This window comes from Medicago sativa, chromosome 2, assembly GCF_051527215.1.
Source record: "Medicago sativa cultivar Bolivia chromosome 2, Bolivia_mono, whole genome shotgun sequence".
Classification (NCBI taxonomy): domain Eukaryota; kingdom Viridiplantae; phylum Streptophyta; class Magnoliopsida; order Fabales; family Fabaceae; genus Medicago; species Medicago sativa.
The window spans coordinates 17133117-17252504 of record NC_140750.1 but is presented as its reverse complement, the minus strand read 5'-3'; the positions used below and the strand labels follow the sequence as shown (position 1 = coordinate 17252504).

Genomic DNA, 119388 nt, shown 5'->3' with positions numbered 1-119388 from the left:
AGAATATTTCAAGTGTTAACCCTTTTTCTTTTATAAGTCTGCAATTCGAAATATATTGATGTATGTATCATTGTATGTATGAATTATACAAATCATTATAGTTTCTATGAATATTAGTTTCAAAAGAAGCAACTTTACATAAATTATGAATAAAACTTGTTCCGATTGCTAAAAGTGAATTTTTCAACGTATTTGAGAGTGATTTTGTGTGGCAGAATTATTTGTTGTTTTCAGTCACGATCATTAGCATCATTGCGAAATCTTTTACACTGTGTTTGGTAGAGATGATTTATGAAAGAGAAATAGGTGAGAGAGAGATACAAGAGAAATGCTACATCCACAGCGTTTGGTTGAGAAGAGAAATAGAGAAGAGAGAGACCAAATAGGTGGGTCCCACCACTTTTAGCTCTCTTCTCTCATATGCGAAGAAAGAGTAAAGAAAGTGATTTTTTTCCTTGCTTTTCCATTTTTACCCTTGTCACTCTTGGTGGTTTCCTTTCTCATAACTTCAGTTTTTGTTGTCCCATAGTTCCATAATTGGCTTTCACCACTAGATCTATCATCTCTACTTCCCCTAAGAAACCATTTTTTTACCCATTGTAAGTGTCTTTTATACCTGTGGAGTGGGTCAAAACATAGAAATGTGGTGACTTGAGATTTGAGAAGAATTGGGAAAGTAGTGAGATAGAGTTATTGGAAAACAAGCTCTCAATCTGGAAAGGAATTGGGTTTGTGTGTTTGTATTTGTTTCATTTTATTTTGTTAAGATCTAATCAATTTGGTTGAATTGAGATCGTGTTTTACCGATTGATTTTTTTATAAAATTCGAATAATGTTATTAAATTTACGTACATTTTAGTTGTGAAAATTAAATGCATTTAGCTAATTAAAAATAAAAGATTAAATCAAATTTGATAGAAAAAATGGGAAATTTTTTACGGTAATGAAAAGGGGACATAAACAGTATAAAATCATATAATAATATTCTTAAAAGATTGTACTTAGTGTAAATATATTAATTTTTAACAAAAGGATATTTTTGTCTTTTTACAAATTAAACACACTTCTCTCTCTTCTATTTCTCTTCTCTTTATATCAATCCAAACAATACCTCAAATCTACTTTATTTCTCATCTATTTCTCTCTTCTTATACTCTCTCTCACCTATTTCTCTCTTTTCACTTTCTTCTCGCAACCAAGCACAACCTTTAAAGACCCGTAGGGGTCACATTATCTTCAATTTTTATTTTTTTTTGTATATAGAAAATTAGTAAAATTTACTTCATACAATTTTATTTTACGCACATCTCTCTGGTTCCCCTCCATTCACACATGCAAACATTTAGTAGACAGATTTGGATTCTCTAAGCATATGATAGGCTATCTAGTTGATAGATAGTCTATTTGGAGCTTTAATTTTGTGTTGGAATTATTACAGTGATATTTTCGAATGAAATTGTATATGGATTTTATGAATTTCAATGATCATGTTTTAGTTAATATTTACTGCTTCCCCTGATATTTTGTGCAAAATCCGCCACCGATTAACATATACTGTCAAATGTCTTAAATCCCTTCCTAATCCTTCATTTCCTGCCACACAAATATTGAGCCCATGGACACTGTATAAGCGTATCATGTAATATAAGTATAAAGGACATATTATATATGTCGATTCCCATATAGTTGTGATGAAGTTTACTGTGCAATCATCCTTCATCTAAATGTTGCTTAAAATTGATTGACAATAATTTGTTCATCTAAACGTTGCTTAAAATTGATTGACAATAATTTGTGCTATAAATGAAGACTTTGTGGGAATTTGATAATGTTGATAATAAGTTTTAGGGGTGTTCTTTTTATATCAGAAGGAAAGCGCAAAAAAACAGAAGACTAAGCAATTCGGTGCCTAAAAACTCCAGAACTCTGATAATAAGTTTTAGGGGTATTCTAATATGCATATACTGATATACAACAATTTTTTGGTTTTAAACTAGGGTAATGCTGCTATCTTCACTATATGCAGCTACAAATATTTTGCACCTTCATTATAGATCTTTCGATAGAAAGCAAAAAAAAAAAAAAAACATTTTTATAAGAAGAGTGTATTAGAAAACACAGTGATGCAAATAGCAACATATCTGAGTCAAAGGCTTTTTCCCCAAATTTTTCTGAAGGACGTTCGGCCCAATATATTTCAAGAAATGATATTGCTAAGCACACCCCCAAATATTTTTACCCATGCCCATCACTAAAATAATATTTTCCTTTGTTCAGGATGATTTGGGTCACTAGCATAGGATTTTTCTTCTTTCTTTCACACTGCCGAACTTTTTATATGTTAAACGGGAGCTTTTTAAAATGAAAGATAAAATCCATACTAAATTTTGTAAGTTTAATGTTTGTATTGGATTAATTATTTTAATTTTTGTTTTAAATTTGTCTTTTATATTATTAAATGTGTGCACCTTGTATTTTAAGTCATAAAATATATCCATCATTACCTTCTTAATTTCTATTAAACTCAGTTAAAAAGTGCTTATGTGGAAATTGATTGTTAAGTTGGTAGGTCTAAATTCATCGCTCTCAAAACTAAGGTTCATAATTGCATTATTCAGTCTTGGTTTGAAACAAAATTGGTTGATAATTTGATTTAATCTTCCACCTCAATGTTAAATAGTCATTTAACCACTTTTTAGTAAAGTTGGATTAAAAGAGGGACCAGTTTGTCACACACAAAAATTAAAGGACGAATTATTTCACTTTTACCGACATAAATGTCCAATTTAAAACTAAACAATTAAAAGAATTACTTGAGTACAAACATTATACTTAAAGAATCTCACAATGTATTTGACCTAAATTTGAAGAAGTGAGTTTACCAATGCAAATGCATTACAACAAAGAAGTTGAATTTAAAAATAAAATAAAACAACTATGCAACTGCAGACAAATTCTATGGTACCATTTTAATATAACATCAACATCGCCTAAAATTCCAACCATGTCTCACAATTCCAATTGAAAAATGGAAACTCACGAGCTTCCTTATCCTTTTTTTTTTTTTGTGATGATTGAGGTTTGAACTCTAGATTTTATATATATTATGTATTGTTCCTACCAATTAAGTTAAGCTCACGAGGACAGAGCCTCCTTATCCTAACAAACGAGATGGTCATCCAATTTATAATAGAAAAATAAATATAAGTGCTTCAAAGCTCAACTTATATTTGTTTCTTTTGTTGTTGTATCAACTACCGTCTAATCATGTCTCACTTATGAAATCGAGGATGACCGCAAATTTCTACTTTTAAAGGGTAACACAAGGTCGTCGTCTTTACTATTTTAACTAATTTTTTATTGTTAATCTATGATATACCAAATTATAATATCTGTTACCTTTATTATTGACAAAAATTCACAAGTACTTATGGTTTGTAAAATTATTGTTTAAATCTTAAAATGCATGTACACCAACTCAACCTCACATTCTTCCAATTAATGGAAGGTCCAATCAAACTTTTACATTTTTTAATACAAGATGATGATAGTCTACTTGGTAGGTTTCAAAATCCTCACAGGAACATGAACCACTACTTGGTTAAATGGCACATTAATTAATCCACTACTAATTCAAAATTCCTTGAAATCTTGTCCTTGATCTTCCAAGCATGTGGCTCTGGTTAATAGAATCCTTAAACCCCAACTAATTTGAGGTTTAAGTGATTTTTTAATATGGTAGTGGTTGATTGGAGAATCATGTGCCGACTCTATATGCCATAAACCAAACAAGGAGACTTGTCCAGTTGTGCCATCATGTAGCAAAAGTTCCTCAAATGATCAAGATAAGATGGTGGATTTCATAGTGGCGCACGTAACTCTAAAGGTAACACTGATTTAGGATATGATCGTTTTTGGATATTATGTATGTTTGGTTTAACGGATAGGAGAAAAGAGATTTTAATGAAGGACAAAAGAGAATGAGTGAATTTAAAAATCTTGTATGTTTGGTAAGACGAAGAGAGTTGAGAAATTTTAATGGTGAGAGAAATTTTGTTCCCGTGCTTATAAATAATTGAATAAAACAACTCAAATTTAAAATATGGAAAAGTTAACTTGTGTTTAAGACAGAATTTAATGAATCAAATATAGTAACTTTTTATTGGAATTTGTGTATTGAATTTATTTTAGAATTTGTAATAAATTGAATTCTATTTATGTTCTCTTAACCAATGCATCAAGGGTACTCTTTAACATTTCCCTTTTACTTTTGGGTTCCTTAACATGTGTCTTAAGGGCACAAGTTAATATGACATTTTAAAATAATATCTATCTCACCTTCATCCCCCTCCAACCAAATTTAATATTAATAGCTTATTTCTAAATACGAATGAGATTTTAGTCTCACAACATGATAAATTAATGTTCAAATCTCAGTTGAAAGATGCAACCATATTTAATAGGTTAATTTACTAAGAAAAAGAATTGATGGTTAAATTACACCAACAATCCTTTAAGTTTGAAGTTTGTAACAGACTAGTCATTTAAGTTATTTCGGTCACACATAAGTTTTATAAGTTTGTAAACGTTTTCCATTTAACCATTTTGTTAACCAAACATTATAAAAACGATGATGTGGCAGTTAAGTGTGTGATGTGGCAGTTAAGTTTGTAAACAATGAACATTAGGATGTTAATTTCCATCAAAGGAAGAGTTTAAGGAAGTAGTTATCAATTATTATGTGTATAATAGCTTCGATTTGAGGTTCATAAAGAATGACAATGAGAGGGTCAGAGTTGGTTGCAACGACGAATGTCCTTGGAATGTTTTATGTTCTAAGATGTTTGATGAGGTACATGCCACATCATACACTTAACTTCTACATCATCGTTTACAAAAATAACTTAAAGAAATAATATAAGAAAGATTGAAAATGTTTACAAACTTAAATGACTTACGTGTGACCAAAATAATTTAAAAACCTATTCGTTACAAACCTCAAACTTATGATATGTTTTAAAGATTGTATATATGTTTTATTTTTATGTACAAGGATGTTTGAAAATGAAATCTCCCACGTACCTTTCTGATATGAACATTTCTTCTTAAGATACATATGCACTGATTGTCTTTCCAGTTATCTAGCTAAGTAACTTTTAAGGTTCAATGTACACATACTTTTCAATTATTGTTTGAACTTAGAACAAAGTAACCGACATGCAATTGCAGAAAACCCCTTAGAAACAATGTTGATATCATATGTTGCACACTTTTGTTAAAATGTTGCTCACACTACACGAAATCATCTCAGTCTATCTCCAAACGTAAAGACATATATTTAGTACCTTTGTCTTTCAATTATATATGTCACCTCTCCTCTTTTATTTATTTATTTTAAAGCACTTTTAAGCGTTTTTTATTCATGGTATTCAACATGCCATTACAAATTTTGAGGCAGGATATAATTTTCGTGTAGGCTTCGGAGACTCATCGATTTGGAATATTGACTGGACACAACTCGGTCCTCTCTGTCAATTGGTCCCATTTGTTAACATCAGTGATTCAGCTATGTGTTTGAAGGATGTGTGGGATGATGGTAGGTGGAACTTGCAAGGTCTTGCCACTATGATACCAATCGATATTGTTCATTATATTCATCAGCTTCCAGCTCCTAATAACTTGGATGTACGACTTCAAGATGTGTGGACTTGGAGGCATGCTAAGAAAGGTAAATATACTTGCTCGAGTGAATATCATTGGCTTCTTCAACAAAACAGAGATTGGAATGTGAATTGTAACATGAATTGGCTTTGGCGCCTTAAAGTACCAGCAAAACTCCAACACTTTCTATGGCTTTGTTTTCATAATGCTCTCCCTATTAATGCCTGTCGGCATCATTGCAACATGGTAGCTTCTCCAAGCTGCACCCGTTGCTCTTCACCCATAGAGGATATTCTTCATTGTTTACGTGATTGTCCGCACTCTAGAGAGTTTTGGCTCCGCTTGAATATGGGGCGTTATAATAATTTTTTCTCTGAATTTGATGTCAAGGTTTGGCTTCATAAGATGACAAATGGTACTTCCTCTATCTTGTTTGTTACAGGAGTATGGCATGCTTGGTGTTGGAGAAACAATACTATTTTTGAGGATCAACATTGGCGTATCCAAGATGTGGTGCGAAAGACCTTTTTGTTACATGATGAATGCATTTCTTACTATCCCAATCTTGGTTTGGACCCACACTCATCGCGCCTCTTAGCTCATTGGATCCCTCCTCCAGAAGGTACACTCAAACTCAATATTGATGGTAGCTTTCTAGAAGATTTTGGTTGTTTAGGTGCTGGTGGTGTTGTTCGCAACCACAACGGAGATTGGATAACTGGTTTTTCTCACTATGAAGCTGGAGGTGATGCGTTACTAGCTGAGTTACGTGCTATCCAGATAGGTCTTGATTTTTGTAGTAAAAAAGGCTATGTCAACATTATTTTCGAAAGTGATTGTTTGGAAGCAGTTGACCTGATTATTGATGGTCGTGATCATTCCTTGCACACTTATGCTACTGACATCCTTCATATTAAAGATTCTCTACAAGGAAATGGAAATACAACATTGGTGCATGTTCTTAGGGAACAAAATATGTTTGCAGATTTTATGGCTAAGGAAGGGTCACATGCAAGGTGCTCTGCTCACTGGAACTGCCCTCCGCCTGACATGGAATCTCTCATCCTGAGAGATAAACTTGGAACTTAATTTCTTCTCTCCCTCTTTTTTTTTTCTCCTTTCCCGTTACATTGTAACACTACCAAAAAAAAAGCTTTTTTTATTCAAATATATAAAATACGGCTAGGAAAAAAAACACAGAAAACAAGTTATTTTTCAACAAAATATATCCCGTTTAAAAGATTTTCCACATTTTTCTTTTAGATAGACAAAATGACAACATTAATTTAAAACTTACACATACAAATAGAAGAGTTGAGGTTCGAACGTTGACATAACAATATTTGCATTTTTTTCAATTGAACTGAGATTTGCGGACAAACCAAGACAATCCTACTAAACCCAAAAATTGGAAATTGAAATTTAATAATAAAAGTATATATATTTCCCAACAAATTAAGCTTGTTAGAAAATATATTAAGTTTGGCTAGGTATCTCTAATTGGTTTGGTTTCAATATGGTGCATCTTAGGATATCACTTTCTTCAATTTGAAAATTTAGGCGGGTTTTCAAAAAGCATCCATGTAACTTTTCAACTCATTTGGTTATCATGTCTGTGGGTGATTTGGTGTAAAAGAAATGATCGGATTTTTCATCAAAAAGAGGAATCATTACAACAACTTTCGACAAAATTAAGCTACGGTCTTATTGGTGGCTGAAAGCGAATTTTGCTTTTAACTATATCATCTATGGTGACTTGATCATTTAACTTGTTTGAGAATCACCTTGTAATAGAGTTGCTTTGACCTATTTTTTCCCCTTCTTTTTATTTGTCTTTGTTGTAATTTGACTTTTTCATCCAGATTTTTTTACACTCCTTATACTTAATTTACCGGACCTCAATTAATATAATTCATTTTAACTTGTTGTTGATTAGCATAAGGTTGTTCTTCTTTCCCCTTTTAGTTTTCCATACATTTTATATTTACCACATACTACTAGACCATAGAATTTGTGCCTACAACTTAATTAAATCACACTTCTACACAATCTATATAAGTTGGGCGATCCATATTTCTGCTTAGCAAGCAAGTATTACCAAAGTTAAATGCTTGCCATTAAACTTGCGTAACAAATGTACCTATGAGTGAGTGACGTTGAGATGAGGACCTACCAATTTGTCCCCACTAGAAAGCCATGAAATGAATGGAGTATTATCTTTTGACTGTGTATCTCTATAGAATTATTTAGAAAGAAAGAAAAAAGAATGTATTCCTATGGATCAGTTAATAAAAAAATTCAAAAAAACAACATCTTGAGGCACAATCGATAGATGTTTAAGTTATTTTAACTATTTGATCAAGAAAATAATACTAAATTCAAATTTGTCAGGTATACTCTTTTTTTTCTGTTAGAAAAGCTTAGTGGAGAAATTTATACACACCAATTTATTTAAAGTTGAGAAGGGATAGAATCTTCTTCCTAAATATGAGTCATCTTTTAGATTACTAAATAATGGTGTATTTATTGGAGCTTAATTTTCTAACTCATACAACATTGAATAGATTAAACTCCGATAAATATTTATTGAGTATCCTAAATATGACACAAATGGTGCATTTATTAGAGCTTAAGCTATGCAACGCTACATAGGTTAAAAATCCTTTTATAAATTACAGTATATGTGTTCGATGTTAAAAACATGTTGAAGTCTCACAAAAATGAAAAATTAAGGTTCTTAAAATAAATTCAGGTGTATCTTTGCTCCAATTTAAATCTCGTTTATTCTTTGAGATTTACGCAGTTGCATGATTGAATTTATGCATTTGATGTCAAAATAAGGATACTAAATGTGATTATTTTTTCTAAACAATATTTAAACATTACTTCACTATGTTGTATAGTCTCTTCTATTAGACTCTATATTTCCAATTTTATTAAAATGAAGAGTAATGACTAATGGTTAAAAAAAAAAAAAAACTAGTGGTTAAGTTTTTTTACGGAACTATTATTGGTTATGTTTGATTGTCATTAGTCCATTATAATTTACACCAATGCCACCAATGGTTATTTTTGTATTTGATGATTTTTTTTTTTGAGAGAATTTTTGAATTTGATGATGAAATATGTGATTAAATATTCGTCAAAGAAAAAATATGTAATAATTTTTTTTTTGGTTACATATAATAAATTATATATATAATATAAAACTGAAACAAAGTTTTGCGACAAAAAAATATATCCAACGGCTCTGTGGCGATAATATTATTATAAAAATAAATTGAGAAAAAATATTAAAATGAATCAACTTGAATGTGATTATTCTATCATAAATGAGGTCGATGTTCTTCTAATCAAAGATAGATCATGAAATCCATGTTCCACACTTTCATAATTAAAATCTTATTTGCTCCAAAATAATGCCAACACTCTTCAACTTTATGACGTTTACCTTAGCTCAACTTATACGTAAAAAATTTCCATCACATTAGCACCATAGCTTATATATAAATACATAACATATGTGATAGCATCCTTAAACACAAACCCAAATACAACACAAATTAAAATCATGAAATCATTACCAAGTTCATGCTTGGCAATTTTAATCCTCTTGATATCAATTTCATTAACAAAATCAGCTTCAATTGAAGAAAACTTTGTCCAATGTCTAAGCTTCTATTCAGACAAAGCAGCACCATTTTATGCATCAATTTACACACAAAACAATGCTTCATTTAACAACATCCTTAATTCTTCAGCACAAAATCTAAGGTATTTGGTACCTTCAGCTCCAAAACCTGAATTTATATTCACACCCTTAACCGATTCACATGTCCAAGTAGCTGTTACTTGTTCAAAGAAACTTGGTATTCATCTAAGAGTTAGAAGTGGTGGCCATGATTATGAAGGACTCTCGTATGTTTCTGAAATTGAAACGCCTTTCATAATCGTCGACCTAGCCAAACTTCGCGATGTAAATATTGATATCGAAGATAATAGCGCTTGGATTCAAGCCGGTGCTACTATCGGCGAAGTGTATTATAGGATACATGAGAAAAGTGATGTTCATGGTTTCCCTGCTGGTCTTTGCACAAGTTTAGGTGTTGGTGGACACATAACAGGAGGTGCATATGGATCCATGATGAGAAAATATGGTCTTGGAGCTGATAATGTTCTCGATGCGAAAATAGTTGACGCAAACGGCAATATTCTTGATAGAAAATCTATGGGGGAGGAATTCTTTTGGGCTATTAGAGGTGGTGGAGGTGGAAGTTTTGGTATTCTTCTTTGGTGGAAAATTAAGCTTGTTCCTGTTCCAAAAACCGTGACGGTTTTTACCGTTACCAAAAGCTTAGAACAAGATGCAAGCAAGATTGTTCATAAATGGCAAGAAGTAGCACCAACTATTGATGAAAATCTCTTTATGAGAGTTATCATTCAACCAGCTGCTAGTGCTGCAAACAAAACTCAAAGAACTATTACTACTTCTTACAATGCTCAATTCCTAGGTGATTCGGAGAAACTCCTTCAAGTTATGAAGGAAAGTTTTCCTGAATTAGGTTTGACTAAACAAGATTGCATGGAAACTAGCTGGATCAAATCTGTTCTGTATATTGCAGGCTATCCAAATGATACACCACCTGAAGTTTTGCTTGAAGGAAAATCAACATTCAAGAATTACTTCAAAGCAAAGTCAGATTTCGTAAGAGAGCCGATACCGGAAACCGGTTTACAAGGATTATGGCAAAGGTTGTTGGAAGAAGATAGTCCTTTGATGATTTGGAATCCATATGGTGGCATGATGAACAATTTTTCGGAATCTGATATCCCTTTTCCTCATAGAAATGGAACACTTTACAAAATTCAGTATTTAACTCTTTGGCAAGATGGAGACAAGAATGCTTCAAAGCATGTTGATTGGATCAGGAAGCTTTATAACTACATGACCCCTTATGTGTCTAAGTTTCCAAGGGAAGCATATGTGAACTATAGAGATCTTGATTTGGGAATGAATAAGAAGAATAGTACAAGCTTTATACAAGCATCTTCTTGGGGTAACATGTATTTCAAAGATAATTTCAATAGGTTGGTGAAAATTAAGACTAAAGTGGATCCTGAAAATGTGTTCAGGCATGAGCAGAGTATTCCACCACTTCCAGTTTCAACTATGCAACTAAAAGACAAGAAATGCAAGAGATGGGAATAAGGCACTGATTTGCCAAAGTTTCTTGTTGGTAATTATAAATTTCATGCAGGGTTGTTTGGGTGAAATAGACAAAATAAAAGATATATTTTGATATTTTCTGTTTTTGGTGTTGTTAATGTTGTAAGATACTGATGGAGTATTTCTGTTTTAAACATTTCTAGCTTTACATTTATCTTTATGTGGAAAAATTCTTGATGATAAGTGTTGTTCTGTGAAAGAAGTAATTCTTGCATAAATATATTTCTTACAAATATATATGATAGAGAGCAAAACTATTTGAAGTTCTTAACTCCACTTTGATGATAATACCATTTACAGTTTAAGAACTTCGGCAATTTTTGCTTCTTACAACTGTTCAAAAAATAATGTTTCAACATCATATCTCTATATCTGTCAAAACATCATATCTCTTTAAAAAAGAGTCGGCAAATTACATCAAATTACGTTTTAATGGTTAAGAAGAAATTTACAGTGACATTCACGCTATTCTCCTCCACAAAGTAGGCAATACCGTGAATCTCGGCAAAATAAACTGATATAAAACCTGAAATTGCTGAACTGAACAATTAAGATAAACGCCATTTTGGATAGTAAATTGATATTTATAAATTTACATATACCAAACTTACATACATAAAACTAACTTTTTTTGGAAGATAACTAGGGAAACAATAAATTATCCCTAACATAGTATCCAAAATTTGAGAGCAACATCAGCCCATATCTCAAAAGCTCTCAACCGCCTAATTTCCCATAATCTGTACAGTTAGTTTTTCAATGAGTAACCTCGATGAAGAATGATAACAAAAATCTTCATCAGTTCGTCTAAAATGATCATTCAGTGGGTCTTAAAATGCCGTAAAGCAAATTTTTTTGATGTTCCCCTAGCCCAGAAAACCACTTCCTTAAACTTCCAGCGTCATCAGAAATAGATTTACTAGGATATGCCTGAAGACTGAACTCAGTCTGCGAAAGTGATTCTAAATCAAGAGGAAGAAGGCCAAACAGTGCAGTGGCAGTAGAAATTTGAAGAGAAGTGCCTGCTTTCATGAAAGAATTGCATAGATAAGACAGCAGTTTAGATCTCAAATTCTCAACTCCATGGTCTTCATATCCACCAACATCAACTCCAAGCCTGGTAAGTAACAATATTCAACACACAATTAACAATAACAAAGATAAAAAAAAAAAAGAAACAGATGGAAAAGCATTTGTCTTGTTCACATATATGTGGATCACAAAAGAAGAAACAGTTATGAGAGGTTAATGTAAAAGGAAAATTCACCATCCAAAGCTTCCAAGAAAAGATGTCGTACAATAAGCAAAATTTATCTCTATTCATCCCAGTAGAGATTCAAACATAATTAAATAAAGTCCTGGGATGGGGGTCTAGGGAAGGATTGGACCCATTGGCAGTCATACCTGGCATCTACAAGAGAGACTAATTCCAAGACTTTAACAAGTGAAGTCGCAAAAATGCAACTTCAACCATTGTACTACAGCTTCCCTTATTTTAGAAAAGAACAATTAGAAAACGAATCAACAAGTATTACAACAATTGCACAACTCTTTTTTTTTTTTATCCTATTTCATCGGAGTCCTATTATATTTATAGGTCCTCGCATCACTTTATTTCAGGCCTCATATTAACATTAACATAACTTAAATTCCACAAACCCATACACAATCTTGTTGTATGAAATTTTCAACCATACAAAACTGTTCCAGAGTAGAGGGAGAGGGACACACTCAATCTTTCCAATTATTCCAAAAATGTTGTTCCAGAGGGAAGTGACCGCCTTACAGTACATGAACCCAAAAATGTTGTTCCAAAGGGAAGTGACAACCTTACAGTACATGAAAAAGTAGCCTATAAACAATAGGTAGGAAGATACTGATGCATGCAGACTTTAAAACACTATTATTATCAAACAAAGGTCGATTTACCTTCCAAGCTGACCAAGAAGAACAATGATAGCAACCGCAGCGTTCTCCACAGCACAAGAGTCCAGTACATGAAGCAGCTGAGGAACAAGTTTTGTGTTGGTCCACTGCCAGCTCTGAAAAATAAGAGAAAACTATATGATTAGGCTTAGGAATTATTTAACTGAATCAAGATGAACAAAGAAATATGAGAACAGAAAAAATTAGCAATTGTGTAAGACAAGTTGAATGTCAACGAAAACAAAAAAGAAAATATTTACAAGGTTTTTATTAAGTCAGAGAATTTACAAGGTATTAATAAACATCACCTTCTCACAGTAGAAGAATAAAAGAAAAGGGGTTTGAGGTGAGACTATCAAATAAGAAGGCCGAGTATCTAAAGACTTATCCTGGTTACTTCGCAGGACCCCCTCAAAAAAAAAAAACAATTGAAAGCACAACCATGGACACAATTTTAAATGAACTCATACAACAAACAAAATTTGTCAAAATATCCCTTGAATTAGCTAGTTTCAATGATGATGTAGAGAGCAACAAATTTCAATAAAAGGTACCAAGAAAGTAATTTTGTTACAAAGTGACTAACTAATTTCCATGCATTTTCTAATCATAACAAAAGTCCAATAAGTCAATAGATTTTTGTCATCGTCATTGATATGGCTGGGAAGACAACATTCAAACTCAATATTTCATATTTCAGAATGATAGGTACAAATATCTTAGACTTAGAGCCAGGTTTCGAAATTAACTTATCTCAGAAAACTAAACAGCAAATCAACTGACTTCTGTTTCTTGAACACTGCCCATATTAATTTTATAATGTAGGACTTCTACTTATCATATTATTGTATTTATTTTCTGGTTATAAAAGTTGACATCCAAAAAGAATAACCTTGCTGCTGGGAATGAAATTCCAGAAGTAGACTAATGTCATTTAAAATTAGAGCAATAAAAAGATAACTTTAGAAGCAAGGAAAAAAAAATACCATTTTGTTTGCAACAAGCTCCAACAACGAGAGAATGTCACTAAGTTGGCATGGAACCACATCCTGATTAGAGCACTGTCCATTATTATAATTGTCTGAAAGGGATCTGAAATTGGACGAATCAAACTGTTGTTCTTGCTGAAATGGATGCTTCTTGATATTTTCTAAGAGCAACGATGTAACAACATCAATGGACTCGGCACCTTCTGAGAAAGGGCATTTAACATTAGAACATAAATCAGTATGCAGCTGATTTATTGCTAGAAGACAAGAAGTAGTGACAGATACGCTCCCTCCCTCAAGAAACATGACTAGAGATTTCAAGACAGTCACCATCAAGCCATAACTGCACGAGTTAAAATACGTTCTTCCACCCAGATTAGCAAAAATGTGAAGAATAGTTAGCACCACAAAAGAATCACATCTGCAGAGCCTAAGAATATTATATGATGCCTCAGAAATAAACCCAATATAATCAGTTGCAGCACATAATGATGCTAGTATAATACTCGCCGCTACCAACTGCTCGTTCGTAGCTTCTTTAGCACATAGTGTGTCTATGCCATCCAGAAAACTATCGTTTCTCAAATTACTATCAGATGAGGTCTCAGTAGGTACAAAATTTTTTAACATAACTTTTCCTTCTATAAGAAAGTCTTCAATAAGGCGGAGCAGCCCCAGCAATGAAAATTTTTCTAAAAGCAAAACTTTTGTGTCTGCATCAGTCATAACTGCCCAAAAAAATAGAGAAGTTTATAAGTTCAACAGAATAGCGCCCAAAAGTTACCTATAGTTAATATAATTTCAATCCACCATCGATGTAACAGGTTTTAACAAATATGTAACTCATCATTAAAATAGATTTACCAACTTACTAACACAACTACAATCTGGTGTATAGTATAACACAATATCAAAAAATTTAATCCCTTTCTCCGTTCCAAAATAAATGTTGTCCCATGTTTTTTTCATGCAAAGTAAGAAAAACAATAAATGAATAAAAAGAATGTTGCAATTTTATAATATTATCTTCAATATCAATTGGCTATTAGCCATTGTCATAAATGTGTAGTGGAGTGTAATGTCTTGAAAGTGGTTCACAAAGTATTAATTGGTGTAGAATTGGGAAAGGATGATTATTGTCACATTGAAAAAAGCAAAATGACGCTTATTTTGTTACATTTTTTATACGAAAACTAAACTTAATTTGGAACGGAGGGATCAAATCTAGCATAACATTGTTTCAAATATACAAAACACAAATCAAACATGAAAGAGATGAATGAACCTCTGCAGATGTGTTCAGCATAAGAACTCAAGCAAAGGAGTAAGTTGCCACCACCAAACTTCATTGCAGTCATGGTGAAGTTGAACAGCAAAAGCGTCAATAACACAGAAAGCTTCTCACTGAAAGAAATCAAAAGAAACAATAACCATCATTTGCCATCATAAAAAACTATACAATAAAATGATTTAGTAAATAACTGTGAAGCACTGACACAGACTAGGATACCGGACCATCACTGACACGCCGACACCGGTAATAATTTGAGAAAATGAATTATTTGAATGTAACAACATGCTTTGGTGTCAGATACCGACACCTGTTGCACCAGACACGCCTTTGATGTAAAGTAGTAAAGAAAAATAGTCTTGATATGAATATCAAAACTAGTAAAGATGTTTCAAAGCATGGATATTATAAACTTATCATCATTTGCCTTCATAAAAAACTATACAATAAAATGATTTAGTAAATAACTGTGAAGCACTGACACAGACTAGGATACCGGACCATCACTGACACGCCGACACCGGTAATAATTTGAGAAAATGAATTATTTGAATGTAACAACATGCTTTGGTGTCAGATACCGACACCCGTTGCACCAGACACGCCTTTGATGTAAAGTAGTAAAGAAAAATAGTCTTAACATGAATATCAAAACTAGTAAAGATGTTTCAAAGCATGGATATTGTAAACTTATCATCTCAAACAACATCTTACTTTTGTATGGATATTTCTTCCATGTCAACTGCAGACAGAATGCTACCAACTGCCCATCCAGTTTGAGTATCCAAACTGCACCGTGCTATACAACTTCTTGCAGCAAGAAGTGTCCTAGATATGCAACTATTATCCTCCCTATCCGATACTATGAGACCAAAATTAGGAAGTTGATGCTGTAAAGATCCAGTTCCAGTCTCCACCAGAAATGTATCCCTTAAATTTTCCAAAGAATGAGTGTCCTGCAACTTCACATCAGTTTGTACAGCCTGCTTTGCCCTGTGTTCATTACAAGGAATTGCAAATGCATCATTGGAATTCATCTCAACATCAATGACATCACATCTAGTTGAAGGAGATGAATCTCTTTGGTCCAACAAGTCTGTGTGAAGAACTTCATTCTGAAAAGGCTCCATATTATCCAAAGCAAATGTTTCAGTCTCGGGAAAAGATAGTGGTGACAAGGGTGCATTCATCGCTATGCTATAGCGTTCCTCATCAACAGCATTTTCTAAGACTAACAACTTCATAACATTTCCATTATATATTTCATCAAAGTTGTTTGAGGCATCAAATATCTTCTCCCTGCATGCCTGAGTAGTTTGAGCATATAATGCAGGACAGCTAGTTTGTTTGAAGCCATCTGCATCCTCATAGACTACAGCTTTTGGATCTTCTGTTTTCTTTTTCTCATCCACAGAAGTACCTGCTTTTTCCCTATGAGATTTCTTTCTCTTCTTATGGGGCCTGTCATTCTCTGCATGTAGATTGTCCCTCTGATTAGTAACCATCTCTCTCCCTCCTTCAACGGATTCGTTCATTTTGTCGTACAATAAACCACACAAGTCAGAGAGCTTATCTTCTAGCTGCATGTTTAACTTCTTACCCTCAGAAGACAAATTTGCAACACATTCGATTGTATCAGAAATCCTATTCCTTATTCCATCATGACCAATAACTGATCTGTCAGATGGTTTCAACATGCTTGATCTTGCATTGAAGTTCTCCTCGGCTGATTTTGGTGATGTGGTAACTTGCAAAGCACCCCTTTCCTGTGAGCCCATCAAGTGTGCATCAGAAAAAGATGCTGTACTAGAATTTACTGCATAACTCTGTATCGATGTTCTGTTTGAGCCTCCTATGAGAGGCTCCAATTTAGAACCAATACCTGTAATGGGTTCGGTATAATTCCCTTCAGATATAGCAAGAAGTGGAGGACTCTGCATGCTTTTCCTTAAAGAATCGCATGCACCAATCCTTATGCTGCAAGGCTTTGAAAGTTCATTTTCAACAGAGCTGTGCATTTGAGGCATACCTAGACTGCAGAGTTGAGTCACGACATCAGGTTTCTGCATGCTTGGCTTATTTTGAGACTGCAATCCAAATCATCCAGCAGACAAAAATTGATCAGACATATGTACAGGTAAGATATACATACTAAAAGAAATTTTCGAAGTATAAAATTTAAACTTAAGACCTAACCTTTTACAATTTCTATCTTCACAGACCATCCACATATTCAATGAAAAAGAGACCATTAAAAAATTATCACAGTTAGGAACCACTAACATATTGAAATAAGTCAAACAATAAAGGGAGCTAGAAAATTATTTTTCACAACCATAAGATTTACATAAAATATTCATAGCATACAGCTAGCTTACCCCTTTTATCTACATACCTTTACTTATAGAGAAAGCTGGTTAGCAACATAAGTTTGCTTCTAAAAAAAAACTAAACCACAAAAAACTACAAGCCAAAAATTAACGTGTGCAAAAGATTTTGTGAACAAATACCAACTCAGTCAGCAGTTTCAGCTTTTTGCAAATACTCATCCAACAAATAAGTTTTACCAGGATTTGTCTTCCTCTTCTGCCAATCAAATGCTGTCATCCTAAAATTACTATTCATGTGTTAATAATTGAAGTCACTTTAGATTCAATTACAGATTTAACAGAAAATTTCTGATGTGTGAAATAAAGGCTGTTTTCTATTACCATTGCAGCTGTCCTCTTTTAGATTGTATAATAACATTAAGTTCACTATTAACATTGAAAGACGGTATTATTACCATGCATATCAATATTAAACTTACTTTTTATTCATTTGAAAACCTATATGTGCCATGGTGTGATGAAAGGATACAAAATAACAAACTTTACTCTGAACTTGTGTTACTGTAAAATGTAAATAGTTCGGCAAGGAAACAAACCTTAGCTAGTCCGTGTATACTTCCAGCGACAGGTGAAAAGGATGCATCCAGCATATTAAGGTGATTGTAGTTTTGAATAAAATCAAGCTTTAAACGGTGCAATTCATGCTGTAAAATGCTACGACAACTTTCTTCGTATTTAAACTTCATCCTTTCATGCTCAAACTTCTTCCTTTCATGTTTTAGCTTTTCCCTTGCATGCTTTGCACGTAATTTTTCAAGCTCTAAACTGCTTTTCAGAAAGTGTATTTTATCACTTTCAGCATTCACATTAGGAGATACTCCAGATATTTCATTGGGTTTTCTTGGTGATGAAAGTTCGTGTATCTTCTGCTTCAAATCCTCAATTACCTTCTTATCCTTCAATAACTCCTGAGACCTCTGATAAGCAAGATGTTTTGCTTCGTTGGCGCTCGTCCAGTTATCTTGAGCAAGCCTCTTCTGCTCATCTGCATGCTGCTTTTCCCTAGCAGCCTTCTGTTTTTCAACCTCTGCCTGCTCTTGAGCTTTTTTCATCTTTGACTCTGCATTCCTTTTCTCCACTAAGAGCTTCTGTTTTTCAGTTTCAACTCTTTTGATTGCCTCTTCAAACTTTGACAACTCAGAAGCCAACTTCATTTTTGTTTCAGTAACTTCTTTCTCCAAACGAACTTGCTGAAGCCTATACTCCTCGGCCTTCTCTGCCTCAATTTTGGAAAGCTGCATCCCCTTATCCAATAACTTACTAGCTTCAGCAGCCTTCTTTTTCTCATTCACGGCAACCTTCTTCTCAGAATCAGCCCTTTTCTTTTCTTTCTCCACAAGTTTCTTCAATCTTTCAATTTCCTTATCCCTATCATAATCGGCTTTCAAAGCCTTCACATCCCCATTTTCTTCTTGAGCACCTGTGCCACATTTCTGCTGCAATGCAGTGATCTCAGATTTTAAGGCAGAAACTTCATTCTCTAAAGAAACCTTAGCATTGAGTTCTTTAAGATTTTCCTCTTTTTCAATTTTCGCTCTCGCTAATTCTTCCTGGTATGCTGCAGAAACTACAAGTTACAGAGTTTGGTTAAATTATACCTCTCACAAATCACACACTCTGAGAGGAAAAAGAAAAATAAAAAGGGGGCATCAAGGGAAAAACACCACAAACATTCAAATATATCAATTTCTTATTCAAAAGCAAAACTACTGAAGCAAGCAATAGCCATATGCAATTTTCTATCATGTACAAATAAGCCACAACTGCAACAATATTTGTGTGATACTGCTGCCTTCATATTATCAGTGTGTCCTCTCCCAGTGGATAACCACCAACTCAGAGTATTGCAAGAAAAATCTAAGATACGGATAAAACTCTTGTTCTCTCCTATCACCTAAGTCAAGTAAAGCATTATTTCAATCTTGCAATTTTTCGTAACTCAAAAAGATCATCACACAAAACAGCAAAAGTTTATCCTCAACAAACATAGTTAGACATCGCTAAAGACTTGAATTGAGGTATACAGTACACATGTGCGCAATGTTTAAACAAACATTTCTTTCAATTTATCCGTCATTTTACTTTGAGTATCATTCTATGTAGCACCAAGTCACCATAATATTCCAAATTGAAAGTGTTTCGGGTGTCCGACACATGTAACATTGAACACCAACACAACACCAACATGTGTAATTTTATTCAATAACTTTCATTTCCTCAAATTATCACTAGTAGTGAGGTATGAGTATCTCAACCTATGATGAAGCACCGATACAGGCACAACACTGACACTGGTCAAAAAAATTAAAAAATGAATTAATTGCACGTAATCACGTGTCGGACACCTGACACACCTTCCATCAGAAGTGTCGGTGTACACTCAACTCAACTGGTTCGAGTTGAGGGTTGAAAGTATTGGAGGATCAGAATTCAAACAAAAAATACTAATCAAACAACTAATTATACTAAAAAATTCTATAAATAATAAAAATAAAAACTTGTCACTGTGTCATTGCCGTGTCTGTATCGGTGCTTAATACAAGGAATCATCAATATAACACACACTACACATAACTTTAGGCCCCGTTTGGATTGAGCTTATTAAAAATAGCTTCTGCAAATAAATAAGGTTTTATGTTAATATATAAGTTCTTTCTCACTAACAAAAAGTGTATCTTCATAAGCTGTTTTTTCATAAACTAACTTAACAAGCTTATAAATAATACATAAAAGCTTATTTATATGCATAAGCTGTTTTACATAAGCTCTAAAATAAGCCAATCCAAACGGGCCCTTAATCAATAATTTTATTTTGAATATAATCAATATCACAAATCTAATCAAACATAACAGAAATGCACAAAACAAACAATTTTCATCATTATGAGATTTGAAATTCTATCTAACCTTTTTTGAGATTAGCATTTTCAGCTTTGTACTCATTCACCTTTCGTTCAAGTAATTTAACAGCTTCACGTAGAGCATTTCGTGATTCTTGAAACTTGGAATACTTTTTCTTCAACTAAAATCACAAAAAAAAAAAAAAAATCAAAACATAGATTTCAAATTTCAATCGGTGAAAATGAAAGCAATGGAAAATCTAGAAGAAATAAAGAGAGGAAAAGATAGCATACCTCAGCGCAACAGTGATTTTCAGATTCAGAAGGATTGAATGCTTGTTCTGCCGCCATGGTTTATTGTTGATTTTTTTGCATCGGAGATTTAGGGTTTAAGATGAACCGCCATTAGAAGCGCGAGCGAGGAAGAAAAGAAGAGTCAAGAAGGTACATACATGTGCATATGAGAGAGGAGTCGCATTTGATTTCAAAACCCTAAACCCTCTATCACTTTTTCAATGGATGAGTACTCAGTAATAGTGTTGCTGTGTAGTACGAATAAAAACCAAATCACCCAGGGTTTGTTTTTTACTGTTTTTTGACCGTAGGGTTTTCTTGATGGATAAAGTTTAGATGAGAGTTGGTCTTAAACTAGACACAACAATATTAGCTGTCAATCAACTTTTTTAAAAAAGAATAATGATATTTGAACATGTAATAATTTTTGTCACCACCTTATTTTTCTTTGGGTTAAATATGTTTTTGGTCCCTATAAAATGGCGACCTTCTAAGTTTAGTCCTTACTTAATTTTAATAGCTTTTTTAATCCCTACAAAAAAAATTTACTTATAATTTTAGTCCTGCTAAAATAAATTTTGTTTAATTATCTTTAAACTCTTAAATTTGTTAACGATTCTTTTTATACAAGTTTAGAACACTATGAAAGGTTCATATACTAAAATCTATAATTTTTTAACATGAAATAAATTAAATATGAATTTTTTAAAACGACAAAAGTTTAAGATATAGGTAACAAAAATATGGACGTAGAAATCAAATTTTTGCGATATTTTTTTCGGAGGACCTTTTAATAACGTTCTTAACACGCCTGTAAAAAATTGTTGAAAAACTTAAGAGTTTAAGCATAAATTAAACAAATTTGGATTGAGTAAGGACTAATATTGAGTGCAGAAATTTTTTGTAGGGATTAAAAATGCTATTAAAATTAAGTAAGGACTAAACTTACAAGGTCGCAATTTTGTAGGGACCAAAAACATAATTAACCCTTTTTCTTTTTTTGATTTCTCAAAAACAATAGAAAGAGAAAAAAGAAAAGAGATAATAATACCATAACGTGGGTATGAAATAGTTGTTACAAAATGGATATACAAATATCATTTTTCTTTGAAAAAATTTATATCAGATTTAAAGACTGATTTATCTAATTGGTTCCAACCATTCATAAATTTAGTCTCGACAAAATAATTCATAAAATTCATTCATTTTAAAAATTCTTCAAATTTATCATTCAAACAATAGAATTTACATGAAATAATTTGAATTAACCTATAAAAACTAGTAGGTTATTTAATTTAGCGATTGACAAAAATGTTTCAGTGAAGGATATGGTGAATAGTAGTCGTGTAGATAGAGTGGGATGGAGTTAGAGAAATGGTTTGTTGGTTTGGAAGCTAGACGAATTAGTGGAGGAGTGTATGACTTTGTTATCTAACGTTTTCTTTACGGGATAACTTAGAGGATGAATGGAGAAGTTTGATTGACTTGCATGTGGTCAATTTGAAAGTATCTTAACCATATGATATTTGGTCATCAAGATCGCTTAAAAGGTCCTCTTATCAACATGGTAGAGTTCTTGGTACGGTCGTGAATCAAATTCAAAGTTAAAGGTTTCTCTTACAATTACTATCAATGGAGCACTCAACCGTTCAGATGTGTATGTGTGATTTTACCTATAAATTAATTGAGTTTTTTTTTTTTTGTGGTGCCCTTGTCTTGGTGCTTTCTTTGTAATATGTTGACTTATGTATCTCTTTGATCTTAGCACTCATGGTTATTGTATTATTATTCTTATAACGAGAAATTTGAAACTCAGTTGGTACGATTTCAACAATTAGACTTGTAGGGAAAAAGGATTAGGAACTATGAATCCCAAGTGGCCAATTTGAGGGAAGAAGATAAACTCTAGGATTTCATTGCAGCTTATAAGAAAGACGGCCTATGTTAGCAACCATATAATCAAAATCAACCATACGTGTAGTTAATGGCCAAATCAGCTTGTTGCTAGTAATGTTTGATGAATACAAAAATATCATACAAGAACACATCAAAATTTATGTGATTCACCCTAAAAAATGAGGGTTATGTCCAGACAGGCAAAGCACAAACAAATTTCACCATGACGCGATGAATTGTAGTGAAATTCATTGAAGAACACTCACAAATTTTAGCTTGAAATTTGTCTTTCTCTAGTGTTTACAAACTTATAATGTCAACTTGTTCATTCTAGACACCTTATATAGGTGTCCCAATACACATACGAGTGCACAATGCACATAAGGGGTCTAGAATCAATTTAGCTAGTTTTTTATTAATCTCTATCTCTATCTCTATCTCTATATCTCTATATAATACAAAAGGATACATCTATGAGCCATAGTACACTTGGCATCATATTTTTCATCTAGCATTTAATGTTATTCATCTAGCATTTTTCATCTCTCTCATCAAAGAATATTCCTTCTTATTTTTATGTGATTAAAACGTAAATGTTGACTAAAAAATGGATGATTTAATGGCGTGTAAATGCTATTAACTTTCATTACATTTTTTTAATTTGTTTCATAGTCAAACCTGAAAAAATGAACATATTTTTTTATCCTTCTTCTTTTCCATACGTTTCTTCCAAGCTTTAACACCATTTTTTTTCCTCTTCCGATTGTTAGGTAGCATATTTTCAATCACAATCATATTTTCAATCACGAAGATATGATATAGTAAAAATCAATTAGATGAAAATCATAGTCTCGAGTCTAACAAGGTAAGTGGATTCAAATATTTTATTTTCTTAGATTATTGACGATGTCGACATGTTAGTGCTGGTTTGATGCATGTATTTGTCTAATGTTCATAGATGTGTGCTAATCGTTCTTCCATTAGTATTTGTGTACAAAAAGTTCAAACATACTTTTAACCACTATTTAATAGGTATTTGTTTATAATTTCAACATTACTTCTCGGATCTCACCATCCTTTGAATTTTTCCTTATAAATATTACTTCAACCATCACCATTCCTCACATCATTTTAACATTCAGTTATAGAATTTAAAATTATTTCAAAATCATGTTTGTTCATTTATAGTTTGTATCCATTTTTTATTAAAAAAAAATTGTATTATTTTTCTTCATAGTGCCCATAAATAGTGTTTCATCCTTATTCTCTAAATATTACATATTTGTTTTTGGTTCTTGACTACTTTGAGTTTGCAATTTATTTAAATCTATTATTTTATATTTTAATCCTCTTTCTATCTCTCTATATTTTTATAGTTTTTTTACCTAATTTTTTGTTCAACTTTTCTTCTTTAGCTCTTCGACCAATTGTTCTTTGGTTTTAACGGGATTTTATTGATTTGTTCTATTTTTCCAGTTATGTGGATACAATTAAAGATGAAGCGCAAGGATGCAATAATTGAAGTTTGACTACATGGATTTGTAGAGTTCCTCTCAACAAAAGAAAGAATTTGGAGAGAGTAGAATATTTTAATCAAGCTTTATATTTTAAGAGTTGTATATATTACAAATTTGATTAAAGTGTCTGATGTTAAATGAATTTTAAGTAGTTTTATTTGCATTGAGATTGTAAAAATGCTAGCAGTAATATTGATATTGTTGCAAGTGTCTAACTAATCACACTAATGACGAGTTATGAGTGTTCGAATATAAACCGATTCAAAAGAAAATCATAAATTGGTACAAAAACTGAAAATCACAAAATCTAATATCGTTGCATATGTTTGAATGTCCTTTGTGAAAACCTTTCGCATTAGATCATACTTTGATTTGATTATTCGATTTTTTTTACCTCAAATTGATCGAAACCGCACGGCAAACCCTAGAATGACGAGCCACTATTTTTTTTTCTTTTTCTTTTCTTATATTTTGGTTTTCGTCTTCCTCTTATAATAGTAAATGAAGCGAGTATATTTTATGATGTTGAATAACCCAATGATTTGTGTTCTGTTAGTTCTCTCATTATTTGTAACATTGTTCCATGTTTCTTCAATGACTTTCTGCATCTGTGTCAAAATAAAGTTATGGATATTTAGTGCAACAAAGGTTTAAAAAAATATATTTGTGGATGTTTTTCAAATTAAGTATCGTCAAGCACACAACTGAGAGATGATATCTCTAGAAAAAAATTGTTAGCTTAACGTAAAACTTCGCACAAGCGTACACACCCTTGGTCAAAAAGAAATGCATTAAACTTTTGGAAATACCGACGCTAAATTAACGGTTTTTAACTTCATAGGGAATTAATCCTATAAAAATCATGGGATTGACTTTCTATTATGTTTGATATATCAATCTTTGCTATTCTACTCATGTTTCTTTCATGATTTTTTTAAAGTTGCAATTTTGGGTTGACTTTATCCAATAAGATGTCGAAACATGACCTAATTTCATTGTTGTTCTTTTTAGCAAAACTTGCAACAAAGCATCCCAACCAAAAATTCTAGAATAGAATCAATCAAAGTATGGACTTCATCTTTATAAAAAATTTGGGAATTAAAGGTAATTTTCACTTTTTTATGTTATGTGGTTACTAATTTAAAATTGAACAAAAAATAAATAAAATTTATGGTGAACCTCCAATTATAAGTGGAAACTAGTTTGGACACCCGTGCCAAGCACGGGCTAGAATTTGGTTATACTTGACATAGAGAATATTATTATGTATCATGTATCGATTAAAGCTAAAGATTTGATAAAATAGTGGAGGTTGAACAACAAACAAATGGAAAAAAAAACACATACTTAAACCTTAAAGTTTTGAATGAAGATGTGGTATCATTCTCACCTGTGTGGTTGTTCTTTCTCCAATGTGCCGATCCCACACCAGTGATGTCTCCCCTTGAAGGTCCAACGACGGTATCATATCCCGGTTCAACATTGTGGGGGAGCGGTTCTTGGTAGTGGATCACGTATACAGAGACTATGATACTTAGTGGAGAGATGTTAATTTGTCAACTGTGAGTAACAATTTCACATTATATGCAAGAATAGATGTTGAGCAACATATAAGTATGGTGACTCATATATCTAATATCTTACGATTGGTGCAATATCAATTTCACTTATATGATTGGTCTTAGTCTAATGTGATGATACAACCCATTGTAGGCTTCCACAAAAGACATAATATTATGATGATTTTTTTGTTTCAGTTTTTGGTTGTCATTTGTTGAATTTTTAGCCTTAAATTTTAATTTTTAGATGTCATTCACTTTCATGCAATTTTTTTTATTCAACCTTTGTTACTATAAATTTCTTTACTTTTGGTGTTTGGTGGAATCATAGTGGAAAATATAGATGTGTTAGGTCAAAAAATACATGTTTATTAGACAGTTTAAATTGATGTGGTATTTTTTTAATGAGTCTAATATTTTGGTAGCATAATTACCAGCAATCGCCAACGCCTTCAACAAATCCATAAACTATCAGTAACTCACTATATTACCTATACTCTAATGGGTAAAACATACTTTCCTTAGTTTGTTCCCTCGTAATTTCTCTCATGTTCAAATTCCTTGTTCATCTTCTTTCTTTTTTTAATTTACTTTCTTTCTTCGCATGAAAGAAACAAACACAAACACTCCTCTATGAAACCACCACCAACCAAATTTTTTTACGATGTTGTATCTTTGATCTGATTTCGCTATCTCACTATATCACATACACAGAGATTCCTAACCTTAAGGGAGATATGTTAATGTGTCATGTGAGTTAAACTTCTCTTTTGGATGCAATAATATATATTGAGCAACATATGAATTATTTAATTCATATGTGATGATTCAATTCATTGCAGGCTCCCTTATAACTACAAATATTATGATGAATTATTTAATTTTTTATTTTTTTAATATAATATCTTAATTTTTTAATATTCAATATATATTATTTTAATATAATATCTTAATTTGGCCTTATTTGCCTATGTCACATAATTACACATGTGGAGACTCGCACACTTGAGTGAGAGATGTTAATATGTCAAATGTGAGTTAAAATTATAATGGAGAAAAGAGAAGATGTGATATGAACTAAAAAAATTGTATGAAAATGTGGTATCAATCTAATTTTTGTGGTTTCTCTTAGCATAATGTTACGATATAACCTAATGTAGGCTACACTGGGAATTCCAACATTATGATAATTTGTTTTGTTAGTTTTGCGTGTTATTTTTTTTAATATTTTTAATCTTAACATTTAGATGTTGGACGTCATTCATTTTCATGCAATTTTTTTTGTCAAGGCAATATATATTTTTATTCAACATCTATTATTTCAAATTCCTTCACTATTGGTCTTTGGTGGAATCTGAAAAAGGAAAATTGTAGATGTTTATTAGACATTTTAAATTGATGTTGACTTTTTAATGAGTTTGGTACTTTGATAGCATAATTACTAAATTATCTCAATTTTCTTCAACGTAACAAACCCATAAAATTACCAACAACTCACTATTCTCCCTTACTTTTTCTCTCATGTTCAAATTCTTTTTTCATCTGATTTCTTTTTCTACTTTATTTTTTCTCTTCTCATGAAATAAATGAGTGAAAACATCTCTCTACGAAATGGCCTTATTTGGTTATTTCACCATATCATAGATACAAAGAGTCTCACGCTTAAGGGAGAGATGTTAATGTGTCGTGTGTGAGTTAAACTTCTACACATTAGATGCAAAAGTACATATTGAGTAACATATAAGTGAGATGTGGTGTCAATCTCATTTTTTTTAGGGGTGTGTCAATCTCATTTGTGGGGTTTCTCTTAGCCAAATATGAAGATCCAACCCATTGAAGACTCCCTCGTAACTTCAAACATTATGATGAAATATTTTGTTAGTTTTTTAATAGGGTTAATACGTTTTTACCCCCCCTGTAATATAAGCGAGTTCCGGTTTTCCCCCTGTAAAAAAGATTCTTTCGATTCCAACCCTGTAATATAAAGATTCCGTCGAAAACCCCCCTGAGCACATTTGAGACCCCCCAGCTGATGACGTGGCGTGACGTGGCGCGTTGAGTCACCCCTGTCTGCTGACGTGGCTTGCTGACTGTATAATTAATTTTATTTTTTATTTTTTTATAGGGTACACGTGGCATTTGTAATTTTTTTTATGTCTTTACCCCCTGTAATTTAGGCGAGTTCCAGTTTTACCCCATGTAAAAAATTTAAAAATAAAAAATAAAATATGGAAAATTTTAAAAAATAATTATTTTTTTAAAAAAATGCTGGAAAATTAATAAAAATTGAAAATAATGAAAAAATACAAAAAAATTAAAAATCTGGAAAAAAAATTCGCATGACATGTGTGTATATACATACCACATCATTAAATCATTTTAATAATAAAAATTAAAAACTGAAAATCTTTTAAAAATAACAAAAAATCAGATTATTTTTTTATAAAAAATAAAAGATTGATTTTATTTTAAATTTTAAAAATAACAAAAAATCAGATTATTTTTTTTGAAAAATAAAATAAAAAAGCAGAAAAGACATCTAGATTTTTTTTGAAATTTAAAAAATTGTAAAAAAGTTCGGATTTTTTTTAAATTTAGAAGATATTTAAAAATACTGAAATTTAATTTTCAAAATAAAAAAGTTTAGATTTTTTTGCGAAATAAAAAAACTGGAAAATATTTTAAATTTTAAAAATCTGGATATATATTTTTTTAAAATCCAATTACAATATGAAAATTAAATTTAAAAAATCATATAATCTGAAGAAAAAAATTGATTTTAGTTTAATTAAAAATTTAGAAAAAAAATCTGAGAAGCTTGAATTACATAGGAATATTTTTGTAAAAAGAATTATTAATGCGTGTAAAATTTTAAAAAGTGTCCGCTTACACTCAGGTTCATCGAGCTCGAAAGAGCTTTATGCTTGCTGCTTGAGCAGGGAGTTGTTGGCACTTGGGTTTGTTATTGTGTTGGCAGTCAATCCATTCGCTAAAATTAAATCCTAATTGTTTTTGCCAAATGTTCACTGTTCATATATTTTTTTTGTAATCTGGTTTCGTTCCCGTACGCTGGTTCGCTATGTTATGCTCATGATTAGTGAATTTTTGTTAGGATATTTTAGGACTGTTTCGCTTGGTCTGATTTATAATGATGTATGCCCGTTTTTGGTTTTACTTGGGTTAGGTTTTATGTCCCCCCAGTCTCTGTATCTCTCTCTTTTTTTTTAATGTATTTTTCTTTTTACTTAAATTTTTTTTTAAAAAGTGTCTTATTTAAGAGACATTAAAATTTAAAAAGTGAGTACCTCAAGTTGCTCTTCCAATGTCTTTTGAGCTTCGCAAAAAAATATAAACTTTTTTATTTTGAAAATTAAATTCCAGTATTTTTAAATATCTTCTAAATTTCAAAAAAAATCCGAACTTTTTTATAATTTTTTGAAATTTCAAAAAAAATCTATTTTTTCATTTTATTATTTTTTTAAATTTTCCAGATTTTATTTTTTATTTTTAAATTTTTTACAGGGGGTAAAACTGGAACTCGCCTAAATTACAGGGGGGTAAAGACATAAAAAAAATTACAAATGCCACGTGTACCCTATTAAAAAAATAAAAAATAAAATTAATTATACAGTCAGCAAGCCACGTCAGCAGACAAGGGTGACTCAGCGCGCCACGTCATCAGCTGGGGGGTCTCAAATGTGCTCAGGGGGGTTTTCGACGGAATCTTAATATTACAAGGTTGGAATTGAAAGAATCTTTTTTACAGGGGGAAAACCGGAACTCGCCTATATTATAGGGGGGTAAAAACGTATTAACCCTTTTTAATATCATTAGCTTAATTTTTTATATTAAATATAAAAAAATCATTTTATTTTTTTGCCTTATTTTAAATTCCTTCATTTTTGGTCTTTGGAGGAATCTAAAAATGGAAAAACGCTAATGTGATATGTTGAGTTGACAAAATACATGCTTATTAAAAAAATATATGATAGTTAAATTAGGAAAATAATTTGATGAGTTACATATATACGCAAAACCTTTGATTAGTTTTAGGATTAATTAGAAGATGACCCACTTGTGTTGTTTTAATTTTTTGTATTATCCGTTTAGGGTCGACCTACACTTTTGCGTGGATTTACTGGGGTAGATTTATATCCCCCTAATTCGTATTTGTATCTCCCCCTTTTTTTAATAATATAATATATATAAGCAAAAATGAATAAAGTCTAGTTGAGATGTCATATATTCTCTTTAAATTGTGCTTTTAATTTAGAAAAAAAATTTCAAATATGATATGTAAAATTTACATTTAGATGTCAACGTATATTGAAGGAGGACACAATCGAAAACCAAACTCTCCACTCAACGAAAAAGGGATTTGAGAATTCGAGAAGAATTTCAAATTTTAGAATGAACGTTGAATTTTGAAATGGTGTGAAAATGTTGAAAGTTATAAACAATATTTTATAAAATAAAAATCAATTAAATAACCTCAATTACCCCCTTCCCCTCAAAAAAGAAAAACATCAATTACCCCTTTAATTTTGTGATATCATCAATGTATGGATATCTTATAGGATAAATGCATAGTTGACTAATGATATGGTAAATGTCTAATCTTAAATATCATATTAATGCATTCCTTTCTCACTAAAAACTGAAAATGAACATGCTGATGTGGATTAGTTTGATAACATTTAGTGAGCTTAAGCACCATATATGTACACGTGTACTTTTGCATTCTCTGAAGCCAAATCTTTATAATAGAGAAAGATTTTTTATATATTAAAACACATTTACGTGCATTTGTTATTTTTTTTTTGACAATTACGTGCATTTGTTATTAAAATATGACATAATTTTAAAAAAAAAATCAAGATAAACATTGTAGGAAATTCGTAAAATTGAAATTTGAAAAATTACCGAGTTATTGGTAAAATTTAATTTTAGATATCATTCGATTCTCCTTTTAAATTATCTTTGTTATTATTATTTGACAAAAAAAATTCCTTTAGAATCTGGCAAATAGACTTTAATTTTACATAAAAAAAATTTAGGACACATCAAGGTCAGGACATGTCTCATGACTCAATAAGCACTTACAAATTTTTTAGAGATCCCTTGTCAAAGAGATCTTCACGCTAATAGCGGAGATTGAATCCACACCCTTGAAATTGAGTCAACTCATTATTAGCAAAACCAATCTTGATTAGGAATGCTATTATTAGTATTTTCGCGGTGCGGTTTGGTTCGGTTTTAAGGGTAAAAGTCATCTGAACCGCAAGATAAATAAGTACGTGGTTTGGTTTGGTTCGGTTGACTTTTAAAATAAAATCCAAACCAAATCAAACCAAACCAATCCGGTTTGGATTGGATCGGTTGGTGCGGTTTTTTTAGACAATAATATATTTTTTTTGTTTTCAACTTTAAAATCAAATTAAAAAGGTAAAATACAACATATTTTCAGGAATGTTTTAAATTTCATCCAACAATGTTTTCAACTACGTAGACCAAATTAAAACGTGGACAAAAAGTAATCCTATTTTGTAAGAAATACAAAAGACTAAAATTTTAATCATTCTCTAAGAGTTCAAGTAGAACATAAATACATTTTTGATAGAAAAAGCAGCAAAGTAGAAACTTAATAAGAGAAAAAATATGTTCTTTTATTAAAGTTTCCATTGAATTTCTATGAGTATTGATCTAGATGATATATATTTAATTAGTTTTTTTTCTTCTTATACTGTGGTTTGGTTTGGTTTGGTTCGGTTGGTAAAATCAAAACCACAAACCGAACCAAACCATGCGGTTAGGTAAAAAAATGATCCGAATCCATCCGAACCAAATGCGGTTTTTTGCTATTTCGGTTTGGATTGATTTGATTAGCGGTTTTTCTTTTGGATTGGTTTGGTTTTGAACACCCCTAAGTATTAGTAGCAAAAATAGTGAATCAAAACATGATATCATATAATGGTATCGTTTAAATAACATTTTTTCATCTGACTAAATAAATGAGACATTTAACAGAATCATTTTAATTTAAATTACCACATTAATGACTATTATTTAAAGAACCTTTTATTTTTTAGTCTATTATTTGTCTGACCTATTAAATGACAAAGTTTAATATTTATTGGATCAACCCAATTAAAATGACACATAAAATATAATTATTTTAAATTATAAAAATATAAATTTCAAAATTTAATCCATTCAAAAAAAAATCAAAATTTAATGATTTTTTTTTTTGTGAATTTGTCAAAAACTTTTTTATGTAAATTAAATATTCCCTTAAAACAAATGAATATAAAACATTAATTAAAAAGGTTAAAAGATTCAAATAATTCATTTTTTTTATAAAGATAGGAAAATCGAACTGTTTGAATTTTAAATGTCTTCCATTTATTTGTTATAATATACTACTTCAATATTTGTTTGTTTCCATCTTTTTTTTTTGGTTTAGTTGTTTCCTTTTTTTTTTGGTAGTGTTTAGTTGTTTCCTTTAATTAAGGGTTATAATTAACGCTATCATTTAATTTTTTTTTTCTGTTTTCTGTCTGATCCACCAAATGAGGCATTTTCATTCTAAATAATTAAATGACACATTTTAACCTTTATATAATCATTCTAATTTAAATGACATATTAATTACTCTTAAATTGCTTTATCATTATATTATCCTTAATAAATGCGAAAATAATTATATTTGAGAACTATATTAAATTATTAAGTATACAAAAATACATGAAAATTTTGTGTTAATATAATTCATTTTGTGTTATATTTGAGAACTATATTAAATGGATTTTTTTTCTCAAAAAAAAAATCATTTTGGCTTGTTAAAAATACCAAATACGTGAAACTTAGAAAGAAAAAAAAAACAAAAAGAAAAAAGGCATGACATTGAGACAAAAGATTGAAAATAATACAATTTTTGATTGAAATGGTGGGTGGAATTGCTTGCAAATGGATGATATTTATAATAAAGGGTAGATAACAAAATTAACAATATTATTTAATAGTCCCCACAAAAAAATTATTTAATAGTAACTATCTAATTGACAAATTAAAGGAGAAAAAGTCATATATTGATTGTCAAATAAATAAGATGAAATGACACTTAAAGGATTGTGTATTATCTCATATTTGGTCAAAAGAAATAAAAAAGAAACCATGTATATTGCTCAATGGTTGGTTGAAGCTTTTGATACATTCTATTGAAGAAACTATGATAAGTGAAAAGCTGTCATAGTAAAACATGATGATTTAAGATGTCTTCTTATTAGAAAAGGTTTGTCCAAATTAGATGATGTGAACCAATTGTATGAAACCTTTATGATGATGTTTAACATGTCCGGAGATGTATTTAAAATCATCAATTAGGATTCATCAAATAAGAGTTTTTTTTTTTTTTAATCAAATAAGAGTTCATGTGTAGGATTCATCAAATAAGAGTTCATGTGTAATATACGTTTTTGTGCAAGACAAAAATTCATAAAATAGATATAGATAAAGGCTAAATCAATTTAATGAGATTAGTTTATCGACATATAAATTCATTAAATAATATTCAATAAACCTAAGGTATCTAAACTCTAACATCTTGATTCTATATCAAATACAAAACATTGCCTTGACTAAAAATTATATTGTTGATGTTGAACATCTTGAAGTCGTAGAATGTAGACACATGCTCTCCAATGAGATCCTGGGAAAGTAACATTATTCATTAACAATTAGATACAAATAAAAAAGAAAATCAACCCCATAATCTACGACCAAGTGATTAAACTTCTATGATTTCAAAACACATAAAAAATAATGAAAAAAATAATGATTTGTTGATGGGGGAAGAGACACATGAAAATAATGAAAAAAAAATTGTCTATATATAGAGAAAAAAATCATGGCTTGATCAATTTTGATTGGTTGATGAAAACTTAATGAGTCATTGTCCATCTTGATTGGCTAATAAAAAGACAAATGAGTCATAATTTAATTTGATTGGGTGATAAGAAAACATTAAATGTGATGAAGAATGTGAAGATGCCACATGTACTTTTGCCCATAGATGTATGCTTTTGTATTATATAAAGATAAAGATTAATGACAAGCTGATCGTCGTGAAAATTTCTTTTTTCTAAAGAATCGTTGTGGGAATTTCTATTATAATTATAAATGATTATTACATACTTTTATTTACTAGAATTTCCATTTTTGGTGTATTATCTTTTTAAGAAATGATTATTATATATTTTTATTTGTATGAGATTCTATTTTTGGTATTTTTATCATGGATTATTTTATTAAGGAAATCATCTAAAAAAATTAATCGATTTTTATAATCATCATGTGCATTAAATCAAAATTAAAGAAGATGTTTTATCAAAATAAAAATGAATGACAATTAGATATTTAAATGTTTGAATTTTAATAAGAAAAATGATATATAATTAGAGACTAGAATAAGTACTCCAACCCTTATTATACCAATTCATCCATTTTTTAAATAAAAAATTATATAACCATTTTTTTATCCTTCATCAAATCAAACCATGCCCATAAGATTATTTTAACATTATTAACCACCTCCCTTTATTTTGGTGAAGCCAAATTGATCATAGAATGGATAATTAATCTGATCAAATGATGAGTCTTTTTATTCTTAGAGACAATCAAATTGAATCACAATTCAATAAATTACAGCATTACTTTTAACATTATTAAATTCATTTTCAGTAAATTTTAAGTATTTTTTTAAGGAAAATTTTAAGTATTTTAAAACAGGTTTTTTTAAAAAAATCCAATTACAATAAAAACAACATATATATTTCATGAAAGCCTAAAATATACCCCAATAAAATCAAACTAATTAATATAATAAATATTTTGAAAAATAAAAAACTTAAAGGCTAATAATTTTAAGTCTATAACGAAAATTATATTAAATTTATTTTTATTGTGTCTGATAATTGATTGGATGTTAGTGTAAAACAAACATTGATAGTGTATATCATTTAATCTCATAATTTCCAAAAAAAACATTTCATTCACTAATAAAAAATAAAAAAATAAATAATAATTAAAAAGAAGAAAATTCTCACGTGTTTGACATAAGAACGTCTTTTAATAGTATAATAATAATGATCATAAATATCTTTTAACACAAAAAACTTCATAATGATCAATGGACCATAATGATTCTTGGGTATGACATTTAATGCCATTATTAAAAAAAATAAAAGTCACAGTGAATTTTTTGTTGGTAATTTTTTTTTATGGTGAATGAATGTTAATTTTGTATAAGGTAGAAAAAATCTTAGAGATAAAAGAGCACTCACTAAGTTATTTAGTATTTACATTTGCATACCTCCAAAGATACTAGAAGGGCTCAAAACCTGTAACCTTTAAATTTAAAGTATGTCTTTACACTGCTAGACTAAACCCTCTTTGATGGTCGGTATAAGATAGAGATATGATAGAATATGAAATTCGCTAGAGACATGATATGATATAGACATGATAACAAAAATCTTATCATGTGTTTGATGCGTACATGATAACAAAATATCATTATAATTATATAAAAAAAAATGAATCTCACAATTAATTAAATATTGTAAAACTGACATGTATATAATTATAGTAACGAATATATATTTTCAAACATTACTATCATTATAAGAATGTATTTTGTCAAGTTAGAATAACACATCTGCATTTCAACCAAAGACCAAATATGTAGGATTTTGAAATGACAAAGGTTGAATAAAAAATCGGCTTAATTGCAGTTTTAACTCCCTAACTTTCACAAAGTTACGATTTTGGCCCCCTAAAAAGTAAAAAACTACAAAACGGCCCCCTAAGTTTTGCATCTGTGGCAGTTTTAGCCCCCAATGCCAACTTTGACTCGGTCTACGCTGACGTGGCACCCTAAGTGAGGTGCCCCGTGTTATTTTTTTTTATCTTTTTTTTGTCTTGGGGGGCAAAAACTGCTACAGATGCAGAACTTAGGGGGTTGTTTTGTAGTTTTTTTTTATAGGGGGCCAAAATTGCAATTTTATAAAAGTTAGGGGGTTAAACTGCAATTAAGCCTAAAAAATATTATGAAAGCGAATAAAATCAAAAAACTAAATTTTAAGATTTTTTTTTTAAAAAAATGACATCCAAATACTTTCACAATAGTTAATCATAATGTTGATACTCCAAGGAGGAGTCTATACTAGATTTAATCATTAAATTAGTATAAGAGCAACCACACAATTAAGGTTGATAACACATCTTCACTTAGAATGGATAATAAGCATGTATTTTGTTAACTTCACATAACACATCTATGTTTTGCTATTGTCAGATCTCATCAAAGACCATAAGTTAAGGAAATGGAAATAATGAAGGTTGGATTAAAAAAATAGAATTAAAGCAAATGATATAAAAAAAAACTAAATTTTAAAATAAAAGAATCGAGAAAATGACAAAAAAAAAAGATCATTATAATGTTGGGACTTATGTATGGGCCTAAACAGGATAGGATAATCACATTATGCTAAGAGCAACCACAAAAGTAAGATTGACACCACATCCAAATTCTCAAGGTATTAAGTATATGGGGTCATCTTACTTATATGTTCATCACCTTATGCTCTTCAATCTAATGTGCAACTTTAACTTAGATATGACATATTAATATCTATCATTTAACCAACTTGGGTAAGTCTGGTGGTATTGACTTGGGACCCAATGCTAAATTGGCTGGGCTAATTTAGCTTATTTAAAAAATAATAATTATCCCTTAAGTTTGAGACTCTCTGCATATGATTTGGTAGCACAGCTAAATAAGACTAGAGAAGGTGTAACATGGTAAAAAAAAAGTGGGTTGGTGGTGATTTAATGAAGGAAGATTTTTGTTCCTTTCCTGAAAATGGAGAAAAGAAGAGAAAAAATAAACTAGAAAAATTGAGAAGACATAAAAGGAATTTGAAATGAAAGAAATAATAAGAAAAAAGGGGTTTATGCGTTGTCAGTGAATATAGAGAATAAAGTAGTTGTTGGACGTGTTTGTTGAAGGAGTTGTATATTTTTGGACAAATTTTTTAACAAAAAATTAAAATAAAAAAATTACATTATATTAAAAACTCTAACAAGCGTGTATTTTGTCAACTCAGCAGAACAGTATCCAGTTTTTCTTTGTAATCTCACCAAAGACCAAAAGTGAAGGATTTTAAAATAATAGAAGTGGAATAAAAAATATAACCTGAAAGCGAATGACTTCCAATAAATAAAATTTGAGATAAAAAAAATCAAGCAAATGACATCCAAAAACTAACAAAAATGTTTATCATAATGTTGGGATAATATTGAAATTCCTGGTAAGCCTACCTACACTGATATGAATATTTATATTTATATTAGGCCAATATCAACCATACAAGTGAGATTGATACCGCATTTTAACACAAAACCATAAGGCATTAGGTACATGGAGCATCTCACTTATATGTTGTTGAAAATTTACTCTTTCATCCAATGTAGAATGTACAATCACACTTGACATATTAACATATCTTAATCAAGTGTGCGACCATCCGTGCATGTAATTATGTGACATAGTCAATTAATGTCAAACAGAGACACAACATGTTCAAAAACGTGGGCTGGAAGTGGTTTCTTGAAGGAGTTGAAGGTTTTTGGGTAAAAAATTAGCATTTTAAAATGAGTTTAGTAAACATGTATTTTGTCAAATCACAATCGTTATAAAGATTCTTCTATTTTCAAATCATTCAAAAGACCAGGCGTGAATGAGTTTGAAATGATAGAGGTTGAATAAAAATAGAATGAAAGCGAATGACATCTAAATACTTATTTTTTAGATAAAATAATTAATAAATGACATTCAAACACCAGCAAAGTAATTCATCTTAATGTTAGAATGATAGATGGAGCCTAAATTAGGTTGGATCACTGTATTAGACTAAGAGCAACCACACAGGTGATATTGACACCACATGTTCACTCAAATTGTCTAATAAGTATGTATTTTGTCGACTCAACATAATGCTTCTACAATTGTTTATACTGTGACCCACCGAAGACCAAAATGAAAGAATTTAAAATAATTAAAGTTAGACAAAGACATTGCATTAAGGTGAATGACATCAAAAAACTTAAATTTAATATAATAAAATTAAGCAAATGACATCCCAAAACAAAAAAATATCATTATAGTGTTTGGATTTCAGATAAATCCTACAATGGATTGGATTGTCACATTTGAATATGAGAAACCTCATATGTAAGATGAAAACCACATCTCCATCCGAAACCTAAAGACATTAGGTATATTGGTCATCCCACATATATGTTGTTCAATATCAAAAGTAGAAGTTTCACTCACACATGACACATTAACATCTCTCTCAACATCTACTCTTACATAAAATGTGAAACTGTAACTCGAATTTGACACATTAACATCTCTCTATTAAGTGTCAGACTCTGTGCCCGTGATCGATCACCGAAATAAGTGAGAATGATACCACTCCCCCAAAATAAGTGAGAATGATACCACTACTACTCCACCAAAATGTTGAAATAGGATATAATGCAACTGTTGTGCATTTTGAGCGAGCCAACACTGATGTGGATCCACACGTTTTAAAAAATAGAAATCAGATAAGTGAGAATGATACATCTTCATCCGAAAGGCTTAAGTATGATTTTTTTTTTACTTATTTGTTGTTCAACCTGAACTCTTTTATCCAATGTTAGACTTTAACTGACATTTTCTTCATCTTAATATCATCTCCATTAAGTATGACGATATTCTAGCCCGTGCTTGGCACGGGTGTCCATACTAGTATCTCCGAAAATCAATTCCTTTTTATGTAGAAATGTAAAAGCTTTTAAAGAACTTAAAAAAACAATTATTATTTTGGAGAAGTAAAATCACAGCAAAAAGGAATATACATTTCCACCACAAACCTGGTAACATATTCTACTTTACAATGTGTTCACAATTGGAGAACTTTGACACCAAAAAATTGACGAAAAATGGCAAGCTAACCCCGCAAACATCAATTGTGGAGCAAAATAAATAATTAGACAGATAAAAGAGGACTTTCTGAATTTTCTATTATTTTAACCAACCAACATATGCTATCCCTAACAGTAAATTTACATGCTTTTAGCATCCGCTTTTGAGGAAGGAAGTGTTCCAAAAACTTTATCCCAAAGTGAGGAAGTGATCCCAAATCCTTTATCTTGGATCCTAAAGTGATGGTTCAAGTGGTACTTCTGCAGAAAACCAGGGAAAGATGATTAGGCTTGTATAGTTTACAAGACGGAAATAATTGGTTGGTATTCTCCAAAAGGTACCAAATAAATAAAGTGATAGAAGAACAGAAAATTAACAACCCTTAGCAGAGGCCCCTTCAAATAAGTCTGGCCATTACGTATCTTATTTATATTGAAGACAAAGTTAAAAGAAGGCAGGAAAAATAACAATTGTGCCAACTGGTTACATACACATATCTAGGTTTAATGTCCTTCAATTTCTACTGAAATTGTAATAACTGGTAAATTATACAACTGCTTTTATCCTTTTCATTGATTTTTATTGGAACAAAATGATTTTGCTTAGCAAAATATTGGAGCAACGAATGGTAATTAAATTGCCATCCACAGTTAAAGGAGGAAGGGAAGTGCTTTTACCTTCAGGTTTCGGGGATGTTCAGTCTTTGGCTGACCATGGTGCAAGTAATAATGGGTGCAATCATAAATTACATAACCCAGTAAGCCACCGCCAAATAAAGCAGGAGTAGTTGAAGGGGTGGAAAAGAGCTTCACCACGTTCCAGAACTGGAGTCCGCGAAATACAAAACACCAACATTACTTCATGGAATTTTAAACTATGTGTGCAAAAATTATCTGAATCTTACCAATATTGACATATCTATATTGAGGATTAGTCAAATAATTTTATAAAATGTAAAAAAGTCTTCTCACATTTTGAAAAGAAAGCTACAAATTGTGTTGTAGTAGTACAAAACTGGATAGTCTGTCGTGACTTCACTCAAGAAATCCAGAAACAACAATTTATTTGTTTTTCTTAAGCTCCTATCAAAGAAGGTTATAAAATATCCTTAAATTATTATTATTTGAAGAATCATTGTCTTCCCACATGAAATTAAATACAAATTCAACTTTAGTGAGATCTTATCCACCATTCTTATACCATTCAACTTTAAAAACAAATATCCGGCTTCAAACAGCCAATGTTGTGCCCATGGTGATTTTCCTTCCAAATTATGTTTTTAAACAATGGCATGCAGTGCCACGTTACAAAGAATCCATCTAATCTTACTATTTAAGTAACCATTTGTCATAATAAGAAAAATTCGATGTGAAACTCCTTAAAGGAGTAATTTGATGAAAATTTGTTGTAGGAAAAAAAATTGAACCTGATTGGTGAGGTGAGAAACCAAATTGAACAAATTTAAAAAAGGATGACTGACATCCACAGGTTTCTAATTAGATAGGACAGTCTTTGCTTTGGATCTAACTCAGCCTTACAAAACGGACTAAAAAGGCGAGGGTGGCCTAGGTTTTAAAAGCTGTACTTAGACTTTTTCTCAAGCCAATGTGAGACTTGAATTTTCCCTTTTGAGGGGAAAAAAACTAATTACTCTGTTGGTCTCCAAATTCCTATTACCAAGAAGAATTCATGATAAAAACGTAAGAAATCTCATATTTCTTCATAGCCAATAAAGTATTTGAAAATTCGGCATATAATATGGCAAAAAATAGATACCGGGAACAATAATATAGCTGTTGCAGTAGGAGGGAAAACAAGTCTCAAACCATCCATGGGGTGTTTGTGGTGGCAGCCATGTAGAAGATAATGTATGGTATTTCCCCTAAAGCAACATTTAACCAAAAAGCATTACGGTAAACTTTCAGTGTTATTCAAAACCAATAAGCTGTTACTCAAAGCAGATATGGTTCAAAACAACTACATGCAAAAACTAATAAGTAACGCTAGCAACACATTCTTTTACTAACATTATTTATTATTGTGTAAAATCTCTATCAAGTCCACTAAATCATGTAAGTCCCACTTTTTATATAGTGAGACACACCCTGTTTTTAGGGAAACCGGCATGTATTTTATTACGATAATGGAGTGTGTTAAAGAATGTGTTGCCAACATTTCTTAAATCAACTTATGATTTCATGCTATGGAAACAAAAGGGAACACAGAGAGAGATCTAACCAGTAGGTCTTTGTTTTAATGTGGAAAAGAAAACGGTGCAATGTGTACTCAAGCAATGTCCACACAAAAATGCCAAGAACCACCATCAGAGCTATATGAGGACAGCTGAGGCCCATTTGTATAGAGTTATATACAAACCAACATACAACTGGAAGCCAAATAACTGGTATTGCCCACCAGACAGTGAGGGTCAAGGACTGTTTCAAACAGTAACAAGTCAAGTACACATGATATTAAATGTATAACAGAACATACAAATTAAAATCTTCATTTGCTTGTAATGTGGTTAATTATTAAAAGGATTGAAGATAGCAACGTGATCTCTTTAGTTGCAACATGCCAATCAAAATCAAAGGAAACCTTTACCCAAAAGTTATATAACTAGAAAACTTTATCATTGCTATAAAACTAGAAATACACATGAACAATATAAGATTAGGAGTGATTATTCAGGGAGAAACTTAGATTAGAGACTATTCATGACAAGATAACTGAAACTCGCCCAGTGAAGTTTCATCATGTGAGAAAAAGGCAAATAAAAGTCCCTGATAAAAAGTAGACATGTGGAAGATAGCGAAATAATTTTTTCGGAGGAACTACGGTCATAGAAAAATTGTGAAGAAATCTTTGAAAAAGACCTTGCTCTAAACATTTTTACCAAAAACTTGTTTTTTTATAAATCCAATATCGTTAACTGGTCTACCTAGCCTAGCCTAGCAATCTCCACCCCCACGCGTACACCAAGTGATACAAGACTTAGCTGTTGTGGACATGTTCAATGATATACCTCTAGAACCTCATTTTGAAAGAAACGGGGACCTTCCTTGCTAACAATGGGCTGATGAACCCACTCTTCATAAGCTTCACCAAGATGTCCAACCTATAGAACATTAAAAATTTGTTCAAGTTCTTTTGAAATTACTAATACAAAGTACAAACGAGCTACTTGTTGTCACAACCTAAATTTACACATAAAATTAAACGAATACATAACATTTGAAATCTAAGGAATGACATGGAGAAATTTTTGAAAGAGGATTTTTACGGGTTAAGCCTGTACCTGGAAAACAAGGGGCTTATTCAAATCAACTACAAAGTCCTGGGCAACCATCTTGGTGCTGAACGCCAAAAAGTAAAAAAGTGTTAATCACTTAACAGAAAACCAATTCAATGATAAAAACAATGGCAACAGTAATGGTGTCGCAAAAGCATAATATTATGAAGAACAAAATATGTTAGGAAACTGTAACCAACATTGTTTTCACATGCCTTTCGAATGACATCAATGTCAACCTTTCTTGTAGGAAAAAGTCAGAAATATGACATGTCAATATACAACAAAACAACTAAGTACTAATAATCTAATTGGGTTCTTTAAAAAAAATATATATAATTGGGTTATAAATTATGCTACATAGCGTCCCTGTGAGCTTAGCTCAGTTGGTAAGGACAGTATATAATATATACAGGGCTGGGGTTTCAACCCCGGACATCCCACTTCTCTACATTTAAAATGTGTGAGCTCCAGACACTCGACTACTTGACCAAAACAAAAAAAAAAAAATTATGCTACATAGCAAAAAGTACATAATTCTCATTGCTTAATGCCAAAGCTTACGTCCCAAATTAAAATTTCTTCTGTCCCATCTAATAAACACTCTTACAGCCACCAAAAAAGACCATAGTCGTTTTCATCTTACTATATATAAATACCAAACTTTTTCACTCGTCATCATCAACATCACAAAAAAAAACTAAGCAGCAATAGTTTCACATGCATAACCAGTGCAAAAAATACATCAAAAAAATAAAATTCACTTAGCATCAAAAAAAAATTTCCTTCACAATCCTAAAAAAAATATTAATAATTCAAATTCTCTGTCTCTAAACTTAAATCATAACTTAGAACAACTAATCAAATTCTCAATTTTCACAGCAAATACAGAATTGAAATCTAAGAACAAATTAACAACAACACTATCAACTATCACATATCATAGAATAATCGAATTAAGCAGCGAAATTTTCGAAATTGATAAAAACGAAACAAAAATCGAAATTAGGTTTTAAGCAAACAAATTCAGAAGACGAAAGTGCTGAAACAAAAGCAAAATCGGATCTAAAAATCGGAAGTGAAGTAGAGAAAACTAACCGAACAGTAAGAAGAAAACAATGCAGGTGGAATCGAAATCGGAGAGTGATCGAAGAAGCGCCGTGCACGGCAGCGAGAACCACCGTGAGCGATGAGAACTGCGCCGTGAGAGTGAACGTAGAAAAAGGGATTTGGAGATAGTTGCGTGTTGTGTTGAGTGATGAGGCAATGATTTAGTGGGGTATAAGAGAGATGATCTGGACCGTTCGATTTAAGAGAATAAACTCTTCAAGATGGAATCTAGCCGTTGACAGACTGGCTGCATGGGGGATCATGTGTTTTCGTTACGTGGTGGGATTCTATTGGAGCTGGATGAAACTCAATACTTTGTCAATAGTGTGGGGAGAGTGTGTATTTTCGTCAACTAAATTTGTTTTTCTTTTTTGTTACAATATTTCAGTGGACTATCGGTATATTTATCGTTATCATAATAAATTAGAATATATATTGAATTTTGTTAATAATATAGGGTTTTAAATGGAATAACATTTGAAACGACCCAATTGCAAGAGTGAACTTCTGCCGACGGAGAACAACAATCGCAACAATCCAATAGCTAAGTTGGAGCAAGCATGAAGGAGTCAAATTAGTCTTTCATTCTTTTTAATGGCGCAGCTGAACCATCATGGACTTGAACTAAAGACCTTGCCAGCTTGCCTGTGAAGTAAATCAATGCGCCTATCGTCCATCCAATCAGGAGAGAGAATCAATATATTCTTAGGCTAACGACATGGATATATCACTTGATATTGGGGATTGGTGATGGAAGTGTGGGAAAGCCTAACGACAAAGATATATCACTTGATATCCCAGATGATTTGCTTATTCCAAGTTGCGGTGATCCAATTGTCGCTATTGTTAATAGTACATATCCAGATCTCTTCAGTCATATGGATGATCCATCGTATTTCAAGGATCGTGCCATATTAGCTCCAACAAATGCAATCGTTGAGCAGATTAATGATTATGTGTTATCTTTGATGCCAGGTGATGAAAAAACTTATATGAGTTGTGATTCTCCATGCAGTGCAAATTCAAATATTGGTGGGCCAGGTGATTTGCATACTCCTGAATTTTTAAACACTATCACTTCGTTTGGGCTTCCAAATCATGTATTGAAGTTGAAGATTGGGGTTCCTGTGATGCTACTGCGAAATGTGGACCAAACTTTGGGGCTTTGTAATGGAACACGGTTGATAATTACAAGGATGGGGACATATGTTTTGGAGGCAAAAGTCATATCTGGCAGCAATATTGGGGATAAAGTCTTCATCCCCGTGTTATCATTAACCCCCTCAGATAAAAGAATCCCCTTTAGTTTTCAACGTCGCCAGTTCCCCATTGTTGTATCATTTGCTATGACCATTAATAAAAGCCAGGGTCAATCGCTTACCAATGTTGGCGTATATCTTCTGCAATCTGTCTTTTCTCATGGACAGATGTATGTTGTCGTGTCCAGGGTTACCTCACGAAAAGGGCTAAAGATGTTGTTGATTGATGAGGACGACTCAGATACAAATATAACTTCAAATGTTGTGTATAAAGAAGTGTTTTAAAATGTCTGTTGATTGCTGTTATTGTTGCTTATTACCTATTGTAATCATATGCCATCTGGGTTCTCCCTTTAGTATTCATGTTTTGTGCTTTTTTATGTAAATCGGCATCAGCTGTTTCATGTATATTTTTTGTGGACATCTTTGTCCCGTGCGAAGCACAGGTCCACGAACTAGTAAAATTATAATGGCATAACATATCAAAATAATGTAATAAAGGGCATAATAACATTATATCTTCAATGCTATTAGGCCCTTTATATCTTCAAAATATTCAAATATATATTCAATGAGAACTTTTCATAAAAATTGTGAGCATTATATTGACTCGCCAAATCAACCAAAAGAAACACCAGAATATGAGGCTTCACAAACATATTGACTAACCAAATTAACCAAAAGAAACACCATAACATAAGGCTTCACAAACCGATTGTGAACACTATTTTGACTCACCGGAACACAAAAAGAAACATCATAACATGGTGCTTCACAAATAAATAGTGATCACTATCTTGATTCACTGAACAACCAAAAGAAACATCCATAAAATAGTGCCATACTAAAAAATCAACTAGGTCGAAGCCTCACAAACACACCCACACTCAAACTAAATATCGCCATACTAAAAAATCTCCAAATTGTGCTTCCAGTTGAAAAATAAATTTCTAATTACATCTTCAAATGCATACTATTAAATTAAATAGCAAGAAACACTGCCAATATCGATACAATGCACACATACACAAGACACTCAACTTGCAATCCACTGTGTTTTTGGTGATGAAAATTCTATGGCATTAGCGTGGGCCATAATCCCACGCATCCATGGACTTTGTTGCGGACTTACAGTCCCACGCAAATACACTTTCTTTGTCCGCGTGGCTTTTGCGGCGGACTGAGATTCCCACACAAATGTTACTTTTTGTAAGCCTGCAGCTTGGCTTTCGCCAGAAATGCATATTGGCTTTTGCTGCGGCCATTTTTCGACGCAATATTTTGCGAGGGGTTTTTTGCTATGGCCTTTTTCCACCGCAATGGTATTTGTGTGGGCTTTTTACCCTTTGCCTGGGAATTTTTCCCACGCAAAAACTATACATTTTTGTAGTCATTGTTAATCCTACTTGTTTTGTTTTTTGGTGCAGACATATCAAGTTCCATAAGAAGGTTCTCATTAAATAGAATCCCCTTCAAGATGCCTAGTATCAGACTCAGGTGCACATCCTCCCACATTAGAACCAGAGTTGGGACATAAAGAAGCTGAAAATTTTGAAAATTCAAGAGTAGGTATACAAGAGATGATAGAGGAAGAAGATGAGGCTGAAAACTCGTTGTCCAACCATTCAAATCTAATGTTTGGACAAAATACATTTGAAGAAGAAAGTGTCCTTATGGTTGAGAAGATAACAAATAAGAATGATAGGAGAAGTGCTACAAGGGCCGAATATTCATCACCATCCCTTAGCCTCAAACTGACTGAAATGGCTGCAATGGACGCAATGATGAAAAATGAAGAAGATGATGAGATTAATTTCGAAAGACAAAGCCGACTTGAGGATTTTGTTAATAGGTATCAAGTTTAGCCAGAATTTATGACGTCATTAAGAAAAATTATCGCTAAGCATGGAGACGTTGTTAAGAGTTGCTTGGCAAAGTCAGTGAAATGGTGTTCAACATTGTTGAAGCTGATCTGTGGAATAGTATCAGAGCTGGTCAAAAATGATGTTACTAACATCAAAGGAAAGGATCTGAAAAAGATGATTGATGACGTTAATGAACTAAATAATCTGAAAGTGGAAGTTGTGTGGCTTCAAACCAGTCTGACAGAGATGGTTGAGGCAAAGGAGATTCTTAAGTAGAGCGGCGAGCTGAAAGAGAAAAAAGACAGCATCAGCAAATTCATTGAAATTGCTGAGAGTGAATTGAAAGAATGTGAAGTAGAGAAGAAGGAACTTTTAGAGAAGTTGAAAGTTGTATGCGATAAATAGGCTGATTGGAAAGAGAGATTAGCTGGAATCAAAGATGCCAAATATAAAGTTAGACAATTTCTTAACGGCTCACTGGTTGATGTTGGGATGGCAATTGGACCCAGACCCAATGGATACCCGCAAAAAATACCCACGATGGGTAGGGTAAAACCCCGCTTTCGTGGGTATGGGCACGGGTCCGGGTAATACCCACAAATTTTAATGGGCATGGGCACGGGTAAGGGTACTATACTGCCCAGGCCCGCAACCCTGCATATACATATTTATATCATATCATAAATAATTTATTTATTTTTTGTGTATAATTAATTAATTAATTTAGCTATTTAAGCCTATACCTAAACTTAAACAAAAAAAACTACTTAATATAATAACAACTCCATCATGCCGGTGTACAATTTTTTAGGGATATTTTGGATGTTTTTTATTTCACTAAATACTACGATTCGAACTATTTTTTGAGTAAATTTTAAAAAATTTAGACCGTAGTTTTATTTCAATTATGATGTTTTTATTGTCTTTTCATAATTAAAGTGCGGGTAATGGGTGCGGGTATGGGCCCTTAGGTACCCATAGGGTATGGGGAAGGGCACTGAAGTTGTTGCCCACGAGGGTACGGACACGGGTACGGGTATTTTTTACAAATGCGGGTATGGGGATGGGCACTATAGTACCCTACCCATAGGGTACCCATTGCCATCCCTAGGTTGATGATTTGATTTAGTATGTTGCAATTTCATATACCTTTTTCTGTTTTCTTCATGGTAGTGGTTTTATTATTGCGTACTTGATTTATAATTGTTTTGTATTTAAGACTGTTGTTTTCAAACTCATACATGACTTGAACAATTTAGTTGCAAGTGTTTAAGATTTTAGCCAAGTATTGCTATTTGAATTTCCATATCAATGAGCTTTATTGTCATAGTATTTTATTTTTTTATAAAGGCACAAGAAAGAAATAAAAGTCAGGAGAGTGTCTGAACCCTTATACAAAAGGAGATCACAACTACCAACGATGGTACAAAGACTACTACCACAAAACATACTAGAAAAGTCTAGCTAATCAACACTTGCTATGACAGAAACAGGTACTGCAAAGCAAAGAAAAAACAAACCAATCTAGCAGTATAACTAGCAGTACCTAAGAAAATGTCCAAAAATCAGATGAATCATTTCTATCCCACTAATATAAAATCACCACCCCATCCAAAAAACAAAGTTGAATCCAAACAAGAAATTACAGAAATTTCAACACGACAGTCACAAATATTTAAGATTGCTTTTGATCACACCCTTTTTGGAGCGAGTGTGTATGTGGTCACTACTTGTGCTGTAAACACCTTTACCACTTAACTTATTCGCATGACTGCATGAGCCTGCAGGTTTAATTTTGCTTTTTCCCCAGCTTGTTTTCGTTAGTTTGATCTAGAGCAGGTAAACCCCCCAAAATGATAGCAAAATGTGAACACTTTTATCAATCTCAACATTTGATATTGGGATGTTATTCCAAACGTCAGAGCAACAATTCCTTTTGCAACACTTAAAAAACTAGCAGATGTGGTAACAAGAGTTGCAAAATTTGAACCGACAACCTTTTGCACTGGCATCTTATGAACTAATGGATATAAAACCATGTTAGCAAGGAGATCGTGGCTGGGACATGAGAACCTCTCAGCTGATCTAATTTGAGAAGTGTTTGAAGAAAAATATGTCAAATGCTTGTCAGAGTTGTCCAATCCAATCTTTCCCTCCACACCCACACCAACAGTAGAAGGAACCTTGCTTATTAACTCATAGGTAGTATCCACTTCAGGTGCAACACTGACTGACCTGCAAGCTGCTTGTCTCAAACAGACTGGTAGCATGCTCAATGTTACACATACTAATGACCTGATTGATCATTAAAATGATTGCCTCTAGAGTGCCCTCGATTTATCTTGCCTTTTGAACCTTAAACCCGCAAAACATAAAAATTTATTAGCCTCAAACAATACAATGATTATTTCAAATTCAAATTTTCGTTAAGCTAAACCCTGCTGATTTTTATTCCCTACATATGAAAAGTAACCTTTTTTAGGTCTCATTTCATGATCTACTATTTTTCATTATTGTGAATGTCACTAATATACAAAGAGGATGTACTATGAAATGTTTTTTAGCTTTCTCTACAAAGATTTTTCTTTGTTTTCTTATTGGTTTAAATTTAATCCTAACTTCAATTTGTTGCCTTGTGTATATGTTCAGTTAGAGTCTAGGGATTGTCGTGTCTCTGCTAGAAGGAAATTAAATCCAAAGTCCACAATGATTTCTGATCACCACCATACTCTGAGAACCTCTGGTCGCCGCCTCACTTTAAGATCCTCTAAAAGGCCTATTGAATCCGGAACAACATCTTTGTCAAGATGTTCACGCCCTCATATATCAAGAAGATGTTCTGCTTCCCCTGATCACATCCGAAAGCTTCATGTTCTAGCCCAAACTATCAACACTGTATGAAATAAAACATATATATTCCTCATAACATCTATTTTATCTTAGTTTTTTGTGCAATTTTCTGCCAACATTCATCGACATCTATAAGTTACAATTTTCCACTATTAAAGAAAGCATCTATACATAAATGGAATTGTTAATTCACTACAAGAATTCATGGTTTTAGCAGCCGCCGTTTGATGCGGATTTTAGTCCCACACAAATTTGTTGCGGGCATATATGCATTTGCGGCAGAAACAACTCCACACAAATGTATCTATGATAAAAATAAATATTAAAAAGATTTGCGGCGGATAAAAAAGCCCTCGCTAATATAATGCGGGAAAATATTTAGAAATTTGTGGCGGAAGAAAGCCGACACAAACACCGGGCCTTTGCGGCGCAACATGCCCACGCAAATTCTCGAGTGAGTTTCTAAAGAATGAATTTTGCGTTGCATAAAGGTCGTCGCTAATCACTAACAACTATTTTATTTAATGTTGGCATTTGCGTCGGATAAAAGCCGCCACAAATCTTACCTAACAAAAAATGGCTTTTGCGGCGAAAACAGTCCCATAAATGGCCGTCCAGATTTTTTTTGTCCCTATATATATTTCCCTTCTTCCTCTTTCATTCACTCTTATATTACTACTCTCTACAACTTCTCTACCATCACTCTACACCTTTTATACTTCAACTTTTTATTCAATTTCTCTACTACTTTTTATTTTGGAATTTGTTTTAATTCTTTTAAATTGTTTTTTATATTAAATTGATATATATATATATATATATATATATATATATTAAATTTATTATAATTTTTTAATATATATGTATGCTTTTGCGGTGAAAAAAATTCCACGCAAAAGCAAACATATATATATTTTCAAAAAATCTGTGGCATTAATGTGGACCATATTCCCACGTAAAATCCCCCACTTTGTTGCGGACTTACAGTCTCATGCAAATACACTTTCTTTGTCAGCATTACTTTTGCGGCGGACTGAGAGTCCCACGCAAATGCCACTTTTTGGATTTTTGCAGCTTAGCTTTTGCAGCGGTTGTGTTCCCACGCAAAAGCATATTTGCTTTTGTTGGCCATTTTCCTCCGTAATATTTTGCGAGGGGTTTGTTTGCTACAGCCTTTTCCGCCGCAAAATGCTATTTGCGTGGGCTATTTTACCCTTTGCGTGGGAATTTGTTCCATGCAAAAACCATACATTCATGTAGTGATTCAACCCAATCATCAAAGTAACCAAGAGCAAATGGTTCCATTTCCTTAAGCCTTTTTTTTCAAGCAACTCATAAAATTAAAGGTGTTCAAATTATTATTTAGTATTTACTAAGGAAGCTGTATTGAAAAACTCAAACTAACCTTGAGAGGAACTATCACATCCTCAATGTTGCAATTCCAAAGAGACCAACTTTAATTGATGATTATAAGTCTTCCACCTAAAACTAAATCATAAAATTGACGAAAAATAAGCAAAAGAATCCACTAATGACTAATGATATGCATTTTAAAAAGCAGTAGAATTAGCAATAAATTTGAAATATGTAAAGAATTATATAAAAAAAATGAGCTAAGAATCCACTAATGACTAATGATTCCATAGGCAAACATGCACAGATGATAGTGCGTGTTTGTTAATGGTTTCAAAAAAGGCTTAAATTTAAATCAAAGTCTTTGAATGGACAGTTAATGACTTTACTTTGTAGTGTGAGTTGACATAAAACTGCAATTGGTGCAAACTTAAAATTTAAGGGGATTCAAATTGAATTAAAGTACCATTATTGGTTTAAATTTGCAAACTTGAGGGGATTCAAGTGCATCCCCTAGTAATACTTTGGCTTTGCCACTGTTTAGATGACATGAACGAGTCTCTTTTTAGCTTAACTAAGGTCTTGGGTTCGAATCCAACCTTGAACATATGCAACGGTGTTAAAACTCCTAGGGTTCTAAGCCGCTCATTTAGGTCTCACAAGACTCGAGAGATTAGTTTTTGTAAGTTACACACGGGTGATGCCGGTTTAAAAAAATACAAGGTTTCTCTAATAGGTTGGGAACTTGTTCCAGTTTGCCTTTGTTATTATTGGACAATGTTAAGAGTTGTTTTTTTACCTCGCTTATTTTAGTAGTTTTATCCATTTTATTTTACTTTAAAAAAAAAAAAACTTGTCTCCAAATCCCACAAACAGCTGAAATTAAAAAATATATAATTATTTTACTATTTTATCAAAAATATCGATATACAATAATACAAATGAATATCATAAAATAAAGTTATTTTACATTTTCATTTTTTGAAATATCCGAAACATAATTATGTTCTGAGCATTTATTATTTTTTTAAATATTTGAAAATTCAAATTTTTATATATAGTATAGGGTTAAATAAGTTGTTGGTCCTTAAAAATATAGTAAATTCGAATTTTAGTTCATAAACAATAAAACATGATGTTTTCATCCTCACAAATTTTTTCCTTTCTTTTTGGTCCCTAATGACCAATTTATGTTCATATTAATATCAAGATTATCACTCTTTTTTTTTTTGTTCAAGATGTGTTCATGTTATGTCAAACTATATTATGTTCAACTCTTCTATGTCAATATTATTATTATTCAAAATTATATATATAAAAAAAAACATGCCAAAATTATATCCACTTGGAATAAAAAACAAAATGAAATTTTTTGTAAAGAGGAAAAATCTCGTTTTATTTTTTAGAGATTAAAATCAAAATTTGCTATATTTTTAGAGACGAAAAATTTATTTAACCTCTAAAGTGAACATTTGAAATCACTTTAGAAAGTAAAGTAAATAATATGATATGTTTATTAAAAAATAATAACTGATATTATATGCAAATGAATAATAAAACGTGGGTGATTGCAAACATCAACTCTTAATTTTCTTATTTTAGAGAAATCAAACAAATCCATATTACATAATGTGCCCATCGGGTGTACCTGAGTTTAATCTTGCTTGAAACAGTCATTCACCAAATTGTATTTCTTTACTGTCGAAACTCTACATTATCTTATCCCTTTTCTCCTATTAAAAGATGATTAAATCTATATGAAGTGTAAACTCCGAATTAAGATTTATAATATTGGTATTTGATCTGTTAGGTGAGAACGGTTGAGTCACAACGGTTGTGAAGAATGCTCTGATGATCGGTAATGGCTTTCGGTGCGGCGATGAAGCGATCTTCTACGGTGGAACGAACGGTGCATGCAGACACGTTAGCACTCCAACGATCAAGTCTGTAATGAAACTGAGAGAAAAGTCTTAGAAAAGTTGTGAAAAGTGTTGTGTATCTCGGTATTACGAATATCATTTCTCCTACGAAACATGTTAAAAGAATGCCTTGAACAAGACAGAATATACGTGAACGTGGCAACATGGACCGCACTTTCGCAGTGACATGAGAGGAGAGGGAGCCACCCAAAGACAGAGTTTATGTCTTTTTCAATCTATTTCCCTTTTCTTTTATATACATGGCTGCTAATTTACATTCACATAAAAATACTGCGGTATAAATTAGCAAGCTATACATATCTAAAAACACTAATATGTAAGTTAACAATCTATACATCCACTTGATTCTATACACTCATTTGTAATTATCAGATATTGTACCTTAAACATGTCATTGTCTTTTTTGTTTTTTTAAGGATCTTCTTTAAGATAATTATAAAATTGCCTTTCTATTTATATTTAATTAGAATAGAAACAAAAGAGTGTTTTAGTAAAATATGAATGAGGGGGGTGTATTGAATTGGGATTTCATAGGATTTTAAAAGACATTTTAAAAATAAAAAAGTCTTGTGGTATTCAATCAAGACTTTTATAGAATATAAAGAAATCTTGTGGTATTCAATTAAGACAATCAAGATTGTTTATTCATGGCAACGAAATCTGGTGGTATTCAAATGAAATTTCCTCTAACTTATAGAATGTCTCTTGATATTGAAAAATAGATAGATTTTAATAGATTCTTTTGTGGAGTGGATTTCATGAGACTTTTTAGTTGAAAATACACATAACATACTCATTCAACAATCTCACATAAAACCTTGAGACTTTTTGAGACTTCCATAATATTTTTAGCACACTCATAACATTTCTTCTTTGATATCAGTCTCATATCCTCTTCTTGTTATTATTCATAAGTCCCTCCTTGATATTATTGCTTCTCGGCGTTGTTGTTCATGTTCCAGTAAAGTATATTGTCCTTGTTCACGTTACATATTCATTACATTTTACTGTTAATGTTACATATTTTTAGGTTTTTCAAGTCATCTTTTTCTTGTAATTTATCATCAGTATTTGTTTTTTATCAGATTTTTTTTGTTTAGGGTTTAGATACTTACGATTACTGTAAACGTTTTGCTATTTCGTTGTTGTTTTTTGTTGCTAAGTGACCATTATTTTTATTTTTATGTCAAAACCATTATTTTTTTAAGGCATTATTATTACTAGCGTCCAGACGGGCACTCCCGTGCCCGTCTGTTCGCCTTTTCTACTGCGCTAACGCATGTATGTACACAAAAATGATAGGTTGAAATAGAAAATGTTACTTTGGAATAATATCTATTCTATGAATAGATAAAGAGATATAATTAGATAGCAAGAGAATAAGAGAGGATTAGAACATATTATGATTGTTATTTATTAATTCAAATAGTTGTAAACATAAGACAATTGACATATCTCTCACTTAACACACTTCATACTATCTAAGATGCTCACAATAAAATAGAAATATAAATGAAACTTAAGAAAATTATAATATCAACCCGTTATCACCTTTCATTGTGATTCCAAATGCACAATTAATCACTTTATACCTTTGCCATTCAAAGAATAATTTCTTTAGCACTTTGCATTTCAGAAGCCTAAAATAAAGTTTGTTATATAATCACTTCATTAAAATATATTTCAAAACATGTATATTTACCTTTAGAGCTTTCTCCCACTCCTTATGGTTCTTATTCTCCACTCTATGGTTGAGGTTGGAATGAGTTTAGGGGTTGAACTTGGGTAAAGTATACTTGAGTAACACAAAACAAATATCAAATAAGTCCAGAGGTACAAAATACACAAAAATGGGTCTTTATTTATAGGTATACCTATATTTGAAGGAAAAAAAAACAAAACCCAAATTATTTTCTTTGAAATAAAAATATAAGACATGTTATACAAAAGAAATGAAGAGAATAAAATTAATTCTAGAAACAAAATAAGAAAATATTTTAACTAAAATTAGTAAACAAACCTCTCTCTCTCCAAAAACCTTATGCCCCCTTCCTTCATCATTTCATGTGAGTGCTATGAGGATTTGCATTTAGGCCACGGTCAAAGGGTCACCTCGATGGCTCCCTATGTTCCTTAGATATTATTTTGTCTCTTCTCTTCCTCTACTCTTGTCCTCCATCTCACATTGAACCAGCGCTGATCGAAAACAAATAGTAAATGAAAAAAAAAAGTTAAGGTTAAAGTTCAAAACTCAAAAACTGGAAATAATAGTAGTAAAATTGTACGATTTTCCTCTAACTCCCACTCTCAATTTGTTGGTTTCTAATAAGCACATGCAACGAATGGCTTCTTAAAAGATAACTAAATCATTCTATATCGATTCACAAAATCAGCTACATTTTCATAAACAGGTCGACCTTGTCAACATATTTAATGTAGATACTTTAAATAATAATAATATGGTTTTTGAAATTGATCACACTATTATGAACAAAGTTTGAACAGTTTTTTAATGGTAAAAGAAAAAAAAACATAGAACAAAATCTCTAAATTTAAAAAAAAAAAAAAAGGAAACAAAGAAAAAATAATGGTAAAAGAAAAAAGTGTGTCATGTTAGTATAAGAAGACATGGATGAATATTAAAAACCGTAGAAGCATAACACACAAAGCAAGAGAGTTAATTGTAACCTACTAATATTTCATGATCGTCCCATTCTTGTTCCCATTAATAGTTATGGAAGATGACAATAGGAAACCACTTTCATGAAGAAGAAAAAAAATGAAAACAAAGGAAGGGTTAGAAGATTCATGTTCGAAAAAAAAAGTAAGATTAAAAGATTGAAATATAATAGAAGTTACATCAATTTCATCCACTAAAAAAGGGATTATTAAAATATAATGGGAATAGCATATGAAAATTAAAGAAAAACAAATGAATAGAATAAATCATTGTGAGGGAAGTTTGAAGAAAAAGTCAATGAAGGATATAATAGAAACAAAAAATTGATCAATAAAATCACCAACTAAATTATCCATTCATACTGAAATTGAAATTAAAAATAAGAAGTGTATGATGAAAGCATGTACCTATTGTTTTCAATTGGATGAAATGTATATTTCTCTTTGTTCTAAAATAAATGGATGATAAAAGGGATAAGAAATATAGAAACTTGGTGAAACCCTGTCATGTTTTCCTCTTTATCTGTGGATGAAACGTCTCTTGCAATTGTAATTTGGAACGTCTCTGCTCCCATTTTCATTGGTTTTTTTGTCCTGAGAAGAAAAACAATAGAACCGCTCAATCCTCAATTCTCATTAGGAATTGTTAAATAGAAAGAGAGAGAAACTGCCATAAATCACCCTGTTAAAGCATACTCATGTGATTTTTTTCAAAAGAAGATTCATGAAGTTAACAAAATAAGATAAACAGTGCATTATTGAATACTACACCTGAACAGTTCGAATTGAAAAGGACATTTAGATGAAAAATCCAATCTAAATTTAGGAAATTTAAAATAGTCTCATAGTAGAAGAAGAAAGCAAAGGAAAAGAGTTACATCGGTATATCATTAGAGTGCGACGTCATGTTGCTAACTGAAACTAAAATATGAAGAACTCCACTTCAATGTCAATCGTTATTCGTTGTAGTTGTAGTTGTTGGGAGCAAGCATCTGGCACATTTGAAAATTGCAATAATCAAATTAAATCTAGTCAAAACACCTTGAATTCAGATCCTAATTCTCTCAAAGCCAAATTATGCTATACTTATATGATGATCGTGTGTTGTCCAACCTAAATAAATATACGCTTGTATGAAAAGAAAGGAAAATAGAAGAATTAGACAGAAAAAAAATAACAAAAAATAAAGAGACAATATATAGTTTGAAGTTCTCTCAAAAAATATATAGTTTGAAGTAATGACGTAAATCACTAACCATTTACCACAATTTCATGACCTCCAATATGCACCCTCTCTTAATCCCTTTCCAAAAAGAAAACTGAAAAATGTAAAATAGTTAGATAGATAAATACTTTGTATGATCACTACATCGGCTGCTGCATATTGACTCAGTGTGATGTGGTTCTTGCACCAACTATGTTAGAATCGTTGCAGCGTTGTAATGTGGGTTTACACATAATTGTCGCCTGATGCGGTCATGGAAGGATGAAGGTTCATTTAAAGACCAAAATCCATTGAGTTATCAAAGAAATTAAGAATGCATATGCAAATTTTGTATTGTATGAGATAAGACCCTCCCCGTCTTTTTTCTTCCAGTATGATGGCTTCATTCATTTGAAAAATAAGCACTCATAAGGATCTCATCCCTCATCCGAAAAATAATAATACCAGTACAATGTGCGGAGTTTTAGCGACTAAACAATATCCATGTTTGATTTCAAAAATTACAAATCTTCATAAGCATAGTACATTTCCTTGACCAGGTTAAATTGTATAGATAGATTTAAGTCATCATCTAAGATATATCATGATAACTATATAAGAGTAAGTTCCATGTTACCTATATATGATCCAGAAACACAATGAAAAAAAGTCACCAACCTTCACAATCGATCCAAAATAGATGATCCCTGATTATATACATCTATTTAAAGGACTTCAGCAAAATAAATCAAATTGAAAAAATCAACATGTCACAACAAACAATCCTTTAAGCCTAAACCATAAAAAGTTTCATCAAGTTTCTACTTCACCAGAAACATGGCCGCTATGATCCATAAGGTTTCAATGTTATTCCTCTTTTGGCCATATTTCTGTTTTGGCCATTCCTCCCAAATCCGTACTCTTAAATTTTCATTTTGATTTATGAGATCGGTTACATCTTGTTTTTGAAAAGATGGTAACTGACTTCAAGTAGTTAATTTCTTTTTAAAATATTTGCAATTTGTGAAGGGTAATTTAGGTAAAAAAATAGGCTACACCAAAAGTGTGTTTTGCCTTTATTAATAGGTATAGATTATTATTATTATTATTATTATTATTATTATTATTATTATTATTATTATTATTATTATTATTATTTTGAGTAAATTATTGGAATTATTATTAGTCAATTTCATATTATAAGTTGATAATCTTTTTCCATACTTCGTTCATTTTAAATTTTTCTTCAAAATTCATACAATTCTTTTAAATCCTAAAATCTCGTAAAGTCCGTTGAAATCTTAAAAAATCTCTATTATAAATCCATTTACAAAATCCTGATTGTAAAGAGTCATTTCAAAAAGTCTTTTAAAATCCAACAAAATCAATATAATCTCACAAAGTCTGTTAAAATCTTCAGGATTTTGTTTGCCAAAATAGTCTGTTGTCTCTGGGTGCCTAGGTATCCACCATTGCTAAATTACTCGAGGGTGAAGCAAGTTCACCCTTATATAGGCGCGCTCTTGGCATAACCGTCTCTGGTTTATGCGGCGTATGATTAGGAGCGGGAGTGGACACGTGTAGCGTGATCTCGACAGGGACGCGTGCCCCAATGTGGCACGACGTAGGCGAGTTGGCGTGCTCCTTTGAGTGCGAAGCCTTGAGGCGGCGTAATATTGCACACGTGTAGCCGTGTGAGTGGTCCATAACAGTATTAAAATAATATTTTGCAATTGTTATTTAGAACAATCGAAAAATGGTCTAATTTAATTTAAACCGCGTTAAATTGAATTTGATCAAATCAGATTTTTTTTTAGTCTTCTAAACTAAACTCAACCATGTGTATTTTGATAGTTGGATCATATGAATTTTTACACTATAACTGATCTAGATCATACCACAAACACCCCTAACTTTAAGAATTGATGTTCAAATTCCTTTCGAGACATTTGTAAAATGATTATCAATAATATTATTTCAATTGATAATTATATTAAAACAGGTAGGAAACCCACAAAACTTACATAATATGAATTAGATGGTTTCTTTCAAGGTGCCATTTGGCTTAAACCCTTGAAGTTTTGGTCTAAGATGACCCATAACATTTAAATTAAGTCAGCTATCCATTCTTATCATGGTCCATCCACACTAAAGACATCCCATCATCTTCATCTCTCTTGTTACCAGCATTCTCTTTCAGACTTAAGTTCCTTTCTCTTTCAAAGTGTTTGAAAGCTTAATACTAATAAACAAAGAGTTTGGAACTAACTCACTAAGAACCATAAGGAGCCTACATTCACAATCTCAACTCCCAAAAAACCCAAAACAAAAATCATACCATATTCTAATTTTCTACGGTAGTTGGCTGGTTCAACATCAAATCCAAGCTTCCAATCCCTGCTACTACTTCTCTATATCATGGAAACACCATTTGCAAGACTCAAGTTTCATCGTTTCTTTTACAATGAGAAAATCCAAAACCTAAAGAAAGCCTACCATTTTCAAGCATGCGCCAAAAGAAAACGAAAAAAAAACCATAGAAAACAAAGATACAACTCTCTATTGCAGCAACCTTGAGCTTGTCACTTGTGTTGTGAGTATTGAGTAAAATCCGGACACCATGGTCGCTCATAACATCGCATCTATGATTAAGATTTCAAAGTATATGAGTTCTTTTTAATTATTTTATCTAATTTTGTTCATTATTTGATTAATATAACGTAAGACTTCTAACATCATCTATTAAAAAAAAAGACTTCTAAAATCGTGGTCAGAGGTTTTAGGATTCTAGGAAATTTGAAATTCAATAAATTTATTAAGACATTGCTTGCCTCAATGTGGAAATTAGAGAGAGAGGTTATACTTGGTGTTTATAGATCATGATACGATTTGGTGGGTTCATATGATCTAACAGTACAAAAAATTGGTCTGGACCAATAATATTTTTATAGGTTTATTTTATACGGAACCTTCTTTCAAAGAGTGGAAGAAATTATTTGAAAAGTTTTTTTTTTTTGTTACACAAACACCACAAATACCGTCCCTTAAACAACCTACTTAGCTTTTTGAGGCCTTTATCTGCCCTTAATTAATATACCCAACGCAAGAGGGAATTGGCTCTTCACGAGAATCACATACGAATGAACGTGACCAAATGTGCATGATTCGTGTGTCCTTGTTTGCCTTTATATATATATATTAGTCCCTCTCACATAAAGTTGACTACCCCCCCTTTTATTTCGTTTCTATACCATCTACCTTTACCTTTCATCATTAAAAATGGCCAATAATGCGATATATATACATGTTTTTGAAGAAAGTAAGTAACCCTTTTATTCATCTACTCAAAGTTTAGATTTTCCTTATTCCCTTATACAATGGTTTCTACTTTAGACTACAAAACATCAGTGGAAATTACTTGTTCCACTGGCAACAAGAGAATTAGAGAAACACGAAATGTATTCACGAAATAGGACATTATAAGAGAAATAATTAACATGCATACTTTTTTTAAGAAGCCAAAATAAAATATACTAAAAAGCAACAATGAAATCCTATCCTAATCATAATAAGATTTGCGCGGAGAGGAATAAAAAGAATCCATGAACAAGGTCAAAAAAATAAAAAAATACCGATAGAAAAACTACATAGACTAGGTAACACAACCCATACAATCAATGGGATAATGCCACTGAGAGCATCCACATTGGTAGGGTCTTTACCATTTAAGACCCGATACTTAATAGATATCCCTATTGGGAAAAAAATTGGGGGTCTCTTAAGACCCTGTGTCTCACTTAAGACCTCAAATCTTAAGTGGACCCACACCACTTTTCAATAAAATAATCATTATTTGAGTTGATTTTGTTGCTTTTCATTAATAAATAGTTATTGGTGGGATCTATTAGACCTTTTGATAGAGGATCTCCATTGGAGTGGTTGAGTACTTATTAGGTACTATTATTAAAAAATAATAAAAAAGTGATGTGTCCATGTGAGACCCGTTTAAGACCTCAAATGGGAGGGTCTCCATTGTTGATTCTATGAGAATGCAAATCAAAAGGTAAAACCATTTCCTTTGCTTTTGGCCACTATTAGAGATATATGTTAGATACTAGTTAGTTAGTGAAGTAGTAGTATATATAGTTGTAACAACCCCATTAGTGGGATAACTTCATCATTTGTAATATTCACTTTTATCATCAATAGAAATAATCTTGAGTTTCTCTCATTTCTTCCTTGGATATCATGTTTCCTAACATGGTATCAGAGCTAATCTGGTATCCACCTTGAAGGAATTTTCCGCTGCATTTTCTTGAGAAAATCCAATTTTCTCATCGGTATTTCTTTCTTAATTCTTTTTCTTTCACTGTTATTTTCCTCTTTTATTTTCTCGAGAAAATTAAAAAAAAATTCTCACTTTCCTTTTCTTCCTCGTTCCAATTTTCCTGTTTTAATTCTTTTCCATCGTTTTCCCTCATCGTCTCTCTGGTTCCAATTCCTTTTCACCGTTTAATTTCTGTTCAATTTCTGGTTCAATGTCATATTCAATTCGCGTTTCTTGTTCGAATTCCTTTGTTATCGCAATTTTCCCCAAATCTTAGGGTTTTGCAATTTCAATTCGATTTCGATGTTTCTGTTTTGTTTCTTCATTCGAGAAAGATAATTCGATATCACTCCATTTTCTGATTCAATTCCATCCTATTTTCGATTTCGAGTTCACTTTCATGATCGATTCAGTTTTCTTCTTCGCATTCCTGATCGATCGAATTCGTTTTCGCGTTTCTGAATCTTTGGATTTCGCGATTGCGTCTGTGTCTGTTCTTGCAATCCTGTTTCTGTTTCCATTGCACATCGTTACAGTTTGTGATTTCACATCAATTTCAGTGTTCCAAGATCATTTTCCTTAAATTCTTTTGCTCGATTTTTGTTTGCATTCTGTTCAATTCAAGTTGTTTTTCTGGTTCCGTTTCTTTTTTCTTTCCATTTCTTCTTTTCTTCCTCCCATATATTAGATTCACTTTCAATGTGCTGTGAGTTTTAGGTTGTGATTTAGTTCTTGCCAGATATGTATATTGCTTCCAAGGTGTTTGTTGAAAGTCCTCAATGGAAAACCAGTTGCCATTTTTGTTCAGATTGATGTGTTGGTTGTTGGTAACACTACAATTTGTTTTGCTCCAGCTTTACATTGGATTTGTTTTGAGATGTTGATGTTGAACTGATGCATGATGTTGCTGATTGCTACACACATTTTCATGTGCCATTCACCATGACCGATTTCTGCAATTCCTCATTATGAACCCCTTTACCCTATCATCGTTATTTGTTATTGTTGGAGGCAGATATTGTTGTCATTGGCCTGCATCAGTTGCCTACTATTGTTTCTTATCAACCATTGTGTAATGAGAACTTCTTGCTAAGCTTGGATTCAATATTGGAATGCTAACAATGCTTTGTTGAGGTCATTTTTTGGTATGATTGGGAGTATTGGTTATGTTTCAGCAACAATGCTTTGTTGAGTTAAATTGTTTTGGATTCTCACAAGTAGTTTAGTTGGAACTTGTTCAATTTTGCAAGGAGTCGGAGAGTATGATTGGGTAAGCTTGTTGGTTACCTTATGTTCCATCAATTGACATTATATTTTGTGGTGCGTTTTGTGGTTTACATTTCTATATGCACTCCTGATCCTTTTGGTTTGTGGCTCAAAGTTTTGGGATATTGTTTGTGGTTCTCTGTTTTTGCCATTTGGACAAGGTTGCTCTTAGTTCCTTTCTTGGTTGGTTTTGGTTGGATTCTACTTTTTTTGGCTGCATTCTGTATTGTTCCTGGATCGTTTATGAAGTTTCCCTACTGCTATTTTGTTCATGAAAATTGGTACCTATTTGCTGACATCTCTCTGTTCAATGTTACTTTTGATTGCATTATGCAAGTGGAAGCACCCTTTAAAGAGAAAATTTGGTTCTCAACTTTTGGGCAGGCCTATACAACACCTTCTTGTGTTTCTTTTTCATGTTTTTGGGCTGCATGACTGAATTTCTTATGTGCAACAGTACTGCTGCACTTTTGGTCATTGACTTTGGATTATTGGTTTTCTCATGGTGCATCATCTGGTTTCTGGTTATGACAATTTCATGGTTACTGAAGGTTTATTTGCTTTCACTTGTTGTCCTGTTTAGAGCTTGTCTTTTGCAGGGGTGTATTGCAAGTCACCATTCAGTACATTTCTTCTTCATTTTTCTTATTCGCCTATGATGGCTTTGACTTTTGTATTGTGCTTCTGTCCAAGGATGGTTAAGCGTCGTTTTCCTTCTTCTTGTGCTTCTGTCCATGATGGTTAAGCCTTGTTGTTGTGCTTCTGTCATGGATGGTTAAGCGTTGTTGTGCTTCTGCTAAGTGGTTAAACTTTACATATAGTTTCTGCTTGGTGGTTAAGCGTTGTGCCTTAATTGGCTTTGTCGATGTTGGCTTCTACCGGATGGTGGTTAAGCGTTGCTTTGATGCTTCTTCCTTCAATTGGTTCAACCTTGAGTTGTGGTTGCTTTTTGTTGGATAAGCACTTGTTTGATGACTATGTTTTTAGCCGATGTGTTCCCGACATCTTTCCTTGTATTTTCTCATTTCAAGTTGGAAGTGTTTTGAACACCTTCCAACTTGAGGGGGACTATTAGAGATATATGTTAGATACTAGTTAGTTAGTGAAGTAGTAGTATATATAGTTGTAACAACCCCATTAGTGGGATAACTTCATCATTTGTAATATTCACTTTTATCATCAATAGAAATAATCTTGAGTTTCTCTCATTCCTTCCTTGGATATCATGTTTCCTAATAGCCACCAAAAAACTAACATTTTCACTTTGTCAAGTAATCGTTGAAAAACTTCTTATACTTAAAGATGCACATATTTCTTTCCTTCAATAGAACTCAAACACAAGTCATCCAAATCAAATAAATACAAGAACAAATCCTTTTAGGAAACACTTCTACATAACCAACTGAATAATAAGATTAAATAGACGCATCAGAAGTGCTAAAAAGATGTCTACACACTACAACACGACCTGCCACATACTCCCAAAATATTCACAACTCATAAAAAGGTAATTAAGACTTTTATCCAAGTCCCACCCACTAACACAAATTAGAATATGAATGAAGAATTTCACGCCGAAGTAAATTGTCTTTCATGGAAATTTTTTTATTTAATAGACGTCAATTAAACAAAGAAACCTTCAAAGTAACATATTGTTCAAAATGATATTTGCGACTTTTGATCGATCATGATGCTCCACATTAAACAATAAATGACATACTCCATTAATTGTATAACCTTCATCGGGATTCAGCTTCCAATCCCACTTATTATCTAGCTATTTGACTTGCAATAAAATGTTATACATCAAATCACTAGACTCCCCCACATGTTCATCCTCCCATGCTAACAACCTTTGTCACCATATCCTACCATCACCATCAACCTCCCACCCTAAATTTTTCAACTCAACGACAAACACCAAACAACTATCAGACAACTCGAAAAGACGTCTGAACTTATCACACAAAGGAGCACCTTCAAACCACAAACCAATCCAAAAAAGCATACTAACCCCATTACCCACCATCACTATCAAATTATCATCAAAGCAACTGCCATTTACCTAATAAAGCCAAGTTAAATTTCCAAATTCTATGAACCCTCAAACCTTTATTCTCCCTATCCACGCAAATTTTATCTTATCCCATTTAATCCAATCTCAATTAACAAAGTCCAAAAACTTAATTGATGTAGATTACCTCAAATAGAAATGACAAGATAGAAAAGGGAATTCAATCAATTTTACTATTAAGAACATTATAGGCCGCTATCTATCAAGAATCAACCACATTAACACCCACCAACTAACTCTTATGAAAGTTCACCTTAAAAACTCAAAAACGTTTAAATGAAATAACACAAATCTCTTCTATCTTAACATGATTCCAAATTAGGACTTGAGCTTGGACATGCAATGAGGCTAAATGTATGTTTGGTTCCACTTCTAGAGGGATCAATATTGATGTTGGAAGTGCAGAATTGATTATGATATGTTTGATTGTTTTCAAGTATAATCAATTTTGTCTCCAGAACTATTCTACTTGAAGTTAAGATTTGTAGTTTTTGGTTCTAGAATTGATTTTTACATACAAATTTATAATTCAAATCACGTTTACATAAGTGTATCCAAACGCAAACCAATTTACCTTCAACTTACTTTTAATCAAAATCAACTTTACATAATCAATTCAATCAAACTCAACTTTTATCACCACATAACCAAACATACACTAAATATCTTAAGGAGAATTTATCGGACATTCGAGTTTTACAAGTTTTGAGAGATTAATCTCCACAATTTTTCAACGAGAATATCTTATTTACACCAAGAAAAATTATAACAAATGCCCATGAGACATTGGTTGAAGAAACAAATATAGTAAAAATATATTACAACCTATGTAGGCAAACTTCTAAAAATATAAAAAAAAATGTTTTTTCAATGGGATTTTTTTCCCTTAATTGGTGCTCCATGAATACTGGTTAGTAAGTATAATCCTCACACGAAAATGACTTGAAAAGGAAGATAGGTTTGCCTCTTCTTATTGTCGGCAAACTACAGCTTCCCTCATCATGAGGTGTAGTAGGCATGCCAAATGTTCGAGAGAAAGTATTTGGAATTTCAAAATTGAGCAACACATGAAAAGAACAATGAATTACCAACAAAAAAAAGTCCAGCATGAGACAAGGAACTGCGTTTCCATTCATTGATGTTTTTTAAATTGTAACCAAAAAAAGATTCCCAGAGCTTGCCTTTAGATGCTTTTTTGGTAATTGGAACGGAACAGTACGGCAAAATGAATATGAACAAAATAGTGTCTTTATTTAAAATCGTGATTTTAACTTATTAGACGATTTAAAAATAGATATATTCTTTTTTTTAACATAAAAATAGATATATTCGATTTAATCGTGATGTCTGATTTCAGGTATGATTTTATTTTCTTTCAAAAAGAGGCATGCATTTATTTTGTGAAAAAGATGAAAAGTAGAAATGGAAGGATAAATTTGGATACTACTATTTGGATATACAGTAATAGAATGGAATATAAATTAAGTTTTCATTTTTATGTCAAGAATTACCAAAGTAAATAAATTGTTTCTTTTAAAATTTGAAAACTTAGTACAAATAAATAAATTAGGATGTTATAAATTTATTAATTGTATTCAATTGATTATTTTGAGTTTAATGTCATAGGATTGTTTAAGTAAAATAATATTTAGAGGAGGCAAATCCGTTGTGATATGCACAACTGTGTCATATGCTTTTCCATTCTTTTTTTTTTTTTGACACAAATATGCTTTTCCATTCTTAGATCCCAATTTGAAAGAGAACGAAATAGGTAATTGAGGAATATGAAGTAGAATAAAGTCTCCTAATCTAATTCCTGCTTTATATCCATTTAGTAACACTCAAACAACATCATTCTTTCCTATCTCATTTTATTTCTAATGTGTTTGCACTTCGCATCAACTTTTCTATTTTTCATCCTTTAATTTGGATTAAGACCAAAGCCTTAAAAACAAACCACCGAACTACATAGTAGTAGTTTGTACACAACAAGCAACAAGGATTGCTAGCTCCATTTTGTCAAAATTCAGCTTAATTCCAAGCAAACATTTAATTCATGAAGACAAAATCTAGTACTTCAGGATTGATATTTGAAATTAATAAAAATACTTATGCATGTGTAGAATACAAGTTTTTTTTTTTTTTTTATGCTGTCGATCAATCATAACCATAAGATAAATAAAAGATAATCTCTAAAGTTACTACAAAGAAAGTATATGAAAAGTAATTTCTTATTCAAAACTAAGAAAGAAGTGAGTATTCACTATCCAATGTAATTTCTAGTATCTATCTATAGTAAACAAATTTACATATCTAAAAATACAACCCATCACGTTGGATTTCCAACAAATGGTTGGAGTTCCTATCATCACACAAACATGATTTCAATGATCCAAACCACCCAATTTGACTCCATCAAGAGAAGAAACATTCTTTGATCTCCATATACTTCTAATCATCTTAACCAAAAAACACCATCCAATTGTAAGAAACAATGCTTGTAAACGTCCCACAATAAGCCCAATAAGTGCAATGATCACCAAAACTGCATAACTTGAATTCCCAACAATAATGATTGATTCTTCTCTAGAGCAATTGATTCCACAATCAATTTCATTTTCAGCCTCTTCTTTATCTTCTTCACACACAACACTTGATACATCGCTACAGGATTCGATTTCATTTTCTTTATTATTACTAGCGTGCAGACAGACATTGTTATCGTGATTACCCTTTTCTTCTTCTTTCTTCTTAAAACTACGAAATTTCTGAAGTTTCTTCACCATTGTTGCCTTAAACCTACCACTACGAGATCGAAATTGGATCCTCTCCTTCATATACTTCTCTTCAACTATCTCCTTCGCCGATGAATCTTCCAATTCGCCGCAACAAATCCCTAACTCGCTCTTTTCTTCAACAACTTCAATTTCATCATTCACACAACAATTTGAATTCAAATTCAACAATTCAATTTCATCATCATCTGAAACGGTTACAGTAACCGACTTTGCCTTAAGATGAAACGGAATCTTCTGGAACAATGATTCAATTGAAACGAAAACGTTTGAACAAGGCTTTAAAAACGAAACGACACGTTTCAATGCGTTTTCTAGAAACAGTAACGCAAACGCCGACACGGTGATCGCAACCGTTAACTCCTTAACACTCGCCGCTAGAATAATAACCGTCAAAATCTTCATGATAATTGACTTTGAACGAAACGATGAACGGCGTTTGTTCACCGGAGCAACATCACCGGCACCGTCGTCGGTGTTTTCTCCGATTAACGGATTTAAAATCTCTTCAGAAAAAACATCATGAATCGGTGTTTCTGAAACTGACGGCGGAGTTGTGACCGGAGAAGGCGGTGGCGGTGGAGGTGGTGACGGTGACGACGACGGATCAATGATTTCAGAGCGAACCGGTTTATTGAAAGTGGAGTTTTTGAACCGGCTACGGTTTTTAGCGAAAAGATCGATAAGAGAAGTGGGAAAACCGGTTTGAACGACAAGGGAACTTGTGCGTTGTGGGGATTGAAAATCAGCGACGAATTGCGAAATTCGTGTGACTCGGTTTTTTTTCTTCTTCCAAGGAAACGGCATCGTATCGTATCGTGGTTTTGAAGAGTGGATAAGGAGGGGGGTTTAGGAATAGGAATAAGAACAGGACATTGGTTTATAGGAAGAAGGAAATAGAGAAGTTGAAGTTGAAATGAGAGAGACAATGAAACGGTTTGTAAGGGGAAAGAGAGAAGTGGAGAGACATATAGAAATGTGAAAGACGCGTGTGAGTGAGAAAATGAAGGTTGTTGTGAGTTGAAATTTTTGGAGACTTTGGATGTGACTTTATTTGTTGTAAGTGTATGTTTATAGTACCATACCATGTATGTATGTGTGTTTGTTAGATAAATAGAGAGGATAGTTGTTTTTGCGAGCATAACTTATTTGGTAGAGATATTGTATATGAGTATAACTTATTTGGTAGAGATATTGTATATGAGTAAAAAATGGAATTTCTCACTTATTAATCTTAAATGGTGAAAATTTGATCGGTAGAGTAGACAAGAAAAAGTGGAGAGAGAGGTAGTTAGGTTTATTCATGAATTACATTGAGTCGATTTTGGTCAAACTCTATCTGATTCAATCAAATTTTATTATTAGTTTGAGTTTGACTAAAAACCATTCATTTTCTTTCAATTCAAATCAAAATGATGAATTTGGGTTTGATCATTGAATTCACGAGGAATAATTTTATAAAAAAATTCTAAAAATAAAATAAAATAAATAACATTTTATTTTGTGAAAGTTCAATACTTAGGCCCCGTTTGAATTAGCTTATTTTAGAGCTTATATAAAACAGCTTATGCAAATAAATAAGTTTTTATGTATTATTTATAAGTTTTTAAGGTAGTTTATGAAAAAACAGTTTATGAATATACAATTTTCGTTAGTGAAAGCTCATAAATTAAAATAAAAACTTATTTATTTACATAAGTTATTTTTCATAAGCTCAATCAATTTAGGGTTTTAAAGTGATTTTTTTTTTGGTAGTGTCCGGGTTCGAACCCCGGACCTTGCATATATTATGCATTGTCCTTACCAACTGAGCTAAGCTCACGAGAACTTAAGTGATTTTTTCTAAATCAACGTATACAATTCTTAGAATATATTAACGAAAAATTATATTCTTCTTTTTTGACCAACGCAAACTTAATATATGAAGGATTGTAATAAAAAACTATATTAACATCAAGGCCGGCCCAACGGATTAAGAGGCCTAAGCAAAAATTTTAATGTGTCTTTGAAGAAAAAAAATTAACAAAATATTTATATAAAAACAATTTTGTGGATACCAAAATTTGAATTCATGACCAAGAGTAATTGAGACCTTTTTGGTAATCAATTAAGCTATGTAAATGTCAGTAATTTATCTGTCATATAATATACTTATAATCAAATTAATTTTTAGAGGCATTTTTTTCACCCAAAATTTTGAGGCCTAAAACCCTTGCTTGAGTTGCTTGGCCCTTAGGCTGGCCCTGATTCACCCAATTTAAATATCACTTTTTTTTTAATGAATGAGTTAGGTTTAAGAGTTCACAAAGTTGAAATCATAAACCGATTACCCAACTAAATCACTTTGGATTTAAATGAGTTGGTTTGGGTTGGACTCGAACTTTAATGAGTTTGTTTAAAATAGAAGTTGAGTTGGTTTGGGCTATCAAGTTGAATTGATCGTCCAAATTGATGAACAACTCTAAAGGTAACTTTGTTGGAACTTAAGTCGATGAAGCGAGCTTAATCTATTAAGTGGAGAGTTTCATTTTCATGACATAGTTACGCATTTTCAAGGACTATTTTGACCAACGAAGTGCACAATCATGAACTATTTTGAAATTTCGATATATTGAAGGGCTACTGTGACTACTCATTACACATTCAGGGACCAAGATGACTATTACCCCATAAACATTCCACAGTGGAGTAGAAAATTTACGAGTCATCAGTACATAAAGGTAGCTATGAAAACATCATTTTCTCTCTTCACTTATCGACAAACTATTTTTTAAGGGTTTGCCTAACATATACAATATTGCACCCACTAAAAGAACTAAAAGTATCAACTTTTTATTGAAAAATCATAATTATCTATTAAAAGGGTCTTGTTAACCAGTGCCCCGGGGCACTGGTTAAGGAACCTAAAAAGGAAAATTTTAAAGTAAAAATAACACTTTTTATGCTTTTGAGGAGTTGACAGCACATGTTCCAATGTAATACTTTCTACATTTGATTCCTTAACCAGTGCCCCGGGGACACCGGTTAACATTTCCCTTATTAAAAAAGTTATATATTTGATATAAAATGTTCAAGTTCCAATACAAACTTACTTTAAATTTATAAACATGTGCAAATTTGCATGTGATAGAAAAATTCATATTTTATTGAGACGTAATTATATAAAATCGTTAGAAGAGCTATACAAATAGAGAACTCTACATGCAGTAATTTTTTTTTTTTTTGTGAGTTTTATTTTAAATAACGTATCATATAAGTTTATAAAAATTGGTTTACATTTAAGTACTTAGAGCATCTAAATTGGAGCCCTTATTACGGGTCTTTAAATTGGTCCTATATGTACCATTTTCAGTATCTATTTTTCACCGTGCAAAATCTTTGAAATGTGGGAATGGCCTCTTAAACGTAAAATCAAGCATACACTAAATTATCCCCACCAAAAACTCTAAATCATAAATTTCAACAAAAATATTTTTTTTACTTGGGGGTGGGGAGGATAGTCACATTTCTTCACAGCCATCCAATTTGTTTTTAAATATATTTTATAGAGATAAATCCGTATTGTATTTTCTCATTTTATCATGTCGGTTCTAAACAGCTCATATGAAGATTACAAATTAATTAAAGAGACATAATATGATAAATTTTAGGATTAACTTATCATATTTTGTTGTCTCGTCAAACTCTCAGTTGAAAAACAATATGATGCGATTATTATATCATGTATCTCCTCCTTATACAAGTTTGAACGAAAATTGAAACTATAAGGGTGCGTTTGATCGTCAGGATAGGGAGACAGGATATGATACATTAATCATATCCTGCTTAAATCTCATGTTTGATGCACCAAATAGATATGATAAAATAAATCATTTTTCTATCATATCCTAACTTTCCTTTGTAATTTCTATCCTGAGTATAGGCTGAGTTAGAAATTATCCTGACGTGATTAGAAGATCATTCCTTATTTATTATCCTGATATTCTGCCATTTTTAAAATATTGCCATTTTTAAAATAATGATAGCATGTATTTTCTATTATAATTAATTACATGCCATTTTTATAATATTTAATTAATTATGAGAGCAATTTTTTCATTTAATTATAATAATATCATGTTTGTTATCATGTGCGCATCAAACACATGATAGAATTAATGTTTATCATGTCCTTATCATATCATATCTCTATCCAGCTTTATATCATATGCTGCCTCTATCATATCCTGACCAATGGTTTAATTTTTCTCTTCCATAGAGTCAAGTGTCACACTAATACAATATTCACATTTCTCTTTTTTTTTTTTGACAAACATTCACATTTCTCTTTGAAAGTTTAAACTTGCGATCTAAAAATTTTGAATTTCTTCTTCATTATGCTCTCAAAATATCTTTCTACCTTGCTTTTTTTTTTTAAAGGATCTTTCCACCTTTGGTTAAAAGTTCATTTGCGTTCCACCAAAAAAATAAGTTCATTTTGTGATACTGAACAATATTAAATAGACGAAACAAGGAAAATTAATTTAATCTTCCCTTATTGCGTGGCTTCTGCGCTTATAAAAAAATAAGACGTCAAATTCATAATTCACAAAAGGACAAGCAAAATGTCAAGGATGAACTTTAACAAAATGCAACTTTGCTGAAAAAAGCAATTGTCCAAAATATGTTAAAAGTAGGGTGGCGTTTAGCCTGGGAATGGCGAGTGTTTTCCCACCATGGGAAAGCTCCCATTTTGCAGGACACCTGTCAGTTGAAAACCTGTTTGAGAAAAAAAAAATATTGTTTTTTAATTTTGTTTGTTTTTTCTAATGCACCTCCTCAGTTTGCTATTGCTTCACTTCACCTCAGTTCTATTCTTAGAAGATTAGGTCATTCATTTCCTTCCCATCAGACATGGTAAGATCTAAGATTTGCGCCTCCCGCATTTCCAGTAAGGGAAAAAAATCAAAAGCTCCACTTCATGAACTCTATTGTACCGTTAATCCGCAGGATTACAAGTTTTTTCTGATCTTGGGTCTTCTAGCCACCTCTTACAGCTTACTTAAAAATAGAAGTTGGGGTTCAAGTTTTTGGATCTGAGAAATCAACTTCTTACTCTTCTAAACCAAACTTTCTCCATCCCCTTCTTCACTTTTTTTGTTCTTGATTCAAAGTGATTTTCTTCATCGTTTTGGATTTTAACCTTTAAAGTTAGTATAGATGGGTACATTTAATTTTTGGTTTAATTTTGTGAATTAAGATGATAAAGAAGAGGTTGATGAAAAAATTGAATTTTCTGGGTTTGAGATGAAGATTGAAGAACTTCATCTTTTTTCTTTCTCATTTCTGGATTTTTTATTTTATAAAAATAAAAAAAAATAATTAGAAATATATTAGCCACTCATTTAGACTTGCCTTTTTTATGTTGATTCAGACTTCTTTCTTTTTTTTTTTAAAGGAAATTTTGCCTTTTTGTTTTTACTGTTTTGTAAATTTTGGTTTAAATATTTTGTTTTTACCGATCAATGTTGTTTTAAATAAAGAAACTTTATTATCTCTATTTTTACTACATACTATCTTGTAATCCATGTGTTCTCTAATAATAATAAATAACATAACAAATAATAATAATAATAATAATAATAATAATAATAATAATAAATGGAGTACATTTAATTAATTATGGAATTTGAAAATAAAAATCAACTCAAATTGGGTTTGAAATTTGTGTGACCCATTACTGCATTATTATTATTTAATTAATTGGTGGGGCAGAAATTTTTCCTACACAATGACCAACAATAAGTTGAAACAATTATCACTTCTTCAATCTCAGCCATCCAATTAAAATACTATTAAATCTATGGTTGTAAAGGACACTTTCCCATCATGAAAATGAGAACATCAATAAAGTTTTATCTTAGTAAGTGATGTCGGCTACATGAATCAAATTACACCATAATGTTCGATTACAAACCATATTTGGATTCAACTCATTAACCTCTAAATATTTTTTAATAATTTTTCTAGATTTTTCTCTACCTCTTCTAATCGTACTATGACATCTATTAGTCTTTTCTCTACATACACAAACCACTTAAACCTATCTTATATTATATTTTCTACTATAGGTGCTACCCAACTCTCTCTAACAGAATCATTCATAATTCTATCATGGGTAGTCTTACCATTCATTCCACATGAGTGTCGTTATACATATCATCTAAATTGAAAAGTTCTTGTAAAAAAATGAAATTGAGAAGTTAATCCACGCTTTTTTTCATAGTATGTAACTTTTCTTTTGAGGAAATTAATGTAGTAACTTTATTCGTTATTGCAATTATTTAGCAACCTGATATTGACTTGATTGTAGCTTTATTAGCCGCCTAATTTCAATAGTCAAAGATAACACTATCCTTCATTCTAATTGGTTCCCGGGAAACAAATTAAGATTGTGATGAATTTTTTTTTTTTAATCTTTTACAAGATTGTGTTTAATAATTTAGCAATATGAAAAAGAGAAAAAACAAAAGATGCTGAATAAACTTTACAAATGTTGCGGAAAGAAGCTGCCACAGTGCACCTTCAACAACTATTTTTTGCACCTTTTTTATTTTCTTAAAACCTCTTGTTATAGATTGTAGATAGATAATACACATACCCACATTTACACTTGATTGTGATTGACTAGTATATAATTATTTCCACTACACAATGAACACTAGGTGTTGTCTTAATAATTGGAGGAAACTAAATAATGGTTTAGTGGGACCAATTTCCCTGTTGTTAAAATTACACATAGGCATGCTTATACTAAGCAAAAGAACTAAAAAAGAATTGACTTTAGGGTTTATAAAGTGGGATAAGACCCAAAGAGAAAAAGTTAAGCCATAAGATTGAAATATCTAATGTGATTATGGCTTGGTGTGGGAGTGAATGACAGTGGGGTTGGTGGGCATCCCAGGCAGGTTTCTTGTATTTTTTAAGACAAAATATAAATTTGTACTATGCTTTATTGGACCTCATAATATAAGCCTTATGAGGTAATGTAAATGCCAAGTCAGAATGATTGGGAAACATTTGAATGAAAAAAGCACGTGGAATCATATGGAGTTTGAATGAACTATGGTCTCGTGCTTAGGGAAAGTGGTCCATTGTCTAATTCATTCATACCCTAGCTTCTGTATTTTGACTGATAATTCGTCTCAACTTCATTTGGAATTTTTTCATCGGTTGAACTTAGTTTTTATTGCATTAGTTTTTGTTTCATTCTCTATTATTATAGGTACAAATATCAGTATTTTAGATTGGGCCAAGGCCTATAGGACTCAATTTCACAAAAGTCCAATTTCCGGGTCTTGTCAAGGCTAAGGAATATTCCTTAGGAATCCCCATTCAACATGCCTATAAATAGATACTCATTATTTATAAAATAATCCTCATTTATCCGAAAAATTACACATCAATGTCTCTTACTTGCCTCAAACTCTCGGTAACTTGAGCTTTGAAGTGTTTGCAAATACATCACTTTATCAAAGACTTCCCGCCATCGTCCTCTGTCATCTTTTTGTACTTTTAACCGCCTCTTAAGATATCATCGAATCCATTTGGAATTGGAAAGATTGAAAAAGGGAAGAAATTACAGTAGGGGAGCTTGAAGATCGAGAGGAACTTTCATGAAAAATCAATTTAATTAAAAGATATAGAAATTGAGATGCAAAGAATTTATTGAAAGGTCAACCAATTATCTAACTACTTAACTAACTTAATAAACTTGGGATGAGGGATTCCTTAATCCAAGTTTGGTCTACGGTATGAGACAAAATACTTTATGCAATGTACTATACACCATCCGGTCACTATTATTAGCAAAATTTTGCATTTTAGATTCATTCATTAAATGATGTATGTGGTCTATAATAAAGACTATATACATCATTAATTGAATGAATCTAAAATGCAAAGTTTTGCTTATAATAGTGACCGGAGGGTGTATGTAACAACAAGTCAATTGAACTAGCTTCCATGCATGTCAAACCTTTTTGAACATTCCACAAGAAATCAAGAATTGTGTATTTCGGAGTCGGATTTTGTTAACGAGTGTCCTCGGGACACTCTTTAAGGATTTTAAGAGAAAAAATTACTTCTATAAGAAAGTCAAATATTACAATTTTTAATGTATTGATTACACAAATTTTCAAAAAAAAAATTACCATTTGAAGGTTTTAAAGAATGTCTCGGAAACATTCGCTAACATTTCCTATTAGTTTACAGTGGATATACTAATAACGAATAACTTATAAGCTATTATAACAAATAAACTAGCTTATGAAATAACCTATAAGTTAGTAAAAATCTTTAGACTTGTGAGAAAAAAAAAATGTTGAAAATCCAACATTATCAAACGGAGTCTAAATCTTTCTAGTTTTTCCTTTGTTGTTGGTTTATTTTTTTATTTTTGGGTGTGTTTCTTTTTAGCAATTTTTTGTTTTGTTGTTTTAGTTAACATCACAAAAGAAATTGTGTGACATGCTGTTCCTCCTGAATTTCATAATCTTGTGAGAATTTGAGCACAAACAAATAATTTAGGGACACTTTTCCTACTTGACCTTGTCGACCTTTGTTCATAGGGTAAAGTTAATTTTTATTGTTGCAAATTTCGAGGTCCTCTAATTTTTAGGTATTGTGCTATGGGCCTTCTTGGACTTGCACAAGACTAACCCTTATGATGATGTATGTTCATATAGAGGTAGTTTTTCACCCAAAATAAATACAGAAAGGTAGGAATATTATTTTTACTGAACATTTTGATGCGATGGTAAGTGATGATCTTAATTCTAAAATAGGTTTTGAGAAGCATCTATGAACAAAAGCAACACCTGATACAATGGTATCATGGTGTCGAAGAAGCTAGCAGGCATTGCCATTTTTTTCATAAAAAAATATATTTATATGTTAAACCGATCATCAATTTTGACTTAGTCACATTAGTTTAAAAATATGTTTAGTCTAATATATCATTTGAACCGATCATCTCACCGGTTTTCAATTGGACCAATCGAATCAAACCCGATTCATTTTTTAAAAGACCACTTTCACTCAACATTCTTAATTCAAGTAGGATAGACTTTTTTTGACTAAACAAAAAAGTTTCATTGGCTTTTTTCTTTTAAGAACTTTAATTAGTTACTACTAATAAAATATCTTTCCATACACTTTAGCCTTCACATTATAAAGTGACAATATAAAGTGACAAACCACTCCAACAAAAAAAAAAAAGTGAAAAACCAACCCACCTTCATACTAAAGAAACTGATTAGATTAATGGTGACTTCTAAGGTAGTGCAACGAAATGGTCCATGCACAAGGGAGAAAATATGCTTTTGGTTGTAATAAAAATATAATATCCATTATATCAAAAAAAAATATAATATCCAAATTATGTAACGATAGTGTTATAAAGTTGATAGTTTATAGAAAAGTTTGATTACTCATTTTCTTACACTGACTTAATTTATGGTGTGGGTCAAGACTCAAGACAAAAACACAACTACAACTCTAAAGGCATCCTCCTTTCAAAAAAAAAACTCTAAAGGCATCCTTAAAAACAATCAATATGAAACTCTCCCTCCCTCTCTCTCTCTCTCTCTCTCTCATTTTGTTGGGTGATAATCGAATATATCCATGTCCATGTCCATTTATAAGGGCTGAAAATCCTTTCAAATTTTCAATAAAAAAAAAAGTTCATTTGGAGTTAAAAACACGAGGAAGTTTTTCAAAACAGTTATGCTATATGATGTTATTTAATCCCTCTCTTCTTTCATGATGATAAAGAGAGCAAAAGCCGGAAAGAAAACAAAAATGAAATCAACTTAGGCCTAGAATATTAGAAACTCCCATCACATTAGCAAGAATCAAATGCTCTAAATGTAACTACGGGCGATCTAGAAATAACTTACCATCCAGCTCACAATCTGAGTTAGCCAATTCGTATGCAATTCTATTAGGTTTGCTGTACAAGAAACTTTTTTATGATCACAAGGCTTTGGATGCAATATTTGGGCACTAAAAAAAAAATCGAAATATATAAAAAAGTAACGTGTATTATTATATAATTAAATGATAATTATTTTTGTATTATTTTAGTATGTAGAATGCTCTGCAGGGTCTACTAGTGTTGTCGAGAAACCTATGCAGAAAAGACCGTGGATGATCACAGATAAAACCGTTAAACCCATCCAAATTAGATTTGAGCAACATGCTGCCATCTACGTTAAGAGCCATTGAGCCAAAGTTAGATCAAATTCAAGAGACGACACATATATCAATTATGATTAAATTCAAACTTATAATTAACATATTTTTTTTAAGGGTGATAATTATAATTGATCAAAAGTGTCAACAATATTTACACCAAAAACATACCATAAGAATTGAATCTTTATTTTTGTGAATTTAGTTCCATACTTTGTTAAATACACTTTTTTTTTGGTGAATTGTTGATTACACTTTTTAAATAATTTTTTTAAACATTTTTCTATTGAAATAAGATTCAAATTTTTATACACGTTAAAAATATTATATCACCACAAATCACAATCATTTGCAATATGACTTTGAAAATAATTATCATTTAAAGACAAATTATTTTAATGATCTAACAACTATGTTTATAACATTAATTAAAATAACACATTTTTGTTTGAATGGATAAAGAAAACACAATTTAGACAAGTAAGAATGAAACATTTCCAGAATAATCCAATGACATATTCCAGCTCAGCAGCACCAATAACAAAATTAACTTCCCTTCCAAAAATACCCTCGAGTACAACCCCACAATTACACAAAAACCCCTCCTTTAAATCCTCCCCACCACTAACCCCCTTCCATTTATTCCTTCAAATTCAATCAAAACATCATTTCCACCCGTTCCTTCCCTCCTTTTACATCACAACAAAATCAAAACCCTAAATTTTCCATAATTTTCCCGAGAAAATGAGAGAAATCCTCCACATCCAAGGCGGACAATGCGGGAACCAAATCGGCGCCAAATTCTGGGAAGTAATTTGCGACGAGCACGGAATTGATCACACCGGAAAATACAACGGCGATTCCGAACTTCAACTTGAACGTATCAATGTCTATTACAATGAAGCCAGTGGTGGAAGGTACGTTCCACGCGCTGTTCTTATGGATCTTGAACCTGGTACTATGGATTCCGTTAGATCCGGTCCGTTTGGTCAGATCTTTCGTCCGGATAATTTTGTATTCGGTCAGTCTGGTGCTGGGAATAATTGGGCCAAAGGTCATTATACCGAAGGCGCTGAGCTTATTGATTCTGTTCTTGATGTTGTTCGTAAAGAAGCAGAGAATTGTGATTGCTTGCAAGGTAAGTTTGTTTATAGATTCATCGTTTTTGTTTTTAGTAAGGTTGAATTTGTGTTGTTTTGAGAGAATTGCAATTGAGTCGTTAGATAATTGCGATGTTGAATTGCGGTTGTGTCGTTTTATATTGTGAGTTTGTTCGCAGGTTCATTATTTTCATTTTTAGTATTTAGTGATGTTGAATTTGTGTTGTATTTGATGTGTCCTATTCGATCTGAATGAGTGAATATCGTTTTTTAGTAGCAAATATTGAATGATTAAATGATCGTTTTTAGCGATGTTGAATATCATTTTTTGGCGATGTTGAACTGGTGTTGTTTTCGAGAAAATTATGATTGCTTGCAAGGTAATTTTTCCGTTTTATGTTGCGAGTTTTTTTGCTTATTCATCCTTTCGTTCGTTCTTAGCAATGTTGAATTTGTGTTGTTTTCGATGAATTTCACCGATTGGAATGAATTAATAGTATTATTTGGTAGATAAATTTAAATGATTATGAATTGTTATGGATTTGTTATGATTTTTATTGTTTTTGTGTGGCAGGATTTCAAGTGTGTCATTCATTGGGAGGTGGCACGGGTTCAGGCATGGGAACACTTTTGATATCGAAGATTCGAGAAGAATATCCGGATCGTATGATGTTGACGTTTTCGGTGTTTCCTTCACCTAAGGTGTCTGATACGGTTGTAGAACCGTATAATGCCACACTTTCTGTTCATCAGCTTGTTGAGAATGCAGATGAATGCATGGTATTGGATAATGAAGCTCTTTATGATATTTGCTTCAGGACTTTGAAGCTTGCTACACCGACGTGTAAGTTTTTTAATTTTGATGTGATCAATTTATACAGATTATTTGAAGTTATATGATGTTGTCTGAGTTGGAATGTAAATTCAATGTTTTAGAGATTAGATTAGAGTAAGACGATTAACCCAAATGTTATACAGATTAGATTGTTATGATAGTTGATAGACACAGCTGGGTAGGATTAAGAATGGATGCACTAGAGAAAAAGTTGAGATATCATCTGTTATATGTTATGTATATGTGGTACACCGTGCTCTAGACGGAGGTTAGATTTTTAGATTTAGGGAGACATTAAGAAAAACTATAGGTAAAGCTTGTCAATGAACATGGTTCACAAGGGAACACTATAGGATTGTTTGATTCATCTAGTTAACCTCACTCGTGTTAGATGGATTTGGTTGTTGATGTTTTAATGCAGCTTATTCTCCATTGATTTATTAACATTTAATAGAGGTCGCGGAAGATTAGGAAATATTAAAAAGCAATTTATTGAGAAGAATTTAGAGTTAAATAATTTGTCATTAGAGATGATTCATATAGTTAATGTTAACAAGGAAAGGCTTTTTGTTGTTGTTGATACAATGAATTTTGTTGTTTATGTTATTCCCATTCTTGTTTTGTTGCTGCTGCATATGTTGTTGTTATTACCACGAATCATGATTATCTGTGGTTGTTCTGTTGTAGTTGTGTGCTACAGATAAATGGTTAACATTAGTACTTGATATGTTAACATGGTTTTCATTCAATTCACAAATAAAATTTGGATTAAACACGATTATATTGATGGGACCGTGGGATGGTTCAAGTGGGTTTAGGGTCTTTGTTCTTACTGATTGCTGGTGGTTATTGTTGTTGAATTTCTGCCATCAATTTGGTTATCCTGTCACTTTCTCTAAATGAAGTGTAATTTACTTTATTTGCACTTTTAGTTGGAAGTTCAATTTTCAATTTCTTTTTCTTGATTTTATTATTTCAGTTGGTGATCTTAACCACCTCATTTCTGCCACCATGAGTGGAGTTACTTGTTGTCTACGTTTCCCTGGACAACTGAACTCTGATCTTCGAAAGCTTGCTGTCAATCTTATCCCATTCCCTCGGCTCCATTTCTTCATGGTTGGGTTTGCACCCTTGACATCAAGAGGATCCCAGCAATATCGTGCTTTGACTGTACCAGAATTGACTCAGCAAATGTGGGATGCAAAGAACATGATGTGTGCTGCTGATCCACGCCATGGCCGTTATTTGACCGCATCAGCAATGTTCCGTGGTAAGATGAGCACAAAGGAAGTAGATGAGCAGATGATCAATGTGCAAAACAAGAACTCTTCATACTTTGTTGAGTGGATACCGAATAATGTTAAATCCAGCGTGTGTGATATCCCACCAAAGGGCCTTAAGATGGCATCGACTTTCATCGGTAATTCAACTTCAATCCAGGAGATGTTCAGGAGAGTTAGTGAGCAGTTCACAGCTATGTTTAGGCGCAAGGCTTTCTTGCATTGGTACACTGGTGAGGGAATGGACGAAATGGAGTTCACTGAGGCCGAGAGTAACATGAATGATCTTGTTGCTGAGTACCAGCAATACCAGGATGCAACTGCTGACGAAGAAGATTATGAGGAGGAGGAAGAAGAGGAGGGTGCTGCTTAAAGCATCTTTTGATTTGTCAAAATTGTTACGAATATATAAATATAGTTGGCTTTGCGCGAGTGGTATATGTTAAGATTGTGAAGCAGTCAATTTAGATTGACTCGATAGTGTGTATGTTTGTATTAATTGCATCGTCTAAACTGGGTTTTGCTGTCAATGCTTTTGTTTTTGGCATTAAAGTCTTGGATGTTTGTAATAATGGGTTACATGTTAATATGCATCAAAGTAAAATGATCTCGTTTGCTTTTTTAACCTTGGCCTTTTCCTTTTCCAAGTGTATATATATATTTTTTTGGGGGTGAACTTTCCATGTACTGAATATATATACTTTATTTCGTTTGAATGATAAATGGTTGAATCTTTCACTCACATCAAACTGTAACTTGAGTTCAAAATCTGAATTCTTTCGCTGATAGACTCATATTATAAATTCAATTACAAATCCTTATCAATATGTTAGTTTTTCTAATCTAAATGTATTATTAAGAAAGAGAAAACGATCTGCTCATACTGTCCATTCGATAGATACTTAAGAAGGGACGGTATTAGAAAACAGTAATTGTGTTATTAAAATCTGAGTTCTTCAAAATTACGGGCTGTAGGTTGAAGAAGGTTCAGAGACCCAAATAGAGTTCCAAACATTCTATTATAAGTATGTACCTTATCCAAAAAAAATACTCCTTCATTTATGTAAGAAAAAAGCTTCTTCATTTTTGTTCATTGGTGAAAACAGTAGTGAAATGTTACAAACAAAAAACTCATTAAAGTGCAACTGAGTCCAGAGAGTTCTTCAAGTTCAAAAGTGGAGGATTAAAACGAATTACTGTTTTTTATAAATGATTGAAGCATAAAAGAAAGAATATTGTTGTGTTTTATAAATTATCATTTTACTAACCAATATAATCATTATGTGCGTGATACAATCGGTAAGAGATTTAGACTTTTTTTTTTTGAAGGAAAAGAGACTTAGACTTCTTAATCAATTGGTTAAAAGTTCCGATACCGACTCTTGTGAAGAAAGTAATTTATAAACAAATAAACTATCTTAATTTTAACCTTACTTTCTAACTACAATTTGTTAATAAAGAAAATTCATTAAGATTCTAACACCTACATTGTAGTTTTCCATGACATTGTCACAAATAGAAGCTTCTAAAAAAAATAAAGAAAATTCATTAAGATTCTAACACCTACATTGTAGTTTTCCATGACATTGTCACAAATAGTAGCTTCTAAAAAAAATAAAGAAAATTCATCAAGATTCTAACACCTACATTGTAGTTTTCCATGACATTGTCGCAAATAATAGCTTCTAAAAAACTTATAATTTGTGAGAATGTCAGGGAAAATTCATTAAAATTCATTAAGGGCGCATTTTTTTTAGGGAATTAAGGGCACATTTGTTCTGTTAAACAGTAAATAATGAACATAACAGTACAAGAAAGAACAACACAACATAAGACAAAACAACACATAACAAACTTTCATGGTATTAGATAATTTTTGGTCTTATGTGACTTTTGGTGGACAAAAGGCAATTTTGATATTTTAAACAATTTGTCAATGAGACAAAAAGTTGTGTTGTAGTTTAGTGAATTAATGTCAAATTTTTTAGTTTTTTCTTGTCCTTGCCTTTAGTTTGTTCTGTCCCTGAAACAATATACAAATAGAGGAGTCTTGTAATGCCCTTCATTTTTTTAGTAGATCAAATCCACCTTAAATTTCTATATTTTTCTTTCATGGTATATTTTATTTTATGTAGAAAACTAGCAACAAACCCGTGCTAAGCACGGGCCCGTGCTCCGCACGGGTTAATTCGAAGTGGGGGGCTATGCATCAAAGCGCATTGCAATGCTATATGAATTGAGAAAATAAGGAAAAAATACTAATGTTAAAGCCGACGTTAACGATAAAAGGGCAAATTACTTTGACTTCCCTTGAGATTTTCTTAAATAACACAAGCACGCCTTCTAATTTTCAAACATATCAATCTCCCATCATTTTATCCATTTCAATAACTTTGTAAATATACAATTTAATTTCAGTCATTTTGGTTTATTTGTATCTGTTTTCTCTTTTCACAATTAAGTTAAATGAGATTTTTTTCTTGATTTGTTTGTATCTGTTTTTCTCTTTTCAAAATTAAATTAAATGAGGTTTTTTTTTCTCGTAATGGAGAAACAATAACAACATTTGTTTTTACCACCAAATAGAATAAACATCAGCAATTACATAAGAGATCAAAGGACAATATAGGGATGAGAAGAATTTTGGTGGATGGACATTGTGGTTGATCAATGAAAAGAAAATAATCTTCGATAAATCCGTTTTATTACATTAGAGTTTAAAAATTAAACCACCTTGACTAAGGAACAATAAGTTGAGAAAAATCACCAAGTGAAAAGTGGAAGAAAAAATTGTTGAAAATTAAATGAAGAAGTTAATTGCTCAAAATAAATGAAAATAACAAAGTTTAAACTGTGTTATATTATAAGAAAAGTGCTTGTCAATTTGATAAAAAAAAAGAAGAGAGCTTGGTGTTTAGTTAAACAATAGAGCGGGTGTTGTGTTATTTAAGAAGACCTTAAAGGAGGTTAGTGTAATATTATGTAGAAATATTTAAAATAGTAAAGATTTCATTATTGATAAAAATGTTGTTATGAGTCCCGTGTATGAATTGTACAACAATATTATTTTGTGACTCATTGATCATGTTTTCATTGTTTTTATAGTCATTTTTTAAAAGACACAATAATTAATAATTTACAACAATAAAAAAATATTTTGTAATGACATGGTGGCATGACTTCTTTGATTCTCTGTTGTTTTCAAATATGTTGAGATATGCAGGTTTCAAAGTGTCTTGTTTGTCTACACTTTGGTTCTTCAAGCTCGAAAGAGTTTTTATGCCTGTTGATTTGTTTAGGGAGTTCTTGGCGCTTGGATTTTGATATTGTGTTTACGGTTGATCCATTAATTATTTTTCGCAGAGGTCCACTTTTCATTTTTTTTATTGTACAGGTTCGCTTGTCGATTAGTGAATTTTTGTTACGATAAATTTGGGTCGATCCACATAGTCTGATTTATTATGTGGTATCCCCATTTTTTGTTGTATCTGAGTCAGGTCTAATGCCCTCGGTCTCTTTATCTATTTTTATCTATTTAATATATTTTTTCTTTTGATTGATAAAAAGATAAAAAAAGAAAACAAAGGCAAATTATTTTTTGAATAAAAGCAAACTTGAAAATGTGTAATTTTTTTAAAAGTAGGTATATATATGCCTTGTAATAAATATTTTGTAATTTTTTTAACTATTTAGATATTTAAAAGTTGAATTATATGAAAATTTGTTTTGATTGAGATTAAGATTAAATTTGTTTGTTCTTTAAAAAAATATGAAGTTAGTGTGTTTTATTGAGTGAGTTTGTTTTAATTTATTTTTAAGAAAAAAATATGGGGAAGTTGAAGCAAAAAACACAAAAGGATATAATTTTGATGATGTGTCAAATTTAAGAGGGGTAAGATTGTATTTTTGGTAGATATTAATTTCATAATTAAAAAATAGAAGATTGTATTTTTTTTTAACTCTTGATATTTATAAGTTGAATTATAGGAAACTTTGTTTTGATTGAGATTAAGATTAAGTTTGTTTGTTTTTAAAAAAAAGATTAAGTTAGTGTGTTTTATCGAGTAAGTTTGTTTTAATTTGTTTTTTGAAAAGAAAAAATAGGGGGAAGTTGATGCAAAAGACACAAAAGGATATAATTTTGATGACTTGTCAAAAAATTAAGAAGGGGTAAGATTGTATTTTTGGTAGACATTAAGTTTCATGTATAGAGAATAGAAGTTTGTTTTAATTTGTTTTTTGAAAAGAAAAAATAGGGGGAAGTTGATGCAAAAGACACAAAAGGATATAATTTTGATGACGTGTCAAAAAATTAAGAAGGGGTAAGATTGTATTTTTGGTAGACATTAAGTTTTATATATAGAGAATAGATTCAACGCGCATCGGAAGCATTTTATTTTCATAAAAAAAGGAAAAAAAATACAAAGTTTGCTAATGTCCTCTTGGATGCGAACGTTAGCTCAAATACAAAATAGAAACCATAGTCATGCATTACGAGTCGAAACTACTCATATTTTATTGTTCACTAACAATTATTTTTTCGAATGTTCTTGACAAATGGAAGTGTTGAATGCATGGAAAATGGAAGTGTTGAATGCTGATAAGCTAAATTAATCAATTAAGATTATTTTGTGAAGGACTAGCCGAATGGAAGTACATCACATTTACTTATTAATTCTTGGGTTAAATATGATTTTGGTCCCTACAAAATTGGGACCTTTTAACTTTAGTCCTTACTTAATTTTAATAGTTCTTTTAGTCCTTAATTTTTTTTTCTTTGCCCAAGATTAGTCCCTCCTCAATTCAAATTTGTTTAATTTATGCTTAAACTCTTGAGTTTTTGAACAATTTTTTGCATACGTGTTAAAAACATTACTAAAAGTTCATCTGCAAAAAATTGTCGCAAAATTTGATTTCTATGTCCAGATTTTGATAATTTTATCTTTAACTTTTACCATTTTAAAAAATTCATATTTAATTCGTTTCATGTTAAAAAATTCTAAATTTTAGTAAATGAACCTTTCATAGTGTTCTAAACTTGTCTCAAAAAAATCGTTCAAAAAGTTAAGAGTTTAATGATAATTAAACAAACTTTGTTGTAACAGGGACTAAAATTAGAAGTATTTTTTTTTTTTGTAGAGACTAAAAATCCTATTAAAATTAAGTAAGAATTAAACTTAGAAGTTCCCAATTTTATAGGGACCAAAAACATATTTAACCCTTAATTCTTACCACCATCATTTCTTTCTTTTTTGAAGTTCAAAGATGACCATGTTTTTTTTTTGAATCGGCCAAAGATGACCATGTCATTTTTCAGTTAGGACGGCATTTTCTATAGATTTATAAGTGGTACGTATGCCTTAATGCAACCCCACGTACAAATTCAATATAAATAGGCATTAATACGATGCCAATAATCATCCACAAATACCACAACTCATAGTACAAATTTCTCTCTTAAAATTATTCTAGGGCTTGCAAGTTTCGAGTTTCAAAGTTTTTATCAAATGGCTAATCTCCCATTCTTGCTGCCTGTTTTAGCTCTTTCACTTTTAGCTGTCTTTGCAGCTGATGCTACTACTCTCCTAGATTTTTGCGTGACAAACCCAATAGGCCAAGGTATAATTAACAAACACACGCGAGTATTTTTTTAATTAACAACAGTTCATCTAATTCACGTTTTGTTCTTCTAAAATTTATATATTCTTGAAACTCCTCTTAAATATTTTCATGCATTCCTTCCTTCCTTCAATTTTTTTTTTTTTTTCATGCATCACACTCAATTTTTCATATTAAGGTGAGCATTTTCAAAAAACAAGAGGTTGCTAAATTGAAATTCACAAACCATAATTCGTATGAACGGTCATTGTAAAACTTTATTTTCTTCCTACTAATCACATCTCACAATGTATATATTAATATTAATATTAATATTAATATGTAGAGATACTTTAGAGATTTATTTAACAAACTGACTTATGAGGTTTATTTTATTTTATTTTATTTTTTATTACAACTGCATATAAATAATCTATTTGTAGAATTACTTCATAAAATTAAAATTTTTACGTTTTAATTTATTACAAAGTGAGAAGTGCTAGAGCAGCATATTCAAACACTCTTTTCATTATTAACCTAAACTTAAATGACTTCCACTAATTTATATATTGGTTAATATGATTTTTATTTATTTTTTAAATCATGGGACGCATTCTCAAATGGCAAGATTGATCTTAAGTAAATTTCAACCAATGATAAAAGAAAAGAGTTAAAATTAACGAGAATATGTGAATATTAGTTGGTTACTACAACTTCATAAGTAAAATTTATACTAAAAAATTTCATTAAGATTCTAACAATTGTTTCCTCTCATTTGTGACAATGTTAGGGAATTCATTATGCAAGGATCCTAAACTTGTTGAGACAAATGACTTCTTCTTTAGTGGCCTTCACATAGCTGGCAACACCACAAACCCTGCTGGGTCTAGAGTAACTCCGGTCTTTGCAGCTCAGCTACCAGGGTTGAACACACTAGGAATTTCAATGGCTCGTGTCGATATAGCACCATGGGGCGTTAACCCTCCTCACTCACATCCTCGTGCTACTGAAATATTCACTGTTCTTGAAGGCACATTAGAAGTTGGATTCATCACTTCAAACCCGGAAAACCGCCACTTTAGGAAAATTCTACAAAAGGGAGATGTGTTTGTGTTTCCTATAGGGCTCATTCACTATCAAAGAAATATTGGATATGGCAATGTTGTTGCCATTGCTGCTCTTAGTAGCCAGAATCCAGGAGCTATAACTATTGGCAATGCAGTGTTTGGGGCTACACCTGACATAGCTGGTGAAGTGCTCGTTAAGGCTTTTCAATTGGACAAGAATACCATCAATTACTTGCAGTCAAAGTTTTAGAATATTGGGAGGGAATTCAGCTCTCTAATGATCTGGGGCGTGGCTTTGATATTTTTGTTTGTTTGTATATTTCATTTGTTGATCTTTCATATTTTCTAAGGTGTTTTATTTTCATTCATTTGATTCTTTTCTCAAAGTGTGGTGTTTTCTTTTTGTTTTTTCAAGTGATATTAATTAAAAAAGATTTGATTTATTTCCCTTATTTTTGTAGTTGTTCCATCTCCCACCATCAATTGTTCATTTTAGATTTTGGTGTTGTTCTCTTTTCAAGTATTGATTATTTCATTTCACTGTACCATCTTCTAGAAAAATTTCAAAACTTGAATTGAGTTTTTTGTTCATATTTACATTCCATAATTTATGAAGCCCGAGTACGTGCGAAGAATGTGGGTGCAATATGTTAGAGAATATTATACTTAAAATTTGTTTAGGTTTTTTTCTTCTTTATGTAGTTTTCGATTTAAAATTGAATATCATTAAAGATCGTTTATATTTGAAATTTTGGTAGAGTATTTTTAGGATTTGTTAGTTTCTTCCTTATTTGAAAGATCAAGATATGTGCATATCTTTTTGATTTGACTAACCCTAATTCTGGGTTAGAGTGTGGGTGCAATATGTTAGAGCAAACATTCATCTTCTATCCATCCAACCTTCTGCAAACTGAAGCGCCTCGATCTCTCCAACCTTCCATCTACGAAAAGCAGCGATCGCGATCTCATCATCCTCTCCAGTTTTCTTTGTTATTTCTTCTTTGTTCTATTATGCTCATCGATTAGTATGTAATAGAGAAGGTGAGAGTAAAAATAAGAAACGATCTAGATATTCGAGGCTGACCACTCGAACTAAGCGTCCTGCAAGGCTTCAAGTTGTTTTAAATTTTGACACTGATAAGTGGAGAGTTTCTGTATACGGGCCCTCACACAACCATGAGTTAACTCTGACCCATTATTAAGTATCTTCAATGGAGTGAATCTAATAAAGCCCTTGTTGATAGCCTTCACACACACGGTGTTAGAACATGTCAAATTTTGGGTGTTATGCCTGCTTAGAAAGATGGTCAGGAGGGTCTGAGATTTTGAAAGATGGACCTATATAACTACTTAAATAACGAAGGAAAGGCAAGAGTAAAAGGTGGGGTTGCTTTTGCTGCGTTGAGTTATTTGTAGGCTAAAGCTGATAATGATCTTAGAAAATCTATTTTGGTCAGATTCAACCAGTCGGATCAACTATGAGTGTTTTGGGATGTGGTTGCATTAGATGCAACTTATAGGAAGAACAGATGTAACAAGCCTCTTGTTATTTTTTCCGGGTGTAACCATCATGGAGAAACTACAATTTTTGGGTGTGCTTTAGTTTATGATGAAACAACTGAGAGATACAAGTAAATTTTTAATACAAGTGAGTTTTATAAGAAAGAGTAGTACTTATAAATTGTATGAATTGACATCACAAATTGATTACCTGATCATCTTTTGTTTTTGTGTAGAATAGATTATGATTCCAATTGTCCAAGTTTTCTTAATCTGGATCGCAATCATCATTTTTTTTTTATCCTTGTTCAAATTCATTTTTGTGTCTTGTTGGCTACAAGTTCATTCAATAAAATTAATGTGCGTTTTATTGAATGAACTTGTAGCCAACAAGACACAAAAATGAATTTGAACAAGGAAAGATAATTTTTTTTATGATTGGGATCTAGGTGAAGAAAACTTGGATGGTTGGAATCATGATCTATTCAACACAAAAACATATGATGACGAGGGAATCAATTTTTAATGTCAATTCATACAATTCATAAGTACTATTCTTTCTTATAAATTCCACTTAGTTTTTAAAACCCACTTAGTATTTAAAACCCACTTGTATATCAAGAGGCTTGTTATATACTACCTCCGTCCCTAATTATAGGACCCTTTTGAAAAAATAACGGGAATTAAGATAGTGGATATTTGTATTAAATATGTTTGTAATTACTATTGTTTTTACAATTTTATCCTTTAAGAGAGAGAGTTGGTTTATGTTTTCAACATGTTATTTATTGCTGATTGAAGAAAAAGATGTATAATAAATAGGGGCATGTATGTAAAGAAATAATTAATGTAGTTGGAAATAGCAAAGGGGTCTTATAAAAAGGGACAAAAAAAATTCTCAAAAGGGTCTTATAATTAGGGACGGAGGTAGTATGTTCTTTCTATAAGTTGCATCAAATTCAACCACATCCCCAAAACACTCGTAGTCGATTCGACTGGTTGAATCTGACCAAAATATATTTTCAAAACGTCCTTCGTCTGTTGTGGTGAACTTCGAAAAAGGAACATTGAATCGTTATGAGCTTTATCCTGCAAATAAATCAACGCAGCAAAAGCATCCCCACCTTTTATTCTTGCCCTTCCATCATTGTTTAAGTAGTTATATATGTCCTTCTTGCAAAATCCCAGACCCTCTCATGGCCACCTTTCTAAGCTAGCATAAAACCCAAAATATGACATTTTATAACACCGTGTGTGTGAAGACCATCAACAAGGGCTTTATAAGATTCACTCAATTGACGATGCTTAGAAATCAAATGAACATAATGTGTCGGAGTTAACTCATGGTTGTGTGAGGTCTCGAATGCAGAAACTCTCCACTTATCAGTATCAACATTTAAAACTACTTGAAGCCGTGCATGAGACTTAGTTAGAGTGATCGGCCTCGGATATCTAGATCATTTCTTCTTATTTTTAATCCCACCCTCTCTATTATATACTAATCGACGAGCAACTATATTCCCATAAGAATCTTTGTTTACATCATCTTTTTCTCATCGCAAACCCATGACATTCTTCATAGATGTTATAAAATTGTGTCGCTTTTTCCTCTAAATCAAATTTCATTCCTCTTATATCATCATTCGTCAATTCCCTAATTTTCTTGTAAGTATCCTCTTTTCCTTCTTCATTAAACACACCATTACCGCTGGTCGATTCTTCACCATTTATGTCTCGATCGTTTGCAGCCATTTAGAATTATTTAAGACAACTTGTTATTCAAGATTGATTACATTAACACAAACAAATAGCATTGCAAACATAATTCAACCGAAGATATAATGAGAATTAAAAATCAATAATCAATATTCAAGCTACCTCATGTTTATGCAAAACTCTTACACATGAATGATTCTTCAACTACTTTTTATTGTACATTATTGTGTCAACAAAGAAGTTTGTAGCATTGATTTTGTGCAACACGTGCTGTCAGTTCTGTTATTCACACAAAATTTCCCTCTAAATATGTGAAGAATGCAAAGGCCAGCCTAGCTACCTTGTGCATAAATTCAACTACTTTATTACAATAACAGGGAAACAAGGGTCGAATTCTGGAGAAATTGATCATACATGCTTACTTAGAAGCCTAATTAAGCTGATAATGAAGACACATTAGTGATTTACGAGATTAATTCAAATCTATTTCATTTGCAATAAAGTTCAACAAGATAATAGAAAAAATATTAATCACCACTAATTGACCATTGCAACTTCATCTTATAATATGATTACAAAAGAGTAAACTAGCTTACTTTTTACATTTTTCCAACTACAATTTAATAATACACTTTCAATCTTTCATGTACGTAGAAAATTCAACGCGCATTGGATAGCATTTTAATTTCATAAAAAAAAGAAAGACCACCTATTTAAATATTTTGCTATTGTCCTCTTGGATGCGAACATTAGCTCCAATACAAAATAGAAACCATTGTCATCTATTCCGAGTCCAAACTACTCTTATTTTATTGTTTACTCACATTTATTTTTTCAAATGTTCTTGATGAATGGAAGTGTTGGGTAAGCTAAATTAATCAATTAAGATTATTTAGTGAAGTACTAGCCGAATGGCAGCACATAAAATTAGCTTATTGATTCTTATTACCATTTCACAAGATGACCGTTTCTTTTTTTTTTTTTTTTTTTGAAGTTCAAAGATGACCATTTCATTTTTAAGTTAGGACGGCATATTTGTGATTGTGGGCTTGCAACCAACGTACATTTTCTATAGATTTATAATAAGTGGTACGTATGCCTTAATGCAACCCTACGTACAAATTCAATATAAATAGGCCTTAATACGATGCCAGTATTCATTGACAAATACCGGAAGTCATAGTACAAATTTCTATCTTAAAATTATTCTAGGGCTTGCAAGTTTCGAGTTTCATAGTTCTTATCAAATGGCTAATCTCTCATACTTGCTGTCTGTTTTAGCTCTTTCACTTTTGGCTGTTTATGCAGCTGATGCTACTACTCTCCAAGATTTTTGCGTGACAAACCCAATAGGCCAAGGTATAATTTACAAACACACACACGAGTATTTTTTTTTACAATTCATCTAATTCACGTTTTGTTGTGAAACTCCTCTTAAATATTTTCATGCATCATACTCAGTCTTTCATATTAAGGTCAGCATTTTCAAAAAACACTTTTCACGCATCATACTTAGAAAATTCATTAAGATTCTAACAATTTTTTCCTCTATCCTCTGTGACAATTGTTAGGGAATTCAGTATGTAAGGATCCTAAACTTGTTGATGCAAATGACTTCTTCTTTAGTGGCCTTCACATAGCAGGCAACACTACTAATGCTGCTGGGTCTAAAGTAACTCCAGTCTTTGCAGCTCAGCTTCCAGGATTGAACACATTGGGAATCTCCATGGCTCGTATCGATATAGCACCATGGGGAGTCAACCCTCCTCACTTACATCCTCGTGCTACTGAAATATTCACTGTTCTTGAAGGCACATTAGAAATTGGATTCATCACTTCAAATCCAGAAAACCGCCACTTTAGTAAAGTTCTACATAAGGGAGATGTGTTTGTGTTTCCTATAGGGCTCATTCACTATCAAAGAAATATTGGATATGACAATGTTGTTGCCATTGCTGCTCTTAGTAGCCAGAATCCAGGAGCTATAACTATTGGCAATGCAGTGTTTGGGGCTACACCTGACATAGCTGGTGAAGTGCTCGTTAAGGCTTTTCAATTGGACAAGACTACCATCAATTACTTGCAGTTGGAGTTTTAGAATATTGAGAGGGAATTCAGCTCTCTAATGATTTGGGGTGTGGCTTTGATATTTTTATTTGTTTATATATTTCATTTGATGATCCTTGTTATTTCTTATGGTGTTTGATTATCATTTCATTTGATTCATTCCTCAAAGTGTGGGCATCTACCGTTTCTTTTTGTTTTTTCATGTGATATTAATTAAAAAATATTTGATGTATTTCCCTTATTTTTGTAGTTGTTCCATCTTTCAGCATCAATTGTTCATTTTTGATTTTGGTGCTGTTCTCTTTCCAAGTGTTGATTATTTCATTTCACTGTGCCATCCTCTAAATAACAAAAAAATTTCAAAACTTGAATTGATTTTTTTTGTTCATATTTACATTCCATAAACCATGAAGTCCGAGTCCCAGTGAGCTTAGCTTAGTTGGTAAGGACAATGCATATATGCAAGTTTGAGGTTCGAACTCCGGACACAAAAAAAAAAAACTATGAAGTCCGAACACGTGAGTGTGGGTGCAGTATGTTAGGGAATATTATACTTAAAATTTGCTTAGATATTTTCTTTAGTTTTCAATTTAAAATTGAATATCATTAAAGATACTTTATATTTGAAAGTTTGGTAGAGTATTTTTTGGATTTGTTAGTTTGTTTATCTTTTTTATTTCAGTAACCCTAATTCTGGGTTAGACCTAATGTTCATCTTCTATCCATCCAACCTTCTGCTAACTGAACAGCAACTCGATCTCTCCAACCTTCCATCTATGAAAAGCAGCGATTGCGATCTCATCCTCTCCAGGTTTTCTTTGTTCTTTCTTTTCATTGTTCTATTTTGTTCAATTGTTTGTCTAATTCGAATCTACCGCTGTTGATGCTTGTTAATGAGTTGAAGAAAATGTTTAATATCCCAATTTTGATTTCACTAACCCTAATTCTGAATATGTAAATTATGATTCAGAATGTTGAATCCCATATGCCCAATTTAGAAGGTTTTCTAAATAACTCAGGAAAACCTAATTTACATTCAGAATTATGATTCTGTAAATTACAATTCAGAATCAATTGGCTTTTTCTAAATAACATTTCAGAATTGGGCATTCAAAAAAGGAAAATGATATACTGTACGACAATAAATTCATCGGATTCAGACGCATGCGTGTAAGCGTTTTCCTTGACTTTCTACGTATCCAAAACATAGCTTATATGTGATAAAGGAAATGTTGATCACGTTCTAGAAAGTCATTATCTTTGGAATGATCACAGCTACCATTAGATGAAACTATCATGCTTGTTGCTAGAGCAAACTACTCACCACTATTGAATGTTCCTCTTTTTGGATTACATACTATACTTGTGCTTCTCAAGTTGTATAATTCATATTTTTGGATTGAATCTTAAAACCTAATTTGCATTCGGATTTAAGGAGAAAAAGGAAAACATTTCTCTGTTGAATAATTAATACTCCCTCCATCTCATAATTATTGTCTCTTTAACATTTTTTTCTTTTCTCAAAATAATTGTCACTTTACAATATCAATGTAGCATTTTTTTCCACTATTATACCCTTATTTATTGAATTTCATCCAACTTAACTACTTCACTAACTACAGTTAACAAAGGTGTTTTAGTAAATGCTATTAATTTTTCCATTGAAATCAACACAATTAATCATTTTCTTAATAATCGTGCACAAACCTTAAACGACTAATATTGTGAGACGGATGAAGTACTTTGAAGATTTGGAAATCTGTAAATACAAGAATATGACATCAGTTTTGAGTGGTGAATACTCACTGATTTGTAACAAAAAAAACCTGTTGATTTAATCTTTTTTTCTCTTTTTGGGATTTGAATCCAAAAGAAATGAAGACAGCACAAATCCCAAAAAATTGCTGGTTATAGTATGTTGATACCATATGTTTTGAAATTCTATGATGTTTACTAGTCTTTGCTTACATTGATAGAGTTTTGTAAGTAATTGAACCTGTTGGAATTTCATTCTTTCAATTTTTTGGATAGTGCTTTAGGCACTTCATTGGCTGCTTATACCTTTGATGAAATCTAAAGTTGTTGTAACATAAGATTTTGTGTACCTTTTCAATGTCTAAATTCATGCCATATAATAAAAGACTTTACATGTTGAAAGGTATGAATACTATTAGAGTAAATAACTTAGGAAAACCTAATTTACATTCAGAAATATGATTATGTAAATTATAGTTCAGAATCAATAGGCATATTATTTGCTAGTAAGGCTATTTGGATATTTATATGTCTTATCTAATTCTATTTGGATTATATCTCGGATTGAATTATGTTAGTAATGCTATTTGGATATTATTTGTTTATGACTGTTACAGGTTGTGATAAATAATTTTAAATGGCTGCAAACGATATGGTGACATAAGAAAAGATTATGTAAGCAAAGATTTTGAAGGGAATATAATTGCTCGTCAATTAGTATGTAATAGAGAGGGTGAGAGTATAAAGGAGAAATGATCTAGATATTCAAGGCCGACCATTCGAACTAAGCGTCCTGCAAGGCTTCAAGTAGTTTTAAATGTTGATAGTGATAAGTGGAGAGTTTTTGTATTTGAGCCCTCACACAACCATGAGTTAACTCTGACCCATTATGTTCATTTAATTCTCAAGTATCGTCGATTGAGTGAATCTGATAAAGCCCTTGTTGATAGCCTTCACACGCACGATGTTAGAACATGTCAAATTTTGGGTGTTATGCTGGCTCAGAAAGGTGGTCACGAGGGTCTGATATTTTGAAAGAAGGACCTATATAACTACTTAAACAATTAAGGAAGGGCAACGATAAAAGGTGGGGATGCTTTTGCTGCGTTGAGTTAATTGCAGGCTAAAGCCATCCAATGCTCTTTTTGAAGTTCACCACAACAGACAAAGGATGTTTAGAAAATCTTTTTGGTCATATTCAACCGGTCGGATCAACTACGAGTGTTTTGGGGATGTGGTTGCATTTGATGCAACCTATAGGAAGAACAAATATAACAAACCTCTTGTTATTTTTTCCTGGGTGTAACCATCATGGAGAAACTACAATTTTTTTTTTTTGGTTGTGCTTTAGTTTATGATGAAACAAGACACACAAGCGAGTTTTTAATACAAGTGGATTTATAACAAAGAGTAGTACTTGTAAATATGTCTCATTTCATATATTTCTCTATTTCCGGAATAAAGAATTAAGGATAATATTGGTAAAATAATATTTAATGTTGCATTGAACTTTGAAAGTGAGTGTTGAATAGTAATAACAAAATATTTGTTCAAAAGAGACACTTAAAAAGGAACTAAAGGAGTAATAATTTGTTTAACTTAAAGCTCATAAATGTGATTTATTACTTTTGTTGGGTCCGTCAATGCATCAATTGTTTGACGTACTCCCTCCGGTCCTTATTATAAGAAACAATTGACTTTTTTGGTTCATAGAATAATTAATGTATCTTGTTATAAATATAGACTAGATACATCACTTACACAATGAACCTAAAAAGTCAACTTTTTCTTATAATAAGGACCGGAGGGAGTACAAAACAATTGTTTTTTTTTGGACTTAAAAGCACTTTAAATGCATCAATTCTTTCAAAAATCTACATCAAAATGCATGCAATTATGATTAAACTAGGAGGACTAAATTATTGGGTTTGAGAAAAAATAAAAACGATTGTTATTCCTTAGTAAAAAATTGGGACGATTTAGTCCCTACATACCTACAATCAGAAAAGGGACAATTAGGTCCTAAAATAAAAAAAATAAAAAATATAAATTGTTCACGACCATAATATTTTAAAGGGTTAAGTATGCTTTTAATCTCTACAAATATGTTATATTTTTGTTTTAGTCTCTCTAAAAAATTTCTTCAACTTTTAGTCTTTAAAAAATTTTCATCTTCACTTTTGGTCTATCTTTTAAAGTAAACTCATATGTAAAATTCTATTTTTGAATAAAAATTTTTAAAAAATTTATAATATTATAAGAATATCTTCAAAAAACAAAGCAAAGATGCTCCTCATCCGCCAAGTTGGAATGGAACCAGAGTTTTGAATGATTGACTTGACTTTACAAATAATAAATGAAATAAATAACGTATGGTGATGTCTTTAATGCATATGATAACATATGTAGTATGTATGTATCGTACCATTTTCCTTTACTAATTCAACAAACAAACCTTTCTTCTTTATTTTCATCATCCATTTTCTCTACTCCATACACAAACTCTGCAATTTCTAACCAACAGGTATGTCATGTGTGTCTTTTTTTTTTTTGAGGGAAGAATATCAATGCTTTTCATTAGCTAGTAAGTTACGGATACATGACGGTACATCATCATAAACGTGGGAGCTAGCATGAGATGAGGCTACCCTAGCTAATTCATGAGCGACCCCATTGGCTTGCCTCCTATTGAACTGGACATGAGAGTTCTGAAAATTACAATCAAACAACTGCCTACAAGCCTGAATGATACAACCTAGTTCACTGCTATCACCTAGGTTTGAATTAAAACGTTCAACAACAGACTTGGAATCCAAAACAAAATCAACATGATCATAATGAAGATCAGCCACCCATTGTAGCACCGTGTGAAGTCCAACAGCCTCGCCGACATCAACATCACAAAGAGGAGAGAAACAATCTGTCTTAGCCATGACAAACTCACCCTGATCATCACGGATACATATGCCAATACCTACCATATTCAGAGAGTCGGAAAAGGAGGCATTAATATTACATTTGTACCTACCATATGCCGGCTTTGTCCACTCGATGACAGGACCACGAATAACACTGTTCGGCTGAGCTGAGGTGTCAGTAGCTTTGTGCGATCTGACTTCTTGGGCAGTTCTCCAATCATCTAAGAGGTGTCGGGCCCGTTCAACAACCTGCAGACATGTTTCATTTTGATGTTGCCATAATTTTAAATTCCTACGCTTCCACAAGCTCCATATGATCGTCACAAACAATTCTTTTTGCGCAGAAGGCAGCTGGTCAAGAAGAGAAAATATCAAAGCATCCATATTATAATTTTGACGGAGAGTTCTATCAATAGTATCCCATAAGTTAACCTCCCGCCACACTTGCATCGCACCTGGACATTCTAATAAGACATGAATGCTATCTTCATAATTAGTTCCATGTCATGTGTGTCTTTGTCAACTTTTCCAAACACAGAAACTTCTTTTTTTGTTGCCTTTTCACTTTTTTTTTGTTTGTTTTATTTCTATCTTTTAATCAATCAACGCGTATGGGAATATTACTTTGGTTGGTTAATTAAGTTCTCTCAAACACTGACATAAATTCCAAACTCTATCTGTTAAACTTCACCATCTATTCACAACACTCAATTCCCTTTAATCACTTTGCTTTCTACACAATTCTTATTTCTACTGGTTAGTTTTACTTATAGTTTGCATAGTTTTTATCTGTAGTCTTGCAAGTATTTTTACTAGACAATTTTAAACTTTGTTGTTGTTTATGTTTTACATGTTTCTTATAATTTTTTCCATGCCATTCTCAACTACCATAATTGCATTTCATTTTGATTCCACTTTCATACAATGCAGGGAACACCATCGAATTAATAGACGAAGTGTTTATCAGAAAACTGATAATTTTAATACATTTCGAAAAGAGTTATGGGAATAAGCACAGTTAGAAAATGTGTTGTTTTGATGTTAATTTTCATGTTAGTTGTAACTCAGCTTGAATCCATCACATCATCTCAAGAGTTTGCATCAATTAAGCAGACAGAACCACCTTGTGATGCAAGGTGTAGGATAATATGTTCCATACAAAAAGAAAAATAACCTTTGAGTCGTGCATGAAAGATTGTCTGGCTAGATGCTCGTTGTCGGTCAAAACAAAAACATCTGCAAAGGTATCGATATTTTTACTTCATCTTCATCTTTTATTGTCTTCTTATAAGAATCTATTTTTTTGACAATTTTTTTTTTTTTTATATATTTCTTTTACTTTGTAGGTTGCTCGTGAAATTCATACATAAATTGATCTAAGCTTGGAGAGTTTGCTACAATAATTAAAAATTAATAATTTGTGTGGTATGTGAAACTCTACAAAATAAAATGTGCTCATGATAATTGAGATTGTGTACGTCAAACTATAAATAAATATATTTTAATTTGTAGTTGATTGATTTCGTATATCAACCAGTATATTGATTCTTTCTCATTTCTTAGTTTCATAATTTGGGGTTTTGTTTTCATCAATAAAAGTTTCTTTGTGCAATCATTTGAATACGTAGGCGCCTTCTACCGTGCAAAAGTTTCTTTGTGCAATCATTTGAATACGTAGGAAGAGTCTTATATTTGAAGAAAAAATGAGTACTTAACATTACATCGAAATTTAGAAGTGACATACACTTCAAAATTTTCTTTTTGCAAATGTGTAACAAGCTATTCTTCCATGGTCACAAGACCAAATAAAAAAGAGTTATAGAAACCGATAAAACACACATAAAAAAAAAAAATAATAAGCATGGTAAGAAAATGTGTGGTGTTGAAGTTAATTATTAGGAAAATGCTAACCGGTGCCCCAGTGACAATGGTTAAACATCTAAAATAAGTAAATTTTTATGAAAAAATTGTGTAATAATTACTTTATCAAAAATAATATCTTATATTTCCATGATAAAATTTCTATTTATAGATTCATCAATCATTGCTCTGAGAGCACTGGTTAGCAAGACCTTAATTACTCCCTCCGTTTCAAAATACATGTCCAATTTTTGCAATGTGCACTATTCACTTGACTTACTTTGACCATACTTTTTAACTAAAGTATAAATACAAATATTAGCATGTAAGATGTTGTTTGATTTGTCTCGATAAATATTTTCAAAATATTAAATTTTTATAATTTTTTACTTTAGATAATTAAAGATATTAACGATCAAAATTATGTATTGGCATATGTGAAGTGGTTGACTTGGACATGTATTTTGAAACGGAGGTAGTATTATGTTACTCGTGACACAAGTTGAATGCATCACTCTATCTCAAATAGTTTTCCCCAATTAAGCTGACAGAACCACTTGTCATCCAAGGTGTACTTCCATGTTGGTGAAAAAAATAAGGCATGCTAACTTGTGTGCTCATATTAATAATTCCTCAAAATAAAATATTGAATGAGAAAAATTAATTGTCGATCTTTTGAGAGTTGGTGAAAAAAAATAAGGCATGCTAACTTGTGTGCTCATATTAATAATTCCTCAAAATAAAATATTGAATGAGAAAAATTAATTGTCGATCTTTTGAGAAATTAATATGTACTTTTTTTTTGTGGTGGTCGGGGTTCGATCCCCAGACCTTACATATTTTATGCATTGTTCTTATCAACTGAGCTAAGCTCACGAAGACAAAAATAAATATGTACAATTTCCAATACATAATTCCCAAAAAATATTACACCCGTTCTTTTTTAATTATCACTTTTTGATATTTTACACAAACCAAGACAATTAATAAATATTATTATTTTTGATACAATAATTTATACTTTTACTGTTATAACCTTATTCATTTAATATCCCATTTCATATATTTCTCCATCTGCAATAAATAACTAATGATAATATTGGTAAAACAATATTTAATGTTACATTGAATTTTGAAAGTAAGTGTTAAATACTACTCCCTCTATATCAAAATACATGTCGCAGTCACTTCACACATGTCCACAACTTTGACCGTTAATATCTTTATTATCTAAAGTAAAAAATTATGAAAATTTAATATTTTGAAAATATTTGTTGAGGCAAATCAAATAACATCTTACATACCAACATTTGTATTTATATATTAGTTAAAAAGTAGAGTCAAAGTAAGTCATGTAAATAGTGCACATTGCAAAAATGTGGCATGTATTTTGAAAGGCAGGGAGCAGTAACAAAATATTTGTTTAAAAGAGACGCTTAAAAAGGAACGGAGTAATTAGTAATAGTTTGTTTAACTTAAAGCTCATCAATGTGATTTATTACTTTTATTGAGTACGTACGTCAATGCATCAATTGTTTTACATACAAAACAAATCTCCATCTTTCCAAGGTTTTCACAAATCTTCGGATGTCTTACTTTGACGATATTTTTTTTTAATCAGCAAATATTATTAAACGTCCATCCCTGCAAGACGCAAGGTATGGACGAAACAAGATACAAATGGTGCCGCATATAGACGGTACACCATAACCCCCAAACAAAGCCCCTGAAGATAAACCCACCAAAACACATTACCACCTAAGACATACACCTTAACAGAAACAAACACTATAAACACAATATCCACAACCACCCATCGTCACTACTCACCCCCAAATAACACCCCTTAAAATAAAACTCACAGACTTCAACACCCAAACTGAGCCACATTCGAAAAGCTCCTAACCAAATGAACATGCAGCCTCCACAACCTCTCGATCTCTGATCCACCGAAAGAGCACAAAACAAAAACCCAAAAACCAACTTGAGACAAAGAGCTGACTCCCGATCTCGAATCAAAAGTGATCGGTCCACCAGACTTTATAACCAAATCAGCAGGGCACCCCTTGCCCCCGGTACACCAGAGAACACCATATCAAGTCAAACATGATTGCAGCCAGACACCAACTCCCGATCTCGAAGCAAAAATAACCGGCCCACCGGACACCAGCACACAATATGTAAGACGATAGACATGATATGTGATTGGTGCAAACAACAAACTAGTCACAAGGAAAAGGCTCAAACACAATGGGACTCGCACCCTCCAAACACCTTAAACACCTAAATAACCCAAAAGTGCCAACAAGAGCAAGTGACGATGAACATGGACCCGTGAAACAGAGGTTGCTTCCAAAGGAAAAACATCCCAACAAGCACCCACCTCCTCAACAAGCACCCACCTCCAAAGGAAAAACATGGGCTTTGTTTGACGATATGCATGATATTTCTTTGTTTGGGAAAAATATAATTACAAACTTAAATATAGAAAACATTACAAATGTCCCGAAATCATAAATATAATTGCTCTAATACTCCTCTAATTTGCTGGTAAAACCTATTGAAAAACATGCTAATAATAATGTAAGATGACATGTCTTCGTTAGTCCTTAGTAATAAATTGGGACGATTTATTAGTCCCATACCGTCCTACATGACCTACCATCAGGTAAAGGGACAATTTTTTGGTTGTGTTGAAAAAGCTATTCATGCATGGGTAGGGGATGGATGGCTATGATTATCTCGTGCAATGTGTGTGAAATTCATTAACACAAAAATAGACAAACATCAATTTATCTACTGCAATTGATGGACAAGAGACATCTTGCACAAAACTAGAAATAAGTTCGGACTTCCAATCGTATTAAATATTTTCCTTCGAAAAGAAATCGTATTAAATATTTATGCACGAATGACGTACACAATAACCAACCCTAGCTTTAATATATTTACTGGCAGGATGACCAGACCTACACAATAGAAATACCAGTATATCACACTCAAGCCATTATTTCTCTTCAAGACACCAAAGAACTTTACAAGAGAAAAGAAGCCATAAAACCATGGCCAAATTCATCACCACACCAGTAAGAAAATGTGTTGTTTTTATGTTAATTTTCATACTAGTTGTAACACAGCTTGAATCCATCACATCATCTCAAGAGTTTGCATCAATTAAGCTGACAAAACCACCATGTGATGCAAGGTGTAGGACAATATGTTACTTACAAAAGAAAATAACCTTTGAGTCGTGCATGAAAGATTGTCTGGCTAGATGCTCGGTGTCGGTCAAAACAAAAACATTGCAGGGATCCTTAACATCTGCAAAGGTATCGATATTTTTACTTCATCTTCATCTTTTATTGTCTTCTTATAAGAATCTATTTTTTTGACAATTTTTTTATATTTTTCATTTACTTTGTAGGTTGCTCGTGAAATTCATACATAAATTGATCTAAGCTTGGAGAGTTTGCTACAATAATTAAAAGTTAATAATTTGTATGTTATGTGAAACTCTACAAAATAAAATGTGCTCATGATAATTGAGATTGTGTACGTCAAGCTATAAATAAATATATTATTTGTAATTGATTGATTTCGTATATCAACCAGTATATTGATTCTTTCTCATTTCTTAGTTTCATAATTTGGGGTTTTGTTTTCATCAATAAAAGTTTCTTTGTGCAATCATTTGAATACGTAGGCGCCTTCTACCGTGCGAAAGTTTCTTTGTGCAATCATTTGAACACGTAGGAAGAGTCTTATATTTAAAGAAAAAAATGAGTACTTAACATTACATCGAAATTTAGAAGTGACATACACTTCAAAATTTTCTTTTTCCAAATGTGCAACGAGTTATTCTTCCATGGTCACAAAACCAAATAAATAGTTTTTAGACACACTGATATGAAGAGATTATCTTCAAAATATTTAATTATTTTTTTGTCAATTTTCCTTCTATCATTAAAAAAATATTTGTTAATGTGTGTGTGACCAAACAATATTGTTTAGTTTTGTGACAATATTAGAATTTCTCATGTGTAACACGTTCTAGAAAGGAGTGGATAAAGAATTGCTTGTAGATTCACGGTCAAACATTATATTGACAAGCAAAATGTGTGATAACTAATGTTAAGTTCTTGGTTTATTAAAAAAAACCAATGTTAGTTTTTTTTTTTTTGACAAGAAAACCAACGTTAAGTTTTTTTTAACAAGAAAACCAATGTTAAGTTGAATAATTAAATTCTTTTAAAAAAAATGTTGAAGAATTAAACGACACTAGTTTTGGGCCATTTGGCAATTTCGCTGAGGCAATCTAACCCGTTATTTACAAATAGAAAACAATGTTTTTATTTCGAAGATTGTTATTTAGGTACCTAACAATTACTCACAAATAGCAAATAGCTATTCCCGTTCATTGAACGGTAATTAACCACTGTTCGCTACAAACGATAGCTAATTGTTTTTCAATACTTTTTAAATCGGTTAAATCATATTATAAACCAGTTTAATTGATTTAAAAAATTCCTCAAACATAATTAATGGTCATTTAGGATATTTTGGGTGTTTTGAAGTGCATGTGATCGGTTGATAGGCGTGTAAAAACAATTTTCTTTTATTTCATTATGTAGTCACGTCTTAGTCTAGTTAATTCTATGCTAAAGAAATAGTAATTGCCAATCCATTCCAGAAAAATAAAATTACAGTTTGAAACTTAGAGAAGAAAAATGTGAAAGTCGCATATAATTTTATCGCTAAATTAGAGATAAAGAAATTAGTGATGAATTTAAATAGAGTAATCAAGTGATTTGAGAGAGAAACATGCAAATTTGAGAGTTGAGAGATAGAGTGTTATATATATGGACTCAAATTCCTTCCTAACATTTTTAAAAACTAAGTGTTAGCAATATCTCTGCACAACTCATCAAAGTACAACTCAAATGATAAAAAATTATAGGGACATTTGATATGAGTTTTGCCACTATATTTTTCAAAAATAAAAATCTCTTCACTCTTCTCTCTTGAATAACCTTTACTAGTATTGTATAGTACTACTCCTAGTATATTAAGGAATAACCTTAACTAGTATAACAGCTTAATAATCTTAGGACCTCTAATCATCATTAAAATATTGACATTTTGCATTTACTTTTGGTAGTGTTTAGTTAATATTCTTCAATATCTATGTTGCGGATTCCAATGAGAAAACCACACCAATAACAACTTGATGTGTGGAGCAAGAGATAATTAAGCAACCAAAATCAAAGTGTATGGAACAGTTATAATCACAAGCCAAAAGTAGAAAACAACAGCGAGAGAAAAGAAGAAGAGAACACAAAAGAATTTGTTGACCCAGTTCGGTCCAAATTGACCTAGTCTGGGGGAGAGAGCAGCCCTCCGTTTCACTATATGATGAGTAACGTTACAAAAGAGATGGATTACAAGAATAAGTCTCCCGCCTAATTCTACCCAAATCCCAGCCTCTTCCCGTAACCAAGAGACTCAATCCTAATAGTGTTTCCCAAGGTGAATCAACCCTCAAACCCTAGTGTTTGTTCCAAAGAGACAAACTCTACACAAACCCTAGATTTGTTGTTGCCTTTCTAAACCCTTATTTCAGCCCCTCTATCTCTCTCTCTCTAGTCTGATACAAGGTCTATATTTATAGTAAAAGTTTTGCTTAAAATTTGGAACAAATCTGCACCAGAAAATACGTTTCTGTTATTTGCTGCCAACGCACCATCGTGCCACGATGCGACCCCATCGTGCCACGAAATTTCCAGTGACTTGCCTCAAAAAACTGAAACCTCCATCGTGCCACGTTGCCCTTCCATCGTGCCACGTTGCTTCTGCAGATCCTGATTTTAAGTTAACTCTCACAATCTAGGAAGACATTGATAGTATATGAAACAGGATAAGTGCATAGTCCTCCAAACCACAACTTGGTGTGGACCAAAAAGGAAAGCATATAGAGTACAACAACAAAAACGATTCACATGCATGAAATGACTGGGAAAAGAGTCAGATTTTGAAAATGCAATAACTAGCTGGCTTTGAAAATCACAAGGTTATATGAAGGCTTTAGGGTTAAGTTGGCCAATATATTATCACTCTTTTAGAAGAATATCTTCCCGTGTGATTTTGTGGATGATTTTTTTTTACCATTGGTGAATTACTGTATTTCATATGGTGTCTGATTTGTGTCCAAATATAAGTGTTCCGTGAATTATAGCTACTTGCCATGATGTTTTATGGAATTTTTAGACAAAATTATTTTGTTTAATTTTAAATCCATCTATTATTTTCCTCTAAAAAAAAAATCTCTATTATTTTAAATTGTAAATAAAATAGTTAACATAAAGGTAAAAGCAGAAAGGAAAAAATGATGCTAAAAGTTTGTATTCCCTTGATGTATTACCGGTATATATTAAGTATTAAAAAGAACCCTAAAAAAAAACATAAAAAAGAGGAACCTAATTAAGTAAGCAATTTTCAATTCATCCAAGTAAAGCTCTCAATATTATTCAAGTTAATTGACTTTCTCCTCTATGTGGTTTGATTAAAGTTTACCACTGAAAGGGTTACATCCTAGTTTTACAAATTCTTTTAACCTCTAGTTTTAAGGGTTATCGACAGTGTTATATCAGACTCTCAGTTAGCGTTTGTGAAAGGATAGCAGATATTATCATTGCACGTTTTCATGTCTGGAAAACGACACGAGATCCTTTGTACCAATTAACTTCTGATGTCTCGCTCAGTTAATTGGTTCAATGGCATTACAATTAGATAGTGTATATGTGACTGTAAACCTATCCCTATGTCTAGCAACTAGCATCAACAAATGAGTTTATTTAATACCCCTTAGACCAAGGGCGGAGCTAGGAATTTAAAGCCAGGGAGACCTCATATGCCTCAAGTGAACGACTAAATCGGTTTTAGTATAAAATGTTCTCGAATCCTATAAGACCAATCAAACCTATCACTTTGTGTTGTTCCTATGTTTATCTAACATCTAAGGCTATTCAAAACAATTGGTTTTGCGTAGAAAAATAAAGTAGCATATTTAATTCAATAATAATAACGAGAGACCGGAATGTAGTTCTCGTCGACCGTTGATACTCACAAAACAATATTTTTATAATTAAAACAAGATTATTTTCTTCGCGGGAAAATATGAAGTTAAAGATACCACTTACTCTAATGCAGACGGTGCCAGGGGTCCAACCTTGTAATTGCCCGCTTTTGTGTGGTACAAATTACATCTTCGAAGTCCTATTTGAAAAATAATCAGTTCTTACACGGAAAAAGTCTTTTTAAATAAAAAATCAATTTAAAGGTATCCTCGGCTTTCGCGCGCCCGTTAACGGATTTTAAACTTATAATCGCCAGCTTTTGTGTGCAAGATTATAATTCAAAAATCTCCTTTTGCAATTTTGTACTTTCTAAATTAATTTAAAAAGTGCTTTCGATGTTCAGAAATTAATTCCCGAATTTTCTAAAGTCAGATACCTTTTTCACTCTTTCGAGTTGAAATAGGTATTACGGTGTTTCTACTTTCATAGTAAACTTTTAATTTGAAGAACATAATTTTCGGGCTAATAATACACTCCGCATTTCAATTATTTAACGTACAATCTATTGGAGCATCGTTTGTACGATGGTCCTCATATTCCAGACTCAATGAGAACTACTCAGACATGGTGAAATAATATTCTTAACATACTTTTGATGAATTCATACTAAAAGCAATGAAGAAAATAAAACCTGGCAAATGATGGAAACTTTTAATGCTAAAGAATAACGATGAAACAACAGTAGCAATCACATAAATCAAAAGTAGAATGGATGTAATCAAAACAGCAGCATCATCGCGTAAATAAGAGAGCAGAATAGCAATAAAGAACTTAAAATTGCTTAAAAGTAACTGTTTGATCAATATTTGTGTACAAGGTAACTTGGATGCCTTTTCCTGATTGTTTCCATGTTATTTATAGGCTAATTCGGACTCTAAAAGTGCGCTGAAGTCATGTAGAATTCGGGTGGAAGTGATTGAGATCATGCAACATGCTGTTGAGAAAATTCTGGAAAAACAGAGACCGAGCTCATGACGGGCGTCATGGTTGGTGACGGTTTGCTAGTCATGGCTCATGACGGTCTGCCAGTCATGGACCATGACGAACGTCGTTGACGTTTTTAACGCCTCCCTCAATATTTTATCTTTTACCGCTGATGGTCGTCTTCAGAAGAGGAGGACGCCCATCACTCCTGGGATTTGACCTTTATAGCCTATTTCTTTCGTTTTCCCCTCTAACACTCAAGTACCTGAAATGCAAACAAAACGCCAACCAGGAACCATGCAAAACACAATAAACTACTCTAAAACAAGTGCAAATCAAACTATTTAAATGGTGTATTTTTCATGTTATCAAGACCGAGCACAAAGAACATAATTTGATTAAAAGAATAATTGTTTAAATATAAAAGGTATATAAGAAATCCTAAACTAATATTTTTTTGCTTGTTAAAGAAATTTATAACTATATTTAGTATGAGCGTCATTAATAGGTAAATATAGTTAACATACAAAAAAAAAGTAGTGCATATTTTCTAGGGTTAAATATGTTTTTAGTCCCTACAAAATCATACATTTTTAAGTTTAGTCCCTAAAAAAAAATTGTTCACTTTTAGTCGTTATTTGCGTTTATATGGACTATTTTAAGGACTAAAAATAATTCGTTTATTAAAAAGTTTTCAAGATAGGACTATTCTTATAAAGCGCAATATTATGGAGGATTAAACTTACGCTTAACATTTAATATGGACTAAACTTGAAAGCTCGTGATTTTGTAAAAACTAAAAATATATTAATTTAACCATATATTTTGTATGCAACATTGAAATTTATTTCAAAAAGAGAATTTGGAAATGAAAAGTATATTTCCATGGACACACCGCACACGAAAACGACAATAGACTAACCAAACAAATGAATCATGACCTCTAAAGCCCCCAAGTACCTCCGCCACTACCTTAGATAAAAAGTCGAGTTCTCGCACTTTCTAAATTAAAATATCATTTTGTGACTGTACATCGAAAAAAGCATTAAGAACAAACATAAATCATCAACATAATGAAATAGAGATTATATATAATCAATTAGACCATGAGTTTACATTGAAGTCCTATCTAACTAAACCAAATCCCAACATAAGAGAGAATTTTAGTTACCCATAGTGTAAATAACTAATAGATAGGAGAAGAAATAAGACATAGAAGCATCCGTTGCTTGAATCCAAACTCCAAACGACCTCCAACAGTGAAACCATGATCTCCATTGATTTTATCTTAAAATAGAGTCTAGTAATGATCAGATATGTTGTAAAAAGTTTTTACATTTATTTATATACAAGTGACAAAGTGCAATTTCGCCTAGTGCAATATGCTCGTTTAGTGAATTTGATGTTCCTTCAAATGAAGGGAAAATACAACTCATCCAAATATGCTCTTGCATCTCCCTAGAACTTCTCTGGAATACTTCGCTTTTTTCCATCGAATCTTCCAATCATGTAAAACTGGACTTTCTGCTCAGATTCTCGCCCAGCTCGCTCGTCAAATATTTTCTGAAACTCCTGAAACTCTATGGCAATGGCATATACAATTGATAATACCAAAGATTGGGAGGTAATAGCATTGAAATGAAGGTGGACACAATATCGAGAACAAGATGTATTAGTGACATGGATGCGCGAAGGGTTCCATTAACACCAAACACCTCCATTGAAACCAATATAACTTCAGAAGTAGCAGTGCCATCAAGACCAATATACTTGATGAAATCATTAGCACGGGTTCCACTTATTCGAGTTTCAAGAAGAGCAACAAAACGAAGGTCGTAAACATGTAAACAATCTTTATAAGGGAAAGAAAGAGCTTGCTTTCCGCTCCTCTACAACCAAACTAGTGCATTCATTAACAACAAGCGGAGCAAGTAGGGACCAAATCAAATAAATTTAATTTGGGGGTCGAAGGGAAGAAATAGTGGTATGGTCTAATTTTCCACTTTCCTTAGGCACAAGCTCAGGGGTAAAGCAAATATCCATGTTATGGGTTGTATGTTAATGTGGTTTTTGGTGTTGAATTCTGCTCTTTACCCAAATGTTTTTGCTCACTCCTAAAGTAAAAGTCCATAATGCCCCTACGCATGTTAACTCACGTGATGTGAGTTAACTTACGCTAGTTATAAGGTGAACGTGAGTTAAGTCACGCGTTAGTTATAAGATGAGCGTGACTTAACTATCGCAATTTTTATTCTAATTTACTTTATTTGAATTTATTAATTCAATACGCAATCGTAAAATAAATGCGACAATGAACAAAAATAAAGAAACAAAAATAATAAATATAAAATATCATTTTATTAATATAATTCTTATTACATTTACAATGTGGTAAAACTAGAACTGCGAAAAAATAAAAACCACCAGAAAACCTATCTTCCTGGGGTAAAACTAAAAATAAACCACAAGAAAACCAACCTTCCTGGGGTAAAACTAAATCTGCACATTTAGTTTTACCCAATGTGGTTTTTTGCCCAAGAAAGCTACTCACTACTTATATTTTCTCCAGCATTCCCACTACTTATCATTCTTTCTCTTTTTACACCAAAATAAAGAAGGAAAAAAAGAAGGAAAAGAAGAAGATTCATAGGGGGAGAGAGTGAGAATGAGAGATGGTGTGAGGAAATGGGGAAGTTTAGGGGTGTATTTATAGGGGGAGATTGTAACATAGGTTATATCAACCATAAATAGGGTCAAAAAACGTGTAAAAACTTATCAAAAACGTGTAAAATCAATTAAAATGCATTGAACAAAGTCAAAAAAAACGTGTTCTTGAGCCCAGGATTAACACTAGCGTGAGTTAACTCACGCCCAGGATTTACACTAGTGTGAGTTAACTCACGCTAGTTAGGCCGGTGGTCACAACTCAAGAACACGTTTGTTGGACTTTGGTCGGTTATTCAACCATGGTTTTATTGTGTTTTACACGTTTTTTTTACTGTTTTTGACTGAATTTAGTGCATATAAAACCTATGCACTAAATAATTTTCAATTAGGCCTTCATTTTTTTTTTTGTTACATTTAAGGCCTATATTCTAAATTAATTTATTAACTTTATTCTAAATTATTTTGTTTACATTAATCTAAATTATTTTTTTAACTTTATACTAAATTATTTTATTAACATTATTCTGAAATATTTTCTTAACATTATTGTAAATTAGTTTGTTTACATTAATCTAAATTAATTTATTAACTTTATTCTAAATTATTTTGTTTACATTAATCTAAATTATTTTCTTAACTTTATTCTAAATTATTTTATTAACATTTTCCGAAATTATTTTGTTAACATTATTCTACATTATTGATTCGATATTATTCTTTAAATAAATACAAATACAAATATAAATAAAATTAAATGGACTAAATTAATAAAAGCAAATGGACTAAATATAAATAAAGAATAATTTAGTCCATTCTTGGGGTAAAAAGATTAATGTATGCACTACTTTTTATTGATAATTCATACATTACATTACATTGATATTCTTTACAATTATCAATGAAAAGATTATCAATGATATTCTTAATGTGATATTCTTATATTCGGGGTTAGATATTGTTAATGAGATATTGTAATGCACTACACTACATTACAATTATTCATACAATAATTTTGAACTTATTCACTAAATCTACTTATTTTATCCTTCTTGGGGTAAAAAGTGAACAATCTTCGTGGGGTAAAATAGTGAGCAGCCTTCTTGGGGAAAATACATCATCAACCCTTGGGCTAAATTTAAATCTGTTTTTTTTACCACAAGAAGTTCTTTTTACCCACGGTAAAAAATTTCTGCGGTTAAAAAAGCAGATTTAAAATTATCCCAAGGGTCGATCACTTCCTCAAGTCGGCTACTCGCTATTTTACCCCGACGAATTTTGATCACTTTTTACCCCCAAAGAGAATATTGAAAAAAAAAACAAAGAAAGAAGAGAATTAGAGGGAGAGAGTGGGAGGAGATAATGTGAGGAATATGGGAAGTATGTGAGGGTATTTATAGGTAGAAATGTGAACCTAGGTTGTATCTAACATTAATATGGTAAAAAAAAAGCGTGAAAGTGGTAAAAAACGTGTTTCTTTAGAAAATTGCTGTTCACACATTAGAGAAGGCTGGGACACACATGTAAAATACGCTTTTGCCCCCTCGGCAGTTAACTGCCGAGGAATTCAAAATGCGGCTGCAGTTAACTGCCGAGGAATTCCTCGGTAGTTAACTGCCGAGGAAAGCATTTATGCAGACAGCAGGTTCTGCATTAATGCTAAGCATTTCCAAGCCATTTTTCGGCCAGTTTTTACCTGTAATTTTACCAGAGCATTTCCATATGCAATTCAAATTATACAACAATGAAACTCGGTCATAAACAAGAAAAATACAATATCTTTTACATATGTCCATAATTAAATCAAACCGACATTTGGTTCAAACCACACAAAAGTTTGAAATTCATCAAAACGGAACATAGTGTCCATAATCAAACAACACATTACAAGTCATTACACATCATTACACATCATTAAATTAAATCCCCACTTACATTCATTACAATTGCATATGGAACGAACATATATATATATAATACATTATTTTCCACCATATTCCTAAACATAAATCCGACGTCGCTATTGTCTTTAATAAGCCAAGGCATATAGCTTGCCGTTTTCCATGCGAATTCATCTCTATCTTCTCATAGGTCTATCATTGGCATTAGAGCAGACAAGTGACGTGTATATTGATTTTCACCAAGATGCTCAAAATAAGTGTTAAGTTGTGTCTTCAAATCATCAATAGAGTCCGTCGGTGTTATCATAACCTTAACCGTCTTTTTAAACGCGCAATACCTAACACGACCTTCAATTCTTGCAACCTCTGACATGTTTCACTTGACAAAAGCTTTAACAAAATAATCATAGATTAGAACAAAATTAAATGGAATGTAATAACGAATAAATCAAATGCGTAAACATTAATAAGCTATAAATAAGTATTGCACTAGTTTCAAGTCAATAAAAGTCATATTATCATATATATCAATATCATTTACATAATGTTACTTATATATTGGCCACAAAAAATTGGCATTACAATTTTGACCCCAAAATATACGTCGGTGTAATTTCTACAAAAAAAAAGGACTAACACCGACAAAAAAATCCCTAGTTAATTGCCAAGTGATTGGAGAAGATCAAGTGACATAAAATCTTCCTCATCTTCCGCAATAACTTCAAATTGTTGCTTTGGTTTTTCGGGAGTGTCCAACAAAATAGGCGCCGCTTTGTTTGATTCCTTTTGTGGTTTCGGCGGTTTGTTTCCACTTTCAATAGCCATGAGCTTTCGGAACAACTCATGTTGATCCAAATACTCATCTTCCCAAGTCACCGCATCTTGTTTCTTGTGATTGTGCCACTCCGTAGATGATGGAGGTAGTGGACAACCATTCTTCAAGTAAATAAGCACAAAGTGATTAGGAATTACCCCAAGGCACATGATGGGAGTTTTTTGCTTACCCGGCGGTGGTGGCCCTCAGTGGAAAAAAAGATTCCGAGTTACCAAGTTCAAGATTTGTCAACACAACCACACACCTTTTGTAATAATTGGAAACAATGTGCCCCATGTCCGAAAAAGTCAACCACTTATCAACAAGATGTGCACAACTTTTTGTATTTGCGGGAGGATGTAAGCCATTTAAAATGTAGTTATAACGATCCTCATCCGCAAATACTTCAACATAATCATCTCTATGATCTTTTAATTCTTGAATAAGATGTGTACGAATCATGAGATGATTTTGTTCGGTTAAGCCCATGAACTCGGCTATAGCCCGGAATCCACAATGTCCATCGCCAATAACATCCACCACTTTTTCAATAAATGGAAGCATGAAGCGTGGCATATAATCAATAGGCCTCATAACCGGGATAGCCTTAGGCTTTGGATACCGAGAAGGTGGTGGAAGTGGGGAAATTGGTGCTTTACCAAGACGAGCACCTTTTTTCCTTTTATATGATGATGTTGTTGGTGATGGTGACGGTTGACTATCCGGATTTTGGGAATCAACAACCTCCCAAGAAGAAGGGATCCGGCTAGTGGATGTAATTCTTCCTTTAGACCTCGCAATGTCCACTTTTTTCTTGGCTCCCTTGGTTGTTGCTTTTTGTGGTGGTGGAGACATCATGGTGGTTTCAGGAAATGCCAATTGCCGCAAAGCCTCCTTGACTTCAAGCTTCATTTGGAAAGGGAGTTTCTTGAGACGTTCTACAATACCCTTCAACTCATCATCCACCGAAAAACCAAGTTCATTACTTTCTTCTCCCATGCGTAACCTTTGCCAATGGTGGTGTATCTCATCCAATAAAATTGGCTTTTCTTCAAGGAGTTTAGTTGCAATTTCGCATGCACATGGTAAGCCATAAGATGTCCTTTGAACACAACCACAAATTTCCTTGTTCATGCACAACGTTTCCCTACAACGTGACTCTTCCATAGCAATGTTCTCCAAAGCATATCTAGACACATGACCACCTAAGCCGGAGTACAAAGTGACATCTTTGAATCTATGTTCCAACACGGTAACGCTCTGACCAAAGGTTGTTTGTATCGCAGTGTGTTGAAGCAACAACATGTTATGTATTTTCTCCCAACAAGTACCCAAATCACCCACACTATTGTCTAAATATTTCTTCACCAAAGCATGAGCCGATTCTACCCTATTGGTGGATCTACAACCAAGATGCAACACACGGTCTGTCCATACCCTCACTATTTTCTCCTTCACTTCATTCAAGGTGGTCATGGCATAGGCTAGGAAAGGTGGGAAATCACTACAAGCATCTTGGAACTCCACTAATGCATTTGCATATAACTCTTGAGTGGACGATTCAACCATATCTTTCCATGCCCTCATGATCTTCTTGACAACATCGCGATTACTCACCTCTTTCCCATCCTTTTTTCCCATAGGATATTTACAATCTAAGACGCACCTTTGTTTAACATTTGCTTGCACATGAAAGTAACAATTCATACCATAACTTTCCGGGAAAACAATTCCAACCGCTTTCATCAAACACCCATCTCTGTCGGTAACAATCACCTTAGGCATATTCATCTTTGAAGTAAGAAGTTTACGCAACATTTTTAAAACCCAAACAAAGTTTTCCTCTTTCTCATGCATCAAGAATCCAAACCCAACCGAATATGTCAAATCGGTCGAAGTTACCCCAACTACCTCAAACATTGGCATCTTATACAAGTTGGTTTTGTAGGTGGAGTCCATAACCAAAACCGTTGGAAAATTGTTAAACAACTTAACGGATGTTGGATGAGCCCAAAAGATATCTTCGATTGTATTACTTTCACCATGTGTTCTTGAGTAATAAGTATAGTTGTGCTCCTCCAACTTCGAGATTAGATATTGCAACGACTTCTTGTCACCTCTATTTGCCTTCCATATTTTTTGACGTTCATTGTACACTTGCTTCACATTTGTCATGCAATGTGGTCTTTTGTTCTTCAAGTGTATCAAAATATTTCTTGGAAGCATCTTGCTCTTGGTCAAGTCATGTACAATCTTCTTGTCATCCTCCTTTAATCTACCGGCAAGAATGTGTCCTTCTAAAGCCGGCTCCATCGCATGGTTGTGAACTCCATTAAGAATGTTCAATCCCCATTCCTTTGTTTGCGTACTTTGATATCCACTAATCATGAACAAGCACCCGCATTTTCTTGAGCCCGTTGTCGCATGCTTTGGTTTTTTTTAGGCACTTTGTGAGCTCCACTCCTTTCACACACTAGGCGCAATATTGGATGGATCAAGCTTGATCTTTGTGTAACAATTGTAAATCCCGCCTTATTTGCTTGACACCGTACCCACCCAAGCAATTCTTCTCTATCTTGAAACTTAATGTCGTCAGAAAAAAACCTAGCCGTGTCCACTTCGTGGGCTTGAAGTGGGACGACACCGGGGCTAACATATTTAGAAGCTTGTTCAATGTTTGGTTTGACTTCAACCTTAGGCGGCTTGACATCTCCGGAAATTTGGACAAAATTACGTTTTGTCTCTTCCGAAACATCTTCCGCGTTCTCGGTCATTACTATAATTAAACAACACATAAATATGAATTAACAACTAACTAATGCATAAACATTAATGCCATAATGAACTAAAACAAAAAAAACAAAAAAAAAAACAGAAATTTTTTTTTTGAAAAAATGGTAGTAGCTGCCATTTTTTCGCACCAAATTTTTTCCCTAAGTGTTCCTCGGTAGTTAACTACCGAGGTTTTCCTCGGCAGTAAGGTACCGAGGTTTTCCTCGGCAGTATACTACCGAGATTCCCCATGCCAGAGTTCTACGTGACTGACGTAGATACCCATACAATAACCAAAAAATAAATCGATTAAAATGCTCAATACCTGTTTTTTTTACGTCTAGAGTGTGTTGATAGCTCCTATTCTTGATGCTTGAATCATTTGGATGAAGATTTGATGAAAAAAAATTATTGGATTTGGGGGGATTGGATGAAATGGTATGGAAGTTGATGAAAATAGTGTGTAGGGGGAGCAGGTTTCCTGTTTCATCTGACGAAACATAATCCTCGGCAGTTAACTACCGAGGAATTCCTCGGCAGTTAACTGCAGCCGCATTTTGAATTCCTCGGCAGTTAATTGCCGAGGGGGCAAAAGCGTATTTTACATGTGTGTCCCAGCCATATGGAATGTGTGAACAGCAATTTTCGTTTCTTTAATGTTGAAAAGCTGACCAAAGTTGGAAAAACATTTGTTCTTCACCGACCAACCAGCGTGAGTTAACTTGCGCTAGTGCTAAGTGATGCGTGACTTAAGTCACGTTCATATTACACTAACGCATGTTGAGTAACGTAGCGTGACTTAACATGCGTACAAGATACACTAACGTATGTTAAGTTACGTAAGGCATTATGGACTTTTACTTTGGGAATAAGCAGAACCGTTTGGGTAAAGAGCAGAATTCTTTGGTGTTTGGTAGTATGAGAGTGCACAATAATGTTTGGCTGACGGAAAAGGCGAAGAAGATCTATGTTTAGTTAGGAAGATAGGTTGGATTTGGGTTGTGTTGGATATAGCAATGAACTTTTGGGTCAAGGTAAACCTATTGTGTGAAGAATTCTGCTCTTTACCCAACAATTTTTGCTCGTTCCCAACTGAATTTCTGAAAATACCCCTGCGTGAAATCTGTGTGACTTAACACACACTGCGTGAGTTAAGTCACGCTAGTGTCACGTTGCGTGACTTAAGTCACGCAGGAACTATAAGGTGTGTGAGTTAACTCGCGCATGAGTATTATTGTCTTTTCAGTTGGGAACGAGCAAAAAGTGTTGGGTAAAGAGCAGAATTCTTGTGTGAATGGGACTTGGGGTTGACAATTATTTTCGGGTTTGGGTGGTGAACTAGTACGGGTCATGTCATGGTCCTAACGAAAATAATATATTTTTGTCTTCAACAAATTAACCGACAAAGGTTATTCACCACTAATTGATCGTTGCAACTTCATCTTATAATATGATTACAAACAAGTAAACTAGCTTTGTTTTTACATTTTTCCAACTACAAAATAATAATATACTTTCGATCTTTCGTGTACGTAGAAAATCAACGCGCATTGGATAGCATTTTAATTTCATAAAAAAAGAAAGACTATCTATTTTGCTATTGTCCTCTTGGATGCGAACAATAGCTCCAATACAAAATAGAAACCATTGTCATCCAAAAATAGAAACCATTGTCATCCATTTGGTGACCGGAGTCCAAACTACTCTTATTTTATTATCTACTCACATTTATTTTTTCAAGAAAAATGCTAAAGTTCCCGACAGGTTTTATCCCGAATGATCACGAGCGTGTATTCCACACAGCCCCCTTTTTTGACTTCCTCCAATTTCCATTTGACCTACCATGAATTGTGGAAAAATCAAAGTTTTCATTGGTTGCTTTTAATTCGTGATGCCCTCGGGATGGATTTTTTCGGGTTGAATAGCAATGCTGTTTTTTCAAATATTCTTGATGAATGGAAGTGTTAGCAGGGGCGGTTCCACCCCCCAGCTAGCCTGGGCACTAGCCCGGGCTCTGCTTCTGCTTTCCCACCCATCAGCCCAACCCATCAGCCTATTTCCCACCTTAAAAAAAAGAAAAAAAGGGCAGAATTAAGATATTTGTTTCAGCTTGCGTACAAAATTAGGTAGAACATCAATTATTTGTTTCAGCTTGCATACAAAAAGGGCAGAACTCTTCTCCTTCAGACCGACTCTCCGCTGGCTCTCTGTCTCTGTCTCTGTTCTCTGTCTCTGTTTCACCTTCTGACCTTCCTCTCCTCCACTCTCCTTCAGGTTTGTCTATGTTATCTTTTTTTTTTTGTATTTGTTCTATTTTATTGCTGCTTGTTATTTTGTTAATGGATGAATCAATGAGTTGATTATTCAAATTCCAAACCACAATTTAGTATTGTTGATTATCCCCAATTTTGATTTTTCAAACCCTAATTTAGAATTGTGCATTTTGTGTGATTGAGTGGAGAGAAGGGACACTTACGGATGTGTGGTTATAATTAATTAATTATACTACTTATACGGTTGTGGGATTTTCGGGTGATTTAGTATTGTTGGTTATACTACTTAATACTTATACGGTTGGGTTGTGTGGTTATACTACTTAGTATTGTTAATTGTTAAATACTTTAATTTTGTAAATTGTGTGGTTATCCTACTTATACTACTTAGTATTAATGTATTATACTACTTAATACTTATACGGTTGTGTGATTTTTGTTGAGAGAATTGATATCTAAATTTTGTGTTAATTGGTTAATTGGTTATAATACTTGTAAGGTTGTGTCATGTGTGCTAATTGGTTATAATGCTTGTTATATGTGATAATGCTTGAAATAATGCTTCTTAAATTTTCAAACTCTTATATGTGATATGTTATCTTTTGTATAAACTTGCAGAGATGAGGAGGTTTTTGGTTGATAGAACAAGTAATGTGAATTGATGTGTAGCACGTAATGTGAATCGATGTTTAGCAGGCTCTACAAAAATCCTGGCTCCGCCACTGCAAAAGAGGTCGCGGAAAGAGCACGCTATTGTCAGGTTATATTTCTTCTCTCTTATTTCAAATTGTACTTTTGTTGAAAAAATAACGAACCTCTTTTATTTTCATTTATAACTATTTATATATATATATATATATATATATATATATATATATATATATTATGTCATATATAAATTCGCGGTAAAAATTTAGCCCAGGCTCTCGAAAATTCCTGGCTCCGCCACTGAGTGTTAGATGTTGATAAGCTAAATTAATCAATTAAGATTATATAGTGAAGGACTAGCCGAATGGCAGCACCCATTTCTTTCTTTGGTGAAGTTCAAAGATGACCATTTCATTTTTATGTTAGGACGGCATATTTGTGCTTGCAACCAACATTTTCTATAGATTTATAAGTGGTACGTATGCCTTAATGCAACCCCACGTACAAATTCAATATAAATAGGCCTTAATACGATGCCAATATTCATCCACAAATACCACAATTCATAGTACAAATTTCTATCTTCAAGTTATTCTAGGGCTTGCAAGTTTTGAGTTTCAAAGTTCTTGTCAAATGGCTAATCTCTCATTCTTGCTGTTTGTTTTAGCTCTCTCACTATCAACTGTCTTTGCAGCTGATGCTACTACTCTCCAAGATTTTTGCGTGACAAATCCAATAGGCCAAGGTATAATTAACAAACACACACACGAGCATTGTTTTAATTAACAACAATTCATCTAATTCACGTTTTGTTCTTCTAAAATTTATATATTCTTGAAACTCCTCTTAAATATTTTCATGCATCATACTCGGAAAATTCTTTGAGATTCTAACACTTTTGTTCTACTATCATTTGTGACAATGTAAGGGAATTCAGTTTGCAAGGATCCTAAACTTGTTGAGGCAAATGATTTCCTTTTTAGTGGCCTTCACATAGCTGGCAACACCACAAACCCTGCTGGGTCAAGAGTAACTCCAGTATTTACAGCTCAGCTACCAGGATTGAACACATTGGGAATCTCCATGGCTCGTATCGATATAGCACCATGGGGAGTTAACCCTCCTCACTCACATCCTCGTGCTACCGAAATATTCACTGTTCTTGAAGGTACATTCGAAGTTGGATTCATCACTTCAAACCCAGAAAACCGCCACTTTCGTAAAGTTCTACAAAAGGGAGATGTGTTTGTGTTTCCAATAGGTCTCATTCACTATCAAAGAAATATTGGATATGACAATGTTGTTGCCATTGCTGCTCTTAGTAGCCAGAATCCAGGAGCTATAACTATTGGCAATGCAGTGTTTGGGGCTACACCTGAAATAGCTAGCGAAGTTCTCATTAAGTCTTTTAAATTGGACAAGACTGCCATCAATTACATGCAGTCCAAGTTTTAGAATATTGGGAGGGAATTCAGCTGTTTTTGTTTGTTTGTATGTTTCATTTGTTGGTCTTCCTTATTTCCTATGTTGTTTTATTATCATTCATTTGATTCTTTCCTTAAAGTGTGGGCATCTACCGTTTCTTTTTGTTTTTTCATGTGATATTAATTAAAAAAGATTTGAAGTATTTCCCTTATTTTTGTAGTTGTTCCATCTCCCAGCATCAATTGTTCATTTCAGATTTTGTTGTTGT

The 119388-nt window shown here is 32.2% G+C and overlaps 8 protein-coding genes, 4 long non-coding RNA genes and 1 pseudogene across 19 annotated transcripts; 8 read left to right on the top strand and 5 right to left on the bottom strand.

Annotated features, from left to right (window-relative positions):
- The first annotated feature begins 9028 nt into the window (after nt 1–9028).
- On the top strand, nt 9029–11159 carry LOC146945075 (monolignol oxidoreductase AtBBE-like 13). The gene has a single exon (XM_085743449.1). It carries the CDS (start codon nt 9233–9235, stop codon nt 10868–10870), a length of 1638 nt encoding a protein of 545 aa, XP_085599575.1. The 5' UTR covers nt 9029–9232; the 3' UTR covers nt 10871–11159.
- Nucleotides 11160–11436: 277 nt separating this feature from the next.
- Nucleotides 11437–20856, bottom strand: MEE22 (maternal effect embryo arrest 22). Of its 5 annotated transcripts, none has more exons than XM_085743446.1 (9): nt 20619–20856; nt 20392–20506; nt 18021–19051; nt 16695–17181; nt 15809–16565; nt 15089–15207; nt 13801–14531; nt 12818–12930; nt 11437–12005 (listed from the first exon to the last, which is right to left on the bottom strand). In XM_085743446.1, exons 1-9 carry the CDS (start codon nt 20673–20675, stop codon nt 11705–11707), a joined length of 3711 nt encoding a protein of 1236 aa, XP_085599572.1. In that variant the 5' UTR covers nt 20676–20856; the 3' UTR covers nt 11437–11704. The 5 variants fall into 5 exon arrangements, with proteins under 5 accessions (XP_085599572.1, XP_085599573.1, XP_085599574.1 ...); XM_085743447.1 differs by having other exon boundaries at nt 15809–16976; nt 17124–17181; XM_085743448.1 differs by having other exon boundaries at nt 15809–16976; nt 17124–17181; nt 18021–19042.
- A 17679-nt stretch (nt 20857–38535) lies between these two features.
- Nucleotides 38536–43172, bottom strand: LOC146945073 (dihydroceramide fatty acyl 2-hydroxylase FAH1-like). The gene is made up of 7 exons (XM_085743443.1): nt 43014–43172; nt 41922–41979; nt 41649–41741; nt 40862–41058; nt 40400–40505; nt 39301–39447; nt 38536–38883 (listed from the first exon to the last, which is right to left on the bottom strand). Exons 2-7 carry the CDS (start codon nt 41970–41972, stop codon nt 38764–38766), a joined length of 714 nt encoding a protein of 237 aa, XP_085599569.1. The 5' UTR covers nt 41973–41979; nt 43014–43172; the 3' UTR covers nt 38536–38763.
- Nucleotides 43173–55295: 12123 nt separating this feature from the next.
- LOC146945072 (uncharacterized) lies at nt 55296–57269 on the bottom strand. The gene is made up of 3 exons (XR_015026219.1): nt 56228–57269; nt 55850–55963; nt 55296–55565 (listed from the first exon to the last, which is right to left on the bottom strand). It is a non-coding gene; the product is annotated as an uncharacterized LOC146945072 (long non-coding RNA).
- An 8621-nt stretch (nt 57270–65890) lies between these two features.
- Nucleotides 65891–67579, bottom strand: LOC146945071 (uncharacterized). Its single transcript, XM_085743442.1, has one exon. It carries the CDS (start codon nt 67442–67444, stop codon nt 66227–66229), a length of 1218 nt encoding a protein of 405 aa, XP_085599568.1. The 5' UTR covers nt 67445–67579; the 3' UTR covers nt 65891–66226.
- Nucleotides 67580–77511: 9932 nt separating this feature from the next.
- Nucleotides 77512–80710, top strand: LOC146945070 (tubulin beta-5 chain). Its single transcript, XM_085743441.1, has 3 exons — nt 77512–78008; nt 78545–78814; nt 79785–80710. Exons 1-3 carry the CDS (start codon nt 77615–77617, stop codon nt 80456–80458), a joined length of 1338 nt encoding a protein of 445 aa, XP_085599567.1. The 5' UTR covers nt 77512–77614; the 3' UTR covers nt 80459–80710.
- Nucleotides 80711–85536: 4826 nt separating this feature from the next.
- LOC146945069 (putative germin-like protein 2-1) lies at nt 85537–87102 on the top strand. Its single transcript, XM_085748826.1, has 2 exons — nt 85537–85704; nt 86474–87102. The coding sequence occupies exons 1-2, from the start codon at nt 85593–85595 to the stop codon at nt 86998–87000; spliced, it is 639 nt and encodes a 212-aa protein (XP_085604952.1). The 5' UTR covers nt 85537–85592; the 3' UTR covers nt 87001–87102.
- Nucleotides 87103–89165: 2063 nt separating this feature from the next.
- Nucleotides 89166–90002, bottom strand: LOC146945068 (protein FAR1-RELATED SEQUENCE 5-like; annotated as a pseudogene).
- A 1171-nt stretch (nt 90003–91173) lies between these two features.
- Nucleotides 91174–92220, top strand: LOC146945067 (putative germin-like protein 2-1). The gene is made up of 2 exons (XM_085748825.1): nt 91174–91325; nt 91538–92220. Exons 1-2 carry the CDS (start codon nt 91214–91216, stop codon nt 92062–92064), a joined length of 639 nt encoding a protein of 212 aa, XP_085604951.1. The 5' UTR covers nt 91174–91213; the 3' UTR covers nt 92065–92220.
- Nucleotides 92221–96209: 3989 nt separating this feature from the next.
- On the top strand, nt 96210–98217 carry LOC146945066 (uncharacterized). Of its 2 annotated transcripts, none has more exons than XR_015028154.1 (3): nt 96210–96312; nt 97637–97950; nt 98053–98217. It is a non-coding gene; the product is annotated as an uncharacterized LOC146945066 (long non-coding RNA). The 2 variants fall into 2 exon arrangements; XR_015028155.1 differs by lacking the exon at nt 96210–96312 and adding an exon at nt 96930–97462.
- Nucleotides 98218–101485: 3268 nt separating this feature from the next.
- Nucleotides 101486–102196, top strand: LOC146945065 (uncharacterized). The gene is made up of 2 exons (XR_015026218.1): nt 101486–101895; nt 101991–102196. It is a non-coding gene; the product is annotated as an uncharacterized LOC146945065 (long non-coding RNA).
- Nucleotides 102197–116725: 14529 nt separating this feature from the next.
- Nucleotides 116726–117998, top strand: LOC146945064 (uncharacterized). Its single transcript, XR_015028153.1, has 3 exons — nt 116726–117048; nt 117666–117807; nt 117970–117998. It is a non-coding gene; the product is annotated as an uncharacterized LOC146945064 (long non-coding RNA).
- Nucleotides 117999–118328: 330 nt separating this feature from the next.
- LOC146945063 (putative germin-like protein 2-1) lies at nt 118329–119150 on the top strand. 3 transcript variants are annotated; one of them, XM_085748823.1, is made up of 2 exons: nt 118329–118434; nt 118624–119150. In XM_085748823.1, the coding sequence occupies exons 1-2, from the start codon at nt 118329–118331 to the stop codon at nt 119148–119150; spliced, it is 633 nt and encodes a 210-aa protein (XP_085604949.1). The 3 variants fall into 3 exon arrangements, with proteins under 3 accessions (XP_085604949.1, XP_085604950.1, XP_085604948.1); XM_085748824.1 differs by having other exon boundaries at nt 118329–118440; nt 118633–119150; XM_085748822.1 differs by having other exon boundaries at nt 118329–118440.
- Nucleotides 119151–119388: the final 238 nt, after the last annotated feature.

What these genes read in the sequence shown, in the direction of transcription:
- MEE22 (XM_085743444.1), bottom strand. Translation starts at nt 20,675, where the DNA reads ATGGCGGCAGAACAAGCATTCAATCCTTCTGAATCTGAAAATCACTGT. An exon ending in AAAATCACTGTTGCGCTGAG is followed by an intron (nt 20,507 to 20,618) that starts GTATGCTATCTT and finishes TTGTGATTTTAG; the next exon opens with TTGAAGAAAAAGTATTCCAA. An exon ending in GAAGAAATATCCATACAAAA is followed by an intron (nt 15,208 to 15,808) that starts GTAAGATGTTGT and finishes GATTTCTTTCAG; the next exon opens with TGAGAAGCTTTCTGTGTTAT.
- LOC146945063 (XM_085748822.1), top strand. Translation starts at nt 118,329, where the DNA reads ATGGCTAATCTCTCATTCTTGCTGTTTGTTTTAGCTCTCTCACTATCA. An exon ending in GACAAATCCAATAGGCCAAG is followed by an intron (nt 118,441 to 118,623) that starts GTATAATTAACA and finishes TGACAATGTAAG; the next exon opens with GGAATTCAGTTTGCAAGGAT.
- LOC146945070 (XM_085743441.1), top strand. Translation starts at nt 77,615, where the DNA reads ATGAGAGAAATCCTCCACATCCAAGGCGGACAATGCGGGAACCAAATC. An exon ending in GAATTGTGATTGCTTGCAAG is followed by an intron (nt 78,009 to 78,544) that starts GTAAGTTTGTTT and finishes TTTGTGTGGCAG; the next exon opens with GATTTCAAGTGTGTCATTCA. An exon ending in GAAGCTTGCTACACCGACGT is followed by an intron (nt 78,815 to 79,784) that starts GTAAGTTTTTTA and finishes TTATTATTTCAG; the next exon opens with TTGGTGATCTTAACCACCTC.
- LOC146945071 (XM_085743442.1), bottom strand. Translation starts at nt 67,444, where the DNA reads ATGCCGTTTCCTTGGAAGAAGAAAAAAAACCGAGTCACACGAATTTCG.
- LOC146945069 (XM_085748826.1), top strand. Translation starts at nt 85,593, where the DNA reads ATGGCTAATCTCCCATTCTTGCTGCCTGTTTTAGCTCTTTCACTTTTA. An exon ending in GACAAACCCAATAGGCCAAG is followed by an intron (nt 85,705 to 86,473) that starts GTATAATTAACA and finishes TGACAATGTTAG; the next exon opens with GGAATTCATTATGCAAGGAT.
- LOC146945075 (XM_085743449.1), top strand. Translation starts at nt 9,233, where the DNA reads ATGAAATCATTACCAAGTTCATGCTTGGCAATTTTAATCCTCTTGATA.
- LOC146945067 (XM_085748825.1), top strand. Translation starts at nt 91,214, where the DNA reads ATGGCTAATCTCTCATACTTGCTGTCTGTTTTAGCTCTTTCACTTTTG. An exon ending in GACAAACCCAATAGGCCAAG is followed by an intron (nt 91,326 to 91,537) that starts GTATAATTTACA and finishes GACAATTGTTAG; the next exon opens with GGAATTCAGTATGTAAGGAT.
- LOC146945073 (XM_085743443.1), bottom strand. Translation starts at nt 41,972, where the DNA reads ATGGTTGCCCAGGACTTTGTAGTTGATTTGAATAAGCCCCTTGTTTTC. An exon ending in TTCAAAATGAGGTTCTAGAG is followed by an intron (nt 41,059 to 41,648) that starts GTATATCATTGA and finishes TGTTTGAAACAG; the next exon opens with TCCTTGACCCTCACTGTCTG. An exon ending in ATTAAAACAAAGACCTACTG is followed by an intron (nt 40,506 to 40,861) that starts GTTAGATCTCTC and finishes ATGTTGCTTTAG; the next exon opens with GGGAAATACCATACATTATC.